At 37.8% G+C, this 144,179-nt stretch overlaps 2 protein-coding genes across 5 annotated transcripts in view; both read right to left on the bottom strand.

Moving 5' to 3' along the window:
• gabra2b (gamma-aminobutyric acid type A receptor subunit alpha2b) overlaps nucleotides 1-51,209 on the bottom strand; it is a 66,317-nt gene extending 15,108 nt beyond the window's left edge. The window contains exons 1-9 of the mRNA XM_065242179.2: nucleotides 50,839-51,209; nucleotides 50,347-50,429; nucleotides 46,716-46,831; nucleotides 39,185-39,252; nucleotides 24,230-24,450; nucleotides 20,326-20,408; nucleotides 20,093-20,236; nucleotides 8,246-8,398; nucleotides 1,291-1,493 (exon numbers count right to left, since the gene is read on the bottom strand). Coding sequence (XP_065098251.1) covers nucleotides 1,291-1,493; nucleotides 8,246-8,398; nucleotides 20,093-20,236; nucleotides 20,326-20,408; nucleotides 24,230-24,450; nucleotides 39,185-39,252; nucleotides 46,716-46,831; nucleotides 50,347-50,414 — 1,056 coding nt within the window. The 5' untranslated portion in view covers nucleotides 50,415-50,429; nucleotides 50,839-51,209. The remainder of the gene's footprint in view (nucleotides 1-1,290; nucleotides 1,494-8,245; nucleotides 8,399-20,092; nucleotides 20,237-20,325; nucleotides 20,409-24,229; nucleotides 24,451-39,184; nucleotides 39,253-46,715; nucleotides 46,832-50,346; nucleotides 50,430-50,838) is intronic.
• Nucleotides 51,210-85,180: 33,971 nt separating this feature from the next.
• On the bottom strand, nucleotides 85,181-127,490 carry gabra4 (gamma-aminobutyric acid type A receptor subunit alpha4). Of its 4 annotated transcripts, none has more exons than XM_065242176.2 (9): nucleotides 125,357-127,490; nucleotides 125,028-125,146; nucleotides 122,234-122,301; nucleotides 121,281-121,501; nucleotides 121,115-121,197; nucleotides 109,317-109,460; nucleotides 108,312-108,464; nucleotides 97,974-98,233; nucleotides 85,181-87,287 (listed from the first exon to the last, which is right to left on the bottom strand). In XM_065242176.2, the coding sequence occupies exons 1-9, from the start codon at nucleotides 125,440-125,442 to the stop codon at nucleotides 86,763-86,765; spliced, it is 1,659 nt and encodes a 552-aa protein (XP_065098248.1). In that variant the 5' UTR covers nucleotides 125,443-127,490; the 3' UTR covers nucleotides 85,181-86,762. The 4 variants fall into 4 exon arrangements, with proteins under 4 accessions (XP_065098248.1, XP_065098247.1, XP_065098250.1 ...); XM_065242175.2 differs by having other exon boundaries at nucleotides 85,183-87,290; nucleotides 125,357-126,754; XM_065242178.2 differs by having other exon boundaries at nucleotides 85,183-87,290; nucleotides 124,984-125,146; nucleotides 125,357-125,373.
• Nucleotides 127,491-144,179: the final 16,689 nt, after the last annotated feature.

Below are 144,179 nucleotides of genomic sequence, written 5' to 3'. Positions count from 1 at the left end.
TAAGGCTTTGTTCTTGGGTCAGTTTTACTTTGCTGCAATTGCAATACAAATAACTTTTAAGTGTAAAAAACAAATATATTTAAATAAGAATTATATAATACATTAAAGGTGCCAAAGAATGCATGTTAATAATCTGTTAAATTGTTCTCTGATATCTACACAGAAGGTTTACGGCTTTATTAAGTGCAACAATGATCCAGAGTCAGTTTTACATGTCCATTTACAACCCTAGGATTTGCCTTTAGAATGCAATGATCTATTATTACCATATTTGAAAGGGTCATGAATAATAATTTTGAGCTTTGCTCTGATTGGCTGTTTTTCAAAGCAGCTCCGTCAGTAGCTCTGTGTGTGTGTAAACAGATCTTATGTTTGAGTCTGTATCAGATATGGACTTGCAAAACGTAACTGTAACATCAATAGTAGAACTTCAGCCTAAACGTTAGCATATAGCATTAACTAGCATAGCATTAACTAGCATATAGCATTAACTAGCATATAGCGGTACCTCAGCAGTCACAACTTTTACAGTTTTACATTTTTCTACACCTGTAAAAGCTAGATAAATCTGTTTGTTCGAGGGTTTGGTTAAAGAAATTGATGTTTTCAATAAACGTTTTTATTTTTTTTTGCATGAAAATGTCAAATCTTGCTTCAATTTGTTCTTTGTGGTACAACTTTTAATTAAAAAAAATTATATTATATGACAAATATGTTTAATGATATTGTTAAAGTGTACGATTTTAAGCAGGAAAAATATCAAAAATATTTTTTCTTTACTGATATCATAATGCATCACAAACAACACAAAAAGCACAATCTTCTATCTTCACATAGACCAAGGGAATTTTTGCTTAAAGATTGCTCTCTCTCTCTTTATCTTCTGATTCATTTTAGTATCACACGTCTCATGTTTCTCTTTAAATGTCTTAGGATATACAAAACCCGATACCAAGACACCCCTGAGATTGCAGAAACATCTGAGAACTTATGAAGGAGGTTTAGGCAAATGTCTCTGATTGCCTCCAATTTAATCTCATCTCTAGACAAAACAAATAAGATGCTCAAGAGACCTCATCTGGAATTTCTCTTTCCTGTGGGATACCACTAATCCTTATCAGCCTCTTAGTTTCAGGTCTGAATCCTCATTAGTCCACTCATTAATCTCCTGAGACGTCACATCACCGTTAAACCTAATGAACTGTCACCACGTCAATCAATCAATCTCATCCATACTCCACCCCGCTTGCAAAACACAAAGCATGCTGGGAGAAAATGAATGATCATTACCTTATCATTGACCACGCTCTTGCCGTCCCACGCCCAGCCACGCTTGGTGAAGTAGTTGACGGTGGCGAACTCGATCAGGGCAGAAAAGACAAAAGCGTAACACACGGCGATGAACCAGTCCATGGCTGTGGCGTAGGCGACTTTAGGTAAGGAGTTACGGGCGCTGATGCTCAATGTGGTCATGGTCAGTACGGTGGTCACACCTGAAAGAAAAGCACACAATAACAACATGCAAATTATTATACAGACAAAATACTGTAATCTGGGCAACTCAGAGGTCATCAGGAGAACAAGGTGGAAACAATGGTGAAGCATTGTTTATGTGATGCCAATGTGTTGTGCCAGTCAATGATTCTGGATTCACAAAACATATGATCCACTTCGGAAAAACTGCTAATTTGGAATCACACCATGGAAAAAGTGGGCGGGTGGGCCTGAAACTCCCGGGCCGAAAAGTGGCCCCACTCCGGCCCCGTCTGAATTTATGAAAAAAATGAACGAACAACTTAATCCACATGGACGAAATGATGTACACTATAATTCAAATATTATAACAGATTTTACAATATTTTATGTAATATTGATATATTATGTTTACACATATAAGATTATTACTAGTTGAGCTACAGGAACACTATAGTTTATTTATTATTATTTATACAGATGCATAAAATGAGATGTCCAAACATCAAAGTATTTGATCTAGGCCTATAGGTACTTTAATAAAGATACAGTCTCTGATAAAACCACAGTAAAATGTGACCCTAATTTTGAGCAACAGGCAAAAGAGGCAGAAACTGAGGATTTTTGGTTTTCATAAAAAAAACAAGTACATTAACTTCCAAAAATTACTTTCTTACTTAGCATTTTTGTCTTGTTTTCAGTACAAATCTCTAAAAATTATTAAATTAAGATGCATTTTCTTGATAAGCAAAATGAACTAAGAAAATAAGTCTAGTTTTTACAATTTAATATAATTTGTGCTTAAAACAAGCAAAAATATTTGCCAATGGGGTAAGAAAACTTTTCTTGAATTAATTGTTTAAGAAAAAGTCAACTTATTTCACTTTTTTTTCTCACCCCATTGGCAAGAAAAACAACCCAAGAAAATAAGTCTAGTTTTAGACCAAAAATATCAAATTTAAGTGATTTTGTGAATAAAACAAGCAAAAAAATCTTCCAATGGGGTAAGAGAAAAAATCTTGAACCTTTTTCTTAAACACTAAATTCAAGAAGAATTTGGTTACCACATTGGCAGATTATTTTGCTTGTTTTATACACAAATTAAATTTTATATTTTTGCTCTAAAAACTAGACTTATTTTCTGGGGTCGTTTTGTTCATCAAGAAAAAGCATCTTTATTTAAGAATTTTTAGATATTTTTACTGAAAACAATACAAAAATACTAAGAATTTGTTTTCTTGAAAATCATTTTTTTGCAGTGTGCCATCAGTTGTGGTCTTGACCGGTCTTTAAATAAAATTTAAAATACAGAGTAAAAATGCGGTCAATTCCAAGACGAGACCAAGACCTTTAAAAAGTGGTCTTGAGACCGGTCTACAACACTAGGGGTCACAAAAACTGAATATTGTTAATGAACATTGTGTTATTTTTTTAAAATATCTGTTACAATAAATATTGCTGAAGTTTCTTTTGCTTCAGTGACATACATCAAGTTTTGCTGAATGAGTGCTGCACTGCGTAAAGCCCTTGGATCTGGTTTAATGCAAATTACTACCTTTGGGCACATGCATGCTCATTTAGAAAACTCTGAATTCATCAACATTACCATGAGGTTAAGAACAAATATATGTTTGTATGCACGTGCTATGAATTTGGTGAAAAGTTCAAATGTGTGTAAAAATACAAATAATGCATGCAATTATTAGTGAAAGACCCACTGTTTTGACTGCAAGCTTACACGGGAATATCATTCTATAGTACAATTGGTTTTAGTTGTCTTTATATTTAAATGTGATGGAAGTATTTCAACAGAAGATTAAATATCTGTAGGGAAGTCCCCGCTGTTCATCTCAAGACACATTCTCTCCAGTCTTTGGCCTTCTAATGATCCAAAAACATGACAACCCCTTTAGCCTCCTAAATCACTATTTAATTCCCTCTAATTTTTTTTCCCCCTTTGAAGAACTGATAATGCAAACGAAAGTATTTTTAGATAGAGCCTGGTGAAAAAGAAAGAAATGTCTGAATTTTTTTTTTGAGAAATAATACAAGATAGACGATAGTTTTGCTTTGTATGGGGATGAATGAGACAATAACCCTAATGAGATTCCTCCAGCACATTAACACTGTCAGCATGCAGCGCTCCAAATCTTCTCAGCTGAGGCTCAGGGACATTGTAAAGCGAGTCTGCCGCAGGTCTACGATGACAGACACGGCTGACAGTTCGACGAGCCCAGGGACTGCCAGAGACTCTGCTCATAAACAAATGGCTCCAATTAATTTTGTTGCCGTCAAACTCTTCATTTTTCCATCCCGGTGAGACGAAAGTGACAGCGACACATGACCATTTGTTCGAAACGGGCTGACAACCAGAGGAGCACAGACGGTGAGTGTAGGATGGATGACTTTCCATGACCGTTAGAAAACTCGCCAAATGCAGAAATCATTCTAATGACAGCGCGGTGACGACACATCACTCACCAGATAAAATTGCCATAAGGAGGCTGTCGGCTGACTCTGCAGAATCCACGCTGTGAAAAAGTTATTTTGTTAAAACTAAAAGCAAGCTTTCAGGCTGCTTTAAGAATGTAAACTGTCTTAACTTGAGATGGAAAATTGTTATATACACTCACCTAAAGGATTATTAGGAACACCTGTTCAATTTCTCATTAATGCAATTATCTAATCAACCAATCACATGGCATTTGCTTCAATTATGCATTTATGGGTGTGGTCCTGGTCAAGACAATCTCCTGAACTCCAAACTGAATGTCAGAATGGGAAAGAAAGGTGATTTAAAAGCAATTTTGAGCGTGGCATGGTTGTTGGTGCCAGACGAGCCGGTCTGAGTATTTCACAATCTGCTCAGTTACTGGGATTTTCACGCACAATCATTTCTAGGGTTTACAAAGAATGGTGTTAAAAGGGAAAAACATCCAGTATGCGGCAGTCCTGTGGGTGAAAATGCCTTGTTGATGCTAGAGGTCAGAGGTCGACTGATTCAAGCTGATAGAAGATCAACTTTGACTGAAATAACCACTCGTTACAACCGAGGTATGCAGCAAAGCATTTGTGAAGCCACAACACACACAACCTTGAGGCGGATGGGCTACAACAGCAGAACACCCCACCGGGTACCACTCATCTCCACTACAAATAGGAAAAAGAGGCTAGGTTTTTGAAAGCAGAGGGTCTGTTCTTTTATTTGATATATTTGATTGATATGTTTATATATTAAAGAAGAACATTTTCTGAAAGGCATTAAACTTTTGTGAAAATCATGAAAAATGATTGCACTCGCTGGCAAAAAAAAGCAGGTGGTTAAGGAGTTAAAAACTAAGAGGACTCTATTTAATGATCCAAGCGTATCGTGTGAGTGTAATGTGCAATAAACCAATCAAAGTCTACTGTTACATGTTACTAATGCACACTTTAAATAAATACAAAATACTGTGCCATTTACTTTAGATCAGGTTTTAGTTGGTCAATGGCGCCTGAAAATAACAATGCCAACCATGCACATGAAAACACCTTGTTTTCTGACCAGCACGCCTATGGCGAACAGATGGGCGTAAGTGCATTTGCTATTTAACATGGTGCTAGACACAGAAATGATAACTGCGTCAGGCTAAAACTCGCACGTAACATTTGCGTTGTGCCCCGCGTCACATTGCATGCGGTGTATGATAGGACCCTTAGTGTTTCGAATAAGTAAAATCCAGAGCTGTTACTCTAGCAACTTAGTTAAAATAATAAATGCAAAGCAGAGGTCAGTAGTCATGCATAATAATTGTCTGGGTAGCAGGTGATTTGCTTGCTGTACCTCAACTCTTTCATCATCTCTGGATGAAGAAGCTTCAGTGTTTTGGCGAGAGGAAAAGTATAATTGAGCACACTTCAGTACTTCACAAAGATTAAAGGATGCAGAAGAAAAGCTTTCTGTTTTTACAATTTGCTTTTAAAAATTTTTGTTAGAGCAAAAAGGACTGTCTGAAAACCAACCATACTGGATTCAGGTTATAAAACCAGCAGGTGCCAATCTGAACAGTGAAATCAATAAAGCCAGCTGAAACTGTTAAAAACATTTACCCATCTGTGGCACATCATTTACTCACCCTCATGTTGTTTCAAAAACCGCATGACTCTTTTTCTGCCACGGACGCTTGACAGCTTCATTCCCCATTACGAAAAGCAACACTCTGGACATTACGCAATACATCTCTTTTTGTAATTCCCAGAATAAAGAAAGTCAGACAGGTCTGAAACCACATCAGAATGATAAAACGTCAACCTGAAAAACACGTCACACAATGCCCGAACAACCATCACGATGAAGTATGCATCAACGATTTAGCCTGGAGTGAGTTTCAATAATTCAGCTTTTCCACCGCAGTTGCTGTGAACTCAATGCAGATCTGAGATCTCTATTTTAACTTTATTACCTCCATGCCTCATAAAACTCCTACGAGTGTCCACACTGTAATCAATGTTATATTCATGCCAGATGAATAATTCATCTATTTTTGTGATGGTCTACAATTAACACGAGGCATTAATACAGTGGTTCTTATTTGGAGACAGCCTCTCTTGTGACACACTAACTTTCAACATTTGACGGATGGCAGGTTGTATAAAAAACTCATATAACAAACGAATAGAGAAGGGGCAGCGGGAACTGCCAGAAAGAAGAGAGAGAGAAGAAAGAGAGAGAGAGAGAGAGTCACTGAAAGCAGGATAGAGATGCAGACAAAGAGACATCTGAACCCATGCCAGTAAGACTCATCTTCTGAACATTACCTGCTTAGCAACACAGAGCTCAGGGAATCTCCACGGTAACCGAATTGTTCCCTACCTGAGCTTGATAAATCCTCTCAGAAGTGCTTAGAAATGCCCGGCTGTCTCTTATCTGGGGCAGAGGACTCCGGGGCCAGAGGCCTCTGGGATCTTTGTGAATTTTAAGGCGTGAAGGTCATTTCACCTTTTTTTGTCAGCATAACGTGTCACAGAATGCTGATACAGAACATTATGCTCCAGGCATTTTAACTAAACATGACATATTGTACTTCTCTTGTATTTTATTGATTCTTTCAGTAAAATCCACTCATACTGTTACACTCTTAAAAATAAAGGTTCTTTAAGGGTCTTTACAGCAGTGCCATAGAAGATCCATATTTGGTTCCTTAAAGAACCATTCAGTCAAAGGATCTTTAAAGAACCATTAACAACCTTTTGTAAGACAGAAATGATCTTTGGATATCCAAAAAAGGGGGGTTTAACAGTATTTCATGCATTCTGACTTCAAGTGCCCATATTTTGAAAAACTCACTTTTTCCGGGTTTTGTGGTGCTCTTTTGTGTCTCTGGTGCTTCCACACGCATAAAAACTTGGAAAAAAAATAAATAGTCCTCAGATTGTAGTCGATATTATATTCTATTAAAAGACGTTCATGCGAAAACAGACTATGTCTATATTTCACGGATTACACGCATTTGTGGATAAAAATGATCATTGGAATGTATTTTATTGGACTTTCATGGATTATTCACACATCTGAAACAGACTGGATTCAATTCGTGATCGTTATATCAACACAAAGGTAAGAAGTCCCGTTCATATTTTGCATGTTGTCATCTGGACTTCTGTCACAAAATACTACATTTATGATGCTAGAGCATCTGTATCTCAAAACAGAGACCATACACTGATGCTAAACCCGTAAGTTATACATTTTAAACGATATATAGTAATGTTAATATTATTCATGTTTGTAGACAGTAGGCTATATAGATATTGTTAGAAGCGTAAAAAACTGACGTCAGCAGTAAGTGACCATAGACTTCCATAGTAGGAATAAAAAAATAAGATGGAATTTGATGGGTAGCGTCAACTGTGCGCTTATCATCATTTATCAAAACATTTTCTTAGTCATTTATCACAATATAAAAAAAAAATGTTTTCCTACTATGGAAGTCAATGGTCACTTACTGCTGTGTGTTTCTCATCATTTCTCAAAATATCTTCCTTTGTGTTCATCAGAAAAAAGAAATTTTAGAACAACATGAGGATGAGTAAATGATGTCAGAATTTTCATTTTAAAGTGAACTATCCGTTTAACGCTGGTCCCAACTGGGTCATAAATTGAGAGACTTCTGTGTTATGTGCGTAAGTGCATATATGATGTGAACGACACACATGATGTGTGTTGCTTGCTCATTATTTGCTACTCCCATTGCACGCCCCAAGGGGGTCGTGTTTTCGGAAACATTCGCTAGAGCTGATCTGTCTTTTATAAATCTGGTACTCAAGATTAACATGAGATGAGCAGAAACAGTTTGTGTTATGAAAGCTTTAAAGGTGCAGATGAGTTTTGTGATATGTGCTTTAAAGGATCCTGACACTAAAACACTAACTTAAAAATGCAATTGGGACATTTAGCAGCATCTAGCGGTTAAGTGTGAATTGCAACCAAGGGCTCAGTCCGCAGCTCACCCTTCCCTTTCGAAACGCATAATAAAGTTACGATAGCTGGCACAGGACAAGCACATCATCATCTAAGACAACGTATTAACAAAAATCAAACTATAGAGCAGTTTGTCCATTCAGGGCTACTTTAGAAACATGTCAGTGACTTCCATGTAAGGAGTTATATTACACTTCTGCAAAGTCCCACATTGTACCTTTAACACAGTCTATAAATGCACTACATGATGCCAAATGCAGTGTCTTTGAATAAGTGTCTCAAGTAGTATTTATAGTTAAACTGTAAACTCACCAAACACGGTTCGGGCTGGAACCGACTCACGGTTCAACCAGAAGGACACCTGGGACAATATTACAGTCATAATGCACGGCAGATACGTCTGAATCACAAAATAACCAATCTTTCTTTTCAGGTGGAAGTGTGCGGTCATCACTGTGTATTCACCTGAAAAAACAGAAAGTCAGAGATTACCACTGCAAGCAACAAATAATACAGAAATAATAACAAAGTAAAAAGCATCTTGTGACAACTTTAACCTTAGTGATAAATTGTTATTTAATAAAGTTATTGTATTATTCATAGAAGTTTAAATCATTCATAAACCATCACTCTTTGTGTGACGACAGTGATTCATTTTTATGACCCTGTCTATGAAATTGATTGTTTCAATCATTGATTTCACATTGATTTCAATGACCTTCCTCAGTCAATATTAAAGATATCAAGGTTATATTTTAACAGAATGTTCTATAAATTATGTGTAAAGATTTTATGTAGAAAATAGTAAATAAGAAAAATTAGTTTAGCTGTTATTTCACAGACTGGGTCACAAATTTGGTAACAACTTTAGTTGGTAATCTAACGTGTAGCCCAATTCATGACTGTTATTTAGACTGGCTAATATACTTTATAATAAAAAATAGCTGTATAATTCCTTTCTTCAGGCCACAACATAAACTTTCATGATCAGTAAGCTCCCAATTCACCTGTCACTGAAAGGTGTTAATACGCTAATGCTGAATCCTGATGAGAAATCAAAATATGAGAGCGAATAAAGCTGGATCAGGTGAAGGTGTGAGATTGTAAACAGACCATCAAAGAGCAGGATTATGAAAGCGCTGATCTCTTATAGCAGAGGAGAAGATGAATGTAATTAAAGCTGGTACAGTAGCTCGTTCAGGAATGCCACAATTACACCTCATCTCATGAAGACCCAGATGATAAGAGCAGTATGAACAGTGTAAACCAGCCCAACGGAGGCGGTTTGTTACCAAGCTAAGACCGGCACAAAAAAACTGAAATCTTCTCGTTTTTAACCTCATTATCACATCATATTATCCCAATCGCTCACAGACAGACAAAAACGTGTCAGGCCGCCTGAATAAAGAGGATCTCTACCAGTGAGCAGCCCACGAGACAGAGAGAGGGAGGGTAACACCGAGTGATGGAGGAAGACAGGTTGCCCATGGCAACAGAAGAGAAAGATCTATCTGGCTCCTTTGGTTGTTGGTTGGTGCAAGCCGTACTGGTTGTTCTTGGCATAGAGGAGAGGAGGAGGGGGGATTTCCTCTTTCTTTCTGCAGAGGAAGCACCGAGTGAATTTTAGCCAACTCTAATCCTGTAAAACACACTCGCGCCATTCTTACAGAAGACCATGAGGCATCTTCTCCACGTTTGTGAGCGATGAGGTCGGTTTAAGAACAGATGAGGCAGAGTGCTGCGAGTGGCACGTCTGCTTAATTAAATTAACTGCAGTCCCGCTAGAGGAAAATGTAGAAGAAATGTTACTGTGTTGTTACAGGCTGAAAATTCTGCAGGTGAGATGAGGAAGGGGCTAAAAGTGTAGCTCAACTGATAGAGTACTGTGTTAGCAACGCAAAGATCGTGGGTTCAATTCCCAGGGAACACAAATACTGATAAAAAATGTATATTTGAAATTAGGGATGCATAACAAATAATCGTGATTAATCTATAGCATAACAAAAGTTTTTGTTTATATCATATATGTGTGTAAACTGTGTATAATATTTCTTTATATATAAATATGCACACATGTATGTATAATTTTAAGAATTTTTTTATATATTAAGTATTTATATTTATATATAATATAAATTATCCATAAATATACAAATGTATATACACATGTAAACATTTCTTAAATATATAGATGCATATGTGTGCATTTATCTATACAAAGTTATTATACACAGTTCATACACATATGTGATGTAAACAAAAACTTTTATTCTGCTATTAATCACGATTAATCGTTATGCATCCTTAATTTAAATGCAAGTCGTTTTGGATAAAAAGCATTAACGTCAATGATAAGGGATTCATCCATGGGTTCCCGAAAATACATTTCTCAGTTTTAAATGCTAAAACTTAATTTAATATATTTTGAAATTGAAAATATTAACACATATTTCAAAATGTATTTCAGGGGCAACGGATACATTTCTAATTTTACAACGCATATATAAAATATTTTTTTCTGGCCAAAGTATAAAAGTTTGTATAAAATATAAAATGTAGGCCTATATGCAGTTGAAATTGTATTAAATTTTAACTTTTTCAAACCTGTTATGTTTACAGGTTCGTAACATACAAAGTTTACTTCCAATTCAACATGAATATAAATGCTTTAAAATATATTTATTTTTAAAATATATTTTGAAAAATATATTGGTGAAAAAGGCATTTTTAAAAACATATTTAAAAATATCTTTCAGCACATATATAAAGTTTTTGTTTACATCATATATGTTTGTTTAATGTGTACAAAAACTATGTATATATAAATACACACACATGGATGTACGTTTTAAAGAAGTATTTTCATGTAAATATAAGTGTTTATATTTATATATAATTAGTATTATATATAAATACTTAATATATAAATATATTTTTTTCTTAAAATTATACATGAATGTGTGTGTATTTATATATACATTATTATTATACACAATACAAAAACATATATGGTGCAAACAAAAACTTTTATTCTGCAAATGATTAGTTGCGATTAATTGTTATGCAGCCCTACCATTTTTGTATATTTTGAAATATATTTAAAATATATATTTGCTGTATGGTTGCCCTGCTGCTTACATACAGTACAGTAGGAAGCTTCTATAGCATTGTCATAAAAGAAAGGGAAATAGATAACACCTCAGCATTCAGCCGGTTTACTGTATGTGTGTGTGTGGCTGTTCAGTGCTGCTGTCTGTATAGCGTGAAGATGTTAATTAAAGCGTATAGATGGCAATCAGTCACAGGAGGTCACAGGAGACACAGCAATCCACTCAGCTCTAAAAAAAAAAAAAATGGGATTCCAGAAGACACCGGATCTATTTTAACCTCTAGAGAGCCGCATCACCGTCTAAACAATCAGTAACCTTCTGAAACAGAACCATATAAGTGCTTGAACACCCTACAACCACAGCAAGTCCATTAATGCTCACTGGGTCACAAAGAAAGTGAAGTGCACACAATAAAGCACACAAGAGACTCATCTAACACTTACAGCCCAGTCTATTAGAGTCTGATGTTAGCACGGTGCTAAGCTAATGAGTCAAGACACAAGTGGTGGGTAAAATAATTCATTTTTAATTAGATAGAGCTAATTGAATCACGCTTTCCACTACTGAATAAAATACTTTTCAATCATTTTGAATAAAAATTTGTGCAGTGCATTTTGGTAAATACAGAGGACAAAGTACTGCTTGAATTTGGCCAAAATGATGCATCCTGTTGCTGCTTAAGAGCATCGTTTTAGCTAAAAGACATTGGCTGCTATGACTTTTGCAGATCATTTGTTTAATCTATAAATATAAATATCATCACCAATGCTAATCAGTTGTGACCTGTGCTGGCAAAATGAGTTGGAATGAAGTACATTTTCAAAAATGTCGACATCATCTATTAAAAGAACTTCAAAACAATGTATGATTTGTTGGAATCTGACAAAAAATGACAGAGCTACACGTGTTTGAAGTTGACAGAGTCGGCAAAGTCAATTTTGAGAAAAATCAAGTTCAAGATTTTTTAAGGTTCAAATGCAAAATCACAGCATCCATACCTTAAATCACAGGTAAAACTGATAGATTTAGCAGACACAAAGTCAAAGACAATACTATAGTAAAATAATATGTTACACTTTTTCTTTCTTTAATTGTTTGATTGACATTAAGACAGCTTTAAGATCTACTGTAATGCAGATCTAATATAATCTTACACATCAGATATTTTTATAGCCATACACTCACTTAAGACATAACAGATTATATCTGTGTGAATTCTTGTCAAAACAGATATTTATAAAACTGTACTTCTCTGTAGATGTCTATATATCAGGGTTGCGTGCTTTGCACATCTTTGTGCATGCTTTAGATGTGTCAGTCTTAAGACACATAACGTTATCTCAGTTGAGACGTGGCTTGGGAAAGAGTCAAAAATACACAACGTTGCCCAGCCGCTCGGGATCCCTAGTGTTGGAGTTGCATGTACCCCATGCACACCGTTTGACCATTTTAAACTTAAAGGTGCAATTTGTAAAATATTTGCAGTAAAATGTCCAAAAACCACTAGGCCAGTGTTATATATTTTGTCCAGCTGATTACTATCAATATCTGTAATGTTTCAACTACTTGTAAATCGTGAGAAAATTTCCATTCAAAACATTGACACGGGGCAGTGTAGTCTCCTGTCAATGACGTTAATATCCATGTGACCCTTTGTCACCGCCTTTACTGACGTAAACGACATGACAACAGTGGTCGAGCTCGAACAAATAAAATGGCGGCCAAGGAAGCGACTGGAGCACAAATTTAGTGTAAATAAACGTATATTTTCACTTTTTACACATTTTAATTGCATTTCTTGCGAGAAATTAGTATTGTAGTTTTCAAATATGTGATTAGTTATCACAAAGGCGCTCTCTGTTTATATTTCAAACACGCTGCATTTGAAGTGCGTCTGAAAGCCTTTCTCTGAGCTGCATTCATGCCTCCGAAGTCATTTCCTCATGAGGCAGCGAGGCAACAAGTCCTCACTGCCTTGAGTTTTCGGACGCAGCGAGCCAGTGTCGTGGACAAATGCGGAACTATGCGTTAGCGCCTGTCGGGCTACACGCTTTCTTATGGACTTATGGATTACTTTTTACCGTCTGCCGCTCGTTGTGTTAGCAAAGACAGCTACCGTAAGCGTACAGGCCAACCAAACGACCCAAGAAGAGTTTGGAACAAAACGAGAGAGGATCAATTTGTTGTTGCATTATCTGGATGGAGAGAGCTTCACGACATCATTTAACTAGACCGATATTCTGATCCTGCTTGTGTTTTACGCGATGGGTGAGTTGTTTTGATTCGTAACCCTTCAAAAAACGTATGCTATTATATTGATCACAACATTAGTGTGTAGACTGTAATCAGCGCGTCTTCCCGCGGACGATATGCACATCAAAAGGTATTGTACAGCAATATAAATGGTCATTTTAAGACACTTCAAAATAAGATTTGTACTGTCAATATATTATGTGAAAAATCATTGTAGATTGTAAGTTGAAAACTTAATTCTGTGCTGTGTTAACCATCGAATTTGGACTAATACTGTAACATCTATGACTAAAAATTTCGTTTTGAACATCACATATAAACTTACATAATGAAATAAACGATGTCATCAAACGCAACATTTATAAGACTTTATTACCTTATCCATCAACGTGATTTCTCGTTCGCGTCTGATTGATGGCCATCAGCGGTTGAGTTAAAGACTACAAATCCCATAATTCCACGCTGCTTCAGAGCGTCATTAAACAACGTCATTGTTATTGATTTGATCTGGCGCCATCTAGTGGCGCATAAATACAAATTGCATCTTTAAAATGACAAGAAAAAACATATAAAAATGAATAAAAACTGACTAGCTGCAATGCATTTTGATGGATGTGTAAGCAGAGAATGTCCGAGTATATTGGGTTAGCTATGAGCACTGCGATTGGCTCATCGCGTTTGGGGGCTTGGCTTAGCCATAGGTCAATTATAGTACCCAGACATAATGCTTGTAAAAATTGGATGTTATGGTTGGTTTGTGTGGTATTTGCCCCACCCCTTCTGCGCTGTGATTGGGCAGATGATTGACAATGATGAGTGCAGCGAGCGTAACCCAATGTTGAACATTTTTTAATTCTTGGCAACCAGCAAAACTGCCAAGCATTCAGCACATCTTTTCATAGCAGCAGCTGCCTAGTCCATCACAAACATATTAAAAAAACACACTGGCCTTAGGATAAACGCTTTGGTGGACACACGGCCAAATTATTATTATTCTGTGGCACAGGAAACCTATTAAACTTTTATGTGAACACAGACAATCAAAGTGACTTAGAGTTGGGCTGTATTGACATATACTCCTCTGAAAACCCTACCGATACCCTAACAGGAACCCAAAACATCCCAGCAATCACTAGATTTCTGTTTACAACAACACTTTGTGGTCTCTCAGGGATGTTCACACACGTGTCATTAAGGTAGGCAGCTCCCTAGGGTTTGAAATGGAGACGATATATTACAGCTATACTTGACTGAAGGATTCTCATTAGAGAGCCTGACCTCATCCTGACCTGAAGACCACTGCTGGACGAGAGACGATGCAATCATTTTTTCATTTAGGGAAGATAAACAACAAGCCCTCCGAGACAAGACTACTAATAGGATCTTCAAAAAAAAACGTGACACAGCAATAAAACTCCTGTTAAACATCTGCTGAAACGTGTCGCCCGAGCATGATGTTGTCTTTAAAACACCTCACTGACCGTCTGATGCATACCGTACTACATACAAAAATGCCAAGAGATGAAAATGAGCGATGAATCATTCTTCCTGGAAAACAAGATGTGTTTGTTTACAGTGAAGTGAGTTGAGACAAGCACTTTTGAGAGAGGATTAATTGCTGGATTTGTCAATGTTTGCAAGGTTTTTGGCAACACATCTTTAGAGAACAGGTAAACAAGAGATTTATGAGCAAAGTCATTTTTCAAGTTATGTAAGGACAGACAGACCTTCTTATTACAAATTCTACTTTGTCACCTGTTTCCCCCAATAGTTTGTCTGTCTCTCAATTAGCTCCCTTGTTTAGCTCCCTAGTCTGGGTAGTACTCAATCTCAAAATCCTTCCAGTGAACGTTCATTCCTTAAAAATTCCCACAATGAAATGCAAAAACAAGTGAGCATCGATGGTCCCTATGTGACCATTTCTGAAGCGATCCAACTGAAAATTGTGCGAGCCAACACAATAAACTTCATGAAATAAGACAGAACGTAAACACACATCTCTAGACAGGAAGGAACCACAATCGACTTCATTTTTAAATGTTATATTCCTCTATGTATTATTCCTATACGGCACAGATTATGTAAGAGAATAATGAAAGGGTTTTTCGTAACATACTTTAACACATGTTTAAAAATTAAGTCGGAGAGAGGTTGGTTTTGCCGGTTGTTGATGAATAACGTTTAAAATTAGGATCAGGTGTGTTTGGTTGTTTTGCATTATCATACAAGTTTATATTAGTGTGATTTTTTTTATTTTTTCCCATTTCCCATTTGAGATCAGTTGGACTCAGAAGCGGTAAATGATCAGTCCTTCCAGAAAAATGCGAAGTTTTTTGTGATTGTTGCCGGCAAAAATCCTTGATCTTGCAGCACGTTTTCTAAAAAATCCAATGGAATGTGCGGGATATTTATGCAATTTTATTCGTTAAAAATGCGGGAACATGCAAAAACTGCGATTGGGGTTTACAGCTTTTTAAAGATGTTCATGTCACGTAATTACGCCGGGTTCCCACACCTTAGTTAACTTCAATTTCAAGGACCTTTCAAGGACTTTCCAGGTCCAATACCCTCAAATTCAAGGACTAAATGTGGGGACACATTTCAAGTAAGAGCAAGGTTACATCGTGTTACATTTTAAGATACATTGTTACAGTTCCCTTTCGAGGGAACTCGCGCTGCGTCAATACGGTGACATTTTGGGTACGCCTTTCAGGAGTAAGTGCGTCTGAATGTGTATATCAAATTCAACCAATGGTGAGGCTTAACGACAAAGACAGGGTGACGCGGGAGTCAGGAAGTATATCGCTATCTGAAATATTGCCAAAGACGGCGTTACAGGGACACAGGAAGTATGGCAAGAGAGACACAGCGTCTCGTTCCCTTCTCAGGGAACAACAGTTACATACGTAACCCGAGACGTTTTCATGTGTCAAACACAACTATGCAACAAAAGCATTTTGGTTTGAATCAACATTTACATACAGAAGATATAAGCATTTAAAGTGAACACTTTAGCACATATGCTTAAAAAGTCTAGAATTTTTATATTATCCTACACTACACAGGGAATAATATGGATATTTTATCCAGGAAACTTCTTGCATAAAATAGATTCAAGCACCTTCAATGACCTGTATCTATGTATGTATATTTTCAAAAACTTCCATGGCCTTGAATTTTTTCCCCAGATTCACAAACTTTCAAGGATTTCAAGGACCCGTGGGAACCCTGATTAAGCCACTTCATAACGTTCCCATAGCAACCGGGGACATGGCTGCACTTGTGTGAAGTAAATGCAAAATTTTTCAACTTTCCGATAAGATTTATGTGACTTTTTGCTACAAAAATGTGTGGATTATGAAATCATGCAAGCCCAGCATATTTTGCGTGCAGAAATCTGCAATTTATGCGGCGAAAGTGCAGTGTTTTGAAAAAATGCGGCCCCCGCATAACTATGCAGGCTTTGGCTGATTATGCATTGAATCATGCGATCGCAAGAGTTAACAAGCGGATCCCCTTCCCCAATTCCAACCCCAAAACCTAACCTTTACAGAAAATTTCATAATTTATCAATTTAAAATTAGGTTGCCAGGGTATATTTGTAGAAATAGCCAAAATCGATTATTTATGCCAAGAACCATTAGAATATCAAGTAAAGATCTTTTTTTTATTCCTAATGTAAATATATAAATAATTTATTATTAGTAATATGTGTTGCTAAGGACTTCATTTGCCAACTTTAAAGACGATTTTCTCAATATGTAGATTTTTTTTTGCACTTTCAGATTCCAGATTTCATACAAATTTACCCTTATGACTGATATTGTGGTCCAGGGTCACATATCAGAACACACACACAAAGAATAACACACAATCCCACACATATGCACACAAACAGATCCACACCAAAACATACAGTACATATGTGCATGCACCCAAAAACATGCACACACACAACACACACACACAAGCTCTGCAATATGTAAATCATGGTCCTGCTTTGCTAATTACTGCGAGTACGCACGTATCTCTCTCATCTGAACCTTGATGCTGATCGTCATGGTGACGGCAGCCTAGGATTCAGATGTCTTGACATCTAAGCACGATTCAACTGATGGTACGTGGGCATGATTTGATCTTTTCCATTTTTTCATGTTCTAGATTTCTGCTTGAGAACTGGGGCTCTTTAATTAAGCATCATTCAGCTGACAGAAACACACAGATCGCAGTGTGAACATCACCACAGAGAGAAACTCATTCAGTGATTAACAACAATTGTCACATTTTTACTCCAATACCAGAAAGGAGATGGGTTTGAACTGCTGTAATGCGAATACGGCCAAGGTCTCAAATTTTTAAATAATGCAAATGATTCACAGCGGCAAAAATGGTTCCTGAATATATTTTTCACTTTCATTAAGCCACATTTTAATTCGTTCTTTTTAAATATGGGTAAAATTTGACCCAGGCATATCCTTGACAGGATCATCCATTAAAAAACCAACTCTCCTGTTATCTCGAAGTAATTTTAATAGCACAGATAAGCCTGAATCGCAGATGGCTTTACTCACTCCAACATCCAATTTAATTGCTAACCCGATGCTGCGACTCTCCAATGCACTCTGTCTTTGTAAATACACCTTTTTTGCATCATTACTCAATGCAAACACGTACAGACACACACACACCTATGATGTGAAGTGATGGCCAAGCCCCGACATCAAAGCAGAAAGGTCCTTAAACTCCTTGAGATAATTCAAGTGTAAAAATGTAGTGCACGCTCAAGTATGGCAGATGACCCAATTCCCCTCACACAAGCTCACGCTGTTGTAATGAATGATTAATGTCACGTCACAAGACAGGAAAATTTACAGGACTCCCAAGAGAAATGGACCAATTGCTCGCGTGTGTGTGTGAGAAAGAGAGATCAACTGGTTCTAGTTGTACTAAATGCACTTGTAATTGGTAATGTAAAAAGCCCTTAAGAAATGGGTCTGAGGGTCAAGCACGTGACTTGCCGGACACAAAAGGAACTCCCGCTTTACACGCAAACACACAAGAACCTGGCAAGCAGTTTTATTTTTGTATTATCATTTATAATTGTGATCTTATTGACAATGGTTGATTCTTGTATGCACACCATAGACTGTAAAAAAAGATGGACGACGCGACATCGCCTCACTCCATTGTAATGAATTGAAGCCAAAAATGTACGACCATGGTCGCCGCCATGTTACGTAAAAACGTCAGTTTGGAGCCAAGGCATGCGCAGAAGGAATCATCCGTGGAGCCAGAGGTGGAATCGCGGAATCAAACGTCTGCCCAAACGCTTTGCGCGCCCAATTCAACCACCCCAATCATAACGACATGCCCCGTTTCTATAGCATCAAATTACTAACTAAAATGAAACTTATCACAAAAATGAACACCAAAAAAGGACCAAAACCATCTTTCGGAAACTTTTATTCATCTAGAGGTGAGATTGCAACGGTCCACAACTCACCCCTCCCTTTTGAAATGCATAGAGAAGCTACGGTAGCCGCCACAGGGCTAACATGGCATTGTCAGTAACAAAAAAAATATTTTCAAGAAAAAAATCTTAGTAATTTTGTCTTGTTTTCAGTAAAAATATCTAAAAATCCTTAAATTAAGATGCTTTTTCTTGATGAGCAAAACGACCCAAGAAAATAAGTCTAGTTTTTAGACCAAAAATATCACATTTAAGTGATTTTGTGCATAAAACAAGCAAAAAAATCTGCCAATGGGGTAGGCAAAAAAAGATCTTTAACATTTTTCTTAAACACTAAATTAAAGAAAAATTCAAGAAAAATTTGCTGTACCCATTGGCAGACTTTTTTGCTTGTTTTACGCACAAAATCACCAATATTTAATATAGTTTTTTTTCTTGAAAATCATTATTTTGCAGTGTAGAGCAGTTTGTCCATTAAGGGCTACCGTAGAAACATGGCGGCACAAAGAATTCAATGGCCCATCATCAATTATTTCTTACATATTACATTGTATTTCTTTTAAAAGATTCTTCTAAAAGTTACAAAATGCACCTTTAAAAAAACATGGTTACTATCGATGAAGCATAAATACCCATGGTTGTGCTACCAAACCATGATTAACCACTGCTAATGAAAATCTTAATTTTTAAAAATAATCTCTTGCAAGCCATGCACTTGCAAAAACACAAAATGTGTGTGAAATGACAAAGCGTATCTTCTGTATGCTTGCTGCAAAATCCCTCAAGCTCTTCAGAGGTTTCTCAGCGCTCAACTGAAGTGGAATATCGCGTTCGCTCTGGCCTGTTTCTCACCCCGCGCTGTGTATGTGTTCGCTTTACTGAGCTACCAAATGCCAATACGCAAGAACTGTCACAGCGAGGCACAGATGTGTGCATGCGTGAGAGAGAAAGAGAGATATATATAGAGAAAGTGTTAGGCAGCGTTGTCGAGTCTTGTCCGGAGAGCTTGTTCGAGCACACAGCAGATTCAGGTGGACAGAAACAACATGTGCTTGATGATCTATGATGGGGACGGGGACAAATCTGCTGTGACATCGAAGGGCATCATAAAATTCTTCCTCGTATATCTGACATGTCTGTTTATTAAAGGACTGGTGTGTTCGCACCGTAATAAAAACCAATTATTTTTCGATCCATCCATACAATATTCAACTCTATCTATTGTGCACTTGTTTTACTTGTTTGATGGTCCTATAATCATTTTGATGTAAAGATTTGGAGCTTCACTAAGACTAAATTTGATCAAATTTGTAATCTCTGACTCACCGGTGCTGGATCTGATGGTTTCGTTGCCCACAGTTTGTCCCAGCAGGTCATACTGGTTTAGTCTGGAGCTCTCCTCCTCCACTACCACAGAGTTGGATGCATTCTTCGTCCATGTGTACGTCACTTCTGTTGTTGTGTAAGCATCTGCAGGGATGTAGACATAATAAAACCAGATAAGAACTGAAGATTTCCAACATCAGAATGCTGGAGAACAAATCCAACTGTGGACTCACAGCTGCCGAACTTCAGCGGACAGGAGTGGAAGTCCATGGGAAAATCTTCAAGATGCATCGGACACTCAGCATGTACAGTCAACCTGCCATTCACCCACACACAAAAACACTGAGTGCTTTTAAATCATTGTGATGAGCAAAGAAAATGTGTGTTGTCTTTATATTTGATTTATCAACAAGCCCTAATAACTAGCAGTCCACACAATATGAATATGAATTTTAGATTCATATACATTTCAGTTCTGTCACTTTCTTTTCCTGCACTCAACAGCTGAGTCAATTGCTTATTGATTTGGCAGCACTAAGGAGGAATAGAGAGAGAGAGAGAGAGAGAGAGAGAGAGAGAGAGAGAGAGAGAGAGAGAGAGAGAGAGAGAGAGAGAGAGAGAGAGAGAGAGAGAGAGAGGGGGGGAGAAATCTGGGAGGAAAAGTACAACCCCAAAACAGAAAAAGTTGGGACACTGTAGAAATTGTGAGTAAAAAAGGAATGGAATAATTTACAAATCTCATAAACTTATATTTTATTCACAATAGAATATAGATAACATATCAAATGTAGAAAGTGAGATATTTTGAAATGTCATGCCAAATATTGGCTCATTTTGGATTTCATGAGAGCTACACATTCCAAAAAAAGTTGGGACAGGTAGCAATAAGAGGCCAGAAAAGTTAAATGTGCATATAAAGGAACAGCTGGAGGAGGACCAATGTTTAGGAATGGGAATGTTGTCCTATTCTTGTCTAATACAGACTTCTAGTTGCTCAACTGTCTTAGGTCTTCTTTGTCGCATCTTTCGCTTTATGATGCACCAAATCTTTTCTTTGGGTGAAAGATCTGGACTGCAGGTTGGCCATTTCAGTACTCAGATCCTTCTTCTATGCAGTCTTGATGTTGTAATTGATGCACTATGTGGTCTGGCATTGTCATGTTGGAAAATGCAAGGTCTTCCCTGAAAGAGACGACGTCTGAATGGGATCATATGTATCTAGAACTTGGATAAACCTTTCAGCATTGATGGTGCCTTTCCAGATGTGTAAGCTGACCATGCCACACGCACTCATGCAACCCCAAACCATCAGAGATGCAGGCTTCTGAAAAGAGCGCTAATAACAACTTGGGATGTCCTTGTCCTCTTTAGTCCGGATGAAATGGCATCCCAGTTTTTCAAAAAGAACTTCAAATTTTGATTCGTTGGACCACAGAACAGTTTTCCACTTTGCCAAAGTCCATTTTAAATGAGCCTTGCCCAGGGAAAACACCTGCGCTTCTGGGTCATGCTTAGATATGGCTTCTTTTTTGACCTACAGAGTTTTAGCTGGCAACAGCGAATGACACGGTGGATTGTGTTCACTGACAATGTGTTCTGGAAGTATTCCAGAGCCCATGTTGTGATTTCCATTACAGTAGCATTCCTGTATGTGATGCAGTGCCATCTAAGAGCCCGAAGATCACAGGCATCCGGTATGGTTTTCCGGTCTTGACCCTTACGCACAGAGATTGTTCCAGATTCTCTGAATCTTTGAATGATATTATGCACTGTAGATGATGATAACTTCAATCTCATTGCATTTTTTCTCTGAGAAGCTCAGAAAACTATTTTTCGCTACAGCATTGGGGGAATTGGTGATTCTTTGCCCATCTTGACCTCTGAGAGACACTGCCATTCTGAGAGGCTCTTTTTATACCCAATCATGTTGCCAATTGACCTAATAAGTTGCAAATTGGTCTTTCAACTGTTCCTTATATGTACATTAAAATTTTCTGGCCTCTTATTGCTACCTGTCCCAACTTTTTTTGGAATGTGTAGCTCTCATGAGATCCAAAATATGCCAATATTTGGCATGACATTTCAAAATATCTTACTTTCAACATTTGATATGTTATCTATATTCTACTGTGAATAAAATATAAGCTTATGAGATTTGTAAATTATTCCATTACTTTTTTACTCACAATTTCTACAGTGTCCCAACTTTTTCTGTTTTGGGGCTGTAATAAAAAGTGTCATGTTGTTTTTAAGCGGGGTCAGAACAAACCATAGACTGTGTAAAAAACTGTGACATCACCCATAGCTTCTTTAAAGCCAATTCGGAGAGGCCTGATGTCCAATCTTGGCATCGCGTCACCGCAACATCACTCACGGATATCCGAAAATGGGTAAAGAGGCGGGATGTGGGTGAATCTGAAGTGGCTGGTTGCTGAAACCAAGCCCACCTGGCTCAACGGTAGTGAGAGCAGTGGTTGTTCGCCCATCACTCAAGTGACCACGCCCTTAATTATGCAGAACTTTAAGGCTTAATGTAATTTAAAAGAATGAGTTGCAAAAAAAATCACCCTCTCACAGTTGTCATGAAGGGCAACATTAGCTATATAGACAAAAAACTTTTTGTACCAGACTGTAAACACATTTATTTCTGCTGTAAAGTTGGGCAATGGTCAAAAGTTTGGGTGTCTATGGTAATTGACTATCCTTTGGCGCCTCTAGTGGCCAGTCGATGAATTGCAGTATAAGTCGCTTCTGTGTTGGGTTCATAACCGTGGGTTCACACCAGCAGCGTTTGAGGTGTCAAATTCGCATCTACCGTGTCTAGTTTGCCGCTTGAACATTTTGAGTTTACTCGCTTCATTCACGTGTGAAAGACGCGCGTGAAATTCTAGCTATCGAGACATTCATGTGGAAATTCATGTCATGGGAGGGGCTTCTGCGACTTCGCTCGCTTTCTGTAATCACGTCACTACTAGAGCAAGCTTCTGATTAGTTAACGCGGTGTGTTTTCTGCCAAAGTTCAATTTTTCAACTAGCGTGTTTCCCGTGGCAACGCTCAATTCGCCCAATTCGTGCCATTCGCGTGAACTAGATGCACGAATGAGGCAGAATCGCGTCTACCGTGCTAAACACCTCATTCGTACAGGGAGACCTCCAGACGCGCGTTCAATTTTTCAACTTGCGCGTTTCCCGTGGCAACGCTCAATTCGCGCCATTCGCGTGAACTAGACGCACGAATGAGGCAGAATCGCGTCTACCGCGCTAAACACCTCATTCGTATAGCTAGACCTCCAGATGCGCGTTAAATTTTTCAACTTGCGCGTTTCCCGTGGCAATGCTCAATTCGCTCAATTCGTGCCATTCGCGTGAACTAGATGCACGAATGAGGCAGAATCGCGTCTACCGCGCTAAACACCTCATTCGTACAGCTAGACCTCCAGATGCGCGTTCAATTTTTCAACTTGCGCGTTTCCCGTGGCAATGCTCAATTCGCTCAATTCGTGCCATTCGCGTGAACTAGATGCACGAATGAGGCAGAATCGCGTCTACCGCGCTAAACACCTCATTTGTACAGCGAGACCTCCAGACGCGCTTTCAATTTTTCAACTTGCGCGTTTCCCGTGGCAACGCTCAATTCGCGCCATTCGCGTGAACTAGACGCATGAATGAGGCAGAATCATGTCTACCGCGCTAAACACCTCATTCGTACAGCTAGACCTCCACATGCGCGTTCAATTTTTCAACTTGCGCGTTTCCCGTGGCAACGCTCAATTCGCTCAATTTGTGCCATTCGCGTGAACTAGATGCACGAATGAGGCAGAATCGCGTCTACCGCGCTAAACACCTCATTCGTACAGCGAGACCTCCACAAAACATCAGTAAATAATAAAGAGGGAGCCACCAGTCTCATAAAAATAAAGCTAGATAGTCAGCTGAAGTCTTACTAAAGTGAGTGTCAATTATCCAAAATGAGATCATATTAATTAGCTGTTAAGTCAATAAGCCTGCAGGCACAATGACTGTCATGCGGTGAGAGTCAGAGAGGATGAATTAAATTCATATTTTATGACAATGAGGATTACAGAGTATCATACAATTTTGCATGAACTATTCCTAAGGAAAATAAACCGCGTGTACCTCATGGTGTAAAGCAGTGTGCCGTCATCTTGGATCCGCAGCAGTTTGTTGGGCATGGTCATGTTGTGTGCCACAGACTTCTTGCCATTATGGAAAAACGTGTCTGGAGTCCAGATCTTGCTGGCCATCAGGTTGTTCAAACGAAGGATGTTCATTGGTCCCTCAAACTTCAGCCTCTCATCCTTCCAGCTCTGCCTGAAGAAGACGTCGATGGTGTATTCCTGCCGAGAGAAGCACATCACAGTTTATATTCTGTTCAATGTTTTCTGTTAGTACGATGCTCTTGAGATTTACACAACCCTCACACTGACTGGTTGTCATATTCACAAACAGAAACAAATCCAATCAGCTGGATGACCTTATAAAAGTTTACTGCATCAGGAGAGGTTTATATTCCCAGTTCAGTGTAACATTTCCGCATCTTACACTATTTATTTGTTTAGTCCTTTGCCGTGGAGTACAAATGCAGTTTGCCCTATGATTTACTGATGGGGCATACTGCGTTTGAGACTTGAGCACTGTAGGATATAACTAATCATTCACAACCATTAACTAGTGCTGAGAGTGAGAACCAATCTAATTCAACTCTAAGAGAGACTGCAGCATGCTGAGATGTTATTATGAAGCCCATCACAGCTGAGAGAACACAGAACTATTGCAATGTTTGGGAGAAGCATTATACACGGTGTGGGTGATTGTTGGCTTTAGAAAAGCCCTGAAGGGTTGAATTTCACTGTGAAAGAGGACCAAAAAAAAAATGAATTGAAATCTAGAGTCAAAGTTGTTTATGCATTTCCAAACTCAAGCATATCTAGATTACAAGAAGATCTAGACAAGCAGCAACAGGTCTGAAACACAATTCAAGGGTTGAAGCGCTTTTTACAGTGTTGTACTGTTACACAGACGTTTAACATTAAATACATGTCCGTACAGACAGAAAAGACATCAGGAAAAACCATAATTTATGAAACTTAAAGGGCACATGTTATGCCCATTATTACAAAATAGATCAGATTCCTGTGAATACAATCTGGGACAATAGTATCTTTAGCCACATTAGTGCTACAACGTGCTAACAAACACATTTTGAAAAGCTTTTGGGTAAAATTAACCATTCAGCCAGTGGCTATGGGCGGGGCTTTGTTTGTGTGACATCACATTAACAAAAGAATCAAAACAGCATGTCTTATGAGACTGCTTTGGTTTAATGGATATTTAAAAAAAGATGAGGATTTTTTTATTGTGTTCACAGACATACATTTATGTCCAAACACCGTGTAAAAGTCGATTTTGCACAATATGTGCCCTTCAGTATATTAAATATGTGATATTATCTAATTTTCAACAATTCTTAAACTCAAATGTCTATCTGGATATTTTTCAATCTGGTTTCCGTCAGCATCACAGCACGGAGACAATGCTCATAAAGATAATAAATTATATTCGATTAAACTCTAATTCAGGTAAAATATCAGTGCTGGTGCTACTAGATCTTAGTGATGCCTTTGACACCGTAGATCACACCATACTCTTACATAGACTGGAAAACTGGGTAGGGCTCTCTGGGATAGTCCTCAAATATTTTAAATCATACCTAAAAGGGAGAGGTTACTATGGTAACAATAAATCTGAGTGGACATCCATGACATGCGGAGTCCCACAGGGCTCTATTCTTGCCCCGATTCTGTTTAATTTGTATATGTTCCCACTTGGTCAAATAATAAAAAAACAGACACTGGAGGTCTAAAGACACAAAATAAAGACAGAAATCACTGTGTGCTGCCTCACACTGACTCCCCCTTTTAAATTCAAATTACTTTTACTCCTTTAACATATTTTAAACTGTTTTAATTAAAATCACATTTATGTTCTTTTAATTGTTATTTAAGTACTCATGTATCTTTTTCTCTTTGATTGTTTTTTAATTTCTATGTAAAGCACTTTGAATTACCTCTTTGTATAGAATGTGCTATACAAATAAACTTGCCTGGCCTTGCCTTGCCTAATTGGACCTTCATATTCATAGTGCTATTATTATCATGTATGTGTATCAAATTTTTCTTAGGTGTATATTAGCGATACTTAACATAAAATGATTTTTTATAGGATTTTAATTAGTTACTAAATAGAAAGACTGAATTAATGACAACTACATCAAATTTAAAAGCGCCTCACATGACTCTATAGAGAGCCCTTCACCCAGAGAATCAATCGTCTTTATCGGGCTATGTTTGTTTTTGTGTGTGCATGTTACAAACTATAAAAAATATAAAATACAGCAAGATGTATTCATCTGAAAGCAAACAGCTAGACTTAGTGCGGTATTTGCAAGGGGAGGCAGCTGATATCGGTGATGAGGGTGGAACAATCAAGTCAAGTCAAGGTTTATTTATATAGCACTTCTTTATAAACAGCAAGTGTCTTTCAAAGTGATGTACAGACAATAATTAAACAATAAAACCATAAAAATAGCAATAAAATAGACAATACAACAACACAAACCATCAGAATGTATTTTAGCATGCTTTGAAACATTAAAACCCCAATAAGGTTTCTCAATTGAACTGTGTGTTGTTTCACGGATGTAAGTGCTACAATAAACACACACCCATCAAAATGGCCAAGCACATATGCTCAAATAATTTTAATCAAATACGCTTTTTAAATTTGGGAGTCTCTTGGATTGGTGGATCTCACAAGTTGCAATTGATGAATTTAAATTTTGCATCTAAAACCACATGGAAAACGTGACCTCGCCACTTTCCTCCTCCTTCTCCAAGCACTTGGGCTCTCCAGAGTGTCTGCTGTTGCTAAGTAACTTAAGCATTGCTTGACATTGTGACGAGCGGCAGAAAAATAAGTCGGCGCCTATAATCACTCACACATGCACAATATCTAATCCTCATTAACATTTTTATATTTCAGAATATATGTACTCATTATTCGTAAGTAATAATTGACGACGGGCCATTGAATTAAAAGAAAATAATGCACACCCAAGGTGGTAATGCGGCACGACGCGAAGCACTGTGGGTGTGCATTATTTTCAAATAATTCAAAGGACCGAAGTCAATTATTCCGCTTATACCATGGTTACCACAAACATTGCTCTGGTGCCTATTTTTAAGACATTTAACAAGTGCGGTTAGCAAAAAATGTATGCATTTCTGTGGAACATTTCTCAACCAATCAGAATACGGCATTCAACAGACTTGTGGTATAAATAAGGCTATATGCATAAATGCATGTGTGCTCCTACAGTATATACTGTAGCTCAGCTGTGAAGCATTGCTATAGTAGCGCAAAGGTCATGAATTCAAACCCACAGAACACACATACTTATAAAAAATTTAAACATTGTAATGCACCGTAAGTCGATTTGAATAAAAGCATTTGCCAAATGCATAAATGTACTAAAACATTATATACTTCCTCAGAGACTGAGACATTTAGTCAACAAGCACGAAGCATGGTGGGTATAAAGCAGTCTAACAAGTGACATGGAAATAAACCAAAAAAACATGTGTTGATGATATATACACATGAAGAATTTGCACTTACTGTACAACATACAGTAAATACAAAATAACATAGCATTACTAACTGGGAAAATACAGTAGTGGAACCATTACAGCAAAGTTCTTACCTCCAACCCTAAACCTACAGCAGTCTACCAATGAACAGGCCAAAGGCAAGAAACAAAAGTGCTTTGATACTACAAGCAGTTCAAGAACAAACTAATTCAACAATAAGAGCAGGTGAAACGCAGGCACTTGTAGCATTGCAACACAGGTCAGAAGTTTTATTGCTGCATCAGAGCTCAGCAGGGACTCTAGAGGCAAATCTCTCCAGACGCTGCAGGCACTCTCAGTTTTTTACTGACGTCTCTGGCACATATTGATACCTGGACATTTAAACAGTAAGCACTAATGTATTGTGCTTGTCTAATTTCCTTCAAGGAGCTTATATTTTCCCAGGTGAGGTCTATATATGAACATTCGTTAATGAGCAAAAGCCCACCACCATCATAAACCCACCCCTCCATTCACATTATTACACACATACACACCAGAGAAATGATGACAGTGAGGATTCGCGGCAATGAGGTCATTAAGCTTTATGTGTATTCTCATATATTATTTATAGACACATCATTTGTGATTGCATGCATGTCATAAAGAATTGAATATGTATGGATTTCAATCCAGTTTCAACAGCTACAGCTTTGTTGTGAGAGTGACACCAGAGATAGCAGGTAGACGTTGTCTATGAATATATATACACTCACCTAAAGGATTATTAGGAACACCATACTAATACTGTGTTAGAGACACTTTCACCTTCAGAACTGCTGCCTTAATTCTACATGGCGTTGATTCAACAAGGTGCTGAAAGCATTCTTTAGAAATGTTGGCCCATATTGATAGGATAGCCACTTGCAGTTGATGGAGATTTGTGGGATGCACATCCAGGGCACGAAGCTCCCATTCCACCACATCCCAAAGATGCTCTATTGGGTTGAGATCTGGTGACTGTGGGGGCCATTTTAGTACAGTGAACTCATTGTTATGTTCAAGAATCCAATTAAAAAAATGATTGGAGCTTTGTGACATGGTGCATTATCCTGCTGGAAGTAGCCATCAGAGGATGAGTACATGGTGGTCATAAAGGGATGGAAATGGTCAGAAACAATGCTCAGATAGGCCGTGGCATTTAAATGATGCTCAATTGGCACTAAGGGGTCTAAAGTGTGCCAAGAAAACATCCCCCATTACACCATTACACCACCACCACCAGCCTGCACAGTGGTAACAAGGCATGATGGATCCATGTTCTCATTCTGTTTATGCCAAATTCTGACTCTACCATCTGAATGTCTCAACAGAAATCGAGACTCATCAGACCAGGCAACATTTTTCCAGTTTTCAACTGTCCAATTTTGGTGGGCTTGTGCAAATTGTAGCCTATTTTTCCTATTTGTAGTGGAGATGAGTGGTACCCGGTGGGGTCTTCTGCTGTTGAAGCCCATCTGCCTCAAGGTTGTGCGTGTTGTGGCTTCACAAATGCTTTGCTGCATACCTCGGTTACGAGTGGTTATTTCAGGTAAAGTTGCTCTTCTATCAGCTTGAATCAGTCGACCTCTGACCTATAGCATCAACAAGGCATTTTCACCCACAGGACTGCCGCATACTGGATGTTTTTCCCTTTTCACACCATTCTTTGTAAACCCTAGAAATGATTGTGCGTGAAAATCCCACACTGTAAAAAATACTTTGCTGCCTTAAAATGTTTTGTTAAATCAACTCAGATTTACAAGTCATGTGAACAGAGATGAGTTGTCACAACTTCTAAAATATAGTTGAGAAAAGTCAACTTAATTTTATAAGTTATAACAACTCACCTGTAGTTATAACAACTCATCAATAGTCAAGATAAATAACAGTAAGTTAAAATGACTTGTAAATCCGAGTTGATTCAACAAAAAAAATTAAGGCAGCAAAGTATTTTTTACAGTGCAGTAACTGAGCAGATTGTGAAATACTCAGACCGTCTGGCACCAACAACCATGCCACCAGAGGCGTCATGCCCATTCAAACTGAGGGGGCACTTGCCCCCTTGGTTTTTTGAGCCTCAAAATCAAAGAAGCCTCCATTAATCTGTTATTTGTCTTTTAATCTGTTTAATATGCACAATATTATTAATTATGTGCTGCATCCTTGTCACTTTTCGGAGATTTTCGCCGTTTTGATCATGTTACATTACTTTATGCTGGCGGCAGGCGCTGCATTCAGCGCAGTCAATGATGTCATCAACGTCTGAGCGCGTTCACGAGCTCTTTGCTGTTGCTGCTGCATTTTGCTATCTGAGGAATTAAAACGTGGAAGAAACATTCACAACATTTCCAAACCCCAGTACGGTAATGTGCAGCTAACCCCCTCTGTGTATGGTTGTATGGTTTAAAATGTGACCGTCTCAACGTTATATTAGTAGAGATTTTAGATTCATCTTCTTGGTACAACGCCAAAGTTCGCCAAAGTTCACGGGGACGCGGAATATCACACATGTTCACATGAGGTAAAGTTGAATGCAAAAATCAATTTCTCTAATAATTTTTATCTAAAAATGTTTTGAATCATTATTGAACATTAAAATCAATCTGGCTATAGCTTATGTAATTTTCGTTGTTTATAAACTTTATGGATTTAAAATTACATTAATTTTATAGGATTATGCAGTTGTTGTGCAAAATGTATTGACACAAATAAACAAGTCATTAAACAAAGCGTGAATAAACAAAACATGCCGTTCCAGATGTAAATGCCAATATGTCATTATTCCGATTGAATAGTATTTGATATGAAAGTTAGTCAACACTTTTATTTTGGAGGTTTTTGTCATGAAGGCAAGAAGGCTCAAAATAGTGCCATGGAAAAGACTGAAAGCTTTATAATATTTCGTTTGATGTCCGTGTATGCATACATTTCTGTATCTGTGCACACTGTGCCCCCTTAAAAAAAATTGGTGCATGACGCCCCTGCATGCCACACTCAAAATAGCTTAAATCACCTTTCTTTCCCATTCTGACATTCAGTTTGGAGTTCAGGAGATTGTCTTGACCAGGACCACACCCCTAAATGCATTGAAGCAACTGCCATGTGATTGGTTGATTAGATAATTGCATTAATGAGAATTGGACAGGTGTTCCTAATAATCCTTTAGGTGAGTGTATACATCATATTCAGCACAGACTACGAACTAGAGTAAAAGTAGTTTATTCAGTCGTGGCTGAATCTTGACTCTACTGGAGACCCCTGGGCTATAGGTCAGTACAGGGGGCCAAATAAATAGTCATCTACCTCTAACCTCTTCCTTCATTTTCCTTATTGTCTCTCCATCTTACCATGTTTTTCTTACATTTCCTTACATTCGCCCTATGGCTCAGAGGCATGCAGCATTAATAGGCACAATGACCTTTTCTATGTGTTGGCGCATGTGTTTGCTGCATATGTGTGTGCACGTCAAGGCTTTGTTAAGCACGGATGAAACGGCAGCAGGGGCTCAGAGCGGAGCAGATTTATCAGGATACCGAACCACCCGGGTTTACCCTCATCCATCACTGCCGGGGTCCCGTCTGGACACCTCACAGGAGAATAACGCTGGTTTAAGATTCCCTGCGGTAGTCATATCTGTCACTGCGGCTACTGACAGAAACTAACCATTAGGAGGAGAGGGAGATACTGTATTATATAAAGGGGAAGAGAGAGAGAGATGCTAGAGATGAGTGCTTCGCATACAGAGATCATGCAGTTTCAATTGATTTGTTACTACTGTGAGTATGAGGCCGATAAGAGATACAGTCTCAAGTGGGATTCAGATGATTTAGTATCACAGATGTAATTCAAGACAGCAGTAAGAACGAATGAGACTTCTGCCTTAGACCTTTCGCAAAGATTATAGCCTAACTCAGGTACTTAGATTTTGTGTGAATTTGATTTATTCATAGTCTAGGAAAACCATGTGAGATCTTATTTGTGACTTCTTCATCAAACTTTCCTATAGACCCCTTCACGGTTCACGTCACAGGCGGTTCCCACTGCGCATGTCGGGGTCAGAAAAGTAATTACAGCAGATTGAGTTGCGTGTTATTCGGTATCGTAAAAATGCCTACTTACGTCGTGGGCTCTGAAAATCGCGCAAGGTCTTCCGTTAAGTTTTCGCGAGTCATGCAGAATCTCAAAAACAAAAAAATACAACATCTGGGGCTGCAAGCTATTAACGTGCAGACGGGAACAATACAAATATCAAAGAGGCTTGTGATTGTAGTGCTCACTTCATTTGAGGTAAGTCATCATTTTTCAGCCCTGTTAGGTTAAATTTTAAAGCCTCGATTGTATGAACAGTTTGACCCCATGCTGCGCGCGCACCCGATAGTCATTCAATGTTTACAAACCTTGAAGGGGTCTATATCAAATTCTCTGATTTATGCGATTTAAACCTTAAAATTCAACAATTGTCTTATATTTGCTTGCATAAAATTTAAATGAAACATCTTTTAACTTATATTAATACTTAAAACATAACTGAGAGATGAAAGTAGAGAGATGAAAGAGCAACCTCTGAGCAAGGAAACTGACATCTTGGAAATGCAATATGTGACCGGGACCACAAAACCATCATAAGGGTCAATTTTTTGAAAGCATATGGAAAAATAATTCCAATTTGGCTCCCCTTGTGATGTCAGAAGGGGATCTAATTATAATAATACCCCCTCTTAAAGGGCCACTTCACCCATTTGCATTAATCTTTGTATAGTTAGAACCCCAGTCATGTTTTTGAATGGTCGTGCACCATTTCATCAGTTGCCGCTGAGACAGGAGAAATACAGATTTCAGTGTTGCATTTTCTTCTTTCAATGATGTAAAAATCATCATTTTGCATCATTGAAAGAAGGAAGTCCAATATCTTTGTTGAGGGGGTGAGACTACAAACACCCCTTTTCTCGGTCAGATAGGCACCAAATTAAATGTATGTTACATTTCGACTACAAATATGACACACTTTCAATAAAGATTAATGTTTCTACGGGTGAAATGCTCCTTTAATCTGCACCATCCAACCACAGCACTGACATTTAGTGCAGAGATCAGCTCATTTGCTTTTAAAGGACACAACCAAAAATGACAAATTTTTGCTCAACAAAGTGGCAGTATTAACATGTTATAATAAATAATTTAAATTTTGAGTTTAAACGTCACATACGTACTCTGGAGACTCCAAAGATTTATTTGACATCCTAAAAATGTCCCCTTTAAGACTCGTTTTGTGGTCCAGGATCGCATATGGCATATGATCCCAAATGTTACTTATTGATCTATGCTACTTGCATCACCCCATACAGAATTACCCTTGTATCGCTCCCTATATTCTGCTAATCCCTTGTAAATAGCGTCAATCTGTCAGCAAACACGCTAACATTTGGCAGCCAAACACCAAACCCGTCCTCCTTCGGTCATTACCCATGAGTCCATTCGTTCTTCTGTTCACCTGATTGTTGTAGCCACAGGGTCACCATTAATGATGGGGTTAGGGAAGTGAAACACACACACACACACACAGAGAGAGAGAGAGAGAGAGAGAGAGAGAGAGAGAGAGAGAGAGAGAGAGAGAGAGAGAGAGAGAGAGAGAGAGAGAGAGAGAGAGAGAGAGAGAGAGAGAGAGAGAGAGAGGGAGAGAGGCCTTCATATTAAACCTGATGGTGAAGAAAAAACAATCTAAAGGCTTCCCCAACAGCTCTGGGCTATTAACAATAACAATGTGACCTCACAGCCATAATCAACACTGACTGAAACAAAACTGGCAAATGGTCAGAGCGGCACAGGAGGATATCACCTGCTTACCAGCCGTTTACAAGCCAAACATTTAACATCTTTAAGATTGCATTGTGGTACCTGCAGTGATAATTTTTTATTTACTTTTTCCACGCTTTTTTCCACAGCTGTGCTAAACCATTTTCATTGTGTAACCGTTCCATTTTGTGCCATGACGCACTACACAGAGAAACTTGTGATCAATCCTGAGCGGCAATGTCACAACACGCATTCAGTTAAACAATCGTACCACACTGAGAAGTCCGGCCAGTGTTGCCAGACGTACGGTAATTATCATATGTGTACCATAATTTTCACCTCTGTACGATCAATAATGAAAAAAATCCAACAATTTACCATGATCTCAAAATTTTGTGACACTTCAAATGGTTGTTGAAATCATAGGGTCTTATGTACTCATTGATCCAGCTGTGGATCCTACGACTGCCGTCATAATTGTGGGGAGAACGGCAATGTGCGTTACGCATGTCTTCCATCTCTTGCCATTATGAAGAGAGGATACAGCTATGGCCTAACTCTCACAAGATGTTGGGTTTAGGGTTAAGTTTGGGGGTACACTGTTAACCCAGAAATTGTCTTTACTCAAACAATCAAGGAAAAATCATTAATATTTTCTGTTTTGAAGCCAAAGCTTAAATTGATTTGTTGATTTAACTGTTAACCTTACAAAATCTATTAAACTAAAACATTCAAGTAAAATGAACTTAAAATTATTAGTTCATGTTGTGAGGAATACCCATAATCCTTTGCGCCTGAATATTTTGATTATTTTCTGCTTTTTCACAAATTAAAAACTGATAAGAACTTTCTGTACTCAAATATTTGTTAATAAAATGTCATATTCAAGCTCTTATATTATTGATGTTGTTTTGTTGTAAATTATAATTTTGTGAAGTCACCGTTCAGGTGACCAGTGTTTCCTTACATGAACCCTGTTCAGAACATTTTATTGTATTTTTCTCCACAGTACTGACAATGTATGTCAAAACACATTTTTTGTGTGTTTCTGTGGAGAATCACGTTTATTCAATGACTGACTTAAAGTCATTTTTTTGTTATAAAACCATTTATAACATCAAATGTAACATAAAGTAATAAAAACTATAAAGTTATATACAATGGGTTTCCTCACACATAATGTCATCGAATCTGGGTTAAGAGTGCAGGAATATTGGAAGAAATTAAAACATGAAGTACATTTAACTTAAAATTACTTGTTATTTCAACCAGGCAAAATTAACTTTTTTAGGGCAACGAGTTTCCATAAATGTTTTAGGTTCAATCAACCTGTATGGGCTTACAGTGTAGGATTAGGATAAAATCAGCATTCATCCTGCAAGCTTTCAGCGGTTGCTGTATTCCTTCTAGCCACAACTCCATCTCTTCTCATGTTACATCGTATTGGCCAATTATCATGGAGAATGACTCTCTCTCTTTCACGAGTTAATGTTCCCACCGCAGTGCTTAGTTCAGTAGTTTCCAGTAAGTTGTTTTAACCTGCCCACTAAGGTACACCTAGTTACATTATTTATTTACTGGAAAAAACTGCATGCATCAAAAGTTTTTGTCTAGATAAATACAGTAGCTTTATTCTGCACATTTAACAAATTTTCTTCCAAATACCATAATTTGAGCTTCTGGTACGATCTTTGGACATTTCAATCTGGCAAAACTGAGTCCAAAAACGGTTTGTAATTGTGCCATGTCGAACCAGGCTCAAAAGGAAACGTAACAAAAAATTAAAAATTAAAATAAATAACTGTAACCATTTCTTTACTGTTCTTAGAACAGTTCTGGCCAACGGTGGACATGAAGCTCTAAGTTTATTTTATGTTTGTTATATGCTACTAGTACAAATTTTTTCCACTTTGTAATCTGGTGCACACGCAGGTGAATGCAGAATCCGTGTACTTGGAGGGCATAAATGGACATTGTGGGAAGATGGGGAAAGTGTCAAAATAAAGGCGCATTACTATATACTCATATTGATATTTTTACATGTCAACTCTTCATATTGTTAGTCTTTTGATTAATGCATCGATCAGTATTGTTACGAATCAGGTTGATAGTTACAATGGAAAAGAAATACTATGATTAAGTTTATTATTAAAGTGAATTTTGCAATGAATTTTGCATTGCTACATAGCAGCTTCATATGGAATAAAGAAAACACTGAAAAATCTGAAAAATATGCGAAATATAGAAAACTATACTATAGCAGTTCATACTAAAAAGGTGAAGTAGTTAAGTAAAGGAATTTTAAGTATTATATTAAGTGAAAGAAAATGAATACTTTACAACCATTATTATTGCCAAAATTGTACATGTGAATTGAGAAAGAGAATCAATTTCAAAAGGATAAAAGGAAAAAAATCAAGTGTCAAGGAAAAAGAAAGGGGTGATGTAAGAGAAAAGAGATGGATGGGCTCCGGCGAATGTGAAGAGGCAAAGAAATGAAACAATTTGTTTTTGAAAATGAAAAAATATCAAGGACAAAATGTACCTCTCATGGCAAATGTGACGCATTGTGTGCTTTAATGTGCTGACAAAATATTTTTTAAAGTTACTGTTTAAAGCAGTTACTATTTTAACAAACAGCTCTGTGGATCAAGAGTAAAGAATGAAGAAAAAGATGGATGTGCAAGCAGAAAATGAATAGAGGAGAGAGACAGAGAGAAACAGAGAGAGAGAGAGAGAGAGAGAGAGAGAGAGAGAGAGAGAGAGAGCTAAAGATGTATGAAGAGTTGTAGTGGTTGATATTCTTGGGCTATGGAGCAGAAGGTGGAGCATCTGGACGTAATCTCAAAGACACAGGAGATCATGGATGAAACATTCATACTGAGACACTAATGAGTATACTGTGTCATTTACAAATTTAATGATAAAAAAAGACCAATAAAATTTTTTAAAAACTCAACAGGTCTAAAAAAAATGAACACCTATTTTGGCATAAACTGGGGTTACTAGACAAAATTCATAAGGACAAACCAGCAGCTGAACCAGATTACTGCAGCTCTAAAGTTTCTTCATTTGTTTTTCATTTTGTTTGATTTAAAGTTAAATCAAGATTGTTTTAATTAAATTGGATTCAATTAAAGTTCACTTGTAGCTCCAGGGTGAGCTGTTAAACATGCATATTACATACATCTCGTGATAATAAGATTAGAGGGTGTTGTTAGCACAAAGCTACAGCATTATGCGGCTTACATGAGCTGTATTTATCTTCCCTGAACAATATGTGCATTAAGAAGCATTGAAGAAGAATCAAAATAATGGCAGTGAATGTGTGAGTCATCAGAGACCAGCATTAATTCAAAGTGTCATGGACCCAGTCAGGTGTCTTTCATTTCCCGTTTCGGGTTCAGTCGGATATGAAACTCGAAGCATTGTGGTCCACTGATTATCTTGCCCCCCCACAAAACTGCAAACAGACCTTCTCATCACAGCATGTTGCTGGACATAATGTTTGCCAGATGGCAAGTTTTAACATACAGTAAAGTAAAAATCATTAGGAATTTAACCTAAGATACGTTTGCTTATTTATTTCTTTAAACCATTCCAGCATCTATGGCTATACTCATGGCAGGTACTGGTCAATCAACATACTGTACAACTTAATCAAGTCAGGAAAGCACAATTTGGCATTTCCAATTAACCCAGTGGTTCTCAAACTTGAAAGGTATGAGATGGTGCCAGGAGGGGGCCAGTGTTATGACATTTTATAAAATACATAAATTATCATACATTTTGTGTAATCAAACCTCAGAAAAATATAGCTACCACCAAAAGCTCTTAAATACATAATAAAGTTTAAAGCTAATTCATGCATTCTGACTTAAAAATTGCATTCCTCATGCTAAACCTAGCAAAGTGTCAAAAAAGCCGTTTGACGTACTGTATGAGTATTTTTGTGTTGAAAGCACTTCGCAAGCACTTTTCAAACTTGAAAGATTCATATGTGACAATGTTGCTTTATTTATGGCAAGTAGAAGTCCTTATATGGGCACTTGCACACCAACCAAAAGCTGACACGAAATCAACGTCACCAAAGAAGTGTATTGTTGTTTGTGAGGAAAATGTAAGCATGTTCAGCTTCCCAAGAACCCTGCATTATGGGAACAATGGGTATAGTTTGTTTATCCAGGGTAGCAGCAGAGTTTTGCATGTGTGTTTGTTTAAAGCTGGATTTAGCTAAAATGGGGCGGTCCCAACCGGGTCATGAGTCGCAGGCGGTAAGTAAAACTGCATCAAATTGGGGCATGCATCGAAAAGTATGGGAACCATTACATTAACCTAACGGAGGTTTAAAAAAACAGAGTACCCGAATAAAACACACACTGACACAGGGAGAACCAGAGACCTTTTTGCTGTGAGGCAACAGTGCTACCCATTGAGCCACGCCGCCACCCTAGGGCACATGTGGACCAATTGATTCCCATACAAAAATGGCAAAAGATTTTCAAAATCACACTCCAAGTCTAATACGAGAACCAAATGCAACAACCTGCGGTCAAATATGATTCTATTATGACCACCAAACTGAAATGTAATTGTATAATTGTCAAACAAAAATGTCTGCATAGCTGTGATGTTTTCATGTTTCATTCAATTTTACATAATACAAGTAATTTCAACAGGAATTTTGCCATTTTTTTATAAGTAGATGGGGTGAGAATGTACAGTCAGGCAGATATTATGAAAACCAGAGGTGGAAAGAGAAATAAAATATTCTACATAACTTACTTTAATGACATTTTACATCAGTAAAAGCAAAGTTACTGGTCTAAAAATCTACTCAAGTAAAAGTAAAAAGTAAGTCATTTTAACTTTACTCAGAGTAAAAGTTACTTTTTTACAGCGGGGTGAGGTGGGGGATTCTAGCATAGAGAATATAAATCACAAACTAGTCGTTTTTACAATTAAAGTGCAATAACAAAAAGTAAATAAAATAAACTAAGAAACATTTATGGAATTGTTTTACAGATGAGGTCAGCAGCTAGTAAATACAATCACTATAGTAATGTTGTAATTGATGTATTGCTGGTAACATACATTATTTTATTATGAGATTAATGCCATGGCTATATACTTTTATCTGTTACATGTCTATCGTCTTCTATCTAGCTTCCCTGACCCCTGGGTCCCTGATAAGACCTTTATTATTCTCTTAAATCTGACCGGGGTTTCTTTTATAACAATTGAATTGAGAGTCTGCATCGGTTAGCGCCTCCTCCGTTTACATGGTTCTTTTTGAGAGTTTAGCTCGTCTCCCCGCCCATCAATCAATCATCCATTGCGCACCTTTATCATCTTGTTTTTTTTACTCAGTAACAGATAGGATTTTAGTTAATACTAAAAGTACAAATTTTAAAAACTACTTAAAAAGTAGAAGTACACAAAAAACTAGTCAATTACAGTAACGCTAGTAAATGTAATTCGTTACTTTCCACCTCTGATGAAAACAAATCACTTCTGTGTAACACAGGGTTATTTTACAACAAATGACCAGCTGACTGTATATTATTTTGATGTATTGAACTGTACTTTACATTTAAATTCCACTCACCATATCTGTGTCTGAAACAGGGCCAAAACTGGTGACATAGATGTCCGTCTTTACCGTGGTGACTCGATCTATGAACAAGAACAAGAAAACAATTTCATGAAATTTACCAATACGCTTTTTCTAGAACGGACTGTACCAGAGACATGACCGTCTGCCTCATCTAACATAAAAGCGTGCTCTTAATAAAAGCCATCTTGTCCGAAAGAAATGGACTCTGGATTCTCCTTTACATTTTCATTGAACAAAAGAGCATCTTTCTTTCCTGAGCGCGTCAAGCAAACGTGTAACCATTTACCGGCTTAGTGTTACAGAGGTCAGTAATCAAATCTTTCTATTCCTCTCGCAATGTATTCTTCTTTATTCTTCCTTCCTGTAAGTGCTCTTTCTGTTTCTGGCACTGATGTTGCTTACAAAGCTAAACTATACATGCCCACTTGAGTGCATTCAGTCAGGTAATGTATTAATGTGCCACACACCATTCACAACATAATAACGGATGAGAAACACATAAACACTGACATTGAGTAGTGCATTTCACATCACCTCTACAAAACTGACTAATACTAAGATTTCACTTTAGCTAAAGCACAACAAGAAATGAATTTTGAAATCATAAAAGAACTGGCAGCCAATGAAAATCCAGCTTAGTTTCACAAATGCAAAGCACACAATGCATTTCAAAGACAAACACTGAACACCAATATATGCAGATACGTATCTCTCAAGATAAATGATATACCGAAATCTCATATGCAAGCTCATAAGTACAAAGCGAAAGCAGAAGCCTGGGGGGTGTCTTCGGTTCAGTGTTTAAAATTGTGGAGGATATGCTGGGATATATTAATAGCTGTCTAATGTAGAGCTGGTTCATTGAGCTCAGATCAGGAGGAGGAGGTCTGCTCAGACATGAGACGAAGCTATGATTTCTTTGCTCAATTTTATTTCCCCATTCTCCTGTTTCACAAACACAAGCTGATAAAAATGCAACGTACTCAGGCGAACGACAACCATAATCAGCCGAACAAGAAAAAATTAGGACTCCTTTTAAAACAATGACTCTATTTCTCCCTCTCTCTCTCTCTCTCTCTTTCTTGAATTGCCCTAATTACACCAAGTCAAACCTTCATCTGGCCGCCATACCGATGAGGATTAAAGAGATTTCTTTGTAATGATATTCTCCCACTTGGTTTTGCATAAAATATGCACGCTACCAAGAAGGAATAAAAAATAACAAGATTTTTGAGTAAATATATACAGCTTTTCTAGTCTCTTGTATTGTTAAAATCATTTAAAGAAGGACACGAGTCCCTCTTTTAATCTATCGAGCCATGCAAAATCCTCAAAATGCTTAGCAAAGTGTCATCACACCTTCATGGGGCGGTCACACTAGACTTTGAGCGTGCAAATATTTTTTGGACGTTGCTGCGAATATGGGCGAGGAGCAGAGACTATCACATCATGAGCCTTGCTTGTAAACTCATTATTGAGGTGCATGAATAAGTACACTTGATAATGTCCAGCACAGTATCAAATAAATGGCTGTCCCTCAAATAGTGAACTATTCAAGGGTATAAGGAGCTATTTTGGACACAGCCCATGATACGCTTGTCTCTGAAATTGCCGTCTGGACACCAAATACTGTAGTATGAGGAAAAGGAAAAATGAACTTCACTTAAGACGAGTTCACTGTAGTGATATAAATATTTTTGTGGCATTTTAGGATAGCTTGAAAGTAATATAAAAAAAACTTGTCTATAAAGTATAAAGACACCTTTCTAAGCAGCTGCTGCCATTCTCGATGACGATCGTCTGACATTTTTATTCAAGGTGAGGTGGTTGTTTTGTTAGCAGCGGCGTGTCTGGGTGAATATAAAGTGGATGTGCCGGGTCTCTTGGGATTGGGGGGCAGGGCTGAAAATCTGACTGAAATGAGGTTGGGGTGGTTTATATACATTAGATTATTCACACATGCAGTGGAGAGATGTTTGACGCGGGGACTGAGGGAATGCCCGCACTTTATATTCCGCCTGCAAGACCAGAACTGTCCTCAGACCTCGCGGGTTACATCCATTCTGCTCCCTATATAGACAGCATCCTAACTGAAATGAAACCTTCAAAGTGACTGATTCGGATCGATCTATGCAGGCACAAACTCCATTCGGCACACAAACGGCTCCTCGAATAAACAGCCGAGAGGTTTCGACTTGCAAACGGTTGCGGCAGAGTTTGATGTTAGCAATAAACAGAAATACGAAGCAGACACAAACTGGATAAAACAGTCCATTTTAATTAGACTGAAATATTTATTAAAGCTTTCAATGATTTTAACATATAGCACAACGCCTGCTGCCTTTGGGACAGCCTCTACACCCGTCTGTGTTTGTGGTTTTAAAAAGTGAAGTAATCACAGTCCATACAGGTCATACGAATACATACGAATCCATGAAAACCACATGAAAACATTCACAACAGCAAAAACAACACTGTGATTTCACCTTGAACTGAATCAATTGCCTCTTGAGGACATACGTAGTTTATGCTCCTCCTTAATGTCCCATTTATTAGTTCATTATATCCCCATTCCAGCCGCATTCAACTCATCCACGAATGATGAGAGATGCTCTTTGATCGCTCGCAAAACTCAATCAGGCATAAACACGGCCGAATAACAACAGCCCAGGCAGATTTACTTCATCCTGAGATTAACTGACTGCTGTATTGTATTGAGGAACAGAGGCTCATGGTAGTTTGGCCTCAGGAATGATGAATATATCGACCGCTCGGGCCGTTCTCCCCTGGGTCTGCCGGTTTGAACGGAGAGGCGGAAAGAAGGACGACAAATAAACGATTAACATGAACTAACCATTCAACGGATTAACCGTGTGCAGAAGGACACAGATTCAGTAGTGAAGACTGACAAACATCAGTGGATTCATTAATAGAGACTATGACATCACAACATCACACAGATATTAAAATTCACATTCCTATTTTTATGTCTCATCAAGTCACTGAAGTCATACAGGTATCTCCAAATAGTTATGTCTTTAAATAAGAACTATTTATTGTCAATAAGGTTCTATTTTGGGGGATGTTTTCATCCACTATGGGGTATTTTTGAGTCTTAATTTGGCCGCAATTTTCTCTGTGTTTCAGCAAATGGAATGATAATTTTTGGTGACAAATCTTATATTGACATATATTTTGGGAAAATTATTTGAAATTATTCAAAAACTCATCAACACAGATAAATGTATCAGATAAATATTTTTTCAACATTTTTGACATAAATCTGTTAAGCAACCTCAGTCCTGATCAAAACTACTAAATGTTTACAAAAATTCCAGGATTTTAGTAGGGCCGACTACCAAAACACAATTGTAGCCAATCAGCAGGAAGGGGCGTGTCTACTACCGACATCGTTGCCTGGGTTGCGTATGTGTGGGGCGGGTCTATCAACAGAAGGTCCAGATTCTATTGGGGTAGGGGAGTGTTTGTTTTTAGGTGATTTCAAACAGAGCCAATCCTTCCTATACGCAGGCTACGCGGGCTGTGTAGGGCCCGGCACCGCTAGGGGGACGCCTTGTTCTTAACTTAAATTTACTTTAATTCCAGTTGTCAGTCCATCTATGCAGCTCTGCATGTGGTTGAAGCGCCTATCGACATGCATCTTCATTTGGATATAGTTTATAGATAATCGTCCAGAGCAGAAAAGACAAACCACGACAAAATAAGGGTGAAGTAAAAAGATTAAGAACACTTTAACATTTAAAATTCTTATTAGTCTTGACTAACTATGCAATTGATTTATAACAAACACTGCAGTCTAAATAGATTATGTTTTAGTCCAGTTTTGTTAGAAATGCTTGTACACATTAATAATCAAAATCTTTCATACGTGTTAAAAAAAAATAAACACAATTATTCATGCAAGATGTTGTGTGATTCCTGTTAGCCTTTAAAAACAATGCACATTATGTCTAAAGTTTGCATATTTAAAGAATTATTGATGCATTTTGGTATGTTTACCTCTGGAGTCTGATCTTGCCTAAGCCAATGGAAGTCAATGGGGCAAAAGTAGCCACAAACAGTAAATGAGAGGAAAAAAAATTAAAATCTGATGCTACAAAAACTAACAATGCATCAAAGCCAATATATATATATATATATATATATATATATATAATATATCTTATATCTTATTGGTAGTGAATTTGAATAACTCACAAGGGTTAAGTTGTCTTTAATCATTCTGGTTCTCATTCTGTACATACAGGTACTACAACATGTAAATTTGATTGTTTTGGTGTGAATTTGCTTTGCTAGAATGAGGTTGTCACTCCTGTAAATAAACAAGGTAAATAAGATTTAGCACTCACAAGAGCAGTGACATCAGTTGCAATGTGAACATGGCCTCAATTTATTTGCATCTCTGTCTACAAGAGGTAAAACATGGGTAAAATTTCATGACAAATTGACACACATGCGCCCGAGCTGTTCCTGTGAAATGGTTACAGTAATACCTTCGAACAAGTCATTGATTCGATTATTGATTTCTTAATGAAATGCTGACAGGATGCTGGAAGAAACCCACAAACAGATCTTTGTCCATGAAAAAAATGACCTCTAGCAAATGATTGTCAACTCACGAATGATGCCGAACGGTTCAGGATAACAAAAAAAAAAAAACAGGCACAGTCCTTGACTCCATCATTAATGAGCCAGTGTGGACCCACCTGAGGTCAAAGTTCACAGGTCAAAGCTCAAATGAGAACAAATGAGAGAGTGTGACAGTATAAAGCATACACAGCTGATGCCTCTACTGTACGTGTTTGAAACTTGTATGGAACAGAGAGCATCTTTTATATTAGCGATGTGTATCACACAAATCAATAACAAGATACAGGCCCAGAGTTTTTGCTTATACAGTTCTGTGATCACCAGAGTATTATAAAAAATGTGTTTCTCTATTTCTCATTATACTGTAACTACACAAACAAACAGCAATAACATTGAAAGAGATAACAAAATATCCTTTTGTATTAGATGCAGTCTACTGTCTGTCTACATACGTAAAATGTCACCTTATAACTGAATGATTTAAAAAAAAATCATAGATACTGACATACGGTCCTCTTAATACGCTTCAAAAATATTATTTACCAATATTTGGTAAAACAGTCAAAAATCCAGCAAATTTGTACATTTATAGTTGTTTTATAAGTAGATATTTCCTATATTAAAAATCAATTAGCATTCATAGTCAACATTTCCAACGTGTGTGTGCCAAAATGCATGTTGGGATTTATTTTGGTTTGTCAAGCTCCTAATGACATCCTCCATCGTATTTGAAGCGGGTTTGTTAATTAATCCTACTGCAGCGTTTCTAAGTCCTCAGTTTTCCCTTGGAATTGGGCTACTTTTACGGTTGCCGCATGTGTTTTTGGTATGCTGAACCGATTTTTATTTACTGTTAAACTTCTGTTTTTGACACAATCACTACAACACTACTGAACTAAATAAACCCTTATAATAATTACAATCACTCCCTCTTTACATACAATGTAATAAATAGAGTTCTGAAAGAGTGAAGATAATTTTAAATTCCTGAATAATAACACTGGAATTAGAAAAATAACAAAACAAATGCAAAATGTATTTCTTAACTGGTATTTTATGTCAAAATGATTCATATTTTGTTGTTATATTTTATGAAATGGCTGTTTACAGCGCTACTTATCAATGCATTTACTCATGCATTAAGTGTAATAAATGATTAATTTATATCCACAAACATTTATTTAGATGTTTTTAGCAATATAATGTTTATCTAGTAAATGTTAATATAACTTAGGGTAAATCTTGTTAAAAGTTATCTACATGCCGTGGCTGTGCCTTAGCCTTCAACCTGGTGAGTGGACAGCAATATCAAAGTGATTTTACGAGGTTACTAATAAGTATATATAACAGAAAAGACAAATGTAATTCAGCGGGTTTTTTTAGTAGTAGTATTTAGTTAGTATAGTTTTTATTAAACGGGCCGTGGCATGACAATCTGAATTCTTCCATGTTAAAGTGCTATGATTAGTTCCTCAGTGCTTCTATCAACCTAGAAAATTTGAAAAAGATCAACCCAGTAACTTAGCTTTGGTAAACCACTTTCTACAAGCACATGAAAAATAGATTGTTATAATTTGGCTCTCCTTGTGATGTCATAAGGAGCTCTGATTATAATAATACCACCCCTTAATCTGCACTATCCAATCACAGCACTGCCATTTAGTGCAAAGAAAAAGAGAGAGAGAAAATAATTCACTGCACAATTGAGTTTTAATTGCAAGAAACCGCCATCATTGTGATCAGTGTTTCGCACTTCATCCGCTCATTTGCATTTTAAAGGACACACCCAAAACGGCAAATTTTTGCACACACCTAAAAAGTGTCAATTTTAACATGCTATAATAAATTATTTATATGTTATTTTGAGCTAAAACTTCACAAATGTGCTCTGGGGACACCAAAGATTTATTTGACATCTTAAAAAAGTTTTGTGCCATGGCCCCTTTAAGCATTCATTTTTGACTGTTCATCACTATTGGGACAGAATTTGATGGATCGGTTTACGTGACTTCTTAGACAAGATGCATAAATTGCATATCAGGCATAAATAACACATCTCATCTCATGACTGTTATGTTAAATAAGTTGATTAATTAAAGCAAAGTAAGTAAACTCAAAGTCATTTTACGTCACAGCCGTTATACTTGCTGTGCACGATGTTGTTGTCTCCTTTCCTCAGACATTGCCAGTCCAGAACGCAATTCTCAAAACGGCCACAAGATGGCTGGGTTTATTGGTCAATCTGATATTACAAAACCGATACCCAATAATGGGAAAATGCTTAAATATCGGTTGATCTCTAATCTTGTCAATTAAGAGAAAACGCTTTCCTGTCAATGGCTTTTTACAGGAATCCATATTTCCGCTTTTATCCACTAGGTGGCACTCTTATCCAACTTATTAAACACAAAATCATCTATGGATCTAAAAGCAGTAAATACTCTGTGTATGTTGTGATGTTTGAATATGATATCTAACTAAAGTCCTTTACAAAAAAACAATTATCTCAGCTTTTTGCTCGAAATTTTGTGTTTATGAAAAAAACCTACCCATATTTGAGATGTGATAAAAGAGAAAAAATGAATATAAGATGAAACTTATTTGTTGTTGTTATTGTTTAAAGCAGACGGTCTGTTCTTTTATTTGATATATGTTTATAAATTTAAAGAAGAACATTTTCTGGAAGGCATTAAACTTTTGAAAATTATGGTGCTGACTGGCAACTTTTTTTAAAACGCTGGCAGGGAAAGAGTTAAGGCATGATGGTCTTTGTGTGAGGTGAATATAAAATATGTATTTTATTTATGTAAGTGGCATATTTTGACTCCTGGCATTTGACCTAAAGTCATTGGCTATTTTTGTGGCTGGCTTTGTTATGCAGACCTGGCAACCCTGCTCCACTGTAACTCACCTCCCAGTCCCGGTCTCAGTCGGTTATCGTAGCCGTCTAGCAGACGGTCTAGGATTCGTGTGAACAGGGTGATGTTGTTTTTGAAGGCATCTGTTGTGCTATCTGCAGACACTAACCTACACAACAAAGATGAAAACATTTAGCATATGTGCAAACTTATCAGAGAGGCAGGCGAAAAGAAATAATGATGGAAAATATGAATTTGAGAAATACAGTCTGTCTGGAATGAGGAATTATGTGATCTTTCAAGCGCTGTTGATGTCTTTCAGGTCTTATATGAACAAGCTTCTGCTCAAGTTTTAACTCTCATCTCACAGTTTCAAAAAAATCATTATTATGCCGGATTCAAATTCAATTTCAAATCATATCCGACTTCAACACTGACTCATTTTAGTCGTCTTTAAGTGCTGAGACGTTATTGGAACGTTCTTTTGTTCGGTTCCCATGTTCTACTCACAGTAAAGTCCATAAGTCATTATGCTAAATAACATAATTAACATACTTAAGTAAAATTGCCTTTATTAGCATGAGCAATCATGCAAAGATTATAAGTGTTGACTTGATCGGTCTGCCAGCTGACTGTTAAACCCCTTTAATGAAACATACTTGCTCTGTTCCAAAACCTACTGAGTTCACTCCATATACAGGACTTATTGCAAACGTTTTTCCAAAAGATAACAGTTTAACACTTTAATTATGTTTATTACATGGCACACTAAAATGCTTGATTCTGTTTGGCTAGTCGTGACATTCCAAGGTATGTTATTCTGACATAACTATTAACACACAGCTGCAAATCATTTTGACATACATTTTAATGTTACACAAAAATGTAATATAAATATGTCTTTTAATAACATATATCACATTATATTTACAAATGATTAAACCAAATAGCATATTCATGAGATTTGAACGCCTCGTCTTATCTTAAAAACTAAAGTAAACGGGTTTCCTCGTGGAAGGTCTGCATTTGTTAAAAATAAACAAATAAAATATTTCAGATTCATATTTAATGTTGTTTACCTTCGTTATGCAGTAAATAGCAGTGTAATAACTTGGATAATGTACAGACAGCAGGTTGTAGACGCGATAACAACCTATACTGTACATTATCCCTTACTTAACAACGATACATTGTTTTAGATCAATTCAAAGGCAGTGTGTCACATGCAATGCTAAAATGCATTGCGAAAAAATGATGCCTAACAAAGTGAGAAAAATGTAAATACACTTTTATTTGTTTTAATATGATAATAATTATCAAAATAGTTCTAAAATTAGGGCTGTCAATAGATTAAAATATTTAATCTAGATTAATCACATGATTTCATGAGTTAACTTGCGATTAATTGCAAATTAATCTCACATTTTTATCTAATCTAAATTTACCTAAATTTAACACTTTTCAAGTTTTTACTTTTTGTTGCGTTAATAAAATTAGTGCCATTAAATTTTTTTGCTTTAACACGTTATTAATGCGTTAATTGTGACAGCCCTAACTAAAATATAACTAGAAAATAAACCATTCACCCAAAAATTGTGTATGTCATCTATTCGTAAACTATTCCCTTGCTGTCACCGAGGCAGTGCCCTTTCAAAATATACACCTTCAGTTTAGTTTAGTTTAGTTTATTAGTTTATAATGACGTGGAGAGTCTTTTATGATCAAAAGAGCAGCTTTAGCCTCTACGGCTAATTTCCAGCTGTAGTCCCTGGCCAGTTGTTCATAGCCTTACATCAAATAAAATACATTACAATTATATTTCCAGCAGGGCTAAGCAAGAGGGAATAAGATGTACAAATGTGTGGCACACAATTGAGGCAAGCACAATCAAACAAGCACCAATTGCAAAAGCATAAAAGCAGTTCATGCTTTTAAAACAATACAAATTTCACATACAGAATAATCATACAGAGGCTACATTGAAACACATACAAGACCTAACATTGAGGCAGGCAACAAATACACATCACATCTGTCTGTTTAATGTGCATTTATGAAAAATGGACCTTTGGAGTTCATATTAGTAACTCAAAGGTTCATACTGTACCTAAATGGTACATAGGATCTTTTTAAAGGGTACTGCCCCAGTGAGAGCATTTTTGACCATTTTTTGCAACAGTACCAACGGTGTTCACTATCAAACAGTATTAATATGATTTCTGTCCAAATCACTTTAAAATGGCCCAGCTGTTAAACTACCATATATATTCTGCCAAGGGGAAAATTCTCATTACAGGACAATTTTGCATACCATTGTAGACGTAATGAATCTGCTTTTAGGGTGAATGTAAAACAGAATAACATTTAAGAAATTAAAAGGGTTTTTGCATTTTATTATGGATGTTATTGATTGATATACAGTTAAAGGAAGAATTTTGTTCATACTGTATGCTTCTTTTGTTTTGTTTGGGGGGACAAACCTTAACCCTGCTCATAACCCTGCTTCAGAGCTCATAAAAAGCTGTGTATTTTATGACTGGATGACACAAATGCTGTGAATTGGATTGCCTATCACACATTATCTGGATTTATATTATATTGGATTATTGATTGGTACGGCATGGTGTGACCATGTTCTCTGGCAGTAAAGTCATGGTCTATGTCAACAATGTAATAAGGCAAACAGCCCACCATGTGAAGTCCAAATGAATTGAAAATGAACATGTGGATAGCGATCAAAATAATTACAATCCTGGTCGCTATTTAATGTCATCTTCACCAGACAAAGGTTACAGATTTAAACAAAACATTCTAGCACATACTCACAGACACACACATGTTGGCATATGTGATTTATAGGGGCTTTTCATAAGTGTAATGGGTTTTATACTGAGCTAATCCAATTTTCTATCCCCTTCCCCTAAACCCCACCTCTAAGTTAAAAAGCTTTTTGAATTAAAAAGGTGCCCTCATAAACCATGTTTATGTTGTAATGGCTATGATGTTATACAAATCATATTCAAAGACACATGCACAACACACTATGGTCATTGATGGTGAATCTGGATTGAGCTATTTCATTACTATCTAAACGTTTAAAAGATATTCAAAACAGTGCATCATTTATATATTTGATGTTATTGATTTTGTATAATTTTCCCCATACTTCCTATATTTTTAAAGAGGCACATATATTTAACGTAATATCTAACATTTCACAACAACAAACCCATGTGCTGGTAACAGTTTGAGCAGAAGGGTTTGCTTTGCTCTAAGAAGAAACTGTAACTTATTCACCTGTAGCATTTTCTCTTAATTTCCTTTTTATCTAAACTATAAACGTTGTTGTGCACCACCTAGAGGATTTGATCCTGATAGTATCCAATAAACAATATTCAGAAAAACCTCCTCTGTTTATGCATGAATTAAACTTGCCTTAAATATTTCTCATTAAATAAACATGAACTCTGTCTATGTCAGTTTTGCTCACCAAAACGACTTCTTGTGGTCACCGGAGTCAGGCGCGTAAAAGTCTCCAGTTACGCACGGACATGAGAACACTGTACGTTCATAAATCATATAACATGCTAAAATAAAAAATGTCCCAATTCATTTCATGTTTTAAAATGCATCGCAGCATCAACCCCTGATTAAATAATACAATAATATAATGCAAGCTCTTACCTTGTGTGCCAAAATACCGTTAAGGAGACTAAGACAAGAAGATGAAACGCGAAGAGCCTTTCCCTCATTTCTGCAACTGAAACCTGTAGATAAATGCCAACAGAGCTTCAGTCACTAAAAATCCGTTTAGTTTCTGTGAAAGACTGGAGATGACATCTAAAATGACGGGTTAAGTTGGTGAACTGTCCATACACGCGCGCCTGTCCGTACAATCCACCTGCTGATCTTTTATGATGCATCCCAGACATTTCATGAATATTTAGAGCGCGTTGACAAAGATTCATCCTTAGTATTCACTGGCAGAACACATTCACCATATGAATATCAATACGATGCGCTAAAAAGCCCATGTCAAAATCATAAGATGAGATAAAAACACGACAACTGAGTCCACGGCTTATGCGCCCTGTGATAAAATTTCCATATGATGCGTATCAGAGATCATAAATACAAAAACAAAATGAAGCTCTACCCAAAAGAGAGGACACCCACCTGTAATACACCAGACCTCCGTTTGCTCTGATTAAATAAAAAAACGGAATGTGAAAGTTTATTCCCAGAAGCTGGATGCGAAGACACGATAACGAATCGTATTTAGGAGTGCGCACGTGGATCGAGAACGAGCGTTAATAAATTCCCATCATGGATAAATGATAATGCACTATAATAGATGCGCGCATCACTGTGAAGGGTCTCCAGATACCCTCCACCGCGTCCCTCTCTCTCTCTCTCTCTCTCTTTCTCTCTCTCTTTCTCTCTCTCTCTCTCTTAACTAACGCACTGACGTGCCCCGATCCACCGTGATCTTAAATCTTCTCTACTGAATCTCATACTGCTCACTATATTTTTTTCTGGTGTACGAGAGAAAGGGGGATAACTACAAAGAAAAGACAGGCAGAGACCTGGGTCCTAAAGGCGGTTATATTAAGAGGCTGATTGTCAGAGATGCTCTGTCTGTCATCCACATATACACAATTATAACAGTGCTCTTTGTACAGTATGGTATTTATTATGCAGTATTGACCCAGATGATGACTGTGTCCAGTTACGAATAGTTTTCCAAAGTGGAATGCATGTAAAATATTGATACTATTGAGCTTTTGACAATGTGCTTGGGTTAGGTTAAGCCTGGGTTAACATCTTTTTTAACCTTAGGGAAATAATTCCCTTAAATGTGAAAACATATTGTTTACTCAACCTCATGTCGTATTAAAGCTGTATGCTGTTCTCTGTGGAACACAACAGAAAAAAGACAAACATGTCATGCAGTGACAGCAAACACATTTAGTGGAGTGACATTTTCACATTTAGACAAACAGTTATTAAAACAGGATGCATGCTGTGCTTATCCAGTCAATGTTATTGACCTTGTAAATATGCAAATAAGACAAACAAATGTGCTTACAAATGTGCATCTTGAAATCTCAAAACCAGACTGCTCTGGAAAAATCACTAACCCACCATAAAGTATTAACAGTGTGACACATGCTTTAACATATGTGAAGAGTTTGGTTCCAAAACGCGTTAAACACCATTTATTTATTTATTTTAAAAAAAGGGTCAATATTAAAAAGCAAATTCTTAATTTTATGCAAAATCCATTATCCACCTTGTTATTCTGTCATCTTTTCTCCCTTTTTTTCCAAAACGTGATAAATGCCAGTCCTCCTTCTCTGCAGAATGCAATTAATCCACTCAACCAATCACAGCGCACCATTCCACACATTGTAAACGATCATGGCGGTGCGTTGAATACACACAGAATCCTAGTTTTCCTCATCTACTTTGTATTTCATGATCAACAAACACACAAAAACAAAATAATACTTTTCATGGCATTGATAAACCTGTGGTGGTTTCCTGTGGCGGGTAAGAAACGTTAGTGGTCAACAGGGACGGATTGGCAATCTGTGCGTTCTGGAAAAGTCCAGAACGGCCGTTCAACGGAGGGCCGTCGCCCGGGCGATGGCAAAAAAAGTCTAATAACGCAATATGAACAGCCAACAGCAGAGGCACTAATACGATCACTGATATGCTGCTACGTGTAAAAAAACAAGGAAGAAGAGTCGGCCTACTAGCCGTGATTGGTCCACGGATTCCCGGAATTCGCGAGCGTCTATGTTTGCGATCCTGAGCATCCACAGCCTGGTCATGATGAGGGACAGACCGAGTTAACTTCACATCAGCAAGAGCTAAGTGCCAGTAGTAGCAGGACACGTGACATTATAATATAATATACACGATATAAAAATAAATAAAACTCGCGTGAAAATTAACGTAATGCGCAACTAGAGAAAGACGTGATGTGAGTGTGTGCGCACGCGCGTGTGTGAGAGAGAGAGAGAGGCGCGGGCGCGATTGAACAGTGGAAACATAAAAACAATACATACTCTGTCATTTTGTTCATATGGGACATAATTCAAACGGCAAAGTGTTTGCTTATATTTGTATACAGTCGCAATAAAACAAAACATTTTGCTTTTGTCAAACTGTAAACTCTTGTCAAACTGTAACCTACAACCAACTGTCATCTAACCAAAATCACACACATCAAAGCAAAAAATATTTATCCAACCCCGTTTAAAAACAGTCTGTGGGTGGACATTCATCGTATTGCATTGGTTTTCATTTCTTTCATTGACTTTATTGTATATGAGAGGTTGTAGTGAGCTCACATTTTCTGCTACAATGAAGACTAAGGTATTGAATTAAACGGGTAAATATCAGACATGCATTGCAACCACTCTAAACGTGCTAATAAGAAAGGGGGCTAAATAATTGACCAAATATTAGTAACCAAAAAATCCTAGCTTGCACTTTCTGTCTGTCTTCCATCAGAGTGCAGTTTTTCCTTGTCTTTCATATTTGTGTTTAGTATTGTGGAATTGGCAAAGACCTGGTGGTTGTTTGTGAAAGCTGTACAGACAAAATTAATAGGCCTAGCTATTTTCATTATTTCACAGCCTTATTATACATCAAAGTTTAATATGACATGGACAAAATATAAAATTTCCTTGTCTAATAGTCTGACAGTATTGTGGCATAGTATCAGGACATCCTTGTGTCTGTTGCGCACGGCTAGGGGCGAATGGTCGGATGATGGGCCTATTTGGGAAAAAGTCCAGGGCTGTTTTTTAGCCCCAGTCCGTCCCTGGTGGTCAAAATCTAATCATTTACATGAGAGGCATTCGGGAGACGGAAAAATGTCGGCTGTTGTTAATTGCATCAAGCTTCTGTCATGCTAACACATTAACCCCAGAGGATCTTATGAAAAACTTTACATTATTTTACTCAAAGTCAACAAAAATCGAGCAGGACCAAAACATTTAACAGCTGATTGCTGTCAAAAAGTGTAGAGATGATGTCCCAAGGATGACAGCAGCAATGACAGTGTTCTTAATATGACAAAGTAAGTGTTTTGGATAATGCCATTAATGTTTATTTTTTTAGTCAGTGTATACGTTGCGTATACCACTAGTCAAATAAATGAATATAACATGGCAAAGATGAATGCACATTTATATATTGATTCACTAGATTTATAGCATAAAAAAACGTATGCATTTATTGCATTTTGTGGAAAAAAAATTCAGTTTTTAAATAAATCTGTGAAAATCTAATTATGGATTAGAATTTTTTATGTTTTTATAACCTAAATATGCTATGTGAAAGTTTGTAACAGAAAATAGTGCTTTTCGTATATATAATTTTCAATTTAACACCATTGCTGTGGTCATACTGTAATGATTACCGATGTCTTTTTTTGTTAAACACAGGTCTAAAATCAGGTCTTTTAGTTATGCATTATTAATGCCTTACACTTCAAAATGAAACCTCTTTTATCAAAGCTCTCCTAGGAATATTTGATATCCTCTTGTGATATTAATAGCAGGGGGTATGTATGCATATGTTCATGTGAGCCCACGCTAAATCACACAACCAGTGTAATCTATAACACCTGCAATACATTTGAATATCCTCCTTATATTGTTATTTATGGCAGATTATTCAAACAAACACTCAAGACCTTTCATCATGAATCAAAAATGGTAGACAGCCAGTGGCTTGCCACTACCCTCAGACAAGCATCTTCAAAACCAACTGAACAAATCTCACTATATGCCAGTTCAGACATTCAGTAATTGAACTGCAAAGCAGCCGTATTTAGTGACGCCCCGAACTGACCCTGTCTGCCGATGCTAGATCATAAAGTATGCAACTTTCCTTAAAAGCAATTTATTTAGAAGCCTATTTTCATCATTGATTAAGTCCACATGATGAATCTATAATCAGTGCGGTGTCCCCTCCAGATTCTGCATAAATATTTAAAGCGGAAAGGCGACCATGCTGCCCTGTGGTCGCAAGGAGACAAATGGCGACATACAGCTAAATGCCAATGCATGCTCACCAATGCAAATACGCTTTCTGCTATATGTTTAGAATAAAATACTAGCCAACTTCGTATACTGTCTAAAACAATCTGCATTATTTCAAAACTATAAAAACATGATCATATCACATTCCATGTCTATTTCAGCTATAGCACCATAAAGGTCAATTTCAAATTTTTTAATTAGTCTCATATGTCCCTAGAATGTGGCTGTGAAGTTTCAGGTCTAAATACCCTATAAATCATTTATTATGTATGCTGAAAAGGTTTGGGTGTGCAGAAAAAAATAGTTGTTTTATGTTTTTTTAATGATGTTTTATTAACGTAGTTCGGGAGGAACACATCAAATAAACTACTCAAGAGCCTCCAGCTGTCTACAATCAGTAATCGACAAATCCTCTAGGATCACTAGCTGTCTACAATAAGTAATCAACATATCTACCCAATCAGCATGAAGGCAAGCCCATATATAATTACAGTCAAACTCACCTAAGGATTCTCTACAGTCTTCAGAATCCCTCCACCACCCCATCTCCTCTCACTCACCAGGTTACACCCTAAACCTGGGGGGGATACTCTTTGTTCTGGCCCATTTCCGAGCTCAGAGCCCTCTCCCCAGACAGCATGCCAAATATGTTTACAAATGTAATCTATCCAACTTATTTGTAAGTGTGAACTCGTGAAAATGCAAATGAGCTGCTGCTTCCCTTCCCGTTTACTATTATCTATACCAAAACAATCGTCATTTTCGCCAAAAAAAAACTTCTTGTCTTGCATTAGCTTTGTTGTGCGCCATGACGTATGTGAAACTACCACTCCTGTGTTTACAAGTGTGGAGAAAGAGGAGCGTCCTGACATTGTTTCTTGTGAAATGACACTAATTGATGTCTTTGTGTCAGTTTATTGTTTAAAATGGTCTGCATGTGAGTTTCACATATGTAATGCGTGACCTTTCAACATGATTACGTAATACGTAAGGTTGCGTTGGCGCGTCACACGGCTAGTGCAAGACGGAAGTTGTGGTTAAAAGGGGTGGTTTGATGGTATTTCATGCATTCTGACTTATTAACACAGTTATAGAGTTTCGATTAACAGTCCAGCTGACATTTCAGGGGTTTCTATACATATCACTTCTTTGTATGGGCACTTCCCTGGAAGACCTTGCCCACCCTTAATTCAGCGGGAGACGCTGAAGTCCAAACCAAGCGGTAAGTAAGACTTCTGTCTTATGTTGGAAATAGGCGCGTGCATATTATATAAATGACACAAACATGTTGTGAATCATAAGTTAAAAGTGTTGTATAGTGTTGCATGACTTGTACTCGCTCCTCCCGTGGTAGTAAATCCTCCTTCTTCATTTTTTCGTATTTTATCGGAAAGAACCGGTAAAGCTAACCTTTCTTTTATAAATCTGATTAAACTAAAGACTCTTCGGAGATATAAAGGATGTCATACTACTCTACTCCAGATTAACATCAGAAATGCTGAAACAGTGTCTGTTATGTGAGCTTTAAAATTACTTAACGACGATCATTTTGCTAGATAAGACCCTTATGCCTTGGTTGAGATCGTTGAGAGACCTTTGAAGCTTCATTGAAACTGCAATTTAAAACTGCATTGAAATTATAAACTGTTATGGTCCACTTAAGTCCACTATATGGAAAAAATCCTGGAATGTTTTCCTCAAAGAAACTTTATTTTCGACTGAAGAAAGAAAGACATAAACATCTTGTATGACATGGGGGTGAGTTTCTTAAGTGGAGTAATCCTTTAATCGTTCTTATTACACGGCTCTCTGGAATGCTTGATTCTGATTGGTCAGTTGAGACATTTGCAGGTTCATTCTTTTCAAATAATAACCGCACCAAAGTAATAACGCATAGCCGGTACTACTTGTACGATTAAAATCGCTCCGCGCCAATAAAGATTACTGTTTGGCGCCATCTTGTGACAAACACTGGACAACCACCATTAAGATGGAATATTTTGACATAAATTTTAACATGTACAGAAAAAACAAAACATTTAAACAGTGTATAGAAGAACGAACAACGACAAGACACAGAGAGCTTACTGAGACTGAACTTGACAAAATAGAGCATGACAGCTACGAAGCCAACACACAAAAAAAATACAGAATGGGCATTAAAACTTCTCAAAGACTGGCTAAAAGAGAAAAAAATGGAGACAGACAAGTATGAAGCAGAGGATCTTAATAAGGTATTACGATCATTTTATGCATCTGTGCAAAGTTTCGCGGAAGGATAAAAATGTTATTTTAAAACAAATATGCGAATAAAATGTTTCAAATTCATATTCATGTCCAGTTTTTTTTCTTATGTGGCAAGTAGCCGTGTAATAAGCGGGATAATGTAGAGGCAGCCGGTAGTTATCGGGAAATAAGCCCCTTCAGTGTGATACAAGACCCTCCGCTTCGCATCGGGTCCTGATCACACTGTCGGGGCTTATTTCCCGATAACTACCGGCTGCCTCTACATTATCCCTTACATAATAAATGTGCGGTAATGAATCATGTAAAATAAATTTAAAAATCGAAATTATGACCTAACTGTGGTCTTTGGACGGTTGTGGGCGGGGCTTGCGCAAAGTGACATCAGTTTGCTTAGTAAACGCAAACAGCTTGGCTCATGAGACTGTTAAGGTTTTGGTTAGATTTAAAAAAGGAGTGGGCAGATTTTAAGCATAATATGGTGGTTGTGTACACCAAATTTGTTTTAATAAACGTTTTATCATCTAACATTCCAGTAGTAGCAGACTGCAGGACCGTTCCAAACATTAGCAATTCCAGGTAAAAAAGATTGTGGAGCATCTAAAATAGCTTGTCCAATTAGTGGACGATCTCTGCAACATCTCTCAATTCACCGTAAATGTTTTTACAGCTCGCCTGACAAAAAGCCAAAGTACAGGCAACTATCAGGAAATTTCATCTGTGCTTGAGCGGAATGTTGAGAAAATGGCATACTTACTGTAATGACTGGTGTGATGCTATTATTATTACCATCTTTGCTTTCGAAGCATGTCAATGTCGGCCTCCATTTAGCTCTTATAATCACAACACTATTGTGTTATGGTGCTCGCAGTCCCGTTCCATTCATCATGTGTCCCATAAGGCCGCGGGGCAATGATGGCGTCTTATTGAAGCAGTAAGTGGGATGAAATTTGTCTGGCTGTGTGTGATTAACCTGGAATATGAAACTGTACCAAACAAAACATTACCTGCGATGGCCTTTCATTCAGAACAGCATCCCACAAATACTGTTTGAGGTGATGTTAGCTGAGAAAATTAAATTAGTGAAGATGCTCGGGAATGCCTTCTTGGTAGTTTTTGCTTCACCGATTCATTGGAAGCAATTCAAAAATGCAACCTTCTGAAATCATAATTGTAAAATTTTCTTATGGAAATTTTTACGGTTACCTGAAAATCGCTCTCCAGTGTGTGGAAATGCGCGCAATCTGGCTATCGACGGGGTGCTTTTCATCAGATTTGGCAACGGTTCTCAGGTGTTCAGCGTCACACGGTTCTGCACATGTCACTATTGGCACGAGGGGCGGCCCGTAGAGTCAGACGGATTCCAGCAGAGACCACCGGCTGCACACTTCTAGTCATTTTCGTTGTGATAATAGTGTCCTGTACACAACCACAAAGGTTTAATTTGAATATATGAGGTTGTTCTGAGCTCTAATCAGCTATACTGCTGTTTAATAGCATGCTTTATTTCGATTCATACCCATATGAAATGAACAATGGGTCACATATTTATTAACCTAATGAACAACCTAAAATTTGTGCATTTGAACTTTTCATACTAACAGAAAATTCTCATTTACTCACCTTTATGTATAGTTAACCACCCGCATGACTGTTTCTGTGTAAGAAACAAAGAAAAGTACAAAATGTTATTCATACAATGACAGTTTATGAACATTGGACGACTCTCAACCTCTTGGTTTGGTCAAAATAGCTGTCACTGGGGCTGTACCCTTTCAAAAAGTACACTTTTGTATCCAAAGATTTACCTCAAATAATAGTACCTCGAAGGTACATATTGGTACCAAATATCTGTACATAATTATGTGACAGCTGGGGTACACACAATCATTTTTTCTAACAGTGTACCTAAACACGGAGAATGTGCCATGACTTCCTAATCCGATGATACTTCACAACAATTTTCCATGCTATCTTGAAAGTATCAAGTGTATTAAATCTGAAATTCTTTGAGCATATGCACAAATTTGTTCAGGTTTTAACATCTCATGTAGGAATTGTTTCAGATCATCTCTTTAAATCCGACTAAGAGAGCACGTCTGGTGTGTTTCTTCTTCTAAATCCAGATTTTACGTTTAGTTCGGTCTCGGGGGAGATGTGCCGATGAGAACATAAAACTTGTGCTGCTAAAGTACCACAGCAAACATGTGCATCTACTCTGTGAGGAACACGTAGGCGTCCAAACGCAATCTTTTCAGCTTATAAATATGATTTTTTCCCACTCTGCAAGCTCAGTTGTAATATTCTCCCTAATTGCATTTGCTGATTTTTCTTCCCACTTCTCTCTGAGCAATGTGCCTCTCATCAGCAAAATCTGAAGGCTAATATAAGAACTCTTTTATTGGTTTCAGTCTCATATAATGGTTTCAATGGTATCACTGTTTTTATCAGGATAGACTTTTCTGCAGGTCAGCTGTGTGGATGAGAAGTTTCAGCCTGGTCTCAAACCTTAATTGTATTCATGTAACTTTCAAAAACACAAAATGTCAGCAAATAAAAAATTGACATCTTTTGTGAATTTGAGTTTTTTGGTGTTTTTATTGTTGCATAGGAGAAGCATAAAAAACCTTTTTGTGTGTCATGGCAAACAAACTAAATATTACAAAAGGGTTTAATGTTTACCCAAATGTCATTCATTTTAAGGTTTTAAAGTTTCTTGTCTTAGTCTTGTTTAATATTATGTAATTTTCTAAAAAGATGCATTTAATAAATACGACTGAAAACATGACATTTATATGAGTAAGAAACAGCAATGCTCGCCATTTGAATATTTATAAATAGGAAAAGAGATAAATGCAATGCTATCTCATGGCAATTTGTACATGTTTTACGAGGTGGCTAATTCGTATTAATTACGACCAGATTTTTGCACGTTTTCCTTTGATCTGTGATGTTAGGGTTACGAGTGGAGTTTCGTATATACACCTGAAAGTGCGCATGTGCAGAAAGCGAACGACGAGCACATACGACGGCCTTACATCAACATATCATCAGAATGATTGACAACTGGGATGACCAATAGTCTAGATGATCCACCTGCTATACCTTTAATGCTGCTACTAGGTTGCTAAGGAGCTTTAGTCTGTTGCTATGCAGTTGCAAGGATGTTCTTGTTGGTTTCTAGGGTGTTCCTATTGACTGTAGCTATGAGTAAAGCCTGAAATATAGTCTCTTTTTACGTGTATGTGACCGTACGTGCACAATGGACACACAGCCTTGCAAAGTATAGTTTATTTATAGCTGACTCCCCTACATGTAAAAAATAAACTATACTTTGGCCTTAATGGTGATGTTTGCCTGACCTCATTTTTTTACAGTTAGTGTATGTTTAATATTTAAATAGGTTTCCTCTGTCAACATACAGTACACTTGAAAAAAGCGCTGGATTAAAAGGGACAAACATAGCCATTGGGTTAAATCAAGCCAGAACATTTTTATATTTGACTCAGCAATGGGAAACAACAACCCAGTGAGTTGGGTTCATCCATTTTTGACCTTAGAGAGCCATTGTTTGTAACAAAGCAAAAATGTTAAACTACAAAATGAAATACAAAAGATGCTCAAAGGTGTCTCTTTAAAATATGAAATGTTTGACATACAGTGTAGGGCACAATCAAGTAAAAATATTAACATGAGTTGTATTATTCAATCAGAGATCCAGAGGGACAGACAAAAATCCAAATCAGAGAAAAGACAAAGTGTCTTGTAGGCGTTGGGATTAACCCAGATCCCCTTCACAACAATCAATGAAGAAATAAATGGACACATTGCAGCACACATACTGTACAAACTCACTACAGATTTCTGAAAGACCTCTGGTTTTTGATAGGAAGAGAGATGCTCACATTCGTTTTAGAAAGAGTATGTTGAACTTGGTACATTATTTTATTTTATTTTAATTGATTTAAAGAAAATTGTATCGCATATTGCATTGTTTACCAAGTTATTGCATTGTTCTTCAATATTGTGTAGATGTTCTTTATATTGTGACCTGCCACTTGGTAGTGATAGTGTCATGCAGTAAAATTCAAAATATTTTGAGGTGACTATCCTCGTCCTGATTTGGTAGCGTGCTTCTTTAAAAGGCACCTATTATGGCCTTTTTACAAGATGTAATATAAGTCTCAGGTGAGCCCAGAATGTGTCTGTGAACTGTCAGCTCAAAATATCTCACAAATCATTTGTTATAGCATGTCCAAAATGATTTTATTTGAGTGGGAGCAAAAACGCACAGTTTTTGTGTCTGTACCTTTAAATGCAAATGAGCTTCAGCTCCTCCCTCCCTTACCAAAACAGGCGGTGAGTCCTTTCAGAGTCCTGTGAATACAGCCAGAGACAATAGTATCTCATTATTGGGATACGGCAGACAGAGTACAACTACCTGAGAGTGGAAAGTATGCTAATGCAGGACTGTCAGTCAGTGGTCATGGTCGGGGCTTATCAGTGTGACATCACATTAACAAGAGAATCAAAACGGCTTTGATTGAGAAAAAAAGTTTAATAGGAGTTTAAAAAATAAGAGTGGGTGGATTTGTTTTGTAGTGTTGTTGTGTTCACAAACTGCCAACACATATTTATGTCCAAACACCTTTTAAAAGTGGATTTTGTATAATAGGTGCCCTTTAAATACACACAAAAGATCTGTTGTGTTGTTTACATCTGAAGTGTGTGTGTGTTTTCCAAATATTGTCACTTATCATTCAAGCCTGTCCACTAAAACTAACAAATACAAGCACTTTCATCTGGGCAGATGCCCTGTGAAACACAAATAAATACCATAAATAATAAAAACATGGAGCCACTGCAGACATGCAGCTATTTTTTAATTTTCTTGTTGTCTTTTTGGGTACAAACCTGTCAACAGAGTCAATTTCATACCAAAACTCTCATTAAAGAATGTGAAATTCACCACCTGCCTCGAAGTAAAAATCAACAAAATTTTATTTAAAATGACCATTTATACATCATGGTATTTTACATAACAACTGGAAATACATTAAGGATACTTTTTTTGCCATGTAATGTGTGACCTGTAATGTGCTTTCAAATATTCAATAATGTCACACAGCAAAATGTAAATGCTTATACTATTGATTAAAGCGGTTCAATTTGACCCGGAATTGTCTTCATAGGCATCTGTCAATGTAGCACACCAATTAAAAAGACTGGGTGAGATTTGTCATTTTACGGCTCCACTGCACAAATGTCAATACCTGACACAAACAAACACTAACATGAAAAGATCAATTAGGGACGAAATGTTCAAATCTATCCAATTACCTTCATTTACAGTCAGATGAGCTGTTTGACATGACTGTAGTTTACCGCTGCTGCCTGAAGCCCCGTCTGGAAGCCACCGGGCCCCTGCTGAGCGCACACGCCACCTGAATACAAACTCCTCATTTCTGATCCCAACTATTCAGCTCTTTAAACTGCAACAAATGACACCAACATCTGCTCCATTTAGTAAACCTGTTTGAATTTTCGATGTTTACGGCAGGTTATGGCAATGTGAGGGTCACCTCTACGATAACAGCATTGATTTGTCCTTTGAGTTTCATGCATTGAACCACTTCATGCAAATAGCTGTAAGTCAGAGCCTAAATCCTTCAATGGTGCAGCTACCAGTGGTTAGTAAGCAGTGACCTCTGGTGGTTGGATTTAAAAGCGCACACCACATACTAGCCAGAAGTGGCTTTCAGGGCCAGAATCACTAGAGTATTCTTATTGTTTACATAAAAATCCTTTCTCATAAAATATTTAAATTGGACATGTAACATGCCTGACATAAATACTTCTGTTCATGGGTGTTTTTGAGTTTTAATTTCAATTGAATTTCAATGTGAGAACATTTACACTCAGAAGATTCCCCTACCTACATTAAATCATTCCGGACACGTGCCAATTTAATGACCAGAATATGATTAAGAATGATTAACACGGGTAGTTTCTTTTCACATGACTCAGTAAACAACTGCACTAGTAGCCTACCAAATCCTAAAATCTGTTTTGTTTTTATTTTTTGCTATGTAGTATATGCAAGATCCATCTTTAAAGACATTCACGTCATTCCCAGAAGATTGATGGACTATATAATCAATCAAAAAGATGTGTGTCCCAAACTGCTTTATTGAACTAGTATGTCAAAAAACAACTAAACTTAATAAAGACAAAGTGTTTACATAAAAAAAAAGAACTATAACAGTGTAAGCTTTTCAATGTATCAGCAGAGGTGTATCATCTTGTATTGGCTGGTGTGTGTCCTGATTTTCAAACACATCACAACTCATGTGAACAGCATGGCAATCAGCTGATCTCTGGTACTGATGCTGCTGTTTCCAGCTCTGTTGCCCGGGGTAACAGCATCATTCAGACAGAAACATATGATAGAGAGAGAGAGAGAGAGAGAGAGAGAGGAGAGAGAGAGAGAGAGAGAGAGAGAGGAGAGAGAGAGAAGGAGAGAGAGAGAGAGAGAGAGAGCGAGAGAGAGAGCGAGAGAGAGCGAGAGAGAGCGAGAGAGAGCGAGGAGGAGAGAGAGAGCGAGAGAGCGAGGAGGGAGAGAGAGAGAGAGAGAGAGAGATGAGAGAGAGAGGAGAGAGAGAGAGAGAGAGAGAGAGGAGAGAGAGAGAGAGGAGAGAAGAGAGAGAGAGGAGAGAGAGAGAGAGAGAGAGAGATTTTTTGATTTTTCAAAAAAACATTTATTACATAAAATGGAACAGACTACAACACATCACTATTCCAGAAAAGGGAGAGAGAGAAAAAAATCAACCTAACAAAAAGAAAAATGCAACTCTTCTTCAACAATCTCACAGAGGGTCCCATTAATGCACCAAATTGATTCAAAACAGTGAAAGATCATGCATCAATTTATAATAATGGAAATCAATCAAAATCCTGGCCTTCACAAGTCTTGAAAAAAACAGCTACTAGGTCACAGAAAACATTGGTCTCAATTTTTTCTTTTCTAGAGGCATAAATTGCCATTTTTGCTTGACCAAGCAAAAAATTCAACAACTGAGATTTTTGTTTACAACTTCTTAAATACTTAAAACCACAAATAAATATTTTCATTGAAAACATCACATTAAAAGACATAAAAAGCATTTCCATGTGTCAAATAAAGGTTTTAGCCTTTCACAGTGCATGAATGCATGAAAAAGAGTTTCTTTTTGTAGACAAAAGGGACAACCTTCATTACAATCATCATTAAACAAAGACACAAAGGCATTAACTGCAACTGCACCATGCAACAGTCTCCACTGTAAATCAACCCGTTTTTTTGATCAATGGTGACTTGTATAAGACTCTCCATTCTGGTTTTTCATTACCATCAAGTTTAAGAACCTCTCTCCAAGGTGTATCACACCTATTATTTAAAAAGTTCTTATTAAGCACTTTAACACAAATCTTATACAATTCTTTCCCTGATGCAACCTCAGAGTTCACAATCTTCAAATCATCACAATTAAGTAACATACCATCACATTCTCCCATGACAGGATATACACTTAAATCAGGAAAAGGATCTTTACAATCAGGGTTTTTAGACCCTTTTGAATATTGTTCCAACAACTCTTTTTCTTCATCAGTGAGAGCTGATCTCCAACTTTCAAGTGCTTTTGTTACAATGCGGCATGATTTGAGCTTTAAAATGCTCAGCAACTGTGTACACATCTTTAAAATCAAGTCCTGCTATTTGATGTAAGTGACCAATTGTTGTCACTTTGGTATTCAGTAAAGTTCTTTCAGGTACAGCAAATGATGCTTCATGTGTTAGGTCCAAACGTGAACCAAAGACCAAAGGTTCTTGGAGTAACCAAAATAGAGAGGGAGCACTGTTGTCCTTGTTAGTCTTAAATAAAGACCAGACTTTGAATAAGTTGCGATAAAAAACTGGAGAGTCACAAAGTCTTAGTCTATGAGAGTCCAGCCAAAACAAAGCTTTGTCCAAGCCTAGGCCTTCAATGTTCCGAAGAATTGCACAAGCAACGCCCATCCAACTTGACTCTGTGGAACACATTAAAAGTCTTTGCACATACTGTAGACGAAAGGCAGCCGTTCTGCTCTGCAAGTGTACTAGACCAAGTCCCCCCTCCTCTTTTGACAGGTACAACACACTTTTCGGCACCCAGTGCAATTTGTCCCAAAAAAAGTCAATTAAAATTGACTGGATTTTTGTCAAAATGACAACTGGGGGGTCTATACAAGCCAAACGGTGCCAAAGGGCAGATGCAACAAGATTATTAATAATCAAAATACGTCCCTTATAGGACATTTTAGGAAGTAAAAACCTCCACTTGTCCAGTCGCCCTTTTACTTTTTCAACAGTGTCTTCAAAATTCATTTTCACAACATCATCACTCCCCAAAAAAACTCCAAGATATTTAAAACCATCTCTGGTCCACTTTAAGCCTTCGGGAAGCTTTGGTTCACCTCTTAGCCATTTACCAACTAATATGGCTTCACTTTTTTTCCAGTTCACTTTAGCGGATGAAAGAAAATTAAAATCATTTAAGGTCTTTGACAACACATTTACATCATTAGATCCACTGATTATAACAACAACATCGTCAGCATAAGCTGATAACTTAAAATTTTGGGTACAATTTGGTATACACAGTCCACACACAACAGTTCTTAATTTATTTAACAGAGGTTCTATAGCCAAAGTATATAATATTCCTGATAGTGCACAGCCTTGTCTGACACCTCTATATACTCCAAAAGGAGAGCACAAGTCACCATTGATCTTTAAAACACTCTCAACGCCACAATATAAAACTTTAACCATTGAAATAAAACCTGAACTAAAACCAAATGCTTCTAAGACGCTCCATAAGTACATGTGCTCAACCCTATCAAAGGCTTTTTCCTGGTCAATTGATATCAGCCCAAAATCTAAATTAAACAGTTTTCCACAGTCTAAAATATCTCTGACGAAAGAGACATTGTCAAAAATTTTCCTGCCCGGAACACAGTATGATTGATCTGGGTGGATAATATATTCAAGAGCTTTACCTAATCTAACCGCTAAAGTTTTAGAAAGTATTTTGTAATCATTACATAATAAACTTATCGGTCTCCAGTTAGAAATTTCATTTAAATCTCCTTTTTTGGGGAGTAAGGTAATAATCGCTCTACGGCAACTCTGTGGCAAACGCCCTTCTTTTAAACTCTCATTAAAAACTGTAAGTAATTCTGGGCCAACCTCAGGCCAAAAAGATTTATAAAATTCAATTGTGATACCATCTATACCAGGTGTTTTACCACTTTCCATTTTACTAAGGGCATCTTTAAGTTCACTTAAATTTAGTGCTTTACTTAAATCCTTATCAAGATCTTTAGTTATATGTGGTAAATTCTGAAAAAACCCCAAATTATCATCTTTTACTTCTGAAATTTCATTCTTATATAAATCCTTATAAAACTGTACTGCTCTTGTTCTAATATCAAAAGCATCAGTTAATAAAACTCCTGTGTCAGACCGCAAGCCATGAATAAATTTTTTCTGACCGTTCTTTTTTTCCAAATTGAAAAAAAACTTTGAAGGAGCGTCCATTAATTCAGCACTTTGAAATCTAGATCTAATTAAAGCACCTTGTGTTGATAATCCTAACATTTCACCCAATAATTTTTTCTTTTCTTTAACTTGTTCCATAAAATTAACGTCTTCTGATAATTCAACACGTTCTTGTAACTTCATTAAATCTTCTTCTAATACACTCACTGCCCCTTTAATATCTCTTGTAGCGTTGAGGGTGTATTGTTGACACAGCTGTTTAATCTGCAACTTTACAAAATCCCACCACTGCTGTAAAGTCGAAAAAGAAGATTTCATAGCTTTAGCATTTAAAAAAAACTCTTTAAAAGCTTCTCTAAAAAGAGAGTCACATAGCAGGCTATTATTAAAATGCCAATAGGCGCTTTTTGATTTGACACAGTTTTTTGCCATAACACATTTTACCAAATTATGGTCAGAAAAACATACAGGAAATATTAAACATTCTCTAAACATACTCGATTGATGTTTAAAACCATAAAATCTGTCAAGCCTTGCCAAAGACACCTGCCCATCATGAACATGGGCCCATGTATATTGTCTCTGTGTGTCATGAAAATTCCTCCAAACATCAAAAATACTGTGAGACTTAATCAGTTGAGTTAACCTCTTTCTTGATTGCATGTGTGGTTCAACATGATTTCTATCCAAAGCACTTTCCGTGCAATTGAAATCTCCTCCCAATATTAAAAAATCATCAGTATTACAATCCTTTAAAACATTGTCCAGTGTATTCAAAAAAAGCATTCTTTCCAATGCCACAGTTGGGGTATACACACAAACAAAAACAAAAGAGCAATTTTCAAATAAAGCTTTAACTTTCAACACCCTTCCTTTAATTACTTCTTCAACATTATAAGAGTGTGGAATAAAACTCTTTGAAAATAACACCGCAACTCCACCACTTAAAGAGGTATAATGGCTTAAAATCACCAATCCGTTAAATTCTTTAGCCCAGTCTACACCATTTAAAACATCACTGTGAGTTTCTTGCAAAAACAACACATCAATCTTTTTACTTTTCATTTGTTCAAAGATTTGAGCTCTCTTCTTGATGTCTCTTGCACCATTAACATTTAAAGATGCAAAATGTATTTCCCCCATCAAAAAGGAAAGAAGAGAGCAAAAAAAGCAAAAAAGCCAATAAGAGTTATTCAAACTACCCATTCTAGTTATTTTCACCTGGCTCACTTAACTGGGTGTTTAACTTTGTAAGGATTTTCTTTAGCCGATAACCCTCTTGATCAGTAAAGCAGCTTTCACTTCTAAAAAGCTTTACTTTTTCAATGAACTGCAATATATCAGGAAAATACTCTTCTATTTTCACCTTCCTCAGATTTTTGGTCACTTTTAAGAAAGCCTTTATATCATCAACAGTGTAAGTTCGGCTGGAGAAGCCACCTTGAGGCAGACTGGCACTAAAACTACACTCTGAGATGTCACTTTCACTGTCAGTGTCAGTCTGACTCACACTGAGGTTATCTGTTTTTTTTGCTTGCTTATCAGAATGACAAGTCATCAGTTTTCTTTTTTGGGGAGTTTTAAAAAAACATCCTTCATCTTCTAACACGGGGGTATCAACTAATAGATTTACCTGTTCAATTACCATAGCACTATTTTCGCCATTACTGTTTTCTGACTCGTCAGACTCGCATTCAGTTTCCTTTTCGACAGACGGGGCTTTGATTGTTTCAGCTCCCTCTGCAATTATTCCATTCTTAACAACGTTTGTATTCTCTAAGCTCTCAGAACTGGCGTGTGCATTTTCCAAAACAGCAACTGGCGCTATACTCGGACCAGGCATTTCAGCGTCACGTTCATTAACAACATTCTGTACTTCAGTCACATTATCAGAAGCAACATCATTCACTTTTCTCGGACAGGCACGGATAAGATGTCCATTTTCGCCACACCCAAAACACTTCATTGTGTTTGTTGAGGCGTATATGACATAATTAAAACCTTCATGACGAAAGTTGAGAGTCAAGTCAAGTTCATCAATATTATCTTTCAAAACCATATACACATATCGCCTGAAAGACACAACATCTATTGGAATCATCTTTATTGGTGATATCAGTCTTCCGTATCTGGCGAGCATTTCGGCCAAAGTGTCATTTCTAATAAACGGCGGCACATTTGATAGCGTGACTTTCTTTGAAGGTGTAGAAAGGGGAAGCACTGATGTAAAAATACCACCAATCTCAATACCACTCTCAACTACCACATTTGCCAAATCAATCGTCTTCAGAAAAATGACAATAGCACTATTCATCCGTGATGCTGATAATACATTCTCATGTCCAACTAAAGCAGCCACCGCTAAAACACACTCTTCTACATTAGCGGTAGTATCAATTTTCACTCCATGACGTCTCGTTAAATACTCCAAACTCTCCGCACCTGGAGCAGCCATGCTCCCAGTGCACAGACTGGGAGCGAAAAAACTCCCTTAAACAATCACCTCTTACTACTATCTTTACCACAAAAACACAGTTTAAACGCTAACCCTACTAAAAGAGAGATAAAGATAGAAAAAGTTTTCAAACACTCACACCGCGATCAAACGCTCCCCATGCACGCTCCACGCTCACGCTCACTCAACGCATGCGCACAGAGAGAGAGAGAGAGAGAGAGAGAGAGACTTATTAAACCCACTATTAGTAACATAAGTAACAATAAAGCTACTTTTGCAAAGGCACAAGTACTTAGCAGAAGCTATAAATCCTTATTAGAAATAATGGACTATGTTCATTCAAGATGGATTTGTCCTTTGTCATTTTAATACATTATATAAAGGGGGACAAACATGAGTCAAACAGAGCAGGGTATATAATATGTCTCTGTGATTTACTGGGGATACATTGAGTTTTTAAATGTTTCTATAGACAAATCACTAACCACTTACTGTATAAATCTCACTCTTCTGACTATTATCAACACCTGCTAAAATCAACCCAGACTGTATAAACTGTTCTCATGAGAAACAATTATAATCACTATGCAATTAAAATCAATTTTCCCATTTAGTCCAACAACAAACAAAGCAGCAGTGATTTGGAGGTTTCTGGAGTGACCAGAATATTAAAAAATATTAAAGTTTGCTTTTAGTGTACAGCAAATCTTTGTCATTTTTTCATAAGCAAAATTAACCGTGTTTGAATTTGTTTCTACCGTTATTCATCCCTTTTAAATGTTCAGGGCTTTTGTAAAAATTATTTGATAATGTAATTCTACATACAACATAACAGTGATTAAGTCTAAGATTTGAATTATAACCTTCATTTAACTAGGAAATGCTCATTGAGATTGAAAATACAAGAGCATCTTGGCCAAGATAAAACTATAATTCACATTAGAAAACTTTTAATATGGTTGTAATGGAAAATCCTATACAAAACCTAAATGGACAAAAGCATCTATAGCAGTGGTCTTCAACCGGGGGTCCGCCAAATGATGTTTAATCAAAAATTAGTTTTAACCACACCATGTCTGCATTATAAACTGACAAATCTATCTCTTGCACTTAAAATCATGAAAATGCACGCCGTGATTTGGTTCAATATTCATTGTCGGGTTGAAATTCGGATTTATAACGCCTGTCAAAAAGTTGCCTCAAAGAGATGCTGCGGACTCATTGCATGTTGTCTCCTGAGTCTGATATGATGCTCTGCAGAAAATAAACTTGCGTAACTCAAACTCATGACAATGATGATCCACGAGAAAGGCAACGGACCTCAGAATTGTAAAGCAGCACAAAGTCTTTGTGCCATTCACCATGATCCGTCATCTTTATAGACCGAAAGCCCAGGTTCAGGTGAATGTCTTATTGTCCATCTTACAGCAAAATGAAAACGTATGACACTGCAAATACCTTAAAATAATAATAAAAATAAATCTACTTTAACAAAAAAATACACAGAAATGATGCATGTACAAACAACAGCATATGTTCTAATGTATTGTCTTAACATAGTATGGCTGTGTGGCAATTTGGTTTGTTTCTATTTATAAAACAGTTTCAGTTCTTGATTCTGATTGGTCAATAGTCTTGCTTTACTCCACTTTGCGTATGCCTTATATATGAAAAAGCAGCATCTTGTACCTTACTGCTTACTTAAATATCTCTGCTTTACACATTTAGTATCTGCTCCATGCCTTTCTCATCTAAGGGGTCCTTGCCCCCCAAAAACGTTAAAGACCCCTGGTCTAGAGACTTTAGCATGGATACCCTAGCATGCAACTGCATAGCAAAAGCAACATCCCCAGCAGCAAGAAGTTCAGCTGAATTCAGTTCAACACCATATCATTTTTTTAACTTAAAAAGATAGATAATAATTGCTGCACCAACAATCACTGATTATGAGTCAGAATTACAGTACAAACCGTCTTTGTTTGCTAATAAAAGGCACATATTTTAAACCAACACACAATATGCACACAGATCAACTTCATGCCTTTGCCAATAGGGGTTTTCTCAACACTTTTAACTGTTAATTCACTTTAGAGTGGTTTCCAGGGAAACGGTTACTATGGACTTGCTGTGACTGTCAGTTTTTAGAGCTTTGCTACATGTTGCATCACAAGATAGAAACAAGATAGCACACAAATCCCTGTTTCAAAGCCCTTAAGCTGTCGAATAAATCTTTTATAGCATAGCATTGCATTGCATTAGCAGCACATAAGGTAATGGGTTCGAACCCAGGGAACACACATGCTGATAAAAATGTATACAGTACCTTGTAATACACTGTAAGTCGTTTTGGATAAGTGTCTGCCAAATGCGTTAATGTAAAACCTGACAGGATAAGACAGGACAGACAGACAGACACTATTGATACCTCATCAATAACTGAGATAAATACAAGACAGTAGAGTTTTTAAAGTGCACAAGTTAAATAGACATAAGACTATACAAACATTATTGACAGGGCATACTATATGGCAAGGGCAGACATTTTTAAACTGAGGGGACCTCGGTAAAATAAGATGCACCTCGAAGCCTACTCTCAAATGATATAGTTTTACAATATAGTAGTGTTTGAAATTACATAAATTTTTTGAGGCATGTATCGAATACTTTTCACATCTGCAAAAAAGGGAAATAAGGAAAATAAAATAAAAACAAATGAAGAAATGATATGCATATGAAAATAGAAAAGATCAAAGTTACAAATAAAGTATAACAGGATTTAAGAACAGAAATATAATCAAATAAAAAAATTACCCTTCTTCAGTCTTCTTCATTCTTTAAATCAAAATATAATCTTTTTAAAGCTACAGAAGTAATTTTTCTTGTTTAAAATAATGACACAACCATAAGCAGATTTCCATATACTGACACACATTTGATTTCTTGCTTAACTGCATTCACTTTAAGACATAACTGACTGTTTTTATGAGAGTATTTGCTAAGACTGTGGTATTTCGAGATAATTTTGCATCTATGTCTCCTGTCAAGCACATAGAAATTCTGTGTTTGCATGCTTTTTAAATAGCGCGTCTCAGTGCTTGTGTGTATTGTGTGTCCATTCAAGTATTTGTGTGTGGGCGCCCGCAACTTACTTTAACATCTTGTGCTCAAATTGTTTAAAATGTCCTAAATGTTAACATTTGCAAACATGCTAATTATTAAACTATTATTAACTTTCTATATAAATAGTTATTTCTGAATTGAGTGATTATTAATAAAGTGATAGTATCATTTATGCCTGATTTTGTCTGCTTTTCACACAAAAATATTGTGTCTCTTCTGACTAGGTGGGTGCCAGTGCCAGTGCCACCCTGCTACTTTTGTAGCCTCGCCAATGCTTCAATATGTACATGTAATAAATACACATAAACAATATACAAATGAACAAAAACTATATTCAATTAAAGGTATTTAAGCTTTTGAAACACTTTAAAAATATATTTTGTTAGAAAATATTCCAGACAGTGTTGTATATTACCGATAAATCATGTACAGAATATGCATTGTCAGACAGCAAAGAAATGCAACTGACCTAAACGTTTATTGCCTATTGCAAATCAACATATATAGGCTATATATGTGTGTGTGGTTACTTTTGATGACTTTGTGTATATGAGTGAGTGGGGTTATCCTAAATTGAACAGATATATGTGTATATGTGGGGGCAGATGGTGTGAAAATGTGTGCTAGATGTGTCCGTGTGTGTTTTGCAGCACTGAAGATAATTACCGTGAGTGAGTTGAGATTCATGCACAATGTGAAGTGCAGCCAACCTGCGCCCACTCGTGACAGCTCAGCATATGATCTAACAGTGTCAGACACCCACCCTTAGATGCCTAAACCCAAAGCATTTAAAGTACAAAAATAACCATCACAGCTGTATCTGACTCTGAGCAGCCTTTCAGCATCTCAATACACAAGTTTGACTGCTGTCATGGACAATATAACCATACATGATCTACCAACGTTTCAGTGGGCGAATAATTACTGTAACCATTTCTGTTTAAACTTCAGCTTTTACCTCTGTGTTTGTGGTTATGAATTTTGATCAGGTCAGGCTCGGAATGCTGCGCGTGCTTCCTCTGGAAACGCAAAGATGGATGCTGATTGGTCAATATGTAGACATGTTAGATGTTAGAAATCACTACTGCGCAAATAACTGTAGTGGTTTATCAAAGGCACTTGTTAGTCCTGCGGAATGATGACACCAATTATTTACTTGAATAAAAGATAACGGTATCTTTAAAAAAATAATTAAGTGGTCACAAGATTCAATTTAAGCAACAAGACACAAGGCATTGTCGAGCTAACAACCATGCACAGTGATTCCCAAACTGCGCTACATCATGGTGACATGAATTAAGCAGTAAAACTTGAATGTTCATTACAATAATTGGACTGTCTTTACATTTTCTTTCACACCTGCACCTCACCTGTGATTTTAAAGAAGCTTAACGTTACCCAGGGAAGAATGCGCCAGACGCTGTCAATCCCACCATCCAAATGCGACAAAACGCTGACCAATATTCGCACACATCATAGTAGAAAAATATGTTTTATTAATCTGTGGCTAGGCCACACCAGAACCTTGATATGCTTCTTACAGAGCCACTCCTTGGTTATCCTGGTTGTGTGCTTCGGGTCATTGTCATGTTGGAAGACCCAGCCTCGACCCATCTTCAATGCTCTAACTGAGGGAAGGAGGTTGTTCCCCAAAATCTTGCAATACATGGCCCCGGTCATCCTCTTCTTAATACAGTGCCATTGCCTTGTCCCATGTGCAGAAAAACACCCCCAAAGCATGATGCTACCACCCCCATGCTTCACAGTAGGGATGGTGTTCTTGGGAAGGTAGTCATCATCCTTCTTCCTCCAAACACGTTTAGTAGAATTATGACCAAAAAGTTCTGACCACATGACTTTCTCCCTTGACTCCTCTGGATCATCCAAATGGTCATTGGCAAACTTAAGACGGGTCTGGACATGTGCTGGTTTAAGTAGGGGAACCTTACGTGCTATGCATGATTTCAAACCATGATGTCGTGTATTACCAACAGTAACCATGGAAACGGTGGTCCCAGCTCTTTTCAGGTCATTGACCAGCTCCTCCTGTGTAGTTCTGGGCTGATTTCTCACCTTTCTTAGGATCACTGAGATCTCACGAGGTGAGATCTTGCATGGAGCCCCAGTCTGAGGGAGATTGACAGTCATGTTTGCCTTCTTCCATTTTCTAATGATTGCTCCAACAGAGGACCTTTTTTCACCAAGCTGCTTGGCAATTCCCTGTAGCCCTTTATAGCCTTGTGGAGGTGTACAATTTTGTATCTAGTGTCTTTGGACAGCTCTTTGGTATTGTCCATGTTATTAGTTGGATTCTTACTGATTGTATGGGGTGGACAGGTGTCTTTAAGCAGCTAATGACCTCAAACATGTGCATCTAATTTAGGATAATAAATGGAGTGGAGGTGGACATTTTAACTTTAACTTTGAGGGTCAGAATACTAGCTGATAGACAGGTGTTCAAATACATGCAGCTGTGTCATACAAATAAATAGTTAAAATTTGATTTTTTTAGATTATGTCTCTCACAGTGGACAAGCACCTACGAAGACAATTTCAGACCCCTCCATGATTTCTAAGTGGGAGAACTTGCAAAATAGCAGGGTGTTCAAATACTTATTTTCCTCACAGTACGTTAACCATTTTATTGTTGTGTTAACTCTCACCACTAGAGGTCTCACTTCTTTGCATTTGAACAGGGGTTCTCAAACTGCATGGGCCCGCGAGATGTTGCCGGGGGCCCCTGTTTTATGACATTTTATAAAATACATTCATTTATCATAAATTCTGAAAACTAAGTCTATTAACCAACAGCAATACTTTGTATAATTTAATGTTTTATTTAATAACAATTCTAAGTTTTAAATGTTTTATATCATACATTTTCTTTGGGGGGGTTATGCACCGTACACAAGGGGGACAGCACGTTAAAAATGTTTGAGAACAGGTTGCATTATCAAACTCATGTTTAAAGTCTCTAATCAGAAGAATTAAAGTGGATTGTTCAATTAAACTAGCAGAAACACAAACATAAGTACTACTTACAGATATGAAGTCACTCGAAATGCATTGAGATGCTCTCTTATCTGACCCATTAAAGCTGCTCCTGCAGTCAGTTTGTAACTTTTCATTATTTAAGAAATTACCAATGAGTCACGGAGAGAAAAAAGAACAAAAGAACCCAACAAACTCGACAAAACAGCCCACAGTGTGTGTGTGTGTGTGTGTGTGTGTGTGTGTGTGTGTGTGTGTGTGTGTGTGTGTGTGCGCGTGCGTGCGTGCGTGCGTGCGTGTGTGTGTGTGTGTGCGCATGTGTGTTTGTCCAATCCTACTCCTTAGTTGGCCGAATCTAAATCTTATTATCAGAGTATAATTGCTTGGCTTAAATTGCCTCCCGCAAACTGCCCATTCAAAACAGTCACAATAAAAGCTATTTACTGTTATTACTTTGAGGCAGCTGTTGCCATGGCAGCAGTGGTTATTTTTGGATAGAGGCTGACTGTAATAAAGAGGGCAGATATGCTTGAGAATATTTTTTATGTGATAATTCTTCTTCAGGAATAATGATGGATGCTGATTTGTTTGATTATAACCTGCGGGGGTGAAGTGGGTTTTGTTAAAAGCTTGATTTTAGAGTCGGCCAGGGGCGAAAATCTCATCTAAATGTTGGGGGGGACAATAAACATAAAATTTTTCAAGAACAATTTTTGAAGGGGACACCAATAATACAGGCAAAATTGTACTTGCAAGGAAATGGGTACAGATAGAAAACGTTTCTCTCTCTCTATGAACAGACGCAAATTTAATTTTAATACATATGAATGCAGAGGTGAAAAGAGTAGGCTAATAAAATTTTCTACTTAAGTAATAGTAAAGTTACTTTAATAATATGCTACTTAAGTAAAAGTAAAGTTACTTTAATAATATTTTACTTAAGTAAAAGTAAAGTTACTGGTCTAAAAATCTACTCAAGTAAAAAGTCATTTTAATTTTAAGAGTTACTTTTTTACAGCGGGGAGAGGTTTCTAGTATAGTTCACAAAGGAAGGATATATACATCTCAAACTATGTTTTTAATTGTAAACATCTCTACAATTAAAGTGCAATAACAAATGTTAATAAAATAAAAAGCTTTTTTATAACTAAGAAACATTTATGGAATTATTTAATGATTTTTACAGGTGAGTTATGCACTTTTGAAGCAAAAATAATATGAGGTCAGCAGCTAAATACAATCATTATATGAAGGTTGTAATTGATGTATTGCTGGTAACATACATTGTTATTAAACTATATACATAAATGAGCATATAATGAGATGAGTGCCATGGCTATACACTATACATCCTTTACACGTTTATTAGCTCCCAGACCTGTGTACCTGATGTCTTTCAATCTATCTCTCTCGCGCGCTCGCTCTCTCTCTCTCTCTGCAATGTCTAATGATCTGCGCATTCTCGAGGACTTCTTAAGTTGTTTGACTTGACGCAAAGCTGCTAGACCTCGGAAGATAATGCGCATGTATTAAAAACGCATCGTGCAAATTAGCGGTTAAAACCCGGTCGGCAATTCACAAACTCCGTACTCAAGAGCACGAACCCTACCTGAATGAAACAATCGCTTTGCGTCAAAGGCCAGGGGTTTCTTTCATAAGAATTGAATTGAGGGTCTGCATTAGCCCGCGCCTGTCTCGTCCCTCTCCATGGTTCTTTTTGCGCGTTCCCTCGCCCATCAATCAATCATCCGACCGTGGCGCGTCTTTATCACCTTACTTTTTTATTTATTTTTACTCAGTAACGGATATGATTTAACATGTAGCGAAGTAACCAACAATACTTTAAACATACTTAAGTAAAAGTAAAGTACAGATTTTAAAAACTACTCAAAGTAAAAGTACACAAAAAACTCAGTTACAGCCAGGTGAGTAAATGTAATTTGTTACTTTCAGCTCTGCCTCACCTCTGCATGAATGCATAAAAATGTTTTCTTGATCGTTTATCTGCTTCTGTTCTCAGAAAACAAAATATGTTCATGTTTATATGTCAAAATAGTCCAGTTTTAAAACATATGAGGATAAACTGATAAGTGATGGGAAACGTTGTATAGCTGATTAACGCGTCGGCTCCGTACACTTCTCTACCACCGGAATGTGTGGTGGTGAGGTAAAAGGGGCGCGGGCAGTGGACCAAACCACTGTGAGGCAAGGGAGGGGGAATCAAAATGTTTAAAACGTTTTTTTGTTGTTGCTCCGTTTGCATTTGTATTGTTTCACTTCTTACACAACTATTTTAAGTATTATAAATCATTAAATTATTTTCAATACACATATTCTAATGATATTTTAGGGGGGACAACCCTCAGATAGGGGGGGTCCTGTCCCCCCCGACCCCCCCGGGATTTCCGCCCATGGAGTCGGCCCGGTCTTGTTCTCTATTCTGCGACTGTTGGTGTTTGACCTGTAAAAATCAACTCGATTCTGTCAATTTTCTATCCTCTTTTCCTGTCATAACTCACCAGAGAAAAATATTATTGCTCGGGGATTGCTTTTTTTGAAGACTTAATGGAGTTAAGATTCATTGAAGTGTCAACTTTGGCTCAAGATGTTTCTTCAAAAACTGAAAATGAAAAATAAAGAAAAGACTTTGGTTTAATTATGACTGATTTATAATTACTTTTTCACTTGACCATTAGCATTGAGCTCACTGTTATGGGAACTCAGGAACCTGTTCTGAGATACTTTCTTACATACTGTATGGCAATAAAGAATAATATTTATTAATGAATGACTGAATGAATGAATGAAAAAGCTTTATTTCGAACATGTAAAAAAAAACAATCATAATAATAAAACTTTTTTGTTTTGTTTTTAAAATACAATACAATACAATACAATACACTAATTGTACACTGTAAAAAGTTTGATCAACTCAAAAAGTACTTAAAATTGGTAACACCTAAAAATGATACAACTTACATTTTTAAGGTGCTACCAACTGAATTTTTTAAGTTTTCACTTTTTACAGTGTTTAATATCTGTATGTTCCCTGGGTTCAAACCAATGAACTTTTACACTGCTAATGCAATGCTCTACAGAAGCTCTGAATATGATAAACACCATTCAGTTACTGATGCGAGTATATACACGAAACTGTTTAATATGTATTACAATCGTAAAAACAAAGGTTCCTAAAAAGTTCTTTGTTGGGTTATTTTTGACCCATGTTAATTGTATAAAACACACCGCTGGGTTAAAATTGACCCAATGCTGGATTGTTTTAACCCAACTGCTGGGTTATTAAACCTATAACATCCAGCCATGTGATGAAATACAGACAAATAAAAAAGTAAAAAGATGGTTCTTTTAAGAACCTCTGAAAGGTTATTTAGGGAACCAAAAATTGTACATATATGGCATCACTGTGGAGAACACAAGAGTGAACGGGAACTTTACAAATAAAGCTAAAAGAAATCTATTTTCTCTCGATAACAGTCCATGTTTGATTTTCCAGGTCTGTAAATGTGTAACGCCTTTACATTTCTTCTTTCATTTTTGTAATTCCATCTGAGGAAGATTATGGATATTTGTTCTAATCACAGCCAACATGATAAACTCTGTAGGGTACAGTATGATAAACACAATCTCTCTCTCTGTACACTATAGTTTATCAGTGAAGACAGCTACTTGCCCCGGGACAGTTTCATTCGTTCTGCAGAACGCCAGTACAAATGATTTCCAACTAGTCCATGTTCAAGAAGTATTAAAGAAGAAATTATTCTTTCAACATTAAGAAATAATTGCTCACAATGTGATTTACAGATTAAAGAAAGGAAAAGTTAGCCTATAGAGTCTTCATTTTCACATACCGCACATCTGTATGTTGCAAATTTACTAGAACTTCAGGTCATATTTCACCTCAAATGGTGAAATGAATGTGCACTGCTTTAAGAAAATCGAATTATGTTTACAGCATGTTTATATATATTTTTTATTATCTTATAGGAAATTAAATGACTTGTATGCACAAAATATTATAACATAAGCATTGAGAATAAAGTCGGACAAACAAACATGTTATGAAAAGTTGCATTGGAAAAAAATTATAGGATTTATTTTCTTAATGCAAAATATATTTACTAATTATTTTAAGGCTAAAGTGACATTTTTATAATACACTCACCTAAAGGATTATTAGGAACACCATACTGATACTGTGTTTTACCCCCTTTCGCCTTCAGAACTGCCTTAAATCTGCGTGGCATTGATTCAACAAGGTGCTGAAAGCATTCTTTAGAAATGTTGGCCCATATTGATAGGATAGCATCTTGCAGTTGATGGAGATTTGTGGGATGCACATCCAGGGCACGAAGCTCCCATTCCACCACATCCCAAAGATGCTCTACTGGGTGGAGATCTGGTGACGGTGGGGGCCATTTTAGTACAGTGAACTCATTGTCATGTTCAAGTAACCAATTTGAAATGATTTGAGCTTTGTGACATGGTGCATTATCCTGCTGGAAGAAGCCATCAGAGGATGGGTACATGGTGGTCATAAAGGGATGGACATGGTCAGAAACAATGCTCAGGTAGGCCTTGGCATTTAAACGATGCCCAATTGGCACTAAGGGGCATAAAGTGTGCCAAGAAAACATCCCCCACACCATTACACCACCACCAGCAGCCTGCACAGTGGGTAACAAGGCATGATGGATCCATGTTCTCATTCTGTTTACGCCAAATTCTGACTCTACCATCTGAATGTCTCAACAGAAATCGAGACTCATCAGACCAGGCAACATTTTTCCAGTCTTCAACTGTCCAATTTTGGTGAGCTCATGCAAATTGTAGCCTCTTTTTCCATTTTGTAGTGGAGATGAGTGGTACCCGGTGGGGTCTTCTGCTGTTGTAACCCATCCGCCTCAAGGTTGTGCGTGTTGTGGTTTCTCAAATGCTTTGCTGCATACCTCGGTTGTAACGAGTGGTTATTTCAGTCAAAGTTGCTCTTCTATCACCTTGAATCAGTCGCCCATTCTCCTCTGACCTCTAGCATCAACAAGGCATTTTCACCCACAGGACTGCCACATACTGGATGTTTTTCCCTTTTCACACCATTCTTTGTAAACCCTAGAAATGGTTGTGTGTGAAAATCCCAGTAACTGAGCAGATTGTGAAATACTCAGACCGACCCGTCTGGCACCAACAACCATGCCACGCTCAAAATTGCTTAAATCAGCTTTCTTTCCCATTCTGACATTCAGTTTGGTGTTCAGGAGATTGTCTTGACCAGGACCACACCCCAAATGCATTGAAGCAACTGCCATGTGATTGGTTGATTAGATAATTGCATTAATGAGAATGCAATAATCCTTTAGGTGAGTATACACTGTAGTGCTGTAAAGAACAACAAAAGCATAGATCTGATATTTTAAACTTCTTTAACTCTGTGGACCCTGTACCGGGTCCAGAATTATCTTATTTTGACTTAATATAAAATATTCCTGTAATTTGTAATGGTCTGTCATGGACCCAGTACCACATATGAGATACTGTTTGAAAGCTTAGACTCTCAACTTTCTGCAGATATGCATCAATTTGATATATCTTTTACTGTAAGAAAGTTATTTACAATTAATTTACACCATCACCCCCCGATATTTTTTAATATCTTTTAATATTCATATATTTCATGTTTTTCAAGTATGACAAACATGGGCAAGTCTTATATCAAATGAAAGCTCTCAGTCTCAGGAATAAGTCTGCAGCGTTATTTTTGTCCTATTATCATCACCTATCTAACAATCATCGAATGAATAATGAGGTAAAAAATTGTCTTTTGTAAACATATGGGAAACTTGAGTGTGGACTGCCTCATATAGCACATATAGCCACAAATGATACACCATCTTTTATTTTAGGTCCTACTCTAAAAAATGAGTCCATTCACAGCATTTTCTTTGGTTGTGTGCATAATTAATCCCTTGCTATTTATTATATGTGCAAAACAAAAAATTAATATTTATTTGAAAAATTTATTTTCGCACACTTCAGTAAAATGAGAATAACTTTTGAATGCGACATGATAAAGAGTTCATTCTTTTTTTGGGTGTTTACTGTCTGCTGCTGGTAACAACCAGAACTGTCTGCAGTCTGCTAGAGCACACAGAACCAGAGTTATACACTATCAAAGATAGTATTTACAACATAAAAAAAGAAAATTTGGTGTTTTAGCATATGAAAAACCACATAAATAACACTATTTGTCACAAACAACAGCTTTTTATGTAACTTCAAAGGGATTTTTGCAAAATGATATAAAGATATTGCATTTATTCCACTGTATGTGGTTATGGGAGCACTTCAAATGTTTTTTGGCAGAAATTGTACACCATAAGCGTATTAGTCCTCCCATCAGTTGGAGTAAAATAACTTTTGCATAGATTATGATATAGAAAAAATTCCTTTTTCCTCTGTAAGCTGGCAATTGCTGGAATCAAACAAAACTGTCTGGAGGTTTCGTTACCACTCAGGGCCAGAGTTATACACTTTTAAATACAGACTTTAGAAAAAAAACATCAAAAAGCGCCTATTTATTTTTGTGCTTATTAGAGAACTGACAACACATACAACCATGTTTAGCACTTTTAACAGTGTTTTATGTAATTTCAAAGGGTTTCCTGTAAAATGATACCAAACTTTTGTATGTGCACCTCTGCATGTGGGTATGGGAAGCTTTTGAAATTGGGTAGGCCAAATCCAGGCAAAAATCCCCAAAATAGCCTCAGAGTGTATTAAAGTGCACCTATTTAATAGCTAAAAACATTTTTTTTTTGTTAGTATTTGGTGAAATACAATGTGCTTGGATGGTTTATGATTAATAAAACACAATATTTTTCACATACCGTACATTTTTTGTATATCATAAAAAACAGAAGACAGTAATGCTAAAGTTTGGCTCATCCGAGTCTTCTGTGTTGGAATGATAAGCTGCAGCGGGCCAAGCTGAAGAGGTGCGTTGAGGAAATGTGCCTGTAGGAAAACTAAGTGGGATGTTAGGAGTCGTGCACAATTCTCACCTCACCTCACAGCACAAACACCCAAGCTACAAATCTAAAAAAAGACCTAAATTTAAGTTTGTTCATATCTGAAACATAGCTTGCACGGACAAAACTACAGAGGCAGGAACTCTACTTGTTACTACAAATTGGTCTTTACACCTGCCATACTGTCAGTGCGAGAGAACTATATACCATTAATGTGTCAGGTTAACAAGGGGTGGATGGGTGCTTGATAGAGGATGAAGGGTACAAAATCAATTTCACACTAGAATGAGTTTGTGTGCCAAAACCACGCTTTTTGATGAGTCCATCAGTGTGCTAAAAGTCCTAACCTTCAACACACATACAGTGTGTCAAAGTATAAGAGAGAGAGAGAGAAAGAGAGAGAGAACAAGGGTATATGTATAGACTTTACTTGCATAATCCACATGCATTAGTGTCCGAATTTTGCTGCTGGATAAAGAGGGCACCCTTTATAACGGTCCTTATATGTACCGTTTAGGTACAGATATGTGTACATTTGGTATCAATGTATGTCCCCCTGAGGTGCTAGTATTAACTCTTTAGGTGCACTTTATGAAAGGGTTCTTGGTGTGGAGTTTGCATGTTCTCCCTGTGTCAGCGACGGGCGTGGGTTTACTCCGGGTACTCCGTTTTCCTCCCACAGGCCAAAAACATGCAAGTAAATTGGAGATGCCAAATTGTCCACCCCCAACCTGTGTCTGTATTAACTTGTCTGAATAAAACTTGTGTATGAATTAGCCAGTCCTCGCCATGAATATGGCCATAGATGCTGAAATTGCATAAAGAATAAATAATGAAAGAAACAAAGATGAAAGTGTACTGTCCCGGTGACAGCTAGGGACCATTTTTCTAGTGCACCAGAATTTCTGTTGTTCTTCCTAGAACAGTGTTCCCAATCCTGGTCCTCGAGTACCCCCTTCCAGAAAGATAGAGATGTCTCCTTATCTAACACACCTGATTTTACTTAACAGCTTTGGGAGACATGTTATCCATTCTGGAAGGAGACTGATTAGTTGAATCAGGTGTTTTAAATGAGGAGACATCTAAAACTTTCTGGAAGGGGGTACTCGAGGACCAGGATTGGGAAACATTCTGCATCCAGTATCTTGAACTTACAGAAAAGGTTAAACATGGACGGTTTCTTCAAGAAATGTTTTGTATTCTGCATAATGTAAATAAAGAGATAAAAGCCAATTTTGATTTAACAATGCCACAAAAATAAAAATCACACAGTTGAGCCATCAAAGATTCTTCGCATCAGCCTATTAATTAAAGTAAAATATTTTCAAAGCCCATTTAAGAAAATCAAGCAGATTGTTTAATTATTCCCAAATAATGTTTTGTATGTAGTAAACAGTTTGCTAGTTTTGGTCATAAAGAGGGATGAGTATGCAGCAGTATGCAGTACAGTATATATACTGTGCAGACAATGCACATTTTATTTAGTTGGAGTAGCCTACTAGATGTACAAGAATGTGCAGAATACAACAAGAGGACACAGCATTGAGTACTGTATCCCACAATGCACTGTGCTGAAGATCTATTTTTCACTGGGGCCCTGTAGAGTTATCAATGCACACGCACACACGCACCGCGCGCACACACACATGCATTCATATACATACATTCTCACAGATAAAGCATCAGATGTCTATGTAAGTGTATGCACAGGAATAAGTCTAAAAATACACACGTATATTTCTTCTAATTAATCAATTGTTTAATTAATTGGATAGATCTGAATAACAAACCAAATTTATGATATATATGCTATGCATGTATGATATATATCTGTTATATGTTACATTTTAACAAAGTGGTGAAATGGATCCATTCACATGTCGTCTGCATGTCCAGTATCAAAAATCTTTGCATTATTATATCAGTCTTCCAATATCAATACCAAAGAGCAAAACAGGCCATACAAAGAGATGAATCAAACTTCTCCCTGTTTGCCGTTACAGATAGAAAGAGTTCAGCCGAAATAAAGATTCTGTCATCATTGTTCACTCTTTTTATTTTATTTTAATGCTTCACACTGCAAAAAATGACTTTCTTGGTATTTTTGTCTTGTTTTTAGTACAAATATCAAAAAATTCTTAAATCAAGATTCATGATGAACAAAATGACCTTAGAAAATAAGTCTAGTTTAAGACCAAAAATAAAACATTTAACTGAATTTATACACTGCAAAAAATTATTTTCAAGAAAAATTATTTTTGTCTTGTTTTCAGTAAAAAATATCTAAAAATTCTTAAATCAATATGCTTTTTCTTGATGAGCAAAACGACCCAAGAAAATAAATCTAGTTTTTAGACCAAAATTATCAAATTTAAGTGATTTTGTGCATAAAACAAGCAAAAATTAAATTTTCTTAAAAACTAAATACAAGAAAATTTAAAGAAAAATTAGCTTAACCCATTGGCAGATTTTTTTTGTTTGTTTTATGCACAAAATTGATATTTCTGGTCTAAAAAGTAGACTTATTTTCTTGGGTCGTTTTGATCATCAAGAAAAAGCATCTTAATTTAAGAATTTTTTTATTTTTTTACTGAAAACAAGACAAAAAAATACTAAGAAAATATTTTCTTGAAAATCTTTTTTTGCAGTGTAAATAAAACAAACAAAAAAATCTGCCAATTGGGTACACTGCAAAAAATGACCTTCTTAGTATTTTTGTCTTGTTTTAAGGACAAATATCTAAACATTCTCAAGTCAAGATGAATTTTCTTGATGAGCAAAATAACCTAAGAAAAAAAGTCTAGTTTTAAGACAAAAATGTCAAATTTAAGTGAATTTGTGGATTAAACAAGCAAAAAAAATCTACCAACGGGGTAAGCAAAAAAATCTTGAACATTTTCTTAAACAATTCAAGAAAAAAAATCAATAAAATTGCTTACCCCATTGGCAGATTTTTTTGCTTGTTTAATCCGCAAATCCACTTAAATTAGATTTTTTTTTTTTTACTATTTTCTTAGGTCATTTTGCTCATTAAAAATGAATTTTTTGATATTTGTACTGAAAACAAGACAAAAATACTAAGTAAGAAAGTAATTTTTTGCAGTGTAAGAACAATTTTCGTAAATTTTTCTTGAATTAAATGTTTAAGAAAAAAGTCAAAAAAAAAAAACTTTTATGCACAAATTCACTTAAATTTGATATTTTTCTCTAAAAACTAGATTTATTTTCTTAGGTCATATTGCTCATCAAGAAAATGCATCGTAATATAAGAAGTAAGAAGTCATTTTTTGCAGTTCACTTTACACAGTCCATCAGCTTCAGTGCTTGGAAAACTGAAGTGTAAACTTTTAAGTTGAACTGGTCACTGTAAACAATATTCAGCATTTTTGTCAAATTTTTGTGTTACTTTAACTTAAAAAATAAAGTTAAACAATTCCAACTGGATTTTATGTCAACTTTTCAAAGCCAAAACTTTAAATAATAGGTTGACCAAGTTGTTTTAACTTCATGCTGCATTATTTTTTACATTGTTGAATGTGACAGTGAGTCTGCAATGACAGAATTTTCAGTTTTTGGCTGAACAATTTTTACATTGATTTAGTGTAACTTTTGCAGCATTACAAATGTTCAGTGGACACTGAAGACCTCAACCAATCGATGTTAAGATCCAGTTTACAGCCCTGTGAGGATTGGTAGACAACTTGTGTGACAACCCCAGATGTCTCCTTAACCCCTCGTGCTGTTCTAATTGACTCTAGACCCATCTGGACCCTGCGCGGTTGCCACGACAGCAGTCTCCAGGGTCCCGTACACACTTACTGTGCGTTTCATACAGTTCAACGTCTTCCCCATGTCAAGCCTTCTTAATAGCAGAATGTATAATCTATTACATGAAACAAATCAAAATGAAATTAAAAACTAAAAAACAAGCTGTTAAACTTCAAAAAACAGAGAGTAAATCATTACTTGTGCTTTACGACTTATAAGAAAATTCTTCATGCATACGTGTTTACGTCAATCAATCTTCTAAAGGCCGGTTCTCTCCAAATGAGAACGCAGGATAGATGTCAGATGTTGTTTAAAATGAGCGAGATTGTGTCACAACGTCTGAAGAGCATTTATTCTTCGTCCACAGGGTGAGTTCATATTTGTGATGTTTCAGAAAACTTATCCATAGCGGTTCTCTGAATGAATGAAAAGTGTCTCTATATAAAAATAGACTAAATGGCCCTGGCATTGATTTACTAAACGTTCCCGTTTCACTTTGTCCGGCGATAAATAGGTCAGACCAGAAATATGGCTATTTAAACAGACACACCTATGATTCATTCCCGTGAGATTGCTTTTTAAATGACTTATTTTAACTTATATATCCACATGCTTAATCTTGTGTATGGTCCCGTTTTGACAATCAAGGAAAAAGGTTTGGATTTTACATCACCCATAATCTCATGAGGCGCTTATTGTCTGTCCAGTTTTTTTTTTTTTTTGCCATAATATAATTTCATTTCTGGGAACTGCTTAGAACAATGGCTGATTTAATCCTTAGAGGAATCTTTTGTTTCTTCAGCGAGCTGTAGAAAAACAGTACAAACAACGTGCCCACGTTAGCCTCCTTTGGCCACCATGGTGTCCCTGGATAAGTAAACCACCCAGTACACCATGTTGAATGCCCCAAAGGATACTGGGAATAAAATTCGGGCATATTCGTCGATCTTGCTCGCTCCTCCGGTAGCAGGAGGCGGGGGTTGTGTGGGGGGCGGGGCTTTGACTTCCTTCTTTTTAATGTTCTCTAGTTTAGGCCCGAGAAGATGGTGAAGAGTGGCTGCGCCGGGAGCCGTGCCAGACGATGGGTTGTCGGGAACTGTCGGCGTTGAAGGCGGAGCTGGGGGTGTGGTCTTGGAGGGTGCGGATAAAGTTGCTGTGTTTGATTGACCGGCGGAACTGGGGCTGAGACGTGATTGGCTGGAGAAACTGCTGGCACCCTCTGAGGTGGAAGATGATTGGCTGGTCAGGGTCGGTTTGGATGACGCTGTTCCGCTCTTGCTGGATGCTTCGGTCCTTTGGCCTTTTTTGCCCTCAGGCTGTGAGTTCACGCGTTTTCGTAGGTTTCCGTTTGTGTCTGAATTTGGCTGCTGGATAAAGAGGAAAAATAGTCTGTCAACGTGTTTTTATAGACATAGTTGAAATTTGTTACTGCTATACAGTAGACCTGCATCTTGTACCTTGAACTTACATTAAAGAATAAACATTGACAGTCTTTTACAGAAATGTTTTGTATTCTGTATAATGTAAATAATGTCATGGAAGTAGAGATACAAAAGCCCAGCACAATCTTGCTCGACATGATTTTGCCAAATGAGAGATGTCATCAGGGGAAAATATTGTAATGACCCAAAGACAACATTTTTGTAAATAAACATTTTTATTTATATGAGTCGAGCGAGCACTCACCCCAGCACTTGCATGTGTGACTGCATTTGTGCAAACTTTCACGTGGAGTCTTTTTCATACATGAACTAGCCTATATATGCGCCCTCGCAAGGATGCTTTTCGCAAATATTATTCTGCATGCATCCTCACACATCTCTCGCTCAAGCGTTCTTTATTTGATTGCCTTAGATGTGGGTCTGAATCAACGCAACATACTTTCAAAGCTACAGCGGAGACAACAAGTATTTGACACATCAGCATTTTTATCAGTAAGGGGATTTCTAAGTGGGCTATTGACACAATATGTAGCCATCAAGCCACATATTGAATTCATACAAAGAAATCAGAACATTTAAAGTGCCCGTATTATGAAAAACTCACTTTTTCTGGGTTTTGGGGTGTTATTTTGTGTCTCTGATGCTCCCACACGCATACAAACTCGGAAAAAAATCCATCCATGATGTTTTGAGTGAGATACAGGTTTCTGAATGTCCTCTGCCTTGAGTCTCAGATTGCGGGAGTTCAAACTCAGCTCCGTTGTGACGTAACAAAAAGTTTCGTCACATTCAGTTTGAATTTTCCCGCCCACCACCCCACTCGCAGGTCTCCACCCACCAGGTAGCTAGAGAGCATAGAGCAGTCACTTGAATGAGACCCTCTGTGCTGTTATCATCTCTCCCGGAAATAACAGCGCTATTTGGATATTATGGATTATACTCCCACCTACTTTTAAAAACAACGTTTTAACGCGTGGTTATTGGAACCCGGAGTAATCTTATATACAGTGTGTTACGACGCAAACAGTCCTCAGATTGTAGGCGATGAGACCTTCATGCGAAATCTGATGTAAACAACAGACTATGTATCTATATTTCACGGATTATAAGCATTTGTGGACAAAAATGGTAATTGGATGTATTTTATTGGACTTTCATGGATCATTCACACATCTGAAACAGACTGGATTCGATTCGCGATCGCGTTGTTTCATCACAAAGGTAAGAAGTCACGTTATATTTTGCATGTTGTCATCTTCTGTCACAAAATACTACATTTATGATGGTAGAGCTAAAAGCTTTTTGCCAAACTAACCGAGACCGTACGCCCCGGCTTTTCTGACGAGGCGAGCCTCTTAATAACTTTACGGTCCGCATAGATATATAAGTTACACGGTCCGGACCTCCCGCTAGCTTCTAGCAATTAGCACGCGGTCCACAAGCAGTATACATCCCCCGCCGGGTCTTAATTTCTGTAATTTGCGAAAATAATGCGTTTGAAAATGTTTATAACGGGAATATGTTAGTATTGTCCAGGGAAAACGAGTGTATTGTTCAGACTGCTACATCACAATTTACGCTGGAATTTTGTGTGTCATGATGAGTTTGACACACCGAGACCGGGCCTTACTGCCCCGGCTTTTCTGATGAGGCTAACCCCCGAGCCTTTTATAACTTTACGGTCCGGACCTCCCGCTAGCTTCTAGCAATTAGCACGCAGTCCACAAGCAGTATACATCCCCCGCCGGGTCTTAATTTCTGTAATTTGCGAAAATAATGCGCTTGAAAATGTTTTATAATGGGAATATGTTAGCATTGTCCAGGGAAAACGAGTTTATTGTTGTGACTGCTAACATAACATCACAATTTACTCATTGTGTGTCATGAGTTTCTTCACCTGTAGTGTACTTATTAGTGATACTTTTCTGCATGATTTGTCTGTTGGCAACATAAACCGTTAATAATAATAATATATAAAATAATAACACAGTATGGTCTGTACTGCTCACGATACCACTGAGCATGCGCACGGGCACATGACGTTAGTAGTGGGGCGTGATCAAAGGAGCAGTAGCTCATAAATATGTAAGACTAGTTTAAAACGGCACAATCTGAACTGCCCTGAAACAGAGGCTACTAGAGATGGGTAACAATCTTTACCTACAAGCTATTTCGAGCAAACAACTTTTGAAACATGCTTTATGGAACTCATACTCCTATATAACTTGTGGAAAAGCAGTCATAAGATGGGCACTTTAAGTATACAAGTTGAGTCATAATAAATAAAGTGAAATGACACAGGGAATGTGTCGCTGTATGCTTACCACACCCAGAGGCGGTCTTACCATAGAGGCATAGGTAGGCGGCCGCCTGGGGCCCCCCACCAGCGGTCAAATTAGGGGGGCCCCAAACCAACCTAATAAATAGCCTACATAAATAAATAAAACCCTTATCATCATGAACACTTCAAAAGCATTGTAAATTGAATTAATATTCTTAAGAAATACGTTGAAACTTTGAAATAGTAGTTAAAATGTCCAGTTCATGTTCTTTCACTAAACACTTACACCCCCTTCTTTCACAATGAAATGGACTAGTCCATAACGGTGCGTGCTGCGGCGCGAAAGATAAACACAAAGTGACACGGGGACTGGGAAAGTACACGAACAGAGACTTAAAGACAAATATAAACGCGAAAATGGGGCTTTGGTAAGTCAACCGGCTAGTAATAGCCCTACATTGATAAAAATTATTTTGTGGTGAAGTAAATAATGTTACTACAGCAAAAAACTAATGTAACCCTACAGGGCTCCAGACTGCGAGTAAATAGTCTCATTTTGCGAGTATTTTCCCTGCCTATGCGACTATTGTTTATTAAATGTCGCACTGGCTGGACTGTGAAATTTAAATACAATTATATTAATATAATGCGCAGGCGATTACGTCTGCGACGCATTCAGTCACTCTTCCTGTTGTTGCCCGCTCCCCCGCCTTTCTATCAGCTCAGGTGCATATCACCTCTCTAAATCCGTCTCTTTTGTCCACTTTCGACCGCGTCTGCCCTGATTGTTTTGAGGGGTGGTCTATGGAGACTGCGGGCGAGAGCCTCTGCTTTCGTTTTCGGGAGAAATGACGGGTTTAAAATGACGCAAACTAATATTATGTGATGTCAGAGTCCGGGGTTGTAATTAACGATGCTGCACAGTGTTTTTAGAGCTGTCTCTGATATTTCAGCGCAGTTGATGAAATAATCTCCCCACAACCTCCACACGCTCGCAAAATGACACTAATAAAAGAGGCGGAGATCAGCTGCTTTCGTTTAATCAATGAAAGTCTAAAAATAGCGCGGTACACTGCGTATTCACGCTAGAAGTCAGAAAAAACGCAATACATTGTGCTCAGTAACTCAGATTACAAGTCCTGGCCAAATGATATCTTCAGAGTGCATGGAGACATTTTGTAGTGATTACAGCACAAGAATGTGATTTTACTCAAGTCTGTGTTAAAGTAACCTAAAGCTTTCACAACAAAGTAATAAAAAGTTGATTGTAAGTTTAATAGTTTACAGTAAGGCAAATATATGTTAAAATTAATAAGTATGGTAAAGTAAAAAAAATTAATGTATATAAAGAATACAATTATTTGTATTTGTAATTAATTTGTTAATGCATTAAACTTGTTTGGACGTTTCTCTCAAATGTTAGTCTGGAGCCCTGCTGATGTTATGTTGGGGATGTTTTCGTCCACTATGGGGTGCTGTTGAGTCTTAATTTGGCCACAACTTTTAGCATATGGAATGATTTTTGGTGAAAAATCTTATGTTGACACATATTTTGGGAAAATGCTTTGAACATTTTTCAAAAACTCAACAATACACTGTGGTAAAATTCACAACCCTTTTGTTATGTTTGTGAAGAAAACATCAAAGAAAACATAGTTTTAATATAAAGTGATTGTAGACTGTATTTTTTAAACCTTTTATCACAGTCTTGGGTATGTGAAAGATTAGTAACAACATTGGCTTTGATGCTTTGCTAGTTTTTGTGCAGCATCAGATTTCAATTATTTCTTCCTCATTTACTGTTCGTGGCTGTTTTTGCCCCATTGACTTATTCTCTATTGGTTTGTGTAGTGCTGCACTTTGTGTGACCTCTGCTTTCCATCTTCATTTTGGAGTAAAAATACCTTCGCCTAGGGCCCCCAATTTGCTAAATCCGCCACTGACCACACCCCACTTTTTATAACTCTGCCTGCGATCATTAAATAAGAAATCATTAAATATAAGTTAACCGCTAGTGGCCAGTAGGGGGCCCGTGGTTGGATAGTGCAGATTAAGGGGCGGTATTATTATAATAAGATCCCCTTCTAACATCACAAGGGTAGCCAAATTTCAATTACCTATTTTTTCACATCCTTTCAGAGAATTGTTTACCAAAACTAAGTTACTGGGTTTATCTTTTTTTTTTTTTACTTTTTTTTAGGTTGATAGAAGCCCTGGAGACCAAATTATAGCACTTAAACATGAAAAAGTCAGATTTTCATTATATGTCCCCTTTAATATTTTCTTCTAATCATCGTATGTTTTTGTACAGTTCACCATTTATACGAATTGATACGAATTAGCCATCTTGTAAAATACGTATGAACTCCTGTGAGATTAGGCTGAAAAGCCAGTTTTGATTTAACAAAATAAAAATGTCACAGCTGACCAACCAAATCAAGATTCTTGCAACAGCCTATAAAAGTCAAATTTGTTTATCAGTTCAAAACCTGTTTATGGCAACCAAGAAGATTGTTTTGTTGCAACCCAATTACTTAAATTTTCTATGCACCAGCAGACCACCTTTCCAGTTTAAGTTAATAAACCAATTTTAATAAGACATCAGATATCAGAATCCAAACATGCAGAAGATAGTATTGCAACGGAGCAAGCATGCACTTTATGTGTGTGTATGTGTGTGTGCGCGTGCGTGTGTGTGTGTGTGTGTGTGTGCGTGTGCGTGTGTGTGTGTGTGTGTGTGTGTGTGTGTGTGTGTGTGTGTGTGTGTGTGTGTGTGTGTGTGTGTGTGTGTGTGTGTGTGTGATGCTCTGAACAGATGTCAGGCTTACAGTAATGGTCAGGGCAGTAAGAAGCTTTTATGATCAGATGGTTTGTTTGTGGGTGTATGGAGGAGGTGGATAGAGTTTTTCTATAAAAAGCTTTTCCTGAAAACATGGACACGAGCGATGACTCCACTCAGTAATGTGTGTGTGTGTGTATCTGTACATGTTTGTGTGTGTTAAAGATTCATACAATGGCATACGAAGACTTTATAGCCAAGGCTCATGGAAGTTCCTCTTTTACCCTGGCACATAAACATCATGTTTCATGATTTTAGTATTGTATTGTATGCATGTTTCTGAAACATTTACAACATTTAAAGGGATGATTTCCCAAAAAATGAAAATTCTGTCATTATTTACTCACCCTCCAAACTTTCTGCTGAACACAAATTAATATTTATAAATGTCAGATCTGGGGCACCATTCACTTACATAATTTTCTTTACTCCTACTACGGAAATCAGTGCAAAATTATTCAAAATTTGTTCAGCAGAACAAATAAATGTATACAAATTTGGAACACTTGAGGGTGAGTAAATAATTTTTTGGTGAACTATTACCATAGCAACCGTAGTCTGCTCGAGCCCTATATTGGACACTGCATTGACACTCATACACTGTCAGAAAAAAAGGTACAAAGTTGTTCCTTTTTCTTTTACTGGGGTGGTACCTTAAAAGGTACCTTTTTGTACCTTTATGGGTATACCACACAATGAAATGTTGTACCTTATGGGGTACAATATTATACCCTAAGGACCTATTGTGTACCTTAAAGGGAAAAAAAATGTGTCATCATTTACTCAATTATATGTTATTACAAACCCGCATAAATTTCTTTGTTCTGATAAACACAAGAGAAGATAATTTAAGAAATGTTTGTAAGCACACCGTTTGTGGACCCCATTTACTTTCATAGTATTCTTTTATCCTACTATGGAAGTGAATGGGGTCCATAAACGGTTTTGTTACAAACATTTCTCAAAATATATTCCTTTGTGTTCCTCAGAACAAAGACATTTATACAGGTTTGTAACAACACAAAAGTGAGTAAATGATGACAGAATTTTCATTTTTTGGTAACTATCCCTTTAAGGAACAATTTTGTACCAAAACAGTTAACTGAACTTTTAAAGGTACACAATAAATCCTTAAGGAACAGTACTGTACCCCAAAAGGTACAAGATTGTATTATTTTTAGTATACCTGTAAAGGTACAAAATGGTACCTTAAGGCAGTGGTTTTCAAACTGGGGGCCGGGGCCCCCAGGGGGGCCGCAAAATGGTGCCAGGGGGGCCCCAGTTTTATGACATTTTATGAAATACATTAATTTATCATGAATTCTGTGTAATTAAACCTAAAAAAAATAAGGCTACTAACCAAAAGCACTACTTTTTTGTATAATTTAATGTTTTTTTAATTAAAATGTTGAGTTTTAGAACAGTTTTTTGTCACAAATTTTCTTTGGGGGGCCGCGAAGGAATGCACCGTACACAAGGGGGGCCACACGCTGAAAAAGTTTGGGAACCACTGCCTTAAGGTACCACCCTAGCGACAAAAAGGTATAGTTTTAAACCTTTTTTTTCTGACAGTGTATAAACATTTACAGTATACTGTATATTACGTTTGTAACCCAAGAAATATTTAAAAAGTCAACCCCCTAAGTTCCAATAAGACACGACACAAAGGTTAACTGTTCCGATTTACCAGGGAGAGTCCCAGGTTCATGCAGTTTATCCATGTGATGCAACAATTCACTATGTCCCAGTTTTAGTTTTAGTTTGGCTCACTGGGTGTAAATGAAAGATTAAAGTCCTGTAGCTTGCGGTTACTAAAAGAATGATGCTGCACAGAAGAAAGATGATTTGCAGATATTATAATGCCAGCATTCGTTCTAAAATGTCTTTCAGCAAATCAGTGCACAATGTATTTGGTTGCCATAACAATGTGCTATTCCTGCTGTTCCCCTCAGGCCTCTCTGTACAGCTTAAATTTAGCTAATCTAGAGAAATGATCCATTATGCACTGTAAATGCTCATTTCCATTAGCCATAGAGTTATGTAACTGTAAATTCACGTTTTTATCATAAATTCACAAATGCATCAATGTCAAAATCTACAACAACAATCCACTTTTATTCTTATGCAGCTTTTTATTTATTTATTTTGTTTATACTGCAAGATTTTTTATCTATTTAAGATAATGTAATATTAATGTATGTGGTTAAGAATGTATCAAAGAATGTGTTTAACCTATGCTGGGTTGTTTTAACCCATTGTTGGGTCAAACATAAACATTTTCTGGGTTAATTTATCCCCTACATCTGGGTTTGTCCCTTTCTGACCCAATGGGGGTTAAAAATAAACCAGCATTTTTTATTAGGTGTGGTCATGGCCTTAGCCAGGGTTTGACAATTAGTGATGTCCAGGAGTGTTAAGAGGAGAAAAAAAGTGCACTAAAATAAACTATACTAAAGTACACTTAATAAATGTACTATTTTGTAGTTAATATATCAAAAATTAGTCTTAAGTACTTCATCTAAGTGTACTCAACTGTGCTATTTTGAGACGCTTATTTTAAAACACTGAAATCTATTTACTGGTATTGTATTCTTTTTCAAGTGGATTGAAGTACTACTCAAGTAGAACCATACACCTTTTATTAGTATATTTGTAGTGCTTAACCTTTACAAAATACTTAGTACATTCAAGTATAATTTATTTTTTTACCTGGGAGCTTAAGTATTCTATCTAAACCTTTAAATACCCACTCTTTTTATATGTTTTGGGGGTGGGCATTGTAATGTTATCCACTATTTATTATATCACAATTTGTAAATGCTTTACTGTTAGGGTGGATAAGAATTTTTTTTTGCATGCAACAATGCTTATTATAACATTATATTAATGGTTTATTAAGCAACATTATATAAACAAGAGCCTTGTTTAGTGCTCTTATGAATGTTTTTAGCATGACTTTGTTAAATGCTAACTCCTAAACTGAATAAAATAACATAACCTTCTTCATACCCAATGCTTACATATTTCTTTTACAGTTAAAAGCATTGATTACATACAAAATAATGATGATTATTGCGTGTGTCTTATCGAAAATATTATCATGTCAGCAATAACCTGCCCATGCTGAATGATGCTAAATGACGGCATATGATCAATGTTTAGGTGCTGGTCATCCCGTGTTGCCAGATATTGGTACGATAACAAACAAAATGGGCCATAAAGACAAAATAAGTTAAGACTTTGTCTTTCAGCAATAAATCGACATCGCTAACACTAACCAGCACATTCTCACTTTATAAATTTCCCAAATTGTCACAATAATTGCTAAAACATTAAATACTACGTCCAAAGAGGATTTTTCTCAATAGGATCTGGCAACACTGTGAATGCTGCACTCACGGTCGCCAGCGTCACACAGCTGTCAGTCTCCGTCATTTTACACAAAAATATACAGTAAACTGTCCAAAGTTAATTATATACGCGGATGCCAATATGAATATTTAAAAATTACTAATTAGTCATTCAGAAAAACTTCTAATTTATTTATTTATATCGAAAATTTAGGGTTAGGGTTAAATTAGGGTTAGGTGGCCTCATAGCTGGCTACGGGCATGAGTGTGGTTAAAAAGGCAATAAAGTCATTCTGGACTTTGCTTTTTATATGTTCAATGATCAGCATGTTTAGTTTTCTCTAAAATTAGCATAAACTGATAAAAACAGTAAAAATATGTCCAGGAAGAACAACGAAACAAACACTAATTTTAACCAAGTGTTATGTTTGACCCAACAATGTGTTAAAACATCCCGGCACAGGTTAAATTACTCATCCCTTTTTGCCCCAACGTTGGTTTAAAAATAACCCAACATTTTTAAATACAATATTTACTCCAACTGTAAGGTGTTATTCACATCGGAAAAGCTATGTTTTATTGTTTGTCTATTCAATGCATCAAATTTGATTCGAATCTTTTGTACTATTTTTATTTCTTTGGTTATTTCTGTCTTTCTAAGATAGGTGGGCACCTCAGAGACACAATTTAACCCTGCGTGCGACAGCTAAAACATCCAGTCACACGAACAAAGTGATACTATTACATCCAGTGTTATTCTGTACATGAGAGAAACACGCAGGGAAGACTGGTGTGAATCTGTCTCACTGGACCTGATAGCCCAGATTCACCGGGATATTTTTCACCATTTCCTCTGAGAAATGAACAGTTGGCAAAGTGTAATTGGTGTCTTGTGGCGTGAAGAAAATATGTTAGCACAAGCTGTGAGCAGAAAGAATGAATCTCAATACAGCTTTGAAAAAAACTGCTTGAATGCCACCCATAATGCCAAGCTCACATCAAGAATTCCCTGATGGTTGCAAGGTTGTTCTCTCTCTCTCTCTCTTTCTGTCCATCTCTCTAAAACCTCATTCACACAGCACTTTGGTCCCAGAAAATACCCGTAAAATTGGCGGAGAGGCTTCTGTGTGAACATAAACACGTGCCGTAAATGTTCTGGGATTGCTCCCGGAAAGAGGACCTTGTAGGAAAGCCCTCTGTGTGAATGAGACGCAAAAACAATGCCGAAAGCGGCGTGCCAATGCAACATGAAGTTTTTACATGCAGATCAACATTCACGACGAGAAATGACGGCAAACTGGACTGAAGACGAGATCAGGGAGCTCCGGCTGAAACTCCATTAAAGAATAGCAAAAATTGAATGATCCCGGACAAATCCCGGATGCATTTTCCATGTATTTTCCCTAATGTCTCTGTGAAAAGGGCTTAGACAGTACTGTATTTTAATCTGGTAGTTCATTAATCTATTTTAAAGGGTTGCTGGTGAATTTTCCATCTAAATAATTAGGTTTAACATATATGCAGTAAAACATACAGCTCATCGGCTCCATCTGTGCAGACTACACTACAGTACATTCATTCACTCAAACTGTAATCTGCTTAGATCTCCACATTAAAACCATCATTACACTTGACGGTAAAAAAGTTTTGGATGAGCAGAAGGAAGGGAGAAAACGTCACCATTTGAAATGCTTATACAGAAGCACCATTAGATAAGGGACATTAACAACGGGCTGTAAAAATAAACGACCAAAAAACACGGCTGTAATATATCACATCAGTCATCTGACAGACGCAAGTCTCACAGCTGTCGATGTGTGCTGTGTCTAATCCTGCATCTCCACTTTCACACAATATCCCAGAGAAAGACGAAATCTGCCAACAGCTCTCCTATCAGTCGCAATTAAACAGTTAGTTTGAGGTTTTTTGTGTTTGCTCAACCAAACTCCCATGATGCTTTAATGACAGGGGTTGAAAAATGCATTGAAAAATAGAAAGTAATGGATGCATTTCCAGTATGTTGACCCCCATATACGTATTACTAAATAAAACTGAAGAAAGGAAGTCATATGCATCTGGAATTGTATGTTTTTTCATATCTGGTTCAACTGGTTCAAAGTATATGTGTATGTGCTCACCTGTACAACTTCATCTGTCTCTTTGGCTTTCCCTGAACTTTTAGCGTTAGCCGCAGCAGCAGCTTTGGCCTGCTTTCTCTTTGCTCTCTCCATCTGTGCGTTGGTGAAATAGTTCACAGCGGCGAACTCTATAAGGGCCGAGAACACAAACGCGAAACACACAGCGATGAACCAATCCATGGCCGTGGCGTACGAGACTTTGGGCAGAGAGTGGCGTGCGCTGATGCTGAGGGTCGTCATGGTGAGGACGGTGGTGATTCCTGTGAGACACAAAGAAAAATAATTATATTTACGTTAATGATAATAATAGTAACAAGGTGTCTGAAATAGCTACCTATACCCTAGTGCACTATTTGAGGGGACAGACATTTTGTAATGATAGTAGACATTATCGAGTGCACTTAATCCCATAATGCACCGCAATAATAAGTGTACAACCAATGTACACTCAATGGATAGCCACAGCGCTTCTGGCCCCCTAATGCTGCGTTTACAGAAGCCGCGGTAGAGACGCGAAGCGCGAGTGATTTCAATGTTAAGTCTATGTGAAGACGCGTTGACGCGCGTCTGGAGGTCTTGCGGCGCGGATGAGGCGTTTGGCGCGGCACGGAAGACGCGATTCCGCCTCATTGTGAATTGAGCGCCTGGGGCGGTATACCCGAGTTGAAAAATTTGAACTTTGGTGGAATTTCGCGGCATGTTAACCAATCAGGAGCCTGCTTGCTGCTGTGGCGGCAGCCCTGCCCCCGGAATCACTCATTCAACCTGCTTGATGTTGTCCGTGAGCAGTCACCCGGAGCTACACGACACAAGTTCTTATTTCTATACAGACAAGAATAAAAAAGGACCTCGCTTGGAAAAGTGTCAGTGAGGACATTGGGCAACCTGGTAAATTGAATACACATTTCACTTTTGAGTCACGTGACGTTTATCGACCCTTACTTATATAGTAAGGTTAACAAATACAAACCAGTAACTCTCTCAAAAAAATGCACAATCAACATCAGTCATCTTGCAAACAGACAACCGCATCGCACTTGCCCCTCCCACAAGAAGCGAATTTTGCCTCTGATGAGTGTCAAATGCTTGCACGATTTTGACGCCAGAAACGCGGTTGGTGTAAACGCAGCATAAGGGGGCGTGTAGCTCAGCGCCAAGCCATTCTAAAAAAACAGAACACATTGTTTTCTATGAGTGTACGCACACAGCCTCAACCGCATTTGAGGCGTCAAAATCGCGTCTAACGCGCCTAGTTTGCCGCTTGAACATTTTAAATGCATTCGCACATCAGAGGCAAAATCTGCTTCTTGTGGAAGGGGCAAGTGCTATGCGGTTGTCTATTTGCAAGATGTTATTTATCGAGAGAGATACCGTTTGTACTTAGTCACCGTACTATATGTGGAAAATAAAAGGCACGGGTTGATAAACTTCATTGACTCAAAAGAGAAATGTGTATTTACAACTTACAGGGTTGCCCAATGTCCTCACTGACACTGTTCCAAGCGAGGTCCTTTTTATTTCTGTCTCTATAGAAATAAGAACTTGTGTCGTATAGCTCCGGGTGACTGCTTACGGACAATATCAAGCGTTCCTCCATGTTGAATGAGTGACTCCGGGCGAGGCTGCCGCCACAGCACCAAGCAGGCTCCTGATTGGTTAACCCGGTGTGAAATTCCGACAAAGTTCAAAATGTTCAACTTGGACGTCAGCCGGTAATTTGCGTAAAATGCACAAAAAGCACCATTCGCGTGTACCGCACGAGACGCTCAATTCACGCCATTTGTGCGAACTAGACGTGCGAATGAGGCGGAATCGCTTCTACCGCGCCATGCCAAATGCCTCATTTGTGCCGCGAGACCTCCAGAGGCACGTCAATGTGTCTTCACATTGACTTAACATTGAAATAACTTGCCCTTAATGCCTGTACCGCAGCTGGTGTAAACCCAGCATCAGGAAACTGCACAAATCTCTGTCACGCAACAGAGCACCACTCACATAGTTTGACATTAAATAACATCATATTTGTCCCAAATCTTTAGCGATTAACATTGGCTGATAACGTATATTTTGCATTTTGAAGTAGACACTATCTGACTAAGCTTGTGCTATTTAATGTGCACTTCCGGTGTACGATACATCCAAGTTGTCCTAGACACATCTTGACGCGGCGCTGAGCTGCGCGTCCAGTGTGCGACCCCCCTTTAGTGCCCATATTTTCTCATTTCAAGTGGACTATACTACAGGTCTTCACAGGTACACTTAGATCCTAAAACATGAGGTCTGACCCGAGCAGGTTCGGGTCAAAAATTTGTATGTGTGCCTTGGACACGGGTTGGGTATAAAATAAGCGGCCTCGGGTCTCCGGTTTATTTAAATGAATGTGTTTTTCCAAACGTACCCAAGAAGACCTGAAATATCTTGCGTGTGTGCATCAAGTCCTTTTCCAACCCCTTCTTTGTTTGCCAAGAGTGCTTGCGACATTAAGTGTACTTTTGTTGAGAAAGACCTGTCGATCAATGTTGAATGCACATTTTATCGGTTACCTTGGCGTAATCGTCAGATAACAAATGAAAACAAATGGAGCAGCGTGCCAAATTGGTTGCGAGGCCACCGGGGTTTCTTTCTGTCTGAATGGAGGGTGCGAGGCTGCAGACTGCACACACATCAATGACATTTACATTCAGTTACAGTCAGGTTAAAAAAATACATCTAATTTTCTCGGGTTATGCAGGTTGGGGTCGGGAAAAAGTGATTCAGGTCATTTCGGGTCGGGAACATTTCTCTGGACCAGAGAAGACCTCTAGCCTATACTAGCCAACTAATGAATGGGTGTAAGGGAGATATTTAGACAAGGACTGTATCCTTCAAGCACAGTAGCAGCTCATGAAGAAGGTTATTTCTCAGAAATTAAAGTAAAGAAGCAGTTACTGGGTCAGTACCCCTTCAACAAGTACACCTTTGTACCTAAAGAGTGCATAGTAGCACCTCAAATGTACATATCTGTACCTAAATGTTATTACTATTATAAAAGTATATCATCTAAGTGACAGCGTTTGAACCATTTGCTCTGCACAGAAAGATTACAAGATTACAATATTTCAACATTTAGATTGTTTACAGTTTATGCATCTGGCAAATGCATTAATCCAAAGCGACTATACAGTGCATTCAAGCTATACATTATGTGTGTTTTAGTAAACTCAGCATGTTAGGTTCAAGTTCGAAAGGTCATATTAAAACAATAAAGATAAAAGCAATTGTATTAGAGGAGTAAGCTGTAATATTTTTAACCAGCAGGGGGAGTCACTGATTCACAGTTAACCCAGACCTCTTCAATTGAAGATTTTTTCTCTCCGTTTAACTAAACCTGCCAGAGAACGGTGAGCATGCCAGACATTGAGTCACACACATGAATATACCAACACACAAATACACAGGATCATGAAGGCAGCCAGTATCCCATCTCTACCCACACACACAGCATTACTCGCACACATATTCTGTATTATATACACACACTCCCACATGAACATACTAATAAAACCCACAGCGGAGGAACACGACAAACACACTTTCATATTCTTTTGAGAGCGTGACAGTGATGTTTAAATGAATATGCATATATGTAAGAGCGCTTGTAGATTAGTTGACATCAAAGTTTGTTTGGATGATGTGAAAGCTTTTCTGAACTCCACATGGTCTGCTGAACTTTTCATTTATTTATTGGGTGAGCCTCAAGATTCTTATTTAATTTTTTTTTATTTTATACTGAGAAAAGGGAAAGTTTAAAAGAAAAGGGAAAGTTTGCTTCAAGTAAACATTGTTTATACATTGTGACATTACACTCATGACTGTTACATTACGTACCTTAATTCTCATTAGCATTACCAGAAAGCAATCTCTTTATGATAAAACAGCATTCAACCGTCTTAATGTATGCCAAGTTAAATAAAAATCATTATATTACGGAAGCTTTTTTTACACTCTAATAAAATGCTGGGTTCAAAAGGAACAAACACATTCGTTGGATTAAAAGGGTCATATAATGCGATTTCATATTTTCCTTTGTCTATGGAGTGTTAAAATCTGTTCGTACATATAAAAGATCTGTAGAGGGGCAAAGATTAAAGTCTCAAACCCAAAGAGATGATCTTTCTAAAAGAGAAGACTCATCCACACCTTATTTAAATGCCTCTTTCTACGACCCCACATATTGTATCTACGTCACTGTGTGGGAAGATTTGCATAACACCGCCTAAATGTATATGCATAAAAAAGAAGGCATCATTTTTATTCTCCTTGTTGTATTGTTGCCCCACTGCCATGCCATGGAGATGCTGTGCTTTGGGAGCTGATATTCCAAATATGGTAAGGGGCGTAACATTTCCATCACACGCTACATGTACTTACTTGGCCAATCACAATGCACTGGATAGCTGACCAATCAGAGCACACTGTGCTTTTACGATCGATGAGCTTTGTAAGAATCTACACGTTTCATAAAGGCCCCATGGAAAAGAAACAATATAACAATAAAATAACGGGGGTTTTTATCTGAAAGAGCACCTATTTCATTGCTAAAAATGTTATTTTGTGAAGTTGGTATAATGTGTTTGTGTGGTTTATGAATCTGTATGCTATGATTGGCCTGAATACCTCAGCTGACGTCAGCCGGAAATCTGATGCTCCTTACCGTGTTTGAAAGATTCGCTCACAATGCAATGCCACTGCAAAAAATTTATTTTATTACGCATCTTGTTTTTAGTACAAATATCTAAATATTTTTTTTTTTAAAAAGATGTATTTTCTTGATGAGCAAAAAGACCTAATAAAATACGTCTGCCAATACGTTGGGCGTAACGTCAAATAAACCAATCAGAACGCTATCCAACATTCCCTTTAAACGCAAGTGCGCAAGTTCCATGGCGGGTTGCTATTATTATGACGGATTTACCAGGCGCACGCCAGGAGCGGTTCACAGCCGAGGAGACCCACGTTCTTGTAAGAGCAGTCAAAGACAGAGAAGTTGTTTTGTACGGGGATGGGAGAAATCCGCCCAAATCAGCGTATGTTAAACAGGCGTGAGAGGAAATAGCCGCAATTGTCTCATCAGCTGGCATCCCCATCGTTGCGCCAAGCGCTACAATGATGTCAGGAGACGGGGGAATCCCAAGCTTGCCAGCATAAATCGGGCACGCCGTGTAACGGGAGGTGGATCTGCCTCAGGACCTGACGCCAGCAGAGGACATCGCCACGTCCACCCTCACCGCTGAAAGGGTTTGGGGGCTTTGAAATCGGACCCAAGAAATGCAAGCAAGGTCCAACCCCAAAGTACAATTACAAATTAAGTTCATATACATTAAGGTTTCTTATGAAAACATTTTAATCGTTATTTGCATGAGAATTTTTTAACGCAGCCACACAATAAATAAAAACTATCACCACAATGCTCACCACATTGATTTCCCTTATCTCATGTGTTAATATTTTTATTGTAACAATTTATGATTTGCAAAAATAACTGTTGCATCTGTGTAGATTAGATAAGCAAAGTGTGTACACTATACATTATGGTCAAGCATGCACCCTTAAAATAGCATAATGAACCACGCACAACACGCCACTGACTTTAGACTAGTTTTTTTTGGTCAGTGGCGCAATTGTTTTTTGACACTGCAAAATAGCATCAGGTATGGTTTGCGCCGCAACACGCCTCCTTTTTTGCGCTGAACCGCACAGGGAGCGCAAGTTCATTCCCTAGTTTGCCGACGTGCGTCTGTGGAGGGAAAAACCCGCTGTGCGCCGGTGCAAAATACGAATGATACATGCGTCACTGACAAAGTCAATTGCGCTGGGTGCATGATAGGTCCCATTGCATTACACCAATTGCATCATATGACCCTTTTAAATTAACAAAGAAAATTTTTATTTTTAACCCAACAATGAGTTAAAACAACCCAGCATAGGTTAAATTACAACCAAACAGCTGGGTTAGTCCCTTTTGGCTCGGATAAAAAAGCATATTATTGTGTACGGCACCCTAATAAGAATAATTTGAATTACAAAAGCAGTCACTAATTTATGCTAATATGAATTTTTTGGTAATGGGGACAGGCTTAATTGTCAAAATACGATTGTTAACGCATTTCTCATAACTGATCATCTCCCCTGAAAATTTCCATTAATGCATTTGGCAGATGCATATATCCAAAGTGAAAAATGCACAAGTAACGCAGTCTTCTGGGAAAAGGAACCCACAACCTTTGCATTAGTAATGCAATGCATCCATCAGTTGTGCTACAGGAAAACTACAGGTAAATGCATCTATCTACTGTATCTACTGTAGCACAGGGACAAACACATAAATGACTACAACCTTAAAGTCCAGTCATTACCCATAGTAGTTACTCTGGTTGGTTACTCAAGCACTCCACCGTTTGATCCCAGTGTAATAAAAAGACTTGTAGGGCAGGGATCTTACGAGGCTCAGGTTCAAACCGAGTAATTGAAAAGTCTTCAAACAGCCAATGGTGTACAGTATCAGCTGACAGCTCTGGAGAATAATCCACACTTTCTAGAAAACTTCACACAAGCACAGCGCTCTGACAAACGCCTACATGCAGACGATCTGTAGCGATCAATAGGTACATCACAGACTACATTTAGCCAGAGGTGCTGGATGTGTTTTGGCTTCTCTGCAGAGCTCTTTGCTTAAGGGTGTATGTGTTAACGGTGGTGGAGCTCAATGGACTTTCTATTGCGGATAAAAGCAAATGCTATAACAAACCAACGGTAACAACCTTTGCTACAGTAAAAAGAAAAGTCACACAATGCTTTTTTCATTTACAGTCACAGTCTATTATTCCCATGATGTATTACTTGATATGAAAACCAGCATTCATTACATCGAAATTTAGCAATTTCTGATTATTTTCCTCTATGTATCTCTACTACCCTGTATACAGTCAGGCCCGGATTGGGACTGGGAAAACTGCCATCATAAATCCAGCCACACTCGCGTAATTTGCCGGCTTAAAAATTTTTTTCCGCAGGACGCGCGATTTTCTTCTGTTTTTCAATGCGCTCACCTGTGAACATGAGTTTAGTTTCAGACGCGTCTATATTTGAGTGCGCTTGCCGTGCGTCTAGATGTGGGACATGATACGAACGGCCAATAAAAGAAAAAGGATACAAATCGTATTTTTTTTCTTCAAATCTATAGATGCAATAATGAATGGTCTATGAATAGTCATTAATATTCATCATCTAATGATAACAAAAATCTATTTGATGCAAAACCAACCAGTTTATTCAAAAAGTTTAATATGAATATAATGTTTTCTTAAGTAAAACAAAACTGTGAAAGTCTATTAAATATTTGTCCTCTTATGACGCAAGGTAGGCTTACCATACATTATTTGGCAATGTAAATGATCTAAGTACTAAAAATAAGGATTTTTATTAGTCCATCTGTTTCCTTTGCATATTTGATAAATCTTGCTTGTGTATTGTATATCAGGAGTTTCTAAACTTTTTTTTTGTTTTTTGTTTTTGAAATATAGGGAAAAAACACAAACACATTTGTTCCCTTTTAGTAGTTTTTGAATATGTTTAATTGAATAATATTAAAATACCTTATGATAGGCTGCACGATTATAGCAAAAAAATCATAATTGTTTATAAATTGTTAAATAATTGTTTAGAGTACTGTATTTGCATTGATTTGGAAATTATATATTTAAAAAAATACAATGAATTGCAAGGCTGCAGAAAAAAGTGCACTATGGCAGACGTATGTAGGTTACTGAGGATTTAATAATATTATTTTAATAAAGTCAGTCATGAACTAAAGTGGGCACTAAACTAAACTAAGGCATAAAATCCCCCTCCGTCCCTACAGACAGTATTTATTACTGTACCTTTAAGACTTCCGTACTGTATGTAAATGACATCATTTATGATTGACTAACCTCTGTGTTTCTGCATATTTTGTTCGTAAGTGTGGGACAAATTGCTTAATACTGAATAGGTGGTAATGTGTACAGTGGGTGGTCTGTGGTCTATGTTAATATGCTCGCGGTTGTCAAATCACAGCAATTTCTGAATGACCCGTTTTTGCAGTAAAGTTTCAATAAGTGATCCAGAAGGACTGGGCAGGCAGCTCAAAACTTTAATTTTAAAAGACCAAGTGAAATCCTGTTATTAAATGCTACCAAACTAATTTCAAACATGTATAAATAAACTTAATATCTGTAGCAAGGTCATTAGAAACCCTGCAACCTTTCTACACACATGCACTAGAAGCATGGACCCCGTCCCAGAATAGATAAACATCAGATCACTGTGGTCTCGTGCGGGTCCGAATTTTTGCTGGCTGTCATTGCCCAGAAACCCCGTCACTAAGCGCACTTCTATCTAGGACATGAAAATCCACTCCTCTGGCCCGGGTCCAAACGCAGAGCTGATAGCCATCTGAAGGTGGGTCATTGTTACACTTTTCCAGTGTAGAATGAGAACGTGCTATTCTCAGCATCTTCAGTGACAGTGCCCCAGGTAAAGTGTGCACGAAACACAAGGAGTGTGCATGAGTACGAGTGGATGTCTGTGTATGTGTGTGCGTTCGATTAGCAGATTGCAGCAGACACTTAAGGTCATAACAGATAAGGTTATTCAGGACTGATCAGGCACATGGTGCTAACAATGATGTCACACAGTGGAAATGAGCATTTAATGAGTCAAAGACAAAATGCTGAAGTTGACATAATTAAAGAACGTCCTTTCACTCGCTCACACCTGATGTGTTCTTGATGCACGAGTAGGAGAAAACAGTGCTATAAAAACGTAAAGCTACCATATGCATTTAAAAGACCTTTATTAATAGTGCTTGAGTCACATGGACAGTTCATAGCACACACATAAAAACAAAAAGGATCTAAGATGGTTCTTTGCAGCGATGTCATAGAAGAACAAGATTTTGTTCTCCAAAGAACCTTTAAAGTCAAATGTTCTTAATAGAACAATTTATTTTTTACCTTTTTATTGTCTAAAGAACCTGACAAATCTGTGGAAACACAACTGATGGACAGACAGACGGATGGACGGATAGAGAGATAGTCCCAGTGAATAGATGGATTGATGGATAGATACTATAGATGTATGTATGTATGTATGTGGATGGAGGGATGAATAGATAATGACAGACAGATGGATAGACGGACAGACAGAGTGGATAGATGAATAGACAGACAGACAGACAGATGGACAGACAGACACAGTTGATAGATGGATAAATGAATGGATGGATAGATGAATAAATGAACGGATGGATGAATAGATAATGACAGACAGACGGATAAACGGACAGACAGAGTGGATAGATGAATAGACAGACAAACAGACAGACAGATGGACAGACAGACACAGTGGATTGATGGATAAATGAATGGATTAATGAATAGATAATGACAGACAGACAGACAGAGAGACAGACAGAGTGGATAGATGAATAGACAGACAGATGGACAGACAGACACAGTGGATAGATGGATAAATGAATGGATGGATGGATGGATGGATGGATGGATGGATGGATGAATAGATACTGACAGACAGACAGATAGACAGACAGACACAGTGGATAGATGAATAAATGAACGGATGGATGAATAGATAATGACAGACAGACGGATAAACGGACAGACAGAGTGGATAGATGAATAGACAGACAGATGGACAGACAGACACAGTGGATAGATGGATAAATGAATGGATGGATGGATGAATAGATACTGACAGACAGACGGATAGACAGACAGACACAGTGGATAGATGAATAGACAGACAGACAGACAGACAGACAGATGGATAGACAGACACAGTAGATAGATGGATAAATGAATGGATGGATGAATGGATGAATAGATACTGACAGACAGATGGATAGACAGACAGACACAGTGGATAGATGAATAAATGAACGGATGGATGAATAGATAATGACAGAAAGACGGATAGATAGACAGACAGAGTGGATAGATGAATAGACAGACAGATGGACAGACAGACACAGTGGATAGACGGATAAATGAACGGATGGATGGATGAATAGATACTGACAGACAGATGGATAGACAGACAGTGGATAGATGGATGGATAGATGGATGTAAAGATAGACAGACAGACACAGTGGATAGATGGATTAATAAATAGACAGACAGACAGACAGACAGAGGGATTGATAGATGGTATTACTGTATAACTTTTCTCTGTATTTGCATGTGAATGATGTTGGCGTCTCAGAGGGGAAACAGTGCAGGAGATTTGCGAGTAACACATACCAAAGACAGTTCTGGCGGGCACGGATTCCTTATTTATCCAGAAAGACACTTGGGAAAGGATTACAGTCATGATGCAGGGGATGTACGTCTGAATCATGAAGTAGCCCATCTTTCGTTTCAAGTGGAAGTAGACCGTCATCACAACATATTCACCTGAAAGAGAAAAGCGTACAGGAAGATCTTATTAACCTGACCTCAGAAAGAACAAGGTCAGAATGACAGTCTGTCACTACAGCAACTTATTTTAGCTGATTTGCAAAGTTTTCCTGGCTGTTAAGCCGCGCTGGCAAATTCATTTTCTTTTAACAGAATAAAGTTCACAGTCGAACTGGGAGAAAACACTTCAGTGATCAAATCAGAACAGAAAACTCCAAAATCTCTTATGTAATTTTGATCAAATCAAAAAATAGATCTGATGGAAAAATAAATAATAAACAGAATTGGTTTCTGCCATCTGTTAACGGAGACACAAGGCTTCTTATCTAATATGTAAAAAAAAAGCTCCACGTAACCTTTTGGTCACATGATTTGGATTCGCACCAGATCTTTAAACAGTTGATGGATTTACTTATGATGTGACAAACAGTATAAAAAACAGTATTGCACAGGATTAGCTGTAGAAGCTAAAAAGGTTTCAATAAAATGTAACAGTTGCATAAATGTTTCTGGCCAGCAGTTTTATAATCAAAACTAAATTTGCATTTCCAGAAGAAAACAGAAGTGCTTGCAAGGCAAAAGAAGATTTGTGTTAAAGTTGTAAATGTGGTTTTTACTTCTTGGTTGCATGTAAATGAGGAGACTGTTGTCATGACATCCACTGTGTGTCTTGTTAGCAGTCAAATGTGAATTCATAGTCAACACATGTGCTACAGATTCACGCTGATATTAATGAGGAATGTCTGATACAGATTTCGGACAGAAACAAATCTTTTCACTAAAATAGCTGTTTCTGATGTCTGGGTGTGGTCATGTGCTGAAATCAACAAGATTGTGTATGTGATGTACCTGTGATGGATTTTACGGTTTCACTCGACACAGTCTGTCCGATCAGATCGTATTGAACCAAGCTGGATGACTCGGGTGGAACCTCCACAGAATGCTGTGGACCTTTGGTCCAGGTGTAGATCATCTCAGTCATTGGATAGGCATCTGATACACAGACAAAAAGCATAATAACATCAAGAACTTTATTAGATCATAACATTTACATTTACATTTAGTCATTTAACAAACGCTTTTGTCCAAAGCGACTTACAAATGAAGTAAACAATAGAAGCAATTACAGCAACACAAGAACAGCGATACATAAGTGCACTGGAAATAGTCTCATCAAGTTCAACACAGTATACATAGACGGGGGTTTGTTAATAATAACAAAATCTGTGACAAAAACAGATCTTATTTATATCTCAATATACTGTATACAATAAGATAAAATTAGGAATAATTGGAGACCCGGGCTAAAAGTTCACCCCAAAATAAAAATTGGGTACTGAAAGAACAAGACAAAAACTTAAAGGGCACCTACTATGCAAAAAAACACTTTTACAAGGCGTTTGGACATTAAGGGCTCTATCATACACCTGGCGCAATGCAGCGCAATACGCGACGCAAGTGTTTTTTGCTAGTTTCAACCCGGCACAATGATAATTTTCACATTTAGCACTATGTTGTTTAAATAGCAAATGCATTTGTGCCCACTTTTGTGTCCATGGACGTTTTGGTCTGAAAATGAGGTGTGTTCAGGCGCATTGTTGGCGCGTTGCTATTTTGAGGCAACTAAAATAGACTACGCCATTGACCAATAAAAACCTGCTCTAAAGTCTAAAGTCAATGCCGCAATGTGTTTTTTGTTATTTAAAGAGCGCATTAGTAATATGCGCCTATAAACGGGACGACAACGTGGGTTTGCTTATCACATACATGAATGCACAGCAGCACAAAAACACTTTTAAATATGAAAGATTAAAGGATTGAATGTAAAAGATTATTATTGAGTCTCTTGGACATAAATGAAGACTAATTATGAAATGTTAGATGGCGCAAAGAGCTGCTTCACCTGCAGCCTGGTAAGTAAATAAATGCTTTAAACAAATGTGTCTGTTTCTTAAATGTTTTTTTTTTAAATGCTACCTCACGGATTTATTGTATATGATGACTCTGTACCTGTGGATATGGTGACATGAGAAACATTTTAAGTAATGCTTAAAAAAAAAAAAAAAAAGCATGGCGCTGTCCGAGTGCTGAAACGCTTCGGCTCTCCGCACGTTTGTAAATCTCTTGTTTGTATTGTTAGAGTACAAACCTTTTCTTGCATATTTGCTAATTATTTTATGAGATTACAATGATTATGTAGGATATCAATACATTTACAGCAATTAAAAGCCTGATATTTGTACTTCTATGACTGATAGAAAAAGGCTTTTAAAGGTTTTAAAAAATTTAAGTTTCAATAAAAATGATAACAACACAATTATTTAACATTCATCTTAAACTGGGGATCTTCTCCCTCTGCTTAGCTTTTCAGTTTACAAGGTCCGTCATCTAAATAGGGATTAGACATAGCACCAGCGCAATTAGCTTTTAAAAGGGATGAGAGCTAAGACTCTCATTGGTTTATTGCATGTTACGCCCCAAAACACACCCATTACTCATTAGGAGAATATGAACAACCCTTTCAACCGTGTGCTCGGTGCACAAACCATTTTTCCCGTCGTTAAATTAGCAAAAGCGGCATCGGACACACCCATTTAGACCGTGCACTTTAGACAATGGGCTTAGATCGTTAAAATAAGGCCCTAAGTGTGTTGGCAGTATGTAAACACAACCACCCTACTATGAAAAAAATCAATTGACCCCTTCTTTTTTAATCCCCATTAAATGAAAGCAGTTTCATTAGACATACTGTTTTGATTCTCTTATCAATGTGAGGTCACACTGATAAAGCCCCGCCCACTTACAGTCCTGCATTCCCATAGTTTCCACCCTCAGCGAGTTGTACGAGATACTATTGTCTCAGACTGTATTAATCAGATCTATTTTAACTAAAAGCGCTCACTGTATGATTGTAAGGAAGTGAGGAGCTGTAGCTCATTTGCATTTAAAGGTACAGACATTAAGGGTCATTTTGAACATGATATAATAAATGATCTTTGGGGTATTTTGAGCTGAAACTTCACAGACACATTCTGGACACACCTGAGATTTGTATTACATCTTGTAAGCAGGCCATACTAGGTGTCCTTTAAGTCCATACTGACATCTCTGAATTTTGATTACAGGCTTTGATACCTTGGCAAATCTGAGCACATTTTTTGTTAGATCCTTTAATTGCACATTGTCTTCCTTGTATCATTTTGCTATTTTTTCTTTGTCTTCTATGTATAGATCAACAGTTTTGTCTCTAAAATGTTAATTCAAAAGTTACTGTATTTGGTTACCAAGGAAACAACGGTGTCAGTGCAGGGAATGCTTGAGATACAGTATGAGACGTAAAGAGTGAAGAAAACAAATCAAGTGAAACACTTTAACTTGTTATTGTTTGTGTCATTTCCAATGAAAATTTAATTTTGTCAGTTTATGCCACAAGTGAGAAAATATTATTTGTGTGTTTATCTAGGATACATAAAGTGCTATGAAATTAACTTTTACGGTATTATTAACAATTATACTATTATCAAAACACGTAATACACCTTTTCAGACTGTCCCCATTTTGATTCCCGAACAAGGCAGTGAGGGACGGACGTCCAAAGCATGCACTTTAAACTTATTATTTTGTAGAGGAATGTTGGTCATTCAGCCATCAAAATAATTGTACAAATTTTTACAGGATAAAAATGTCAGAAATCACTTAATTTAAAGATAAGAGAAGTTTAAGCACACTAACCAAAATTAACAGCAGAATTAATTTCTAACTAAATTACATTTGTGCACAACTTTTGGGGTTCATATGGGATTTTACCTCCAACAATACTTTTATATTCATATTTTGAAAAAACATAACAGAGAAAATACATGGGACATACTCTTAAGATCTATTCAAACTGAAGATGTATACTTAGTGATTGTCATAAAAGATTGTACTATATTGGTGTTTTAAAGAAAATTAAACATACTCACAACATAGCTAATATCCAAAACAAATATTATGTGCACAATGCACTGTTCTCCTCTAAAATTAGGTCATATTTCCCTTTCTCTTTTTTAACAAACCACATTTTCTGAGGTTCTTTGTCCTTTGGAAATTTGTAAATATTATGATTAACATTTTATTTATACAGTGAAACATCACCATTAAACACCAACCCCAGATACCCATCCACCGTCCCCACCCAGCCATCACACCATAGTTCATAGCACCATAACAAATAACTCCTTAATCCAAAGCCGCATAGTCCATTGAAATCCAGTCCATGTAGTCATTGGGCGGCAGCACCGAAAAATAATTAATGAATTAATACCTTACATACATTACACTGACCCGACAGGTTGTCCACATACAAACAAATTATTAGGTATTTAATTTTTTTACAATAACATTGTTACATTGTTCTGTATATCCTATTCCCACACGAGAGTGCACTTTCTAACCCCCCCCCCCAAAATTTTTTTTTGTATTTTCCCCACTTCTTTACAAAGGAATACAACATCATTGTTTATAGGGCATATTTTCAAAGGCAGCCACAGTGGAAATTTGTGAAATTATGTATTTTTTGTGTTTGACGACTGAATGACCAGCATCCCGATACAAAACAATGAATTTAAAGTGCACGCTCTGGGGTGCGTTTCCCAAAAGTTCAATGATTTGGTGTTTCCCGAAACCATAGTTCAAATGAACATTCGCAAGCTGCATCGCAAACTTGTGTGGTCTGGACAACAGCTCTTCATCTGTCGTTAGAAGCATTGTTCCTTGTTATTATCATATGTAGACTTACATTGATCATGCTTTTGAACAAAATAAGCAAAAAAACATGTATTTCTTTCTATTTCCATCATTTTAAATATATAAAAATTTTATTTTACGTCTTTAAGTTTGTAAACAGAAATTAAGCGCTTCATTTGAAATCTGCGCATGTCCACAGTCCTACGAGCTTTATGACCCTGGGGAATCCCTGGGAAGAGTGACATAAGAGGGAACTTGCGCGTGAATTAAATATCTTGAATATTTAATTGAAAATTGAAAATAAACAACAGATAACTAAATCACGTTAACAGCGATGCAGTTTAACAGAATAATTAGTTCTTCACCTCCCACGTGACATCATCAACTATGTTGTTAAACCATGGTTCAAACGACGAATGTGCGACAAAGTTACTATGCTTTCGGGAAACAGACGTGACAAGGTAGTTAGTTTCTCCAACTATGCCTTGTACTATGTTGGTTACGTCGTTGTTCGGGAAACGCACCCCAGGACGTCCATTACTCACAACCTCGATTTGGAATCAACATGGCAGCAGGCTGAATAATGTGTATTGAGATTTGTTTTTCAAAAAGTCATTGTATTAAGTGATCGTATGATACATTAAAGGAACAAAATTGTCCTAAGATGTCACACACTGTGCTCAGATTTCTTTCAAAAACTGACCCTGTCCCTGTGAAAACCCATTTTTGTTTTATTGTTTTTACACAAAATCATAATGTACAGAATATATTGTGGAAATATAACATTGATATCTTTAACATTGAATGAGTAAGGTCATGTCAATTATTGACATCAAACTTTGATGCCTCAAATCTCATTAGATTATGAATATATATTTTTTAAATATACAAAATGTCTCATTTGTTTCTAATCGATTCTAAGAAGCTGAGAGAAAAAGCAGATGAAGTTGATATTTAAATGAAACCTATATAAAACGCCCTGAAGTCCCCTGAGCTATAAAAGAGCAACCTCTGAGCAATAACATATTCCTATGAGCAAGCCCACGCTCCGCGCTACACGTATTAGTCCTGGAGATCAGGGCTGAATGACCGCTGTTAAGACATTTCTTCTCACTGCTGCCCACCTTCCCTACAGCGTGTGCCAACCGCAAATCTGAGCCAAGGACCAAACAGAACAATCATCCTGACACAGAAACTGGATCCACTGAGAAATTCTCTCTCTCCAAATCTGACAGATTTCATTTATGGAGGAGAAATCCATATATCAAAGCCAAGACTCTGACTGCACATTCAGCGACCCGACTTCACCTGTCCTCGTTCGAGATTATCACCTCCATCTCTTTCCTATTTCTCTCTTTTCTCTCCGCCTTTCTGCTTCTGAACCCCCACACACTGGGAAACAGAGCAGAGGAAGAGGTTTCCAAAACACCCACCATCATCCCCATAGAGAGAAAGAGAGGACAAGAGAAATGTTGTTTTGCTTTTTTGCACATGATCCAAGTGTCAAACTGGGCCTGGGCTGCTATCAGAGAGGAAGAACCGGGAACGTTCTCCCAGGTCCTGTAAAATTTAGCAGGTTTCCAACAATGCAAATGATGGAGGTATCACATGGGAAGTGAATCAAACCAAGAGGGAAATACCTGACGCATCGGTTAAAAGGTGAACGATTACGAATAAGATTACAACATTATCCAACAATAACGTGAGGGATGTTTACTCCATACCTGTTAACATTGGGATTTAAAAATAAGGGAAATTTCCCAACCCAAACATTAACCCCGCCCCCATTCTGCAGCCCACTTAGACAGCTATAATCTATCTCAGGACCTATAATATTTTATAAAGACATATGCAGAAAAATACATTTAGAAATACAAAAAGAAATTAGTTTTCTTTTAGAAGAGAGTCGTTAATCTTTTCAATGTATTAATTAAATGTAAGTTTAATTCAGACTGATCTCACAAAAATGTGTGTTACGGTCACAGAAAATTTTATTCATTTATTTGTGTCCATGGTACGAAATTCAGCTTTTTTTCGTGCCTTGAGCACAATGGGTCTCATTCACTAATAATTGCAAACGTTTTTCGTATTTATACGCACATTTGAACTTCTCACGAAAACTTTCCACCTAATTCACAACACGTGCGTAGGTACGCACATGAATTTGTTCTTATACTTGTTCTTACATTAGTGAATTTGGAGTGTTCTACATGAGCGGCCGCGTGCATGAAGTTGGTAATTTGCATAAAACACGCCCAAACCAGCTCCATATGAAGGTTTTTCGCAGCACAGCGCTGGTCCACAGAAAACTTTAGAGCAGTTTGTCAGAGAAGCAAAAAACTTGAAAAGAAATCCATGATTGTATTTATTATCTGTAAAGAGGAAGGTAAGTGTGAAGATTTGTAATTACACGCGTCTTCTTTATATGTGTAGAAAAAACAAGTAGGCTATAATAATGTATAATATAATGTATGTAATATAATAATAAAATAGATCATGTATAATAATATATAATACAGAAAATATTATAATATAAAATATAATAATGTAATTTTATATATCAACATTATCATACACATTATAATTATAGCCTAGTATTTGATTATAGTGTACGTGATTATTGCGTACGAGTGGTTTTAGGTTTTCTTGAATTTTTGCGTACATTTAGAAGACATTTTGATATGAAGGTTTTTGTTGAATCACGATTTGTTCATGAAAACATCCGTACGCAAAATTTTTGCGTACGCATGCTTAGTGAATGAGACCCAATGAGATAAATAGTTTTTTGTGTGCGTTGCAAAACTTTCTTTCTCATGTCATTTTATGTATTGTTTTCTCATAGTTTTTTCCTATTTTCTTACCATTGTCGCTTGGGGTTGGAGTTAGAATCACTTTCTGTCACATTTTTAGACATCCTAACCCAAACCCCAAATCTAAACCCAACCCATCAACAATGATTTAAATATAGGAAGAAAAAATGAGACAACAATACATAAAATGACACAAAAAAGCCGTGCTACGGACATGAAAGACTATACACAACAAAGACATTTGTGCTCAAGGCAGGAAAAAAGCTGATTTTCATGCCATGGACACAAATAAATTAATAAAATTTTTGTGACTATAACACAACTTTCCGTGAGATCATGTTGGTTTAATTTCAATCCCAAACTATCCTCAAAACCAATGCAATTAACTGTCATTAAGGACAAAACTGTTTTTGAGTCATTCACAAGTGGCAATCCACTAGTTGGTCCCGACTCACAGTTTAAAAAACCCTGATTACCTTTTTTTATTAGTTGTGACTCTCCTGAATCTACAAAGGACTTGTTTTACACATACTGTAGGTCGCAGGGCGTTGCAATCCTTAACAGCTTCTAATGAGTGTATTTTACATGACAGTAAAGCACAAACAGCTGTGTTCCCAAAACACAAAGTTACAAAGAATGCGCACGTTCAAATATGCGAGGAGTGGGCGGACATGTCGATGGGCACTGCATTTTGTGTAATTTTGCGGGCATTTATGCATGGGCATTGCATCCTCTTTCCTCTGGAATGGATGTTTCTTCTTCTTGTTGTTTTATTGGCGTGTGTTGTTTAAAGGCGGGGTCCATGATCTCTGACAGCCAATGTAAATATTTAAAAACACCTAAACAAACACGCCCCTACCCCAACAGAATCTAGACCTTCTTTTGATAGGCAATGATGCCGGTTAGTAGACACGCCACTTACTGCTGATTGGTTACAAGTGTATTTTGGTTCTCGGCCTGACTCCCTTTTCCAAAGTGTTTTTTTAAAAATCACGCAGCCCGCCTTTAAGTGAGATGTTACAGCTAATACTGTCACCTGGTTTGCAGGCGGCGAATGTAGCAAAATATCAAATATGCCCTGTGGGATTTTTTATAGAAAAATGTTAAATGCTCAAGAAATATGGGAAAATATTTAAACGGGATGATAGCAGGATAAAATATGGGAGAATCCCGAGAAAAAAGGAGGGTTGACAAGATGGTTTTACACTGTCAGAAAAAATGGGCCCTAGCTGTACATCGCCTGGTACTCTCTTAAGTGTATACCTTTGCTCCTTAAGAGTGCATATTCATACCTCAAACCTTTCTACCATCCCAGTGACAGCTTGTATGTGTGAAACAATCACATGGCCTTTTGTGCTGTTCACGCAATGCTTTACCAACTGATCTGAAGCAACACTATCCCAGCAAGCAATAGCCATCATATCACCATCTGGGTTAACCATAGACCAAAAATAGCTATGACTAACCCACTTCTAGCCCAAATAAGTTGTTGTTTTTGCCAAAATAACTTGTGAGATGTCTGATTTTCCATCATGTAAGCAAATTCAACAGAGATTATAAGGTTATTTTTATATTTTTATATTTTATCTATTTTTGGGCTTTGACGTCTATAAAATTTTCACTGACATCCCAAATTTTGCTTTGCTTTGTATTATCCTAGATGTCTTTAAAAAGCAAAATTGCTTGGTGGGTAAGAATAATGATTTAAATGATTTTGATAGGGTGTGTGGATGCTAAAGTCAGTCCCTCCAGAAAATCGCGATCGCATGATTTAGCGCATAATCAGCCAAAGTCCGCATATTTATGCGGGGGCTGAATTTTTTCAAATACGCTGCACTTTTGCAGCATAAATTGCAGATTTCCATGCGCAAAATATGCAGGGCTAGCATGATTTCATACTCCCGGCATTTTCGTAGCAAAAATCACATATATCTTAACACAAAGTTGAAAAATGTTGCATTTATTTTACACAAGCGCAGCCATGTCCCCTGTTGCCATGTGAACGTTATGAGGTGACGTGATTATGTGACATGAACATCATTTAAAAGCTGCAAACAGTTTTTACAAGTTCCCGCAGTTTTTGCAAGTTCGCGCCATTTTTGCAAGTTCCCGCAGTTTTTTCAAGTTTTGCAAGTTCCCGCAGTTTTTGCAAGTTTCCGCAGTTTTTGCAGGTTCCCGCAGTTTTTGCAAGTTTCCGCAGTTTTTGCAGGTTCCCGCAGTTTTGCAAGTTCCCGCCGTTTTTGCAGGTCTCCGCAGTTTTTTCAAGTTCCCGCAGTTTTTGCAGGTTCCCGCAGTTTTTGCAGGTTCCCGCAGTTTTTGCAGGTTCCCGCAGTTTCTACAGGTTCCCACAGTTTTTGGAAGGTTCCCGCAGTTTTTGCAGGTTCCTGCAGTTTTTGCAAGTTCCCGCAGTTTTTGCAAGTTCCCGCAGTTTTTGCAGGTTCCCGCAGTTTTTGCAAGTTCCCGCAGTTTTTGCAAGTTCCCGCAGTTTTTGCAGGTTCCCGCAGTTTTTGCAGGTTCCTGCAGTTTTTGCAAGTTCCCGCAGTTTTTGCAAGTTCCCGCAGTTTTTGCAGGTTCCCGCAGTTTTTGCAGGTTCCCGCCGTTTTTGCAGGTTCCCGCCGTTTTTGCAGGTTCCCTCACTTTTTGCAGGTCCCCACAGTTTTTGCAAGTTCCGCAGTTTTTGCAAGTTCCCGCAGTTTTTGCAGGTTCCCGCAGTTTTTGCAAGTTCCCGCAGTTTTTGCTAGTTTTTGCAGGTTCCCGCAGTTTTTGCAGGTTCCCTCAGTTTTTGCAAGTTCCCGCATTTTTTGCAGGTCCCCGCAGTTTTTGCAGGTCTCCGCAGTTATTGCAGGTTCCCGCAGTTTTTGCAAGTTCCCGCGGTTTTTGCAATTTCCTGCAATTTTTGCAAGTTCCCTCAATTTCATTGCATAAAATTGTATAAATATCCCGCATATTCCATCAAATTTTTTAAGAAAACGTGCTGCAAGATCAAGGACTTTTGCCCGCATCAATCACAAAAAAACTTTTCTGGAGGGACTGTAAAGTGTTCTGTTTGGCCACTGATGTACAGTATATTATTCATGTCTATATCATACATGGCTTCTCTCTCTTACCATGGGTTCACATCAGCCGCGTTTGAGGCATCAAATTCGCATCTACTGTGCCTAGTTTGCCGCTGGAATGTTTACTTGCTTCATTCCCGCGTGAAAGCCAGGTGTGAAATTCTAGTCATTGGGAGATTCACACGGAAATTCGCTTCCCAGGCTCCTGATTGGTTAATGCGGTGCGTTTTTCTGCCAAAGCTAAAAATGTTGGTTACACTTTATTTTGATAGTCCACTTTAGACATTCTACTAACTATAAACAACTTTGCAACTACATGTCAACTAACTTTCAATAATTTGCAACTATACGTCAACTAACTGTCATTAGAGTATTAGTAGACTGTAAGGGTTGGGGTTAGGGAAGAGGTTTGGGTTAGTGGAATAAGTTGACATGCACCTGCAAAGATACTTATAGTCAGTTGAAAGTCTGTTGAGATATCATCACAATAAAGTGTTAGTAGATATTAAGCAGACAGTCTACTAATTCTCTAAAGATTGGTAGTTGATAAGTAGTTGCAAAGTTACTTATAATTAGTAAAATGTCTAAAGTGGACTATCGAAATAAAGTGTTACCAAAATTTTCAACTTGCGTGTTTCCCGCAGCAACCCTCAACAAGACACGCGAATGAGTTGGAATCGCGTCTACCGCGCTAAACGCCTCATTCGCGCTGCGAGACCCCCCGTTGACGTGCGTCTTCACATTGACTTAACATTGAAATCACTCTCGCTTGACGCCTCTATCGCAGCTGGTCTGAACACAGCATTAGGGTTTGAGGAAAACGTGTCAGAACACAAAGGAAAAAGGGCTGAAATAAAACCGAGAGCTGTTGTAGGTCTGTGCTGTCCCGGGGCAGAAGGGAAAGCTATGGTGACCTTCTCTGCTCTACAGGGGGATGAACAGCTTTCTGTCTTTCCCTGCAGGCCCAGAGAAATGACAGAAATATGTATAAGACAAAGAGAGAGAGAGAGAGAGAGAGAGAAAGAGAGAGAGGGAAGGAGAGAGAGATATCTATCAGCACATTAACGCACACACCACTAAAAAAAAATCAAAATATGTGAATGTCCTCCATCACAATGTAACCATCCACCATCAGGAGCTCTCTGGACTGATTTTATCTCCAGATCTCTCCGCAGCCTCCACAAAAGAGCCCAACCCACATGCCACATATTCCCATTCTTTTCCTAGATTTCTTTTTCCTCCTGTACTTTCATTTTAATTTCTGCTGACCGACTGTCATGAGCACGGCTGCTGATATAGAGAGTCTTTGTTCAGTTTATAGAACCAATTCTGTATTTACACACCGTGAGGAAAAAAGGCATTTTCCTTATCGAGGAAAGTTGCTCAGAGATCTCCAAGGTATTGCGTTTAAATTTAACTTTAGCTTATATTTTTTTAATAAAAACTCAAATGTTATGAGTTTACATTTATTCGTCATGGTTACAAAAAGAAATGAACCAAGATGATGCATTTTTCATCAACAAGAACAACACAAAAGCAGCAGCAGTTGGGTCCCAAACGGCACAATACTTTAAAGACCCTGTCCAAAAACCAATTTCAGCCTTCATGGTCTAACATCATGTTTACGCTTTGACATGTTGACACTTCGACTGTTAGCTAAAAGTGCAGTCGATGGTGCATAGGGGGCACTTGTGAGCACTTGAAATCTGAAGTGACGATTTGAACATACAGCATGGTTTTGTGGACTCGTGCCAATGTATGTAGGCAGTGACAGGTTACAGAATTGACTTGTGTACCTTTTAATAACTCAAACAACAACAAAAATACCCAGAAAACTAAATTATCCAATCTGTTTCTAGTATGAATTGTTAAATCAGCTGTCTGTGCCTTTTAAAGCCAGGATTATTTCACTACACATCATGAGGCACTTCTTAACTTCATTTCACATACTGTCATATTGCCATCCTAACATACTCCCTTAAATCTTTCTTTTTGGCGGTGAAATTTGGTTAAGGCTCTTAAGAAATTAGCATGTATAAAATATAATCCTCACAGCTGCCGAATTTCAGCGGGCAGGAGTGGCCATCCATCGGGAAGTCAACCAACCTCATGGGGCATTCTGCACTTATTGTCAACCTGTAGAAAACACATACACACATTAAAAAAGAAAATAGTGATGAACAATACCTCTCCATTATTTCTCAGGACAAGATGGATACCTCATTGTGTAAAGGATCGTTCCGTTCTTCATGATTCGGAAAAGCCGGTTAGGTGCCGTCATGTTATGAGCCACAGATCTTTTTCCGTTCCTGAAGAAGGTGTCAGGGGTCCAGACTTTGGTCACCATGAGGTTATTTAGCCGGAGTATCTCCACAGGACCTTCGTACTGTAAACGCCTGTCGACCCACGTCTGGCGAAAAAACACGTCCATGGTGTACTCCTAAAGAAAATGCAACAAAAACCCCAATCTCAGAATTGCAAACACATCTCATACCTAAAGAAAACCGCCAAACCCAAAAACTGCACAAAAACCCCTGACAGAAATATAAGCATGAACCCCAAGCATATACGAATCAGGTTAAACAATCAAACAAATCATTTTGATAAACTGATGAACATAAATCTAAATCTAATTTGTTCTAGTTTTTATGGGTCTTATAATTTGCTATCAAAAATTTAACTTTTGCCACTTTTAACTTTTTTGATGATGTAACCACTGACGTGAAGAAAATCGTGTTTGTTTGGAATAATATGCACCAATGAATCATGCACAGTAAGACAAAAAAAAAACCAGGAACAATTTAGCTTATATTTTGACTTGAATAAAACATGAGTATTAAAATAAGAGAGTGTTAACAAGTATCTATGTCCATGCCAAACGCTGCAGGGTTGGTTACGATCTTTTACCACATTATGCTATTGAGCAAGGTGTTAAACTTCACAATGTTCCCAGAGGAACATCCCTGCCAAAAATGTTGACTCAATACATTTTTTGTTTTCAATCTGTACTTCATAGTGCCTGATTCACTCTGACTAAGCAGGTAATAACACCTCATGTTGAATTGAATAAAATACTGCCTGAATTATTTATTATATGTCTCAGTAGACTACTATGACACCTTATATAACATCATCTCACACATACATGCGTGTACTGTATACACTCACTCACCATTTCAACGTCGGACACGGGGCCAAAACTCGTAACGTAAATATCTGTCTTCACTTCTGTCACTGGACCTGTACAGACACAAAACCTGTTAGCATGACCACAAACGTTTCATGACTAGAAATATAACATTGGACAGAAACATTTACATTTTGCAAAACTGATCACAAGTCAGTCTAAATATGATGTAACTCATGGATGAATTAACACAGAATATTTGTTATTGCTTTTTGTGCTATCAAAGTCAACATGAAACAATTCATTTCACATCTTTGGAAACAGAATGAAATGTAGGATAGGACCTGAATGAAGGCAAGAATGAAGCTATTGTGAGAGACATTAACATTAATGTTAAACAATATCCAAATATATATTATATTAACCTTTAATTTATTTATTTTTATAACATGCATTGATTAATTGAGCAGGAATGTGTATTAAGAAAGCAACAAGCGTTGATTTTTTTCTTCTTGACCTTAGTGCTTGTCTTACGGAAACCATTTATTCTAAAGTTTAATGGTTTCTTGTAGAAAGAGAAATTAATGAACAAACATGAATAAAGACAATGTCACTAAACACACGCGGCTCTTAATCACATGATTAATGACTCAAGCATCTCATTGGCTGAACTTGAGAGCGTAAACTCCAATGGTTCAGAAGCCTCTTTGATAGATGCTTGAGTAAATCACTTGAAAATGAAGAGCTTTCGGTCAAACTAAGAAAATTGATTACGTGTCATTTACCGTATACTCAAAGCATATTTCACAACCAACAACCATGAATCCCACAGAAATATGAACGAGATTCTCAGTTAATCCAGCGTACAGCCAAAATACAGAGATCTTTCGAAGATCTTATAAATGCTTTTCTTAATAAACATTTTCCATACAGGTAGGTGTCACTGATGCAGTACCCTTTAAAAATGTCCTGAAATATAGAATTTAGATACAGTTATGTATACATTTGGTACCAATATTGAGGTACTTATATGACCCCTTACCGCCCCAGTGACCGTAAAGGACCTTTTTTCTTACAGTGTAGACAGCAATAAGATAAAAGTGTAAGTAACTCAAGAGAATAAAAGTCCCTCTAAAATGAATCATTACAAATTATTTTAGTTTCCTTTGTAGCTCAGTTGGTAGAGAATTGTACTGGTAATGCAAAAGTCATGGGTTTGGTTTTTAAGGAAACACATACACTATAAAGTGAAAGTTGGATCATCTAAAAAAAAAAAATACTATAACAACTCAATAATAAAAATAAAAAATAACTACAATTTTCTAACTTCAAGTGAAAATTTTAAGTTTGAAAAGCTTACAATTTAAAAAAAAAATTTGTTATCAATTGAAGTAAATCCAATTTTCACTTTTACAGTGTACATTATTGATAAATGTATATGAATGCACTGCAATGTGCATTGGTAGATAAAATCTTCCAAATGTTCATGTAATTTCTAAAATAAAACTCAAAATGAAAATCTGTTATTAGTTACACACTCTCACTTCTTTCTGAATACTTTTCACAAGATAGGCATTGAAAAACGTTCAATCTGTTTCTCACAGAAGCTGTCAGAAGATGCAGAATATAACAACATATTGTATCGTAAGGACCAACACAAGTAAACAGTGACAGAATGTTACGTTTTGTGTAAACTATATCCCATGTATTGTGGTCAAAAGTGGCATGTCCTAGTGGCACTATCAAACTCTCCAACTGGGTCAGTGATGAGAGCCACACGAGCCCTAACATCTATTATTTCTGAAGCACTACATTCTGTGATGAGGTGCGATCCTACTAGAACTATGAAACCTCAGTTTCTGTCCGAGAGCCCATGAAGCCCCTCCAGCGTGACAGAGCTCTGCTCGAGAGCTCTTGTTATGTGAAGGTGGGTGTACTGTTCTGTTCTGAGAGACGTGCTCTCTGCCTCTTCACTAAAGTTACATAAAAAGCATCGCTTTATTCCCACAGCACCAATCACATCCCAGTATTACGCACAGAGATCCAGTCTTTAGCGATTTAATTATATATTTCCTCTTGAATTAAAAATTGAGGCATACGAAGCTTTGACATTTGCAGAGAGTCTTGATGTTTTATTTTCTTTATTGTAACTTTCATTAATAAGTTATATCATTACATAGTATGTAATGATTAATACATCAGTAGCTCGTGCATATCCATATATAGGAAAATATATGAGTTAAAGCGTCGTTCTAACTATTTGAATGTACAATCAGTGTTTTTCTTCTAAATGTAAAATAAAATACATATGTATTGTGCTCATCTGTTTTTCATGCACACACTACGTCAGATCTGAAGTTAAAAGCATACTGTCCACAGCTAAAACATTCCATAAAACATAAGTTAAAGTTCAAGGATCTGCGGCTGATGATCAACTGTACAGCAGCGCGTCATGGCTGCGCAAAACAAGTGAAAAGAGGCGCGTTTACTGAAGCGCGCTCCCTTAAAATACAGAAGAGCGCAGATGCCGTTACGCGCACAAAGAGATCATCCGCACTCTTCCTACTTACAGTGTGCATTAAGCGGCTTTTTCGGGCCGATTACATAACCAAACTCGCTTAGATATTCATAACGATCTGAAAGATACGCGGAGAGCAGAAAAAGAGTGGGCAGCAAAAGGACATTTGGAGTTGGCTTACTCCTCCATACCCCATAGATGACACCAACCCTCACCAAACAAACAACACTTTGTAAACAACATGCGACATCAATTAAACAACATTTTGAAAGCTCACTTTGCGCAATGCAATGGTGTGACCAAGCGCTTTTTGGAACGTACCCCCAAATCCAGGTCGGAGTCGGTTGTCGTATCCATCCAGGAGTCGGTCAAGAATGCGCGTGAAATTTGCTGGGTATAATTTCTCATCCTTTTTGATCTGTCCAGATATTCTCTTTATGCTAAAAACAACACAAAGCAAACTAAGGCATTTGAACATTTCTGTAATGCGCGCACTCTGCGCACGCGAAAATTACGCGTATTGTTTTTAATCAACAGCATGAAACGTTCAACAGCGACTTAATGTGGCGTTTGCAACCTCAAGGCGTTTAGATCGAGAATGTCAAAGCTAGAGATGCGATGCGTAACGCACAGATCCAGTTAGGACTCACCAAGCCGCCACACAGAGAAAGTAGAGGAGAGTGGAAATAGAAGTGGGGTACATCGCAGTCACCATCTCCTTCTTGGCAGAAACCATGTTGACATGCCATTCTTTAAGCGTTCTTCACATTTCCCTTCGCCAAATGCCCTGTCCCGAGGAAAGATCGAGGAAACGAGAGGCAGCGCGCAAGACGCGCTTTACCATCACCCGCAATGTCTTCTTACCGCCAGCCAAGCATCTAAATCCAGAACTCTGTGTGCGCCCGATGGATCGCCTACATCCAAAACCCAAACTCAGCGGTTGAGAGAAACATATGGTGAAGCATCCTTTGGAGTCGTGCGTCTCGCTGTGGAGAGGTTAGAGGAGAGTGGAGGACGCGCTGGGTTCCTACACACTGTATCCTCAGTGCCAAAACTGGGACGTGCGTCCGACGCGCAGCGCACACTCAGAGAAACTACAGCACTTAAGAAAAGTCTGCCTGTACATGTTGTGCATGGACTACGCAAGAATAGTTAGATGATGTAGTGCCAGCTTTGCGCATGGACTCTGCAGCAACTGTCATGCCCGATCTTGCCATGCGTAAACTTTGACTTTGGGGGACGGGTGTTAATTGACATCGGCCCAGAAGCAACTAAAAAGTGTTAATTTTTAATTTTGTTTTCTTGGAAAATAATGAATCCCCATTTGTATTACTGTATTATCAGCAACTGATTGAGAACAAATTCAGGGTCAACAAGAAAAAAAAAACTTATCAGAACTTTTTCATAATTAAAATGTGTATCATTTCTGTGCCACTGTGACACAAAACTGCTAAACTAATCATGTGCATGAAATGGCCTACTTTCATACTATATAGTAAGCGAAATTAGTATGTTCTCGGTATGCAAAAACAATGTGTCAAATATACCCGGATGGTCCACTTCTTCAGCCAAGATTTTTCAGTATGCATAGAAAGGAGGGGTGGCCAAATGTTGAAAAATGTTATAGATTAAAAATCCTGTAAAATTGTTAACCATACGGTTATTTTCAAGTGTAAGTGATATAGCGAGTGTACGATAGAAATTTTTGTACAAAGAAATGTATCCGGTTAAATTGTATTATAACATCTGAGTAAATTATTATGCGGTTGTTGTTACTACACCGTAAATGAAAATATGAGTCACACTCATAGTGTGTCCCAAATACTCTAATGCTGTATATAGAACAGTCAATCGCATTCAATATAGTACCCAATTTCTGACACCGTCATAGTTTTCCAACATGTTTCCTGAACACTGCATCCTTCTGCTGTAAATCATTACAAAATAATTTATCCCCACCTCAAACTGGGGCATTTGGGGCGATGCTATAGTATGTAAGTTTTTATGAAGGGGTTAATTCGTATTTATTCTTACAACCAAAATATGTAAATTTTTGTACGATTTGCTTTTACCCCTGTGACGTTGGGGTTAGGAGTGGGGTTTCAATTATTGCTTTTTTATGATAATTGTCCACTCACCTAAAGGATTATTAGGAACATCATACTAATACTGTGTTTGACCGCCTTTCGCCTTCAGAACTGCCTTAATTCTACATGTCATTGATTCAACAAGGTGCTGAAAGCATTCTTTAGAAATGTTGGCCCATATTGATAGGATAGCATCTTGCAGTTGATGGAGATTTGTGGGATGCACATCCAGGGCACGAAGCTCCCGTTCCACCACATCCCAAAGATGCTCTATTGGGTTGAGATCTGGTGACTTTGGGGGCCATTTTAGTACAGTGAACTCATTGTCATGTTCAAGAAACCAATTTGAAATAATTCGAGCTTTGTGACATGGTGCATTATCCTGCTGGAAGGGATGGACATGGTCAGAAACAATGCTCAGGTAGGCTGTGGCATTTAAACGATGCCCATTTGGCACTAAGGGGTCTAAAGTGTGCCAAGAAAACATCCCCCACACCATTACACCACCACCACCAGCCTGCACAGTTTTAACAAGGCATGATGGATCCATGTTCTCATTCTGTTTACGCCAAATTCTGACTCTATCATCTGAATGTCTCAACAGAAATCGAGACTCATCAGACCAGGCAACATTTTTCCAATCTTCAACTGTCCAATTTTGGTGAGCTTGTGCAAATTGTAGCCTCTTTATCCTACTTGTAGTGGAGATGAGTGGTACCCGGTGGGGTCTTCTGCTGTTGTTGCCCATCTGCCTCACGGTTGTGCGTGTTGTGGCTTCACAAATGCTTTGCTGCATACCTCGGTTGTAACGAGTGGTTATTTCAGTCAAAGTTGCTCTTCTATTAACTTGAATCAGTCGGCCCATTCTCCTCTGACCTCTAGCATCAACAAGACATTTTCATCCATAGGACTGCCGCATACTGGATATTTTTCCCTTTTCACACCATTCCTTGTAAACCCTAGAAATGGTTGTGCGTGAAAATCCCAGTAACTGAACAGATTGTGAAATACTCAGACCGGCGTTTCTGGCACCAACAACCATGCCATGCTCAAAATTGCTTAAATAACCTTTCTTTTACATTCTGAAATTCAGTTTGGAGTGTCATGTGATTGGTTGATTAGATAATTGCATTAATGAGAAATGGAACAGGTGTTCCTAATAATCCTTTAGGTGAGTGTATGTTTTTGTACTATTCACTTTGTGAAATAGTGTATTGTACCATAAAGAACCATAAATAACCTTTATCAGAAAAAACACTGTTTGAAAAAATATTCTTTGTAGATTACAAAAAGATAAGAAGGTTATTTTAGGATTGTAAATGTTTGTTGGAATTTTTTGTGGCATCACTGCCACAAAAGAACCCTTTTCGAAATTATTGTTAGTTAAATTATTGCAATGCTTGCAAAACCCAAGATGGAAAACTTTTTAATATTGTATTATTAAATATTTGCACATGATGCCATTGACCATCCAAAACCTCATACTGGTCGACCACCAACTCATTTTAAATTCAATCCAGCTCATTTAAAATGGGTCAGTGTTTGTCGCAACATTCTGATACGCACGCATACTGAGATACAGTCACACTGTACAAGAAGTAGGACAAACCACACACAGCTCAGATTCTTGTACACCTGGGACAGAAGCAAGTTTTCAGAGTATCATGTGTGCATGCATGCATGCGTGCTTGTGCCCGCAGGTATGAACCGCCGTACTGCCAGGGAAGAGCGGTAGGCTATGTTTGATTTCCATGCTGTTCTCCTGGCCGGCTCTCCGCATAGAGAAACTCTCTAGAGTCCCACATTCGATGGTAACCGTGACATGGAAAGCTAATTAACACTTGCTGAATTGTCTTTGATAGCAGTCAAATCTACTGATCCTTATCATACACACAGCACTTGCAGCAGAAGAGAAAGAACACAATAACCCAAATCTATTAAGCAACCCACTATCAGGACCCATAAAAAGCTCTGAACATTACTGAATCAGGATCAGCTCCTTGTGCTGCATGCTTACAGTCGTTCTTGTGATTATACAGTGCAGGGCAAAAACTGATGCCAGATCAGCATTTGTGCTTTTGGTGAATCACACAACTGGTAGTACTGTAGGTAACTGGTGATTATATTTACATTTATGCATTTGGCGGATGCTTTTATCCAAAGCAACTTACAGTGCATACATGTCATTTATATGCATGCATATTCCCTGGGAATTGAACCCATGACCTATGCGCAATTTGCAGCTAAAGCGATCCAAAACTTCAAAACACATGGACTATTTTCATAAGGAGAACATGTTTCAGCTGTTGGCTGCAAGGTATTATTCACAGGCTGTGCATGTGTGATGAGAAAAGCTTATAATAAATGTCATGAGCTAAAGATAGAACTCAAGTGTACTATCACTTTCTGAACGTGATTAAATCATGTACATAGATAAAATGATTCTGATAGGCGGCCAGGTGTGTTTGCCTATTGTGCATTTCATAGCGAGGGTTTGTAAAGTTGTGTCATCATTTGTAGTAGATGTTTCCGCACTGTTATGTCATAACAACGTCCATGGCAATTATGATTTTAAAGGAAAGAGGCTTTGGAGGCTTGTCCTAATTTTGATTTAAAATAAGGCAGCGCTCTTCTCCTCAGCTCGGAGTGGAGAGAATCTGAGAAATCAAACACTAAAAGTCGCGGTCAGTTGAACGATATCAAGTCAATGTAAAAGTTGAACCTAAAGCTCTCTGCACTTTTAGAAATAAACGTACACATGCTTTCACTGGGTCAGTACCATTTTTAAAAGTGCATCTTCAAAGGTACATATTTGTAGCTAAATGGTGTCATGATCTGCCAGCCTGTCACGGTAATTCATAGTTCATGTGGCAGGATTGTGGCGTTACCTATGTTTTGTGTGGTGGCACATGGCCTTTGTATGGTCTGTGTGCTTCTGCGTCTTGTCTCCGCCCTCCTTGTTTCCATGTTAATTATTCATTACTGGTTAACTCCCCTCAACTGACCTTCCCCCATTATCTTGGTTTAGCTTTTCCTATTTAAGGCCCCAGTGTGTTCTGTCCTGTGCTGAATTGGTTTGGTTAGATTTACTCAAAAAAATATTTTTGCAACTTATCTAATTTACTTAAAGGACAAGTTCGGTATTTTAGACTTAAAGCCCTGTTTTCAGATTGTTTATGGTGAAATAGAATGGTTTTGACTGAAATTTCGTCATTTGCGGGTGCCCTGAGAATTTTTGCGTGTTTGTGTTTCAGCTCAGACCTCTACAATGGGTTTAATGGTGCACTGGAACAATCCTTCCTAAAATGCATTAAACTTTCGTTTACAAAGACGTGAAACTCACCAAGTGGTCAGGGGTGTTCACTGGTATGCTCACACAAAAATCACTCCAAAAGACGCATTCCAACAGGTTTTATCGTAGTTTTTACCACCTCCATGGACTTGTATTAGATGTCCTGTGAGGTACGGTATTACTCCGCGCCGGGAACTTTGTTTCTATTCTTGCAATTGGCAATGGCGGATTAGCGCCACCACCTGGGCTGGAGTGTTTATTATTCAAGCTCTAAGCGGAAGAATGTACGGGTGTGAGGCGTTTGGGGAAATAGGTCCACAAGTTAACAACGAATGCTAAAACAGCTGTTGGAAAGCATCTTTTGCAGCGATTTTTGTGTGAGCATATCAGTGATCACCCCTGACCACTCGGTGAGTTTCACGTCTTTGTAAATGAAAGTTTATGCATTTTAGAAAGGATTGTTCCAGTGCACCATTAAACCCATTGTAGAGGTCTGAGCTGAAACACAAACACGCAAAAATTCTCAGGGCACCCGCAAATGTCGAAATTTCAGTCAAAACCATTCTATTTCACCATAAACAATCTGAAAACAGGGCTTTAAGTCTAAAATACCGAACTTGTCCTTTAAATGAAAGTTAATGCAACACATTTTTTGTCTCAACCTTATTTTATCATATTCAATCCACTTAAATTTTACAAAATTACAATAACTTAATAATTTTATGTTGGGATCACATGAATGATTTTTGTTGCTATTAATAACCTTTGGAGAGTCATTTTTAAAAATGAAGTGTTATTTTATGCATTTTAAGGTAAAGCGGAAGACGTTACAGTGTTTAATGTTCGTTTGTCTTATTGATTTAGAAGAGTTTGTGTTATATTTCATGAATTGTTTGGTTACCATCGTGCAAAGAGGGGCGCTTGTGGTTAAGTTGTGGATGTGAGGTACTTCTCTCAAGAGCACTACTTTGTTAATCCTTGTCTGGAGATCAGTCTCTTCTCACATGCTCATCCAATGTGTCATTAGCATGTTAACGTGTGCTTATGCTAATTAGTATGATATAGAAACTGACAATTGGTTTAACTAGGTTTTTTTCGTTTGAATTAACTTGTTTTTTCTTTGTTGAACAGACCAGAACTAATTGCATGAAAAAGTTTATTGAACAAGATATTTTTATGACCGAAGAAAATGTATTTATTAAGTTGGTGCAACAAAAGATTATTTGTTTAAATGAACTTATTCTATTTTTGTTGTACAAGCCTAAACTAATTTTGTGGAAAAGTTTTCCTTAACTAAACTAATGTTTTTGAACAAGATATTTTTATGACCAAAGAAAATGTATTTATTAAGTTGGTGCAACAAAAGATTATTTGTTTAAATGAACTTATTCTATTTTTGTTGTACAAGCCTAAACTAATTTTGTGGAAAAGTTTTCCTTAACTAAACTAATGTTTTTGAACAAGATGTTTTTATGACCAAAGAAAATGTATTTATTAAGATTTTTTGTAACTTTTTCTATTTTTATTGTACAACCCTTTTAATTCAACTAAGTTGAATAACCAAACAATTTTTTTGGTTTGTTAGACAATTCTGTCAAAGTCAAGTAAAGTCATAGTCTGTTTGTCTAGTTATAGTCTGTTATTGTCATCAGTTTAAGTTATGTTGTTTTCCCCCACATGGATCCTTTTTGAGTTCACCATTTACCTGCATTTGGGTCCCATCATGACAGAATGGTTTATTTTATGACCTTATTAAAGGGTACCATCCCAGTGCACTGCAAAAAAAAAAGATTTTCAAGAAAAAAAATCTTATTTAAAGTATTTTTGTCTTGTTCTCAGTAAAAATATTTAAAAATTCTTAAATGAAGATGCTTTTTCCTGATGAGCAAAACGACCCAAGAAAATAAGTCTAGTGTTTAGAAGAAAATATCAAATTTAAGTGATTTTGTGCATAAAACAAGCAAAAAAATAATAAAAATCTGCCAATTGGGTAAGAAATTTTTTCTTGAATTTAATGTTTAAGAAAAATGTTCAAGATTTTTTTGCTTACCACTTTGGCAGATTTTTTGCTTGTTTTATGCACAAAATCACTTACATTTGATATTTTTGGTCTAAAACTAGACTTATTTTCTTGGATTGTTTTGCTCATCAAGAAAAGCATCTTAATTTAAAAATTTTTTAGATATTTTTACTGAAAACAAGACAAAAATACTAAGAATTTTTTTTCTTGAAAATCATTTTTGCAGTGTGTATCTTTATTTCTGTATGGAATGCTTTATTCTGATTGGTTTACATGCCAAGGTTTGTTATTCCCAGATTGCTGCTTGAAACACAAATCTTCACCGGCACAGGGTTTATTCTGCGATAGCAACCAGCTTTCTTAAAAAAGTGGTACATCAGTATGTGCACTGTAAGTATTACACAGATGCTTATGTACTGTACAGTGTATATACTGTACATGACAAATGTTTCATTGTATAACAAATCTAGTGCAAAACGTGCAGAACTCAGCATACAGTAACTGCTATAAATACAGAACAATGCTGACAACAAGCAAGAATTTTCCATTACAATTTGACATTTTGTGTTGTGTCAAGTGATTTGATTAGTGTCTATTTTAGTAGGCAGATAGTGTAAACTGTTGTGCCTTGCCAGTCAGGAACATTGGGGAACATTTAGAGGATAGTTCATAAAGGTGTTAGAGAGATAGAGAGAGAGAGAGAGAGAGAGATGTGACTTTTGCTGCATGTTTCAGGGCTCTTATGGAAGAATTGGCAAATGAAACTAATGACTCAGAACTGTGATTCAAACTGTCTGGTAATCAAATCCTATCCACAGAAAAGCACTTGACATGAGCACACACACACACACACACACACACACGCTCAAAACATGCTGCATTTTCCTGTAATCACCATTGGCCCTGACAAATCCCTGTATTATTGCTCTGTGAATGTTCTGAAACCCATCCTCTGCCCACAATCTCTCCCACACTACTCGCAATCTCGAACGGCCACACTCCAGCGTTTCGGAGCTTCCCAGCTATCCTGCTTGCGTTTCAGATATCCCATCACACTCTGCTTTCTTTTTCATCTGATCGTGTGGATTCACTCATCATGTTATCTGTCCGTCCAGCTCGCGGTCGGCTGTCTGACTGCTGTCAAAGAAAAATTTAACAATTTATGTTCTGACCTGTGCGTTAAGACCAATGAGTTACACAAAACACATTATTATTCTTCTCGAGTAACATTTGTTAAAGTGCACCTATTTCATTGCTAAAACACGGTTATTTTGTGTATTTGGACTAACATAATGTGTTCGCGTGGTTTATGGTTAAAAAAAAACATTATTTTCCACACACCTTACATTTTTGTAGCTCCGGATATACTGATTTCCTCAAATGCTCTGATTTTGTACAAAACTCATCGATTTGAAAAGCTCTGTGTCCCTGATTGGCCATACCTCTGACGTCAGCCGGAAATGTGACGCCCCTTACCATGTTTGAAAGATTTGCACATTATGCAATGCTAACAGGAGTTAATTTACAGGCTGTGAGTCCAGGCGGGAGGAATTATGATAATGTCGGTCTTTACTACATCACCAATCCCATGAAGTAAACTGTTGCCTACAATCCGTGTGTTTGTTGTAGTCCAAGAAAAGAGATTTACGCTGAAAACGATAATTCGCGTCACTGTTTACCTTGGGGTTTGTACCTTTTGCATATCGTTAACGTACTAATTCACACTTACACACCAAAGAAAATTAAAAAACCGTGAATCAGAGTATAGTTGCTTTTTACATTTTTAACTTACAACTGTGCACTGCAAAAAATTATTTTCAAGAAAAGAAATTCTTAGTATTTTTGTCTTGTTTTCAGCTAAAATATCGAAAAATTCTTAAATTAAGATGCTTTTTCTTGATGAGCAAAACAACCAAAGAAAATAAGTCTAGTTTTTCGACCAAAAATATCAAATTTAAGTGATTTTGTGCATAAAACAAGCAAAAAAAATCTGCCAATGGGGTAAGCAAAAAATCTTGAACAATCTTTCTTAAAAATTAAATTAAAAAAAAATTCTAAAAAAAAATTTGCTTACCCCATTGGCAAATTTTTTTTTTTTGTGCTTGTTTTATGCACAAAATCACTTAAATTTGATATTTTTTTCTAAACACTTAACTTATTTTCTTAGGTTATTTAAGTTGCTTTGGATAAAAGTGTCTGGTCAAATTTCAATATCTTTTAAAACATTACTTTGTGTGATTTATTGCATGTTATCTGGTAGCACTGATACTGATGCATATAGGAAAGCTTTTGCAATATAAACTTTTTTGAAAAACACTTCCCAATCATTTTTGTTGACGTCAATGGCCGTGCATCCAAACGAATTGGTATTTTGGGGCAAATACATCTGTCACTTGGTAGCAGAAGCCAAATGTGGCACATGCCAACATGGACAGGTTGCATGACATGCCGTCATCCTGAAACCCTAAATAAAACCATGACCAAAAAAAGACCCAGATTACTTTAAATACAGGTTCACCTGCAGCGAGTCTTAGCGTATTTTCTGAGTGGATTTTTTATGAAAAAATTTAAATAAAAAAACAAAATCATAACTTTTTTTTATCATTTTGATACGATGCTTAATTTGTTTGATAAGGCCTGAACAAATACGATAAGCCCACCGTGTCTCATGGCAGTACATGCTTTAATCATTAAAATTACATCTATTGATCAATGTTCATGAACATGATTTTTTTTCTCTTTTTGTGTTACTCGGCACCCTGAATCACGTTTTTCCCTGCCATTTAGGAGCACAGACGCTGTATTGTTTTTCACATTTAATGTTCAGGTTAGTACTAGGGTGTTACAAATCTAACATTAATCAGTACCGATGAGCCATATCAACCTATGGTGAACACAGGGGCTCAAACTATCGTGCTGAGTTACCCGAAAAACGAGATATCGACAGATTTAAATTAAATAAACATCACTGGTACTGTACTGTGCTGGTACTCAATGTAAACCAGTGTAAACCAACATTTTGAGTTTGCTTCTTCAAAGGTGAGATTGTGACATGCTGCAACAACAATCTGTGATCTGGCTCCAGGCAAAACTAGAACAGCAGGACAATATGCTCAAATACAACCTGGGAAAAAGTCTCGTTGCGGATCAAAGAATCAGATGTCAGTAAGACGGCCGTGACCTGCACTGTGTGTAAGCTCTCACCGCTTTGTCTTTGTTACCGTCGTGTGAATTCGATGAGGGTTTTTCTAATGCGTGATGTCGTTACATCAAGTTCTGCACTGTTTTCTCGGATCAGCAAAAGCCCCAGTAAAGTGCTGGGTTACATCTGCTCCCACTGATGGGGGGTGGTGTCGCCACGGCGATGACTGAGGAAGTGATGCAGGAGCCGACTGTGACCGTTTTTCCATAGAGATGGAGGAATGGAAAAAGTCTCGTTTTGTTTTTTTAAATCTCGTATTTCTAAAAAAGGAAAAGAAAACATGGCCATGCATGGAAAATTTTAGAAAGAGATTCCACTGCATGCAAGATCCAGACATTTGGCATTCATATCATGTGATTTGTCTTAAATTAATATGTACATTGTATGTGGCTGACATTCACATTTATTTATTTAGTAAAGTGACTTAAATGAGAGAGCATTTAACATTTTGACAAAGGAGCCAACAGTGAAGATGAATATCATTTAAGTTTCAAATATAAGAAAATAAATAAATAAATAAAACCAATACTTACTGGATTAAAAAAAGAGTCTTCTGGTTTTTCATATGATCTGGTCCTTAGATATTGTTGGGAGCTTATGGGAAACATAAAACTGGAGGAATGTGACAACAGATTCATGTGATTTATTAACTTAACTTAATGAATTTCTTAAGTTATTAACTCTGGGAGATCTAATAAAACTAGATAGAAAAGTTCGTCGGAACAAACTTTATGTTGGCTTGAGAAAGCCTAGTCTGAGAGTAGAGTTTGACAACTTAGCATGAAGCTATCATGATTTAAAATAAAGCTAGCATGATTTAACATGAAGCGAACATGATTTAGCATGAAGCTAGCATGAAGCTAGCATAATTTAACATGAGGCTAGCATGATGATAGCATGATTAGCATAAAGCTAGCATGATGATAGCATGATTAGCATAAAGCTAGCATGATGCTAGCATGATTAGCATGAAGCTAGCATGATGCTAGCATGATTAGCATGATGTTAGCATGACTAGCATGAAGCTAGCATGATGCTAGCATGATTAGCATGATGTTAGCATGATTAGCATGATGCTAACATGATTAGCATGAAGCTACCATGATTAGCATGAAGCTAGCATGATTAGCATGAAGCTAGCATGATGTTAGCATGATTAGCATGAAGCTAGTATGATTAGCATGAAGCTAGCATGATGCTAGCATGATTAGCATGAAGCTAACATGAAGCTAGCATGAAGTTAGCATGATTAGCATGAAGCTAGCATGATGCTAGCATGATTAGCATGAAGCTAGCATGAAGTTAGCATGATTAGCATGAAGCTAACATGATGGTAGCATGATTAGCCTGAAGCTAGCATGATGTTAGCATGATTAGCATGATGCTAGCATGATTAGCATGAAGCTAGCATGAAGCTAGCATGAAGCTAGCATGATGTTAGCATGATTAGCATGAAGCTAGTATGATTAGCATGAAGCTAGCATGATGCTAGCATAATTAGCATGAAGCTAGCATGAAGCTAGCATGAAGTTAGCATGATTAACATGAAGCTAGCATGATGTTAGCATGATTAGCATGAAGCTAGCATGATGTTAGCATGATTAGCATGAAGTTAGCTTGATGCTAGCATGATTAGCATGAAGCTAGCATGAAGCTAGCATGATTAGCATGAAGCTAGCATGATGCTAGCATGATTAGCATGAAGCTAGCATGAAGCTAGCATGATTAGCAGGAAGCTAGCATGAAGCTAACATTTATTGTGTTGCTAGGGTACTAAGTTTGGTTGCTAGGGAGAAAATTGGCATCCCATAATGATCACCCTTCAAGCCACAAGTAAAACGGTCCAACACCCCTGGCTCTACAATGTTCTGATGCGGAGATATAAGGCTTTGTTTATTCCGTTGCTAGGGTACTAAGTTTGGTTGCTAGGGAGAAAATTGGCATCCCATAATGATCACACTTCAAGCCACAAGTAAAACGGTCCAACCCCCGTGTCTCTACAATGTTCTGATGCGGAGATATAAGGCTTTGTTTATTCCGTTGCTAGGGTACTACGTTTGGTTGCTAGGGAGAAAATTGGCATCCCATAATGATTACACTTCAAGCCACAAGTTAAACGGTCCAACCCCCGTGTCTCTACAATGTTCTGATGCGGAGATATAAGGCTTTGTTTATTCCGTTGCTAGGGTACTAAGTTTGGTTGCTAGGGAGAAAATTGGCATCCCATAATGATCACACTTCAAGCCAGAAGTAAAACGGTCCAACCCCGGTGTCTCTATGATGTTCTAAAGCGGAGATATAAGGCTTTGTTTATTCCGTTGCTAGGGTACTAAGTTTGGTTGCTAGGGAGAAAATTGGTATCCCATAATGATTACACTTCAAGCCACAAGTAAAACGGTCCAACCTCTGTGTCTCTACGATGTTCAGATCCAGAGATATAAGGCTTTGTTTATTATGTTGCTAGGGTCTTCATATTTTGTTGCTAGGGGCGTGGCTTAATACCTCAATAAGAATCCCAAGAGACTGATTGGATGCCTGAGTAAAATGAGCCCACCCCTATGTCTCTATGTCACTCTGGTGCAAAGATATCCATCTGGGCTTTTTATAATGGTAGTCTATGGGAGATGTTGCTAGGGTACCCAAAATTGTTGCTAGGGGCGTGGCTTAATAGCTCTGGGGTGATCCTAAGAGACTGATTGGATGCTTGAGTAAAATTAGCCCACCCCCATGTCTCTAAGACACTCTAAAGTGAAGATATTCCATCTGGGACGCTTTTATTCCCTTTTATGGGCATGTTTCCTGCCCCATTATAAGTCAATGGGAAATTTTGGGGGCCCCTTACACCCCAGGGGTACAGCTTACACCCCATTGTGAGGTATGTTCTTACACAGCCTGTCAGCCTCCTTAAATGTGGTAAGCCACAAGTTTCTACAAGTTTCTCACTCGCAGCTATGACCTGTCAAAGTTTGTCTCAATGTTAAGTCAATGGAAATTTTGGGGTGTTTCAGCGCCCCGTTTAGGAATTCGGAAGGTCCCATCAGTTAGAAAAGATATAGCAACTCGAGTCAGATCAGACCGAAGGTATGTCCAAAGTTTGATGGCTGTAGCTTGAAAGCTCTAGGACGAGTTAGAGTTAGAAATTTTAGTCTCAGAAGAAAAAGAATAATAATAATAACTAGATAGGTACATTTCCTGAAGAAAATGTGAGTGGTGCTTGCCGTGGCAAATTTCAGGGGACAATTTATGATTATACTCCAAGCCAAAAGTAAAATGGTCCAACCCCCGTGTCTCTACGATGTTCTGAAGCAGAGATATAAGGCTTTGTTTACTCTGTTGCTAGGGTACTGTATTTGGTTGCTAGGGGCGTGGCTTGGGAGTGGCCAATGATGTGCCCAGTGATTACACTCCGAGTCACAAGTAAAACGGTCCAACCCCCGTGTCTCTACGATGTTCTGATGCGGAGATATAAGGCTTTGTTTACTCTGTTGCTAGGGTACTGTATTTGGTTGCTAGGGGCGTGGCTTGGGAGTGGCCAATTATGTGCCCAGAGATTACACTCCGAGTCACAAGTAAAACGGTCCAACCCCCGTGTCTCTACGATGTTCTGATGCGGAGATATAAGGCTTTGTTTACTCTGTTGCTAGGGTACTGTATTTGGTTGCTAGGGGCGTGGCTTGGGAGTGGCCAATGATGTGCCCAGTGATTACACTCCGAGTCACAAGTAAAACGGTCCAAACCCCGTGTCTCTACGATGTTCTGATGCGGAGATATAAGGCTTTGTTTATTCGGTTGCTAGGGTGCTCAAATTTGGTTGCTAGGGGCGTGGCTTGGGAGTGGCCAATGATGTGCCCAATTGTTACACCCCTAGTCACAAGTAAAACGGTCCAACCCCCGTGTCTCTACGATGTTCTGATGCCGAGATATAACTGTTTGTATTTTATGTTGCTAGGGTGCTCAAAAGTGGTTGCTAGGGGCGTGGCTTAGTAAGTCTGTAAGGATCCTGAGAGACTGATTGGATGCCTGAGTAAAATGAGCCCACCCCCATGTCTCTATGACACTGTGGTGCAAAGATATCCATCCGGGCATTTTATAATGGCAGTCAATGGTATAGGTTGCTAGGGTGCCCAAAATGGTTGCTATGGTAACCTTACACCCCATTGTGGGGGACGTCCTGAGAGAGTCTAGCACCCTCTTCAAATTTAGTAACCCACATGTTTCTATGAAATCCTGGCTCGGACCTATGACCCGTCAAAATTTTTGCAATGGTAAGTCTATGGGATTTTGCCCCATTGACTTTTCATTGGGGCACTTTTGGGCACCTCTTACACCCCAGGGGTACAACTTACACCCCATTGTGATCCATGTTCTTACAGAGCCTACCACCCTCTTCAAATGTTGTAACCCACATGTTTCTACAAAATCCTCGAGCGGAGCTATGACTCGTCAAAGTTGGGCGCAATGTTAAGTCAATGGGATTTTTTGGGTGGTTTTTCGCCCCCCTTTCGGAAATCCTGCACCCGATCGCTTATAAAAGTCATAGCACACCTCTCCTCAATAAGCCGGTCGATTTGAGCCCTAATTTATGGGTCTACGACAAAGCGTGCGGGACGAGTTACGCGCCGAAAAAGTGTCCAGAAAAAGAAGAATAATAATAATAACTAGATAGGTACATTTCCTGAAGAAAATGTGAAGTGGTGCTTGCCGTGGCAAATTTCGGGGGACAATATATGATTATACTCCAAGCCAAAAGTAAAACAATTCAACCCACATGTCTCTACGATATTCTGATGCGAAGATATAAGGCTTTGTTTATTCGGTTGCTAGGGTACTGTATTTGGTTGCTAGGGAGAAAATTGGCATCCACTAGTGATTACACTCCGAGTCACGAGTCAAACGGTCAAACCCCCGTGTCTCTACGATGTTCTGATGCGGAGATATAAGGCTTTGTTTACTCTGTTGCTAGGGTACTGTATTTGGTTGCTAGGGAAAAAATTGGCATCCACTAGTGATTACACTCCGAGATACGAGTCAAACGGTCCAACCCCCGTGTCTCTGCGATGTTCTGATGTGGAGATAAAATGCTTTGTTTACTTTGTTGCTAGGGTAATGTATTTGGTTGCTAGGGAGAAAATTGGCATCCACTAGTGATTACACTCCGAGTCACGAGTCAAACGGTCCAAACCCCGTGTCTCTACGATGTTCTGATGCGGAGATATAAGGGTTTGTTTAATCTGTTGCTAGGGTACTGTATTTGGTTGCTAGGGAAAAAATGGCATCCACTAGTGATTACCCTCCGAGTCATGAGTCAAAAGGTCCAACCCCCGTGTCTCTACGATGTTCTGATGCGGAGATATAAGGCTTTGTTTACTCTGTTGCTAGGGCACTGTATTTGGTTGCTAGGGGCGTGGCTTGGGAGTGGCCAATGATGTGCCCAGTGATTACACTCCGAGTCACAAGTAAAACGGTCCAACCCCCGTGTCTCTACGATGTTCTGATGCGGAGATATAAGGCTTTGTTTACTCTGTTGCTAGGGTACTGTATTTGGTTGCTAGGGGCGTGGCTTGGGAGTGACCAATGATGTGCCCAGTGATTACACTCCGAGTCACAAGTAAAACGGTCCAAACCCCGTGTCTCTACGATGTTCTGATGCGGAGATATAAGGCTTTGTTTATTCGGTTGCTAGGGTGCTCAAATTTGGTTGCTAGGGGCGTGGCTTGGGAGTGGCCAATGATGTGCCCAATTGTTACACCCCTAGTCACAAGTAAAACGGTCCAACCCCCGTGTCTCTACGATGTTCTGATGCCGAGATATAACTGTTGGTATTTTATGTTGCTAGGGTGCTCAAAAGTGGTTGCTAGGGGCGTGGCTTAGTAACTCTGTAAGGATCCTGAGAGACTGATTGGATGCCTGAGTAAAATGAGCCCACCCCCATGTCTCTATGACACTGTGGTGCAAAGATATCCATCTGGGCATTTTATAATGGCAGTCTATGGGATAGGTTGCTAGGGTGCTCAAAAGTGGTTGCTAGGGGCGTGGCTTAATAGCTCTGAGATGATCCTGAGAGACTGATTGGATGCCCGAGTAAAATGAGCCCACCCACTTATCTCTACGACACTGTAAAGCAAAGATATCCCATCTGGAATGATTTTATTCCCTTATATGGGCGTGTTCCCTGCCCAATTATAAGTCAATGGGAAATTTCGGGTACTTCTTACACCCCAGGGGTACAACTTACACCCCATTGTGATGTATGCTCTTACAGAGCCTACCACCCTCTTCAAATGTTATAACCCACATGTTTCTACCAAATCCTCGAGCGGAGCTATGACCCGTCAAAGTTTGGCCCAATGTTAAGTCAATGGGATTTTTCGGGTGGTTTTTCGCCCCCCTTTCGGAAATCCTGCACCCGATCTCTTATAAAAGTCATAGCACACCTCTCCTCAATAATCCGGTCAATTTGAGCCCTCTTTCGTGTGTCTACGACCAACCGTGTGGGACGAGTTACGCGCCGAAAAAGTGTGCAGACATAAGAATAATAAGATATAATAATAATAATAACTAGATAGGTACATTTCCTGAAGAAAATGTGAAGTGGTGCTTGCCGTGGCAAATTTCGGGGGACAATATATGATTATACTCCAAGCCAAAAGTAAAACAATTCAACCCACATGTCTCTACGATATTCTGATGCGAAGATATAAGGCTTTGTTTATTCGGTTGCTAGGGTACTGTATTTGGTTGCTAGGGAGAAAATTGGCATCCACTAGTGATTACACTCCGAGTCACGAGTCAAACGGTCAAACCCCCGTGTCTCTACGATGTTCTGATGCGGAGATATAAGGCTTTGTTTACTCTGTTGCTAGGGTACTGTATTTGGTTGCTAGGGAAAAAATTGGCATCCACTAGTGATTACACTCCGAGATACGAGTCAAACGGTCCAACCCCCGTGTCTCTGCGATGTTCTGATGTGGAGATAAAAGGCTTTGTTTACTCTGTTGCTAGGGTAATGTATTTGGTTGCTAGGGAGAAAATTGGCATCCACTAGTGATTACACTCCGAGTCACGAGTCAAACGGTCCAAACCCCTTGTCTCTACGATGTTCTGATGCGGAGATATAAGGGCTTGTTTACTCTGTTGCTAGGGTACTGTATTTGGTTGCTAGGGAAAAAATGGCATCCACTAGTGATTACCCTCCGAGTCATGAGTCAAACGGTCCAACCCCCGTGTCTCTACGATGTTCTGATGCGGAGATATAAGGCTTTGTTTACTCTGTTGCTAGGGTACTGTATTTGGTTGCTAAGGAAAAAAATGGCATCCACTAGTGATTACCCTCCGAGTCACGAGTCAAACGATCCAACCCCCGTGTCTCTACGATGTTCTGATGCGGAGATATAAGGCTTTGTTTACTCTGTTGCTAGGGTACTGTATTTGGTTGCTAGGGAAAAAAATGGCATCCACTAGTGATTACTCTCCGAGTCACGAGTCAAACTGTCCAAACCCCGTGTCTCTACGATGTTCTGATGCGGAGATATAAGGCTTTGTTTACTCTGTTGCTAGGGTACTGTATTTGGTTGCTAGGGGAAAAAATGGCATCCACTTGTGATTACCCTCCGAGTCACGAGTCAAACGGTCCAACCCCCGTGTCTCTACGATGTTCTGATGCGTAGATATAAGGCTTTGTTTACTCTGTTGCTAGGGTACTGTATTTGGTTGCTAGGGAAAAAAATTGCATCCACTAGTGATTACCCTCCGAGTCACGAGTCAAACGGTCCAACCCCCGTGTCTCTACGATGTTCTGATGCGGAGATATAAGGCTTTGTTTACTCTGTTGCTAGGGTACTGTATTTGGTTGCTAGGGGAAAAAAATGGCATCCACTAGTGATTACCCTCCGAGTCACGAGTCGGATCCAGAGATATAAGGCTTTGTTTATTCCGTTGCTAGGGTGTTCATATTTGGTTGCTAGGGGCGTGGCTTAACACCTCTTGGCATTAACTAGTGATAACCCTTCGAGTCACGAATAAAACGGTCCAACCCCCGTGACTCTACGATGTTCTGATGCGGAGATATAAGGCTTTGTTTATTCAGTTGCTAGGGTGCTCAAATTTGGTTGCTAGGGGCGTGGCTTGGGAGTGGCCAATGATGTGCCCAATTGTTACACGCCTAGTCACAAGTAAAACGGTCCAACCCCCGTGTCTCTACGATGTTCTGATGCGGAGATATAAGGCTTTGTTTACTCTGTTGCTAGGGTACTGTATTTGGTTGCTAGGGGCGTGGCTTGGGAGTGGCCAATGATGTGCCCAGTGATTACACTCCGAGTCACAAGTAAAACGGTCCAACCCCCGTGTCTCTACGATGTTCTGATGCGGAGATATAAGGCTTTGTTTACTCTGTTGCTAGGGTACTGTATTTGGTTGCTAGGGGCGTGGCTTGGGAGTGGCCAATTATGTGCCCAGTGATTACACCCCGAGTCACAAGTAAAACGGTCCAACCCCCGTGTCTCTACGATGTTCTGATGCGGAGATATAAGGCTTTGTTTACTCTGTTGCTAGGGTACTGTATTTGGTTGCTAGGGGCGTGGCTTGGGAGTGGCCAATGATGTGTCCAGTGATTACACTCCGAGTCACAAGTAAAACGGTCCAAACCCCGTGTCTCTACGATGTTCTGATGCGGAGATATAAGGCTTTGTTTATTCGGTTGCTAGGGTGCTCAAATTTGGTTGCTAGGGGCGTGGCTTGGGAGTGGCCAATTATGTGCCCAATTGTTACACCCCTAGTCACAAGTTAAACGGTCCAACCCCCGTGTCTCTACGATGTTCTGATGCCGAGATATAACTGTTTGTATTTTATGTTGCTAGGGTGCTCAAAAGTGGTT

This window comes from Paramisgurnus dabryanus, chromosome 16 (assembly GCF_030506205.2).
Source record: "Paramisgurnus dabryanus chromosome 16, PD_genome_1.1, whole genome shotgun sequence".
Taxonomy (NCBI): domain Eukaryota; kingdom Metazoa; phylum Chordata; class Actinopteri; order Cypriniformes; family Cobitidae; genus Paramisgurnus; species Paramisgurnus dabryanus.
Note: the sequence above shows the minus strand (reverse complement) of the source record. Positions and strands in the feature narration are given on the sequence as shown.

Excerpts from the sequence above, each read along its gene's own strand:
- gabra4 (XM_065242175.2), bottom strand. The coding sequence starts at position 125,442 with ATGGTTTCTGCCAAGAAGGAGATGGTGACTGCGATGTACCCCACTTCT. Across the intron at positions 108,465-109,316 it reads AACCGTAAAATCCATCACAG|GTGAATATGTTGTGATGACG; the intron begins GTACATCACATA and ends TTTCTCTTTCAG. Across the intron at positions 98,234-108,311 it reads GCCCGCCAGAACTGTCTTTG|GAATCACCACCGTCCTCACC; the intron begins GTATGTGTTACT and ends TGTGTCTCACAG.